The 140411-nt window shown below is 37.9% G+C and overlaps 1 protein-coding gene across 1 annotated transcript; it reads right to left on the reverse strand.

Moving 5' to 3' along the window:
• Window positions 1–4550: 4550 nt before the first annotated feature.
• LOC117338804 (tetraspanin-33-like) lies at window positions 4551–88865 on the reverse strand (the record flags this gene model as incomplete). Its single annotated transcript, XM_033900156.1, is given in 6 exon segments — window positions 4551–4598; window positions 19749–19883; window positions 35270–35458; window positions 53378–53566; window positions 71118–71398; window positions 88076–88865. Coding segments are annotated over 6 exon segments (861 nt in total), but the record flags the coding sequence as incomplete, so codon positions are not given.
• Window positions 88866–140411: the final 51546 nt, after the last annotated feature.

A 140411-nucleotide genomic window follows, 5' to 3' on the forward strand; every position in this document is an offset into this window, starting at 1 on the left:
ACACATAATATATAACAATGAGTGTCGATACTACACATAATATATAACAATGAGTGTCGATACTACACATAATATATAACAATGAGTGTCGATACTACACATAATATATAACAATGAGTGTCGATATCACACGTAATATATAACAATGAGTGTCGATACTACACATAATATATAACAATGAGTGTCGATACTACACATAATATATAACAATGAGTGTCGATATCACACATAATATATAACAATGAGTGTCGATACTACACGTAATATATAACAATGAGTGTCGATATCACACATAATATATAACAATGAGTGTCGATACTACACATAATATATAACAATGAGTGTCGATACTACACATAATATATAACAATGAGTGTCGATACTACACATAATATATAACAATGAGTGTCGATACTACACATAATATATAACAATGAGTGTCGATATCACACGTAATATATAACAATGAGTGTCGATATCACACATAATATATAACAATGAGTGTCGATATCACACATAATATATAACAATGAGTGTCGATATCACACGTAATATATAACAATGAGTGTCGATATCACACATAATATATAACAATGAGTGTCGATATCACACATAATATATAACAATGAGTGTCGATACTACACATAATATATAACAATGAGTGTCGATATCACACAATATATAACAATGAGTGTCGATACCCATATATATAACAATGGTGTCTACTACACGTAATATATAACAATGAGTGTCGATACTACACATAATATATAACAATGAGTGTCGATATCACACATAATATATAACAATGAGTGTCGATATCACACGTAATATATAACAATGAGTGTCGATACTACACATAATATATAACAATGAGTGTCGATACTACACGTAATATATAACAATGAGTGTCGATATCACACATAATATATAACAATGAGTGTCGATATCACACGTAATATATAACAATGAGTGTCGATACTACACGTAACTGTTGCAGTTCCGTGACCACGATTTATCCTCAAATAGGTTTCGGTTACAATTTCAGGATCGCTTTAAGATGTGAAGGCGTAAGGGTAACTCCATCATGCTGCTATAACAAATATCGTTTGAAATACACTTTACTTCGCCTTTTATTGTTCTATTTATCTGACGTTCGGAGTTGAGTGTAATCTTTACTGTTCTATTAACTTGAAGTTCGGAGTCGAGTGTAATCTTTACTGTTCTATTAATCCGACGTTCGGAGTCGAGTGAAATCTTTGTACTGTTCTATTAACCTGACATTCGGAGTCGGGTGTAATCTTTACTGTTCTATTTATCTGACGTTCGGAGTCGAGTGACAGTTTTACTGTTCTATTAATCCGACGTTCGGAGTCGAGAGTAATCTTTATACTGTTCTATAAACCTTACGTTCGGAATCGAGTGTAATCTTTACTGTTCTACATGTATTAACCTAACGTTCGGAATCGAGTGTCATTTTACTGTTCTGTTAACCTGAAGTTCGGAGTCGAGTGTAATCTTTACTGTTCTATTAACCTGACGTTCGGAGTCGAGTGTAATCTTTACTGTTCTATTAACCTGACGTTCGGAGTCGAGTGTAATCTTTACTGTTCTATTAACCTGACGTTCGGAATCGAGTGTAATCTTTATTGTTCTATTAACCTGACGTTCGGAGTCGAGTGTAATCTTTACTGTTCTATTAACCTGACGTTCGGAGTCGAGTGTAATCTTTACTGTTCTATTAACCTGACGTTCGGAGTCGAGTGCAATGTTTATTGTTCTATTAACCTGACGTTCGGATTCGAGTGTAATATTTACTGTTCAATTAATCTGACGTTCGGAATCGAGTATAATCTTTATACTGTTCTATTGATATGACGTTCGGAATCGGGTGTTTTCTTGTCATATATTGATCAAGTAGCATGAACTCGGTTTTAAATATAGATTGGGTTTTTGAAATAAAAAAAAAAACCCAACAAAAACCTCGTTATCCCCCTGATATCCAGAGCAAATAACTAATAATGCTTGGTAAGGACTTACAAAGAGACGTGACGTTTGAACGAGGACAATACAATGTGACAGACCAAATATTGACTCCATTAGCAGCCGATAACATCTCACTCAAGTCCAACAATTTCTAATTGAACTGTATAGCTTGTACCCAATATCCTAAACAAAGCAAACAACAGCAGTTATTTCAAAGCGCTGTTATTACATGGAACGACATGACAATTTAATGGAAAATTGACGAATGTCCAAAAAACAGCCCGGGTAATGTCAGGACAGTTGTGAAGAGAAAAACAAACAGCCAGGTAACATGAGGACGGGTGTTAGGACGGACACCGACAAGTAGGGTAACATTAGGGCGGATGTGAAGAGGAACAATAACAGCCAGGGTAACATGGGGAGGGATTGGTCTGTATCACCGCCACCAATCACCCTCTCTGGATTGGTCTATATCACCGCCACCCATCACCCTCTCTGGATTGGTCTATATCACCGCCACCCATCACCCTCTCTGGATTGGTCTGTATCACAGCCACCCATCACCCTCCCTGGATTGGTCTGTATCACAGCCACCCATCACCCTCTCTGAATTGGTCTGTATCACCGCCACCTATCATCCTGTTTGGATTGGTCTGTATCACCGCCACCCATCACCCTCTCTGGATTGGTCTGTATCACCGCCACCTATCACCCTCTCTGGATTGGTCTGTATCACAGCCACCCATCACCCTCTCTGGATTGGTCTGTATCACCGCCACCACCACCTATCACCCTCTCTGGATTGGTCTATATCACCGCCACCTATCGCCCTCTCTGGATTGGTCTGTATCACCGCCACCACAACCTATCACCCTCTCTGGATTGGTCTATATCACCGCCACCCATCACCCTCCCTGGATTGGTCTGTATCACCGCCACCCATCACCCTCTCTGGATTGATCTGTATCACCGCCACCACCACCTATCAGCATCTCTGGATTGGTCTGTATCACAGCCACCCATCACCCTCTCTGGATTGGTCTGTATCACCGCCACCCATCACCCTCTCTGGATTGGTCTATATCACCGCCACCTATCACCCTCCCTGGATTGGTCTGTATCACAGCCACCCATAACCCTCCCTGGATTGGTCTGTATCACAGCCACCCATCACCCTCTCTGGATTGGTCTATATCACCGCCACCCATCACCCTCTCTGGATTGGTCTGTATCACCACCACCTATCACCCTCTCTGGATTGGTCTGTATCACGTCACCCATCACCCTCTCTGGATTGGTCTGTATCACCGCCACCTATCATCCTCTCTGGATTGGTCTGTATTTCGGCCACCTATCACCCTCTCTGGATTGGTCTGTATCACCGCCACCCTATCACCCTCTCTGGATTGGTCTGTATCACGTCACCCATCACCCTCTCTGGATTGTTCTATATCACCGCCACCTATCACCCTCTCTGGATTGGTCTGTATCACAGCCACCCATCATCCTCTCTGGATTGGTCTATATCACCGCCACCCATCACCCTCTCTGGATTGGTCTGTATCACAGCCACCTATCACCCTCCCTAGATTGGTCTGTATCACCGCCACCCATCACCCTCTCTGGATTGGTCTGTATCACAGCCACCCATCATCCTCTCTGGATTGGTCTGTATCACCGCCACCCATCACCCTCTCTGGATTGGTCTGTATCACAGCCACCTATCACCCTCCCTAGATTGGTCTGTATCACCGCCACCCATCACCCTCTCTGGATTGGTCTGTATCACAGCCACCCATCATCCTCTCTGGATTGGTCTGTATCACCGCCACCCATCACCCTCTCTGGATTGGTCTGTATCACCGCCACCTATCACCCTCTCTGTATTGGTCTGTATCACCGCCACCCATCACCTTCACTGGATTCATTTGTATCACCACCACCACCACCACCTATTGTCTAGAGTAACTACATGTAAGACGCTAATCGGACTCCTCAACCCGTTTTTCCCCTCCGACCACTGGACATAGCCGGACACATTCGATTCATTATCGTGTCCTAGTATGGTCTCACTGTGAACACAATATAACTGTCAATGTCAACTGAAATCGATTACTGACTATTGCTGACCTTACTTGACCTTGGAGGTTCTGAGCTTCAAAGTAAGTGTCGTTCCTCCTGTAGCGGTTAATGAGAAACGATTGTGTTTTGTAGATTCGCAATCCTTTCGATAAAAAATATTTACCCAATATAGATCTATCAGTTATGGTTCCACTTCCGGTCACAACACTCAGACAAACTTGATGACACAGATTTACATGGTTGGTCCACATGGTTCAAAATGTCTGTTTGAATTGATTCTTTAAAAATTGATTCTTTAAAAAGACCTGATTAAACCCAATTAGATATTGATTTAAACAATCGCAAATTACTAGCAAGCATAAAAGGAATGATCAAGTTATCAACAAATTAAAACTCGACTCTAATGGTGATCAGAACGTCATAACATCCCTAGAAAATAACAATCTAATACTGATGTACGGGATTAGATTGTAGTTACTTACCGTTTTATTTGTTTTTCCGAAACCACACATCATATTTATACGCTCACCCTGAAAGAAAAAATGTACAGGGATTATGTAGTTTGTCTTAATGTGTAGATGGATTATGTAGTTTGTCTTAATGTGTAGAGGGATTAGGTAGTTTGTCTTAATGTGTAGGGATTAGGTAGTTTGTCTTAATGTGTAGAGGGATTAGGTAGTTTGTCTTAATGTGTAGAGGGATTATGTAGTTTGTCTTAATGTGTAGAGGGATTAGGTAGTTTGTCTTAATGTGTAGGGATTAGGTAGTTTGTCTTAATGTGTAGAGGGATTAGGTAGTTTGTCTTAATGTGTAAAGGGATTATGTAGTTTGTCTTAATGTGTAGAGGGATTAGGTAGTTTGTCTTAATGTGTAGAGGGATTATGTAGTTTGTCTTAATGTACAGGGATTATGTAGTTTGTCTTAATGTGTAGAGGGATTAGGTAGTTTGTCTTAATGTGTAGAGGGATTATGTAGTTTGTCTTAATGTGTAGAGGGATTAGGTAGTTTGTCTTAATGTGTAGAGGGATTAGGTAGTTTGTCTTAATGTGTAGAGGGATTAGGTAGTTTGTCTTAATGTGTAGAGGATTAGGTAGTTTGTCTTAATGTGTAGGGATTAGGTAGTTTGTCTTAATGTGTAGAGGGAGTAGGTAGTTTGTCTTAATGTGTAGGGATTATGTAGTTTGTCTTAATGTGTAGAGGGATTAGGTAGTTTGTCTTAATGTGTAGAGGGATTAGGTAGTTTGTCTTAATGTGTAGAGGGATTAGGTAGTTTGTCTTAATGTGTAGGGATTATGTAGTTTGTCTTAATGTGTAGGGATTATGTAGTTTGTCTTAATGTGTAGAGGGATTAGGTAGTTTGTCTTAATGTGTAGGGATTATGTAGCTTGTCTTAATGTGTAGAGGGATTAGGTAGCTTGTCTTAATGTGTAGAGGGATTATATAGTTTGTCTTAATGTGTAGAGGGATTAGGTAGTTTGTCGTAATGAGTAGAGGGATTAGGTAGTTTGTCTTAATTTGTAGAGGGATAACCGTGTAGGAGAAAGGTACATAGTGTTAATAAGGTTACAAGGTAAAATTAAAGAGATGATTACATTATCTGTAAGATAATACCAAAGGTATATATGTAGGTCACATCAAACAGGCCACCCATTCTTATCCTTACCCCTGCCTCCTTACAACATTGTGAAGTTATTAATATATAGGTCACCAAAGGTCACAGTTCGGATTTGTTATAAAGTCATATCAATTTGGTATAGGTTCCATGTGTGTACAGTATAATGCTGTAAAAGTATACCAAAGGTCAGTATATAGGTCACCAAATGTCACAAGTCAGTGTGGACATTGAAATTATAATCAATAACGTAATCTAAATTTCAATACTGTTTGTTATGCTTCCTCTTGAACGCCAAAAGTCATCTTTGTCAAGTTACATTTTGCCTATAAAGCTGACAATTCTGATTACTGTGAGCGATTTTGATACAGGTCTAAAAAAAAGGTATCTGCCTCTGTGATTACTGCGGTGTCCAGATATATTCCAAAGGATGTGTAATGATTACTGCGGTGTCCAGATATATTCCAAAGCATGTGTAATAATTACTGCCGTGTCCAGATATATTCCAAAGGATGTGTAATAATTACTGCGGTGTCCAGATATATTCCAAAGCATGTGTAATAATTACTGCGGTGTCCAGATATATTCCAAAGCATGTGTAATAATTACTGCGGTGTCCAGATATATTCCAAAGCATGTGTAATAATTACTGCGGTGTCCAGATATATTCCAAAGCATGTGTAATAATTACTGCGGTGTCCATTGTGTAAAGTAAATGAACTCAGAAAATACCAACTCTAGTTTAGAAATTGCTCTTGAACATTAAAGTATTATTATAGAGAAGCTATTCATATTAATAATATCAAATTATGAGGTCAAAATCAAAGGTGTCAGTCATCGCTGGAATCTTCAATATGATTTTCACTTAAAGCAAAGAAGCGTTTGTGATCCGTGACAGTCATACAACACTCACATGTAAAATAATGTTTAATCACTTTCATATTTCATACATTTAATGAACATTCATACATGTGAAAGTGCAAAAAATAAACTTAAAAACGTTTTGTGGTGAACCCACTGCTGTGTTACCTGTCGTTCCGGACTGTCCGTCTTCCACTTTGTTTATTAGTCTCAACGTCAAGTAGACGTTTGTAAATTATATATCTAGGAGGTTTAGAAGCTTTCTAACGATCCCGATTTTATAATAGGGGGCGCTAGTTTCCTTGAGAGTATATAAGGCGACGGTCGAAGCTAGTTAGGTCGTAACTCCGCCGTAGCCGGTCCCAAGCCCGTGTTGAGAAAGGAGGAGGGGAACACCAAATGACAACATCTAACAGTCACCCCGGACTAGTGTTCTAACCTAGAGTCGCGAGTAGAGGTTGTAACCTAAATCGAGACTTTAAACCAGCAACATCAACATCAACATAGTTAGGTCGCAGTTGTTGTGTACTAGTTTATTGAAACGGACTACAATCACTTATGTGATATAGACTATAGCGAGCCTCGTTCTGGCCTCTTCCGACTGGCATGGCGGCATATAAACATTGATGTAAATGACCTCAAGTGAATACACGGTATTACTGTTGATCTGTGTTGAGTCATGTCCATACACACACATAACAGCAGTAAGCCCGCAAGGGCGTAATAGCGGACGTAAAACCCGTTAAATAAATAAATAAATAAAGCTAGTTAGGTTCACATCTTCGTCAGACATAGACCTGCAGACGCGATAAGGCTGGACAAGAAGGTAATGATACATATATAGACGTGCCTGAATAAGGCTTCCCTATATCAAAGTATTGTACTGTGTATTTGATAACTTACGGTAGAGTACTGAGGCAGATGTGCCCGAGTAAGGCTTCCCTTCCAGAAATTTAGTGGTAATGCGAGCCGAAATTTTTTGGCGAGAGGGTCTGGGGGGCCAAAATTTCGGAAAATGAATAATTATAGCAAATTTTGCAATATTTCGGGGGTAAGATTTCCGGGGGTGGTTGACATAGGTTTACAAGTTTTTTTAAGGCTATAACAAATTTTCCTCATCCTGACCCCCAGGACCCCCTCCTGGATCCGCTAGTGGATATTATTCTGTTCTGTTAAATACAATGTAGCTCTCTGTTTAGGTATTTTGTAGTTATAATGTAGGATTACTCAGAGAAACTGAGCAATCATTGAGCTATATTTCAACTGTATAGCTAGTTGGTACTTGATGTATATTACATAAACACAGCCAGGTCAGCTGTATATTTCTGTACATTTTTGCACTAAGGACTCAAGTAAAACTAATCATTTGTTAGACAATATGGATCATCAGTAGTGACTGATACGGACCCTGTAAAAGTCACAATTTCAAACCCAATTTAAAACCACAAGTCTAGCTAATTGTAGGTTTTATATTAACTTCAACAAACTTTAGAAAAAGCACATTAATTTGGAATGCTGGCTATAACGTATGCATACATACTTCAAACACTAGTACTGAATTAAACGATCAAGGAGGCAAGGCTTGGATTTTCTCAGTTTACACATTGAAGAGTTCCACAAAGTCTGTTGTACGATTCAAAACTTCACGTTTTGTCCGACTGAAAAGCGTATTAGAAAAGATATGAAAACAATATACTACGCTCTGATGTTCTCTCAGCATTATAAATATCTTATGCCAAGCATTCAATGAAATGCCATAAATCTTTAACACGTGTTCAGTCATGTTATTTATAAAGCTTACGAACAAAAGCACATAAAAGCCAAAATGTAGTGGACGTACCACGATTTACCAGAATAGTTTGTTCAATAAGATTGTACACCCGCAAGGAAACATCCACAAGACCTGACGTTATGACGTCATTGCTGCCATATGTTCCTGCTATTACAGGCTTGGGGACAGCAATATAGAAGAAACTGGATTCTCCCATACAACTTATTGCCGAGTACAATGTAATCATTATGCGTCAAACGAGAAAACAACACAACAGTGTAAAGACACTAGGGCAAATTACTTCACAGTGTAAAGACACAAGGGCAAATTACTTCACAGTGTAAAGACACTAGGGTAAATTACTTCACAGTGTAAAGACACAAGGGCAAATTACTTCACAGTGTCAAGACACAAGGGCGAATTACTTCACTTTGTAAAGACACCTGGACAAATTACTTCACAGTGTAAAGACACCTGGACAAATTACTTCACAGTGTAAAGACACAAGGGCAAATTACTTCACAGTGTCAAGACACAAGGGCGAATTACTTCACAGTGTCAAGACACAAGGGCAAATTACTTCACAGTGTAAAGACACAATGGCAAATTACTTCACAGTGTAAAGACAATAGGGTAAATTACTTCACAGTGTAAAGACACAAGGGCGAATTACTTCACAGTGTAAAGACACCTGGACAAATTACTTCACAGTGTAAAGACACAAGGGCGAATTACTTCACAGTGTAAAGACACAAGGGCAAATTACTTCACATTGTAAAGACACTTGGGCAAATTACTTCACAGTGTAAAGACACAAGGGCAAATTACTTCACAGTGTAAAGACACAAGGGCAAATTACTTCACGGTGTAAAGACACAAGGGCAAATTACTTCACAGTGTATAGACACAAGGGCAAATTACTTCACAGTGTAAAGACACAATGGCAAATTACTTCACAGTGTAAAGACAATAGGGCAAATTACTTCACAGTGTAAAGACACAATGGCAAATTACTTCACAGTGTAAAGACACAAGGGCAAATTACTTCACAGTGTAAAGACACAAGGGCAAATTACTTCACAGTGTAAAGACACAATGGCAAATTACTTCACAGTGTAAAGACACTAGGGTGAATTACTTCACAGTGTAAAGACACAAGGGCAAATTACTTCACAGTGTAAAGACACAATGGTAAATTACTTCACAGTGTAAAGACACAAGGGCAAATTACTTCACAGTGTAAAGACAATAGGGCAAATTACTTCACAGTGTAAAGACACAATGGCAAATTACTTCACAGTGTAAAGACACAAGGGCAAATTACTTCACAGTGTAAAGACACAAGGGCAAATTACTTCACAGTGTAAAGACACAAGGGCGAATTACTTCACAGTGTAAAGACACAAGGGCAAATTACTTCACAGTGTAAAGACACAAGGGCAAATTACTTCACAGTGTAAAGACACAAGGGTGAATTACTTCACAGTGTTAAGACACTAGGGCAAATTACTTCACAGTGTTATTACTTCACAGTGTAAAGACACAAGGGTAAATTACTTCACAGTGTAAAGACACTAGGGTAAATTACTTCCCAGTGTTAAGACAATAGGGTAAATTACTTCACAGTGTAAAGACAATAGGGTAAATTACTTCACAGTGTAAAGACACTAGGGTAAATTACTTCACAGTGTTCAGACACAAGGGCAAATTACTTCACAGTGTCAAGACACAATGGCGAATTACTTCACAGTGTAAAGACACAATGGCAAATTACTTCACAGTTTAAAGACACAAGGGCAAATTACTTCACAGTGTAAAGACACTAGGGCAAATTACTTCACAGTGTAAAGACACAATGGCAAATTACTTCACAGTGTAAAGACATAATGGCAAATTACTTCACAGTGTAAAGACACAAGGGCGAATTACTTCACAGTGTCAAGACACAAGGGCAAATTACTTCACTGTGTAAAGACACAAGGGCAAATTACTTCACAGTGTAAAGACACAAGGGCGAATTACTTCACAGTGTCAAGACACAATGGCAAATTACTTCACAGTGTAAAGACACAAGGGCAAATTACTTCACAGTGTAAAGACACAATGGCAAATTACTTCACAGTGTAAAGACACAAGGGCAAATTACTTCACAGTGTTAAGACACAAGGACAAATTACTTCACAGTGTAAAGACACAAGGGCAAATTACTTCACAGTGTAAAGACACAAGGGCGAATTACTTCACAGTGTAAAGACACAAGGGCGAATTACTTCACAATGTAAAGACACAAGGGCAAATTACTTCACATTGTAAAGACACAAGGGCAAATTACTTCACAGTGTAAAGACACAAGGGCAAATTACTTCACAGTGTAAAGACACAAGGGCAAATTACTTCACGGTGTAAAAACACAAGGGCAAATTACTTCACAGTGTATAGACACAAGGGCAAATTACTTCACAGTGTAAAGACACAATGGCAAATTACTTCACAGTGTAAAGACAATAGGGCAAATTACTTCACAGTGTAAAGACACAATGGCAAATTACTTCACAGTGTAAAGACACAAGGGCAAATTACTTCACAGTGTAAAGACACAAGGGCAAATTACTTCACAGTGTAAAGACACAATGGCAAATTACTTCACAGTGTAAAGACACTAGGGTGAATTACTTCACAGTGTAAAGACACAAGGGCAAATTACTTCACAGTGTAAAGACACAATGGTAAATTACTTCACAGTGTAAAGACACAAGGGCAAATTACTTCACAGTGTAAAGACAATAGGGCAAATTACTTCACAGTGTAAAGACACAATGGCAAATTACTTCACAGTGTAAAGACACAAGGGCAAATTACTTCACAGTGTAAAGACACAAGGGCAAATTACTTCACAGTGTAAAGACACAAGGGCAAATTACTTCACAGTGTAAAGACACAAGGGCAAATTACTTCACAGTGTAAAGACACAAGGGTGAATTACTTCACAGTGTTAAGACACTAGGGCAAATTACTTCACAGTGTTATTACTTCACAGTGTAAAGACACAAGGGTAAATTACTTCACAGTGTAAAGACACTAGGGTAAATTACTTCACAGTGTTAAGACAATAGGGTAAATTACTTCACAGTGTAAAGACACAAGGGCAAATTACTTCACAGTGTAAAGACACAAGGGCAAATTACTTCACGGTGTAAAGACACAAGGGCAAATTACTTCACAGTGTATAGACACAAGGGCAAATTACTTCACAGTGTAAAGACACAATGGCAAATTACTTCACAGTGTAAAGACAATAGGGCAAATTACTTCACAGTGTAAAGACACAATGGCAAATTACTTCACAGTGTAAAGACACAAGGGCAAATTACTTCACAGTGTAAAGACACAAGGGCAAATTACTTCACAGTGTAAAGACACAATGGCAAATTACTTCACAGTGTAAAGACACTAGGGTGAATTACTTCACAGTGTAAAGACACAAGGGCAAATTACTTCACAGTGTAAAGACACAATGGTAAATTACTTCACAGTGTAAAGACACAAGGGCAAATTACTTCACAGTGTAAAGACAATAGGGCAAATTACTTCACAGTGTAAAGACACAATGGCAAATTACTTCACAGTGTAAAGACACAAGGGCAAATTACTTCACAGTGTAAAGACACAAGGGCAAATTACTTCACAGTGTAAAGACACAAGGGCGAATTACTTCACAGTGTAAAGACACAAGGGCAAATTACTTCACAGTGTAAAGACACAAGGGCAAATTACTTCACAGTGTAAAGACACAAGGGTGAATTACTTCACAGTGTTAAGACACTAGGGCAAATTACTTCACAGTGTTATTACTTCACAGTGTAAAGACACAAGGGTAAATTACTTCACAGTGTAAAGACACTAGGGTAAATTACTTCACAGTGTTAAGACAATAGGGTAAATTACTTCACAGTGTAAAGACAATAGGGTAAATTACTTCACAGTGTAAAGACACTAGGGTAAATTACTTCACAGTGTTAAGACACAAGGGCAAATTACTTCACAGTGTCAAGACACAATGGCGAATTACTTCACAGTGTAAAGACACAATGGCAAATTACTTCACAGTGTAAAGACACAAGGGCAAATTACTTCACAGTGTAAAGACACTAGGGCAAATTACTTCACAGTGTAAAGACACAATGGCAAATTACTTCACAGTGTAAAGACATAATGGCAAATTACTTCACAGTGTAAAGACACAAGGGCGAATTACTTCACAGTGTCAAGACACAAGGGCAAATTACTTCACTGTGTAAAGACACAAGGGCAAATTACTTCACAGTGTAAAGACACAAGGGCGAATTACTTCACAGTGTCAAGACACAATGGCAAATTACTTCACAGTGTAAAGACACAAGGGCAAATTACTTCACAGTGTAAAGACACAATGGCAAATTACTTCACAGTGTAAAGACACAAGGGCAAATTACTTCACAGTGTTAAGACACAAGGACAAATTACTTCACAGTGTAAAGACACAAGGGCAAATTACTTCACAGTGTAAAGACACAAGGGCGAATTACTTCACAGTGTAAAGACACAAGGGCGAATTACTTCACAGTGTAAAGACACAAGGGCAAATTACTTCACATTGTAAAGACACAAGGGCAAATTACTTCACAGTGTAAAGACACAAGGGCAAATTACTTCACAGTGTAAAGACACAAGGGCAAATTACTTCACGGTGTAAAAACACAAGGGCAAATTACTTCACAGTGTATAGACACAAGGGCAAATTACTTCACAGTGTAAAGACACAATGGCAAATTACTTCACAGTGTAAAGACAATAGGGCAAATTACTTCACAGTGTAAAGACACAATGGCAAATTACTTCACAGTGTAAAGACACAAGGGCAAATTACTTCACAGTGTAAAGACACAAGGGCAAATTACTTCACAGTGTAAAGACACAATGGCAAATTACTTCACAGTGTAAAGACACTAGGGTGAATTACTTCACAGTGTAAAGACACAAGGGCAAATTACTTCACAGTGTAAAGACACAATGGTAAATTACTTCACAGTGTAAAGACACAAGGGCAAATTACTTCACAGTGTAAAGACAATAGGGCAAATTACTTCACAGTGTAAAGACACAATGGCAAATTACTTCACAGTGTAAAGACACAAGGGCAAATTACTTCACAGTGTAAAGACACAAGGGCAAATTACTTCACAGTGTAAAGACACAAGGGCAAATTACTTCACAGTGTAAAGACACAAGGGCAAATTACTTCACAGTGTAAAGACACAAGGGTGAATTACTTCACAGTGTTAAGACACTAGGGCAAATTACTTCACAGTGTTATTACTTCACAGTGTAAAGACACAAGGGTAAATTACTTCACAGTGTAAAGACACTAGGGTAAATTACTTCACAGTGTTAAGACAATAGGTTAAATTACTTCACAGTGTAAAGACAATAGGGTAAATTACTTCACAGTGTAAAGACACTAGGGTAAATTACTTCACAGTGTTAAGACACAAGGGCAAATTACTTCACAGTGTCAAGACACAAGGGCGAATTACTTCACAGTGTAAAGACACAATGGCAAATTACTTCACAGTGTAAAGACACAAGGGCAAATTACTTCACAGTGTAAAGACACTAGGGCAAATTACTTCACAGTGTAAAGACACAATGGCAAATTACTTCACAGTGTAAAGACACAATGGCAAATTACTTCACAGTGTAAAGACACAAGGGCGAATTACTTCACAGTGTCAAGACACAAGGGCAAATTACTTCACTGTGTAAAGACACAAGGGCAAATTACTTCACAGTGTAAAGACACAAGGGCGAATTACTTCACAGTGTCAAGACACAATGGCAAATTACTTCACAGTGTAAAGACACAAGGGCAAATTACTTCACAGTGTTAAGACACAAGGGCGAATTACTTCACAGTGTAAAGACACAAGGGCGAATTACTTCATAGTGTAAAGACAATAGGGTAAATTACTTCACAGTGTAAAGACACTAGGGCAAATTACTTCACAGTGTAAAGACACAATGGTAAATTACTTCACAGTGTAAAGACACTAGGGCAAATTACTTCACAGTGTAAAGACACAATGGTAAATTACTTCACAGTGTAAAGACACTAGGGCAAATTACTTCACAGTGTAAAGACACTAGGGCAAATTACTTCACAGTGTAAAGACACTTGGGTAAATTACTTCACAGTGTAAAGACACAAGGGCAAATTACTTCACAGTGTTAAGACACAAGGGCAAATTACTTCACAGTGTAAAGACAATAGGGTAAATTACTTCACAGTGTAAAGACACAAGGGTAAATTACTTCACAGTGTAAAGACACTAGGGCAAATTACTTCACTTTGTAAAGACACTAGGGCAAATTACTTCACAGTGTAAAGACACTAGGGCAAATTACTTCACAGTGTAAAGACACTAGGGCAAATTACTTCACAGTGTAAAGACACTAGGGCAAATTACTTCACAGTGTAAAGACACAATGGTAAATTACTTCACAGTGTTAAGACACAAGGGCAAATTACTTCACAGTGTAAAGACACAATGGTAAATTACTTCACAGTGTAAAGACACAAGGGCAAATTACTTCACAGTGTAAAGACACAAGGCCAAATTACTTCACAGTGTAAAGACACAAGGGCAAATTACTTCACAGTGTAAAGACACTAGGGCAAATTACTTCACAGTGTAAAGACACAAGGGCGAATTACTTCACAGTGTAAAGACACAAGGGTGAATTACTTCACAGTGTAAAGATACTAGGGCAAATTACGTCACAGTGTAAAGACACAAGGGCAAATTACTTCACAGTGTAAAGACACAAGGGCAAATTACTTCACAGTGTAAAGACACAAGGGCAAATTACTTCACAGTGTAAAGACACAAGGGCAAATTACTTCACAGTTTAAAGACACAAGGGCAAATTACTTCACAGTGTAAAGACACTTGGACAAATTACTTCACAGTGTAAAGACACAAGGGCAAATTACTTCACATTGTAAAGACACAAGGGCAAATTACTTCACAGTGTAAAGACACTTGGACAAATTACTTCACAGTGTAAAGATAATAGGGCAAATTACTTCACAGTGTAAAGACACAAGGGCAAATTACTTCACAGTGTAAAGATAATAGGGCAAATTACTTCAAAGTGTAAAGACACTAGGGCAAATTACTTCACAGTGTAAAGACACTTGGACAAATTACTTCACAGTGTAAAGACACAAGGGCAAATTACTTCACAGTGTAAAGACACAAGGGCAAATTACTTCACAGTGTAAAGATAATAGGGCAAATTACTTCACAGTGTAAAGACACAAGGGCAAATTACTTCACAGTGTAAAGACACAAGAGCAAATTACTTCACAGTGTAAAGACACAAGGGCAAATTACTTCACAGTGTAAAGACACAAGGGCAAATTACTTCACAGTGTAAAGACACAAGGGCAAATTACTTCACAGTGTAAAGATAATAGGGCAAATTACTTCACAGTGTAAAGACACTTGGACAAATTACTTCACAGTGTAAAGACACAAGGGCGAATTACTTCACAGTGTAAAGACACAAGGGCGAATTACTTCACAGTGTAAAGACACAAGGGCAAATTACTTCACAGTGTAAAGACACAAGGGCAAATTACTTCACAGTGTAAAGACACAAGGGCAAATTACTTCACAGTGTAAAGATAATAGGGCAAATTACTTCACAGTGTAAAGACACTTGGACAAATTACTTCACAGTGTAAAGACACAAGGGCGAATTACTTCACAGTGTAAAGACACAAGGGCGAATTACTTCACAGTGTAAAGACACTAGGGCAAATTACTTCACAGTGTAAAGACACTTGGACAAATTACTTCACAGTGTAAAGACACTTGGACAAATTACTTCACAGTGTAAAGACACAAGGGCGAATTACTTCACAGTGTAAAGACACAAGGGCGAATTACTTCACAGTGTAAAGACACAAGGGCAAATTACTTCACAGTGTAAAGACACAATGGCAAATTACTTCACAGTGTAAAGACACAAGGGCAAATTACTTCACAGTGTAAAGACACTTGGACAAATTACTTCACAGTGTAAAGACACAAGGGCGAATTACTTCACAGTGTAAAGACACTTGGACAAATTACTTCACAGTGTAAAGACACAAGGGCAAATTACGTCACAGTGTAAAGACACAAGGGCAAATTACTTCACATTGTAAAGACACTTGGACAAATTACTTCACAGTGTAAAGACACAAGGGCAAATTACTTCACAGTGTAAAGACACAAGGGCAAATTACTTCACAGTGTAAAGATAATAGGGCAAATTACTTCACAGTGTAAAGACACTTGGGCAAATTCCTTCACATTGTAAAGACACAAGGGCAAATTACTTCACATTGTAAAGACACTAGGGCAAATTACTTCACATTGTAAAGACACAAGGGCAAATTACTTCACAGTGTTAAGACACGAGGGCAAATTACTTGTGACTGTAAACACAAAAAGAGGAGAAGAAAGAAACCCTTTCCCTTACTTCGCCTATATCATTGGCGGTTCTATGTCGTTGAGTGTGTGATACTAGACTAGACTCAATGTTTAAAACGGTCCTGTTATTTCAAACAAACGTTTGAGGCTATCTTAAGGTGAACTAAACTTGCTACAGAACATCAAACACAAAACACATGCTGAATCGGGAGAAGATACCAAACCAAAGTATATATCACTATCCCTTTAAAAACAAACAAACTACATTGTACACCAGCTGCCCCTGGTGATTGGAATTTCTCGCTGCTTGCTGCTGATAGACGTATAACTATGTTTTCTGGACAAGCGACACCTGAGCCCAACCACATTACCACGTGACATAATAACATCGTAAACAACTCATATGTACTAATTCCGGAGCGATATCTTACAAAACACAATAAACTCTAAAGTAAACAAGTGCTGCTGTCATGTTTTAACTCAGAACTATCTCAGCTAACTGTTTATAGTTTCCGTCCTTCTTTTTCGACAGTCACGTCTCCACGCCACCTAAATACCCTACGTAATGAAAACATATGGTGCCTGATGTAGATCTATTGGCAGATACCAAAATGTACAGTGTCTGACACAAGAGGTCGATTGAGTCTGTATCAAAACCCCTCACTCTAACTGTTAAGAGAATTGGTTGAAAAGCTCACATTTTTCATCAATGTACCCTAAAGTAAAGATAACTCCTTAAAGTGGAGGTCATCCAACATCATTGACATCCAAAGGCTATACTTTTGACATATATGTCTCCTCCATATCCTTTATCATGCTGATTAGGGTAAGGTTATCAGGCTTTCTCAGTCAGGTGGTGGTCAGTCCGTATCCATTATAAGACTGGTTTGGATTAGAATTAGGATAGTCAGCCGGTATTTCCGGACAATGGCCGATTTATATCCTTTATGGGGTCGGTGGCGGTAAGCCGTTTGGTTCCAGTCAATGGCCGATTTATATCCTTTATGGCGTTGGTGGCGGTAAGCCGTTTGGTTCCAGACAATGGCCGATTTATATCCTTTATGGCGTTGGTGGCGGTAAGCCGTTTGGTTCCGGACAATGGCCGATTTATATCCTGTATGGGGTCGGTGGCGGTAAGCCGTTTGGTTCCAGACAATGGCCGATTTATATCCTTTATGGCGTTGGTGGCGGTAAGCCGTTTGGTTCCGGACAATGGCCGATTTATATCCTGTATGGGGTCGGTGGCGGTAAGCCGTTTGGTTCCAGACAATGGCCGATTTATATCCTTTATGGCGTTGGTGGCGGTAAGCCGTTTGGTTCCGGACAATGGCCGATTTATATCCTTTATGGGGTCGGTGGCGGTAAGCCGTTTGGTTCCAGACAATGGCCGATTTATATCCTTTATGGCGTTGGTGGCGGTAAGCCGTTTGGTTCCGGACAATGGCCGATTTATATCCTGTATGGGGTCGGTGGCGGTAAGCCGTTTGGTTCCAGACAATGGCCGATTTATATCCTTTATGGCGTTGGTGGCGGTAAGCCGTTTGGTTCCGGACAATGGCCGATTTATATCCTTTATGGGGTTGGTGGCGGTAAGCCGTTTGGTTCCAGTCAATGGCCGATTTATATCCTTTATGGGGTTGGTGGCGGTAAGCCGTTTGGTTCCAGACACTGACCGATCTATATCATTTATCAGATTGATGATGATCATCATGTTGGCTGGTCAAAATTTCACACTTGACCCGCCTTTTTGCAAGTGACAGTCCAACTAATCACCCGAATCTGAACGCAATGGACCGAAAAGACAAAATATCATTTATTGTATACATATATTTCTTTTTAAAAAGTTTAAATCAAGAAAACTAAGCTTATCATCTCGTAAAACCGGATATATCTCATGCAAGAATACATATAATACTCGGTAGACTGTACAAAAAAGATGTTTTTTTTGTTATTGTTTTGCTTTTCGTTCCATCGTGCCCTGATCGGGTGATTTTCCGACCGCGACTTACATATTTCGCAATATCGTGTCGGACAAGTATGCCATTTTGACCAGCGTAAAGCGAGGGTCAACACGGACGAAATTAACAACCATTGATATGGGACTAAAAGGGTGATTTGGGGTAAATAAATATCTCATTTATTCGCATATGTAAGGAAGGTATTATGTCACGCCCGATTTTATTATATCTGCACCAAATCCTAGCGACACCAAACGGTTCGAAGAAATACGCTTTCACACTCTGGACCTACACCAGACATGGTGTCCGGGCCATTACGCGTAGCTGCCTGTACGCAGGTACGCAGCTGAATCCACTTAATTTTTCATAAAAAAAAATCTGTATTAATATGAAGTAAAATGCACCTTGTATAGAATCTACATAATATAATGACACTGACAACGGAAACAGAAATGAAAATTAAAGTTTACTGTCGGAAAAGCCGGACCATCGTCTTTGAACTCCATTTTAATACATACAATGTATTGGACAGAATGGGTGTTACTACTTACAGGATAAAATATACAAGATTAGGGATAGTATTCGTATTAAATTGGACAGAAGGGGTATTACTACTTACAGGATAAAATATACAAGATTAGGGATAGTATTCGTATTAAATTGGACAGAAGAGGTTTTACAACTTACAGGATAAAATATACAAGATTAGGGATAGTATTCGTATTAAATTGGACAGAAGGGGTATTACTACTTACAGGATAAAATATACAAGATTAGGGATAGTATTAGTATTAAATTAGACAGAAGGGGTATTACTACTTACAGGATAAAATATACAAGATTAGGGATAGTATTCGTATCATATTGGACATAAGGGGTATTACTACCTACAGGATAAAATATACAAGATTAGGGACAACACTCGTACAATACTGGATTGGAGGGATACTATTACTTACAGGATAAAATATACAACAGGAAAAAGGAACAGCACATCGCTCTATACTTGGGTTGAGGCGGGTACAGTTGAAGTAGATGTTGAGCTGCCAGTCTTTGTAGCCTTCGTCTGTGTGGCTCACACCGCAACACTTAAACTGTAACAAACGGAAACATAGCTTATGCTCTACAATACGAACAGTTTCACGGACAAATAATTTAGTATACACGTAAATCTGCTATCGTACATGTTTAATACAAAAACTGATAAGTTCTTGCTGAAAAAGATTTAAATGTTAACACATTCCGAAAAGTGTTATGATAAGAAATATATCTAGGTTTCCTAGAGAACAGTATCAAGCTGTCTGTCAACAAACTGTAGCAGCTGAAGGATAATGAGAAAGCCAAGTTTAAATAAAACTCTTCTTCTAACCCATGCCATACTGACAAATCTTTTACCTTGGAGACCCAAACGAAGTTACAACATACGAATACCACAGCCCCTTCTTCACACGACAAAACTCTAGATCTGTCCTAAAACCATGGCAGGGACGGTTTTTAGAGGAAGTGTTTTTCAATTTTAATAACGCAGATATTGTGTCAAAATTGCATTTAAAATCGGCAGCCCTAACCCTGAAACACCACATTCACCCCTTCAGCGGACAGAAACATCCACCCTCACTCCTTCAGCGGACAGAAACATCCACCTTCACTCCTTCAGCGGACAGAAACATCCACCCTAACTCCTTCAGCGGACCGAAACATCCACCCTAACTCCTTCAGCGGACCCGAAACATCCACCCTAACTCCTTCAGCGGACCGAAACACCCACCCTCACTCCTTCAGCGGACCCGAAACATCCACCCTAACTCCTTCAGCGGACCCGAAACATTCACCCTCACTCCTTCAGCGGACCCGAAACATCCACCCTAACTCCTTCAGCGGACCCGAAACATCCACCCTCACTCCTTCAGCGGACAGAAACATCCACCCTAACTCCTTCAGCGGACCCGAAACATCCATCCTCACTCCTTCAGCAGACCCGAAACATCCACCCTCACTCCTTCAGCGGACCCGAAACATCCACCCTCACTCCTTCAGCGGACCCGAAACATCCACCCTAACTCCTTCAGCGGACCCGAAACATCCACCCTCACTCCTTCAGCGGACCCGAAACATCCACCCTAACTCCTTCAGCGGACCCGAAACACCAAAACATCCACCCTAACTCCTTCAGCGGACCCGAAACATCCATTCTAATTCCTTCAGCGGACACTCCTTCAGCGGACCAAAACATCCACCCTCACTCCTTCAGCAGGCCCGAAACATCCACCCTCACTCCTTCAGTGGAGCCGAAACATCCACCCTCACTCCTTCAGTGGAGCCGAAACATCAACCCTCACCTCATTTTGCGTATCGGAAACACCGCCCGTCATCCCATGATGTGAAATACATCAGTGTTATAAGGCTGGCCGGTATGTTACTGAGGGATACATCAGTGTTATAAGGCTGGCCGGTACGTTACTGAGGGATACATCAGTGTTATAAGGCTGGCCGGTATGTTACTAGGGATACATCAGTGTTATAAGGCTGGCCGGTATGTTACTGAGGGATACATCAGTGTTATAAGACTAGCCGGTATATATATGTTACTGAGGGATACATCAGTGTTATAAGGCTGGCCGGTACGTTACTGAGGGATACATCAGTCTTATAAGGCTGGCCGGTATGTTACTGAGGGATACATCAGTGTTATAAGACAGGCCGGTATGTTACTGAGGGATACATCAGTGTTATAAGGCTGGCCGGTATGTTACTGAGGGATACATCAGTGTTATAAGACTGGCCGGTATGTTACTGAGGGATACATCAGTGTTATAAGGCTGGCCGGTATGTTACTGAGGGATACATCAGTGTTATAAGGCTGGCCGGTATGTTACTGAGGGATACATCAGTGTTATAAGGCTGGCCGGTATGTTACTGAGGGATACATCAGTGTTATAAGGCTGGCCGGTATGTTACTGAGGGATACATCAGTGTTATAAGGCTGGCCGGTATGTTACTGAGGGATACATCAGTGTTATAAGACTGGCCGGTATGTTACTGAGGGATACATCGGTGTTATCAGGCTGGCCGGTATGTTACTGAGGGATACATCAGTGTTATAAGGCTGGCCGGTATGTTACTGAGGGATACATCAGTGTTATAGGGTTGGCCGGTATGTTACTGAGGGATACATCAGTGTTATAAGGCTGGCCGGTATGTTACTGAGGGATACATCAGTGTTATAGGACTGGCCGGTATGTTACTGAGGGATACATCAGTGTTATAAGACTGGCCGGTATGTTACTGAGGGATACATCAGTGTTATAAGGCTGGCCGGTATGTTACTGAGGGATACATCAGTGTTATAGGCTGGCCGGTATGTTACTGAGGGATACATCAGTGTTATAAGGCTGGCCGGTATGTTACTGAGGGATACATCAGTGTTATAGGACTGGCCGGTATGTTACTGAGGGATACATCAGTGTTATAAGACTGGCCGGTATGTTACTGAGGGATACATCAGTGTTATAAGGCTGGCCGGTATGTTACTGAGGGATACATCAGTGTTATAGGACTGGCCGGTATATGTTACTGAGGGATACATCAGTGTTATAAGGCTGGCCGGTATGTTACTGAGGGATACATCAGTGTTATGAGGCTGGCCGGTATGTTACTGAGGGATACATCAGTGTTATAAGGCTGGCCGGTATGTTACTGAGGGATACATCAGTGTTATAAGGACTGGCCGGTATGTTACTGAGGGATACATCAGTGTTATAAGGCTGGCCGGTATGTTACTGAGGGATACATCAGTGTTATAAAGCTGGCCGGTATGTTACTGAGGGATACATCAGTGTTATAAGGCTGGCCGGTATGTTACTGAGGGATACATCAGTGTTATAAGGCTAGCCGGTATGTTACTGAGGGATACATCAGTGTTATAAGGCTGGCCGGTATGTTACTGAGGGATACATCAGTGTTATAAGGCTGGCCGGTATGTTACTGAGGGATACATCAGTGTTATAAGGCTGGCCGGTATGTTACTGAGGGATACATCAGTGTTATAAGACTGGCCGGTATATATATGTTACTGAGGGATACATCAGTGTTATAAGGCTGGCCGGTACGTTACTGAGGGATACATCAGTCTTATAAGGCTGGCCGGTATGTTACTGAGGGATACATCAGTGTTATAAGACTGGCCGGTATGTTACTGAGGGATACATCAGTGTTATAAGGCTGGCCGGTATGTTACTGAGGGATACATCAGTGTTATAAGACTGGCCGGTATGTTACTGAGGGATACATCAGTGTTATAAGGCTGGCCGGTATGTTACTGAGGGATACATCAGTGTTATAAGGCTGGCCGGTATGTTACTGAGGGATACATCAGTGTTATAAGGCTGGCCGGTATGTTACTGAGGGATACATCAGTGTTATAAGGCTGGCCGGTATGTTACTGAGGGATACATCAGTGTTATAAGGCTGGCCGGTATGTTACTGAGGGATACATCAGTGTTATAAGACTGGCCGGTATGTTACTGAGGGATACATCAGGTGTTATAAGGCTGGCCGGTATGTTACTGAGGGATACATCAGTGTTATAAGGCTGGCCGGTATGTTACTGAGGGATACATCAGTGTTATAAGGCTGGCCGGTATGTTACTGAGGGATACATCAGTGTTATAAGGCTGGCCGGTATGTTACTGAGGGATACATCAGTGTTATAAGGCTGGCCGGTATGTTACTGAGGGATACATCAGTGTTATAAGACTGGCCGGTATGTTACTGAGGGATACATCAGTGTTATAAGGCTGGCCGGTATGTTACTGAGGGATACATCAGTGTTATAGGGCTGGCCGGTATGTTACTGAGGGATACATCAGTGTTATAAGGCTGCCGGTATGTTACTGAGGGATACATCAGTGTTATAAGACTGGCCGGTATGTTACTGAGGGATACATCAGTGTTATAAGACTGGCCGGTATGTTACTGAGGGATACATCAGTGTTATAAGGCTGGCCGGTATGTTACTGAGGGATACATCAGTGTTATAAGGACTGGCCGGTATGTTACTGAGGGATACATCAGTGTTATAAGGCTGGCCGGTATGTTACTGAGGGATACATCAGTGTTATAAGGCCTGGCCGGTATGTTACTGAGGGATACATCAGTGTTATAAGGCTGGCCGGTATGTTACTGAGGGATACATCAGTGTTATAAGGCTGGCCGGTATGTTACTGAGGGATACATCAGTGTTATAAGACTGGCCGGTATGTTACTGAGGGATACATCAGTGTTATAAGGCTGGCCGGTATGTTACTGAGGGATACATCAGTGTTATAAGGCTGGCCGGTATGTTACTGAGGGATACATCAGTGTTATAAGGCTGGCCGGTATGTTACTGAGGGATACATCAGTGTTATAAGGCTGGCCGGTATGTTACTGAGGGATACATCAGTGTTATAAGACTGGCCGGTATGTTACTGAGGGATACATCAGTGTTATAAGGCTGGCCGGTACACTGAGGGATACATCAGTGTTATAAGGCTGGCCGGTATGTTACTGAGGGATACATCAGTGTTATAAGGCCTGGCCGGTATGTTACTGAGGGATACATCAGTGTTATAAGGCTGGCCGGTATGTTACTGAGGGATACATCAGTGTTATAAGGCTGGCCGGTATGTTACTGAGGGATACATCAGTGTTATAAGGCTGGCCGGTATGTTACTGAGGGATACATCAGTGTTATAAGGACTGGCCGGTATGTTACTGAGGGATACATCAGTGTTATAAGGCTGGCCGGTATGTTACTGAGGGATACATCAGTGTTATAAGGCTGGCCGGTATGTTACTGAGGGATACATCAGTGTTATAAGACTGGCCGGTATGTTACTGAGGGATACATCAGTGTTATAAGGCTGGCCGGTATGTTACTGAGGGATACATCAGTGTTATAAGGCTGGCCGGTATGTTACTGAGGGATACATCAGTGTTATAAGGCTGGCCGGTATGTTACTGAGGGATACATCAGTGTTATAAGGCTGGCCGGTATGTTACTGAGGGATACATCAGTGTTATAAGGCTGGCCGGTATGTTACTGAGGGATACATCAGTGTTATAAGGCTGGCCGGTATGTTACTGAGGGATACATCAGTGTTATAAGGCTGGCCGGTATGTTACTGAGGGATACATCAGTGTTATAAGGCTGGCCGGTATGTTACTGAGGGATACATCAGTGTTATAAGGCTGGCCGGTATGTTACTGAGGGATACATCAGTGTTATAAGGCTGGCCGGTATGTTACTGAGGGATACATCAGTGTTATAAGGCTGGCCGGTATGTTACTGAGGGATACATCAGTGTTATAAGGCTGGCCGGTATGTTACTGAGGGATACATCAGTGTTATAAGGCTGGCCGGTATGTTACTGAGGGATACATCAGTGTTATAAGGCTGGCCGGTATGTTACTGAGGGATACATCAGTGTTATAAGGACTGGCCGGTATGTTACTGAGGGATACATCAGTGTTATAAGGCTGGCCGGTATGTTACTGAGGGATACATCAGTGTTATAAGGCTGGCCGGTATGTTACTGAGGGATACATCAGTGTTATAAGACTGGCCGGTATGTTACTGAGGGATACATCAGTGTTATAAGGACTGGCCGGTATGTTACTGAGGGATACATCAGTGTTATAAGGCTGGCCGGTATGTTACTGAGGGATACATCAGTGTTATAAGGCTGGCCGGTATGTTACTGAGGGATACATCAGTGTTATAAGGCTGGCCGGTATGTTACTGAGGGATACATCAGTGTTATAAGGCTGGCCGGTATGTTACTGAGGGATACATCAGTGTTATAAGGCTGGCCGGTATGTTACTGAGGGATACATCAGTGTTATAAGACTGGCCGGTATGTTACTGAGGGATACATCAGTGTTATAAGGCTGGCCGGTATGTTACTGAGGGATACATCAGTGTTATAAGGCTGGCCGGTATGTTACTGAGGGATACATCAGTGTTATAAGGACTGGCCGGTATGTTACTGAGGGATACATCAGTGTTATAAGGCTGGCCGGTATGTTACTGAGGGATACATCAGTGTTATAAGACTGGCCGGTATGTTACTGAGGGATACATCAGTGTTATAAGGCTGGCCGGTATGTTACTGAGGGATACATCAGTGTTATAAGGCTGGCCGGTATGTTACTGAGGGATACATCAGTGTTATAAGGCTGGCCGGTATGTTACTGAGGGATACATCAGTGTTATAAGACTGGCCGGTATGTTACTGAGGGATACATCAGTGTTATAAGACTGGCCGGTATGTTACTGAGGGATACATCAGTGTTATAAGGCTGGCCGGTATGTTACTGAGGGATACATCAGTGTTATAAGGCTGGCCGGTATGTTACTGAGGGATACATCAGTGTTATAAGGCTGGCCGGTATGTTACTGAGGGATACATCAGTGTTATAAGGCTGGCCGGTATGTTACTGAGGGATACATCAGTGTTATAAGACTGGCCGGTATGTTACTGAGGGATACATCAGTGTTATAAGGCTGGCCGGTATGTTACTGAGGGATACATCAGTGTTATAAGGCTGGCCGGTATGTTACTGAGGGATACATCAGTGTTATAAGGCTGGCCGGTATGTTACTGAGGGATACATCAGTGTTATAAGACTGGCCGGTATGTTACTGAGGGATACATCAGTGTTATAAGGCTGGCCGGTATGTTACTGAGGGATACATCAGTGTTATAAGGCTGGCCGGTATGTTACTGAGGGATACATCAGTGTTATAAGGCTGGCCGGTATGTTACTGAGGGATACATCAGTGTTATAAGGCTGGCCGGTATGTTACTGAGGGATACATCAGTGTTATAAGGCTGGCCGGTATGTTACTGAGGGATACATCAGTGTTATAAGACTGGCCGGTATGTTACTGAGGGATACATCAGTGTTATAAGTCTGGCCGGTATGTTACTGAGGGATACATCAGTGTTATAAGGCTGGCCGGTATGTTACTGAGGGATACATCAGTGTTATAAGACTGGCCGGTATGTTACTGAGGGATACATCAGTGTTATAAGGCTGGCCGGTATGTTACTGAGGGATACATCAGTGTTATAAGGCTGGCCGGTATGTTACTGAGGGATACATCAGTGTTATAAGGACTGGCCGGTATGTTACTGAGGGATACATCAGTGTTATAAGACTGGCCGGTATGTTACTGAGGGATACATCAGTGTTATAAGGCTGGCCGGTATGTTACTGAGGGATACATCAGTGTTATAAGACTGGCCGGTATGTTACTGAGGGATACATCAGTGTTATAAGGCTGGCCGGTATGTTACTGAGGGATACATCAGTGTTATAAGGCTGGCCGGTATGTTACTGAGGGATACATCAGTGTTATAAGGCTGGCCGGTATGTTACTGAGGGATACATCAGTGTTATAAGACTGGACCGGTATGTTACTGAGGGATACATCAGTGTTATAAGTCTGGCCGGTATGTTACTGAGGGATACATCAGTGTTATAAGGCTGGCGGTATGTTACTGAGGGATACATCAGTGTTATAAGACTGGCCGGTATGTTACTGAGGGATACATCAGTGTTATAAGGCTGGCCGGTATGTTACTGAGGGATACATCAGTGTTATAAGGCTGGCCGGTATGTTACTGAGGGATACATCAGTGTTATAAGACTGGCCGGTATGTTACTGAGGGATACATCAGTGTTATAAGGCTGGCCGGTATGTTACTGAGGGATACATCAGTGTTATAAGGCTGGCCGGTATGTTACTGAGGGATACATCAGTGTTATAAGGCTGGCCGGTATGTTACTGAGGGATACATCAGTGTTATAAGGCTGGCCGGTATGTTACTGAGGATACATCAGTGTTATAAGGCTGGCCGGTACGTTACTGAGGGATACATCAGTGTTATAAGGCTGGCCGGTATGTTACTGAGGGATACATCAGTGTTATAAGGCTGGCCGGTACGTTACTGAGGGATACATCAGTGTTATAAGACTGGTCGGTACGTTACTGAGGGATACATCAGTGTTATAAGGCTGGCCGGTATGTTACTGAGGGATACATCAGTGTTATAAGACTGGCCGGTATGTTACTGAGGGATACATCAGTGTTATAAGACTGGCCGGTATGTTACTGAGGGATACATCAGTGTTATAAGGCTGGCCGGTATGTTACTGAGGGATACATCAGTGTTATAAGGCTGACCGGTATGTTACTGAGGGATACATCAGTGTTATAAGACTGGCCGGTATGTTACTGAGGGATACATCAGTGTTATAAGACTGGCCGGTATGTTACTGAGGGATACATCAGTGTTATAAGGCTGGCCGGTATGTTACTGAGGGATACATCAGTGTTATAGGGTTGGCCGGTATGTTACTGAGGGATACATCAGTGTTATAAGGCTTGCCGGTATGTTACTGAGGGATACATCAGTGTTATAGGACTGGCCGGTATGTTACTGAGGGATACATCAGTGTTATAAGACTGGCCGGTATGTTACTGAGGGATACATCAGTGTTATAAGGCTGGCCGGTATGTTACTGAGGGATACATCAGTGTTATAGGACTGGCCGGTATATATATGTTACTGAGGGATACATCAGTGTTATAAGGCTGGCCGGTATGTTACTGAGGGATACATCAGTGTTATGAGGCCGGCCGTTATGTTACTGAGGGATACATCAGTTTTATAAGGCTGGCCGGTATGTTACTGAGGGATACATCAGTGTTATAAGGCTGGCCGGTATGTTACTGAGGGATACATCAGTGTTATAAGACTGGCCGGTATGTTACTGAGGGATACATCAGTGTTATAAGGCTGGCCGGTATGTTACTGAGGGATACATCAGTGTTATAAGGCTGGCCGGTACGTTACTGAGGGATACATCAGTGTTATAAGGCTGGCCGGTACGTTACTGAGGGATACATCAGTGTTATAAGGCAGGCCGGTATGTTACTGAGGGATACATCAGTGTTATAAGGCTGGCCGGTACGTTACTGAGGGATACATCAGTGTTATAAGGCTGGCCGGTATGTTACTGAGGGATACATCAGTGTTATAAGGCTGGCCGGTATGTTACTGAGGGATACATTAGTGTTATAAGACTGGCCGGTATGTTACTGAGGGATACATCAGTGTTATAAGGCTGGCCGGTACGTTACTGAGGGATACATCAGTGTTATAAGGCTGGCCGGTATGTTACTGAGGGATACATCAGTGTTATAAGACTGGCCGGTATGTTACTGAGGGATACATCAGTGTTATAAGGCTGGCCGGTACGTTACTGAGGGATACATCAGTGTTATAAGGCTGGCCGGTATGTTATTGAGGGATACATCAGTGTTATAAGGCTGGCCGGTATGTTACTGAGGGATACATCAGTGTTATAAGGCAGGTAGGTATGTTACTGAGGGATACATCAGTGTTATAAGGCTGGCCGGTATGTTACTGAGGGATACATCAGTGTTATAAGGCTGGCCGGTATGTTACTGAGGGATACATCAGTGTTATAAGGCTGGCCGGTATGTTACTGAGGGATACATCAGTGTTATAAGGCTGGCCGCTATCCGGACCTACAGACAAAAATGACTGATCATCAATTTCGAATTACGTCCACGGAACATCAATCAATTTCTCAGATATGACTACTCTAGTAAAATTTCCATTCTAGCGGAAAGTAATATATCGATTTGTAAATGAAATGGCGTGAGTTGCTTCACCATTGTATAATGAAGTACTTTGGAATTGGCTGGACATGGGTTCCATCAAGGGCTATAACTATGATTTATTGAGTTCGATACATGATACAGCTACCTTATATTAATGCAAGCTTTTGATACATGTACCATTCAGCATCTCTCCCTTTAGATATAAAAATGTTATAGGAAAACCCTCTAGTAAGCATCACTCTACTGCGTGAGCTGAGAATCTTTCCAGAGATATATGTGCTAAGAGAACACATTCAAGGGACAGGTTTGTAGTAAAAAAAACACATTTAAGGGACAAGTTTGTAGTAAAGGAACACATTTAAGGGACAGGTTTGTAGTAAAAAAAACACATTTAAGGGACAGGTTTGTAGTAAAGGAACACACTCAAGGGACAGGTTTGTAGTAAAGGAACACATTCAAGGGACAGGTTTGTAGTAAAGGAACACATTCAAGGGACAGGTCGGTAATAAAGGAACACATTCAAGGGACAGGTCGGTAATAAAGGAACACATTCCAGGGACAGGTTGGTAGTAAAGGAACACATTCCAAGGGACAGGTGGGTAGTAAATGAACACATTTAAGGGACAGGTCGGTAGTAAGGAAACACATTCCAGGGACAGGTTCGTAGTAAAGGAACACATTTAAGGGACAGGTTGGTAGTAAATGAACATATTCAAGGGACAGGTTCGTAGTAAAGGAACACATTCCAGGGACAGGTCGGTAATAAAGGAACACATTCAAGGGACAGCTCGATAATAAAGGAACACATTCCAGGGACAGGTGGGTAGTAAAGGAACACATTCCAGGGACAGGTGGGTAGTAAAGGAACACATTCAAGGGACAGGTTCGTAGTAAAGGAACACATTCCAGGGACAGGTGGGTAGTAAAGGAACACATTCAAGGGACAGGTTTGTAGTAAAGGAACACATTCCAGGGACAGGTGGGTAGTAAAGGAACACATTCAAGGGACAGGTTTGTAGTAAAGGAACACATTCAAGGGACAGGTTGGTAGTAAAGGAACACATTTAAGGGACAGGTTGGTAGTAAAGGAACACATTCAAGGGACAGGTTGGTAGTAAATGAACATATTCAAGGGACAGGTTGGTATTAAAGGAACACATTCCAGGGACAAATTTGTAGTACAGGAACACATTCAAGGGACAGGTTGGTAGTAAAGGAACACATTCAAGGGACAGGTTGGTAGTAAAGGAACACATTCAAGGGACAGGTCGGTAATAAAGGAACACATTCAAGGGACAGGTCGGTAATAAAGGAACACATTCCAGGGACAGGTGGGTAGTAAAGGAACACATTCAAGGGACAGGTGGGTAGTAAAGGAACACATTCAAGGGACAGGTTCGTAGTAAAGGAACACATTCCAGGGACAGGTTTGTAGTAAAGGAACACATTCAAGGGACAGGTTTGTAGTAAAGGAACACATTCAAGGGACAGGTTCGTAGTAAAGTAACACATTCAAGGGACAAGTCTGTAGTAAAGGAACACATTCAAGGGACAGGTTCGTAGTAAAGGAACACATTCGAGGAACAGGTGGGTAGTAAAAGAACACATTCCAGGGACAGGTGGGTAGTAAAGGAACACATTCAAGGGACAGGTGGGTAGTAAAGGAACACATTCAAGGGACAGGTTCGTAGTAAAGGAACACATTCAAGGGACAGGTTTGTAGTAAAGGAACACATTCAAGGGACAGGTTCGTAGTAAAGGAACACATTCCAGGGACAGGTCGGTAATAAAGGAACACATTCAAGGGACAGGTCGGTAATAAAGGAACACATTCCAGGGACAGGTGGGTAGTAAAGGAACACATTCCAGGGACAGGTGGGTAGTAAAGGAACACATTCAAGGGACAGGTGGGTAGTAAAGGAACACATTCCAGGGACAGGTGGGTAGTAAAGGAACACATTCAAGGGACAGGTTTGTAGTAAAGGAACACATTCAAGGGACAGGTTGGTAGTAAAGGAACACATTTAAGGGACAGGTTGGTAGTAAAGGAACACATTCAAGGGACAGGTTGGTAGTAAATGAACATATTCAAGGAACAGGATTGTAGTACAGGAACACATTCAAGGGACAGGTTGGTAGTAAAGGAACACATTCAAGGGACAGGTTGGTAGTAAAGGAACACATTCAAGGGACAGGTCGGTAATAAAGGAACACATTCAAGGGACAGGTCGGTAATAAAGGAACACATTCCAGGGACAGGTGGGTAGTAAAGGAACACATTCAAGGGACAGGTGGGTAGTAAAGGAACACATTCAAGGGACAGGTTTGTAGTAAAGGAACACATTCCAGGGACAGGTTTGTAGTAAAGGAACACATTCAAGGGACAGGTTCGTAGTAAAGGAACACATTCCAGGGACAGGTTTGTAGTAAAGGAACACATTCAAGGGACAGGTTTGTTGTAAAGGAACACATTCAAGGGACAGGTTCGTAGTAAAGTAACACATTCAAGGGACAAGTCTGTAGTAAAGGAACACATTCAAGGGACAGGTTCGTAGTAAAGGAACACATTCGAGGAACAGGTGGGTAGTAAAGGAACACATTCCAGGGACAGGTGGGTAGTAAAGGAACACATTAAGGGACGGGTGGGTAGTAAAGGAACACATTCAAGGGACAGGTTTGTAGTAAAGGAACACATTCAAGGGACAGGTTTGTAGTAAAGGAACACATTCAAGGGACAGGTGGGTAGTAAAGGAACACATTCAGGGGACAGGTGGGTAGTAAAGGAACACATTCAAGGGACAGGTTCGTAGTAAAGGAACACATTCAAGGGACAGGTTCGTATTAAAGGAACACATTCAAGGGACAGGTTCGTTGTAAAGGAACACATTCAAGGGACAGGTTCGTAGTAAAGGAACACATTCAAGGGACAGGTTTGTAGTAAAGGAACACATTCAAGGGACAGATTCGTAGTATAGGAACACATTCAAGGGACAAGTCTGTGGTAAAGGAACACATTCAAGGGACAGGTGGGTAGTAAAGGAACACATTCGAGGAACAGGTTGGTAGTAAAGGAACACATTCCAAGGGACAGGTGGGTAGTAAAGGAACACATTCCAGGGACAGGTTAGTAGTAAATGAACACATTTAAGGGACAGGTCGGTAGTAAGGAAACACATTCCAGGGACAGGTTCGTAGTAAAGGAACACATTTAAGGGACAGGTTGGTAGTAAATGAACATATTCAAGGGACAGGTTCGTAGTAAAGGAACACATTCCAGGGACAGGTTGGCAGTAAAGGAACACATTCAAGGGACAGGTTGGTAGTAAAGGAACACATTCAAGGGACAGGTCGGTAATAAAGGAACACATTCAAGGGACAGGTCGGTAATAAAGGAACACATTCCAGGGACAGGTGGGTAGTAAAGGAACACATTCCAGGGACAGGTGGGTAGTAAAGGAACACATTCAAGGGACAGGTGGGTAGTAAAGGAACACATTCCAGGGACAGGTGGGTAGTAAAGGAACACATTCAAGGGACAGGTTTGTAGTAAAGGAACACATTCAAAGGACAGGTTGGTAGTAAAGGAACACATTTAAGGGACAGGTTGGTAGTAAAGGAACACATTCAAGGGACAGGTCGGTAGTAAAGGAACACATTCCAGGGACAAATTTGTAGTACAGGAACTTATTCAAGGAACAGGATTGTAGTACAGGAACACATTCCAGGGACAGGTTGGTAGTAAAGGAACACATTCAAGGGACAGGTTGGTAGTAAAGGAACACATTCAAGGGACAGGTCGGTAATAAAGGAACACATTCAAGGGACAGGTCGGTAATAAAGGAACACATTCCAGGGACAGGTGGGTAGTAAAGGAACACATTCAAGGGACAGGTTTGTAGTAAAGGAACACATTCAAGGGACAGGTTCGTAGTAAAGGAACACATTCAAGGGACAGGTTCGTAGTAAAGGAACACATTCCAGGGACAGGTTTGTAGTAAAGGAACACATTCAAGGGACAGGTTTGTAGTAAAGGAACACATTCAAGGGACAGGTTCGTAGTAAAGGAACACATTCAAGGGACAAGTCTGTAGTAAAGGAACACATTCAAGGGACAGGTTCGTAGTAAAAGAACACATTCGAGGAACAGGTGGGTAGTAAAGGAACACATTCCAGGGACAGGTTGGTAGTAAAGGAACACATTCAAGGGACAGGTCGATAATAAAGGAACACATTCAAGGGACAGGTCGGTAATAAAGGAACACATTCCAGGGACAGGTGGGTAGTAAAGGAACACATTCAAGGGACAGGTGGGTAGTAAAGGAACACATTCAAGGGACAGGTTCGTAGTAAAGGAACACATTCAAGGGACAGGTGGGTAGTAAAGGAACACATTCAAGGGACAGGTCGGTAATAAAGGAACACATTCCAGGGACAGGTGGGTAGTAAAGGAACACATTCAAGGGACAGGTGGGTAGTAAAGGAACACATTCAAGGGACAGGTTCGTAGTAAAGGAACACATTCCAGGGACAGGTTCGTAGTAAAGGAACACATTCAAGGGACAAGTCTGTAGTAAAGGAACACATTCAAGGGACAGGTTCGTAGTAAAAGAACACATTCGAGGAACAGGTGGGTAGTAAAGGAACACATTCCAGGGACAGGTTTGTAGTAAAGGAACACATTCAGGGACAGGTGGGTAGTAAAGGAACACATTCAAGGGACAGGTTCGTAGTAAAGGAACACATTCAAGGGACAGGTTTGTAGTAAAGGAACACATTCAAGGGACAGGTTCGTAGTAAAGGAACACATTCCAGGGACAGGTGGGTAGTAAAGGAACACATTCAAGGGACAGGTTCGTAGTAAAGGAACACATTCAAGGGACAGGTTCGTAGTAAAGGAACACATTCAAGGGACAGGTTCGTTGTAAAGGAACACATTCAAGGGACAGGTTCGTAGTAAAGGAACACATTCAAGGGACAGGTTTGTAGTAAAGGAACACATTCAAGGGACAAGTCTGTAGTAAAGGAACACATTCAAGGGACAGGTGGGTAGTAAAGGAACACATTCGAGGAACAGGTGGGTAGTAAAGGAACACATTCAAGGGACAGGTGGGTAGTAAAGGAACACATTCAAGGGACAGGTTGGTAGTAAAGGAACACATTCCAGGGACAGGTGGGTAGTAAAGGAACACATTCCAGGGACAGGTGGGTAGTAAAGGAACACATTCAAGGGACAGGTTCGTAGTAAAGGAACACATTCAAGGGACAGGTGGGTAGTAAAGGAACACATTCAAGGGACAGGTTCGTAGTAAAGGAACACATTCAAGGGACAGGTGGGTAGTAAAGGAACACATTCAAGGGACAGGTTTGTAGTAAAGGAACACATTCAAGGGACAGGTGGGTAGTAAAGGAACACATTCAAGGGACAGGTTTGTAGTAAAGGAACACATTCAAGGGACAGGTGGGTAGTAAAGGAACACATTCAAGGGACAGGTGGGTAGTAAAGGAACACATTCAAGGGACAGGTGGGTAGTAAAGGAACACATTCAAGGGACAGGTGGGTAGTAAAGGAACACATTCAAGGGACAGGTTTGTGGTTAGGGAGCACTCTCAAGGGACATGTTTGTAGTAAAGGAACACACCGCACGGTAATATTTGTGCTAAGAGAACACACTGAAGGGACAGGTTTGTTGTAAGGAAACACACTCGTGGAACTTATTTGTGCCAAGGGATAGCACTTTAGGGACAGATTTTTAGGAGGGGAACATGCATGAAATATATTACCTGTTTTTGAACATTGTCCATCCAAACTTTATAGTAATCATCATCTTTGTATCGAATGATTGCTTTCTTCAACACTTTTTCTGGTGCATGACGTAGATTTTCCCGCGCTGATGGGTCAGAGTAAAACACGATGATAAGGGTTCCGGCCACAATTTCTATGACGAGGACTAACGATAGTGACAGATGAAACTGTAAATAAAGTAAAATACCAACACAATGTTACATATATACCAATAGAATAATACCTATATACCAACATAATAGTATCTATATACCAACAGAATAATACCTATATACCAACATAATTATACCTATATACCAACAGAATAGTATCTATATACCAACAGAATAGTATATTTATACCAACAGAATAGTATCTATATACCAACAGAATAGTATCTATATACATATTGTACCAACAGAATAATACCTATATACTAACAGAATAATACCAATATACCAACAGAATAATACCAATATACCAACAGAATATAACCTATATACCAACGGAATAGTATATTTATACCAACAGAATATTACCTATATACCAACAGAATAATACCTATATACCAACAGAATTATACCAATATACCAACAGAACAATACCTATAAACCAACAGAATAATACCTATATACTAACAGAATAATACCTATAAACCAACAGAATAATACCTATATACCAACAGAATAGTATATATACACCAACAGAATATTACCTATATACCAACAGAATAATACCTATATACCAACAGAATTATACCAATATACCAACAGAACAATACCTATAAACCAACAGAATAATACCTATATACTAACAGAATAATACCTATAAACCAACAGAATAATACCTATATACTAACAGAATAATACCTATAAACCAACAGAATAATACCTATATACTAACAGAATAATACCTATATACCAACGGAATAGTACCTATATACCAACAGAATTATACCTATATACCAACAAAATAATACCTATATACCAACGGAATAGTATATTTATACCAACAGAATATTACCTATATACCAACAGAATAATACCTATAAACCAACAGAATATTACCTATATACCAACAGAATAATACCTATAAACCAACAGAATAATACCTATATACTAACAGAATAATACCTATATACCAACGGAATAGTACCTATATACCAACAGAATTATACCTATATACCAACAAAATAATACCTATATACCAACAGAATAATACCTATAAACCAACAGAATAATACCTATATACTAACAGAATATTACCTATATACCAACAGAATTATACCTATATACCAACAGAATAATACCTATATACCAACAGAATAATACCTATAAACTAATAGAATATTACCTATATACCAACAGAATATTACCTATATACCAACAGAACAATATCTATTTACCCACAGAATAATACCTATATACCAACAGAATAGTATCTATATACCAACATAATAATACCTATATACCAACATAATATTACCTATATACCAACAGAATAGTATCTATATACCAACAGAATAGTACCAATATACCAACAGAATATTACCTATATACCAACAGAATATTACCAATATACCAACAGAATAATACCTATAAACCAATAGAATAATACCTATATACCAACAGAATAATACCTATATACCAACAGAATAATACCTATATACCAACAGAATTATACCTATATACATACAGAATAATACCTATATACCAACAGAATAATACCTATATACCAACAGAATAGTACCTATATACCAACAGAATAGTATATATACACCAACAGAATATTACCTATATACCAACAGAATAATACCTATATACCTACAGAATACTACCTATATACCAACAGAATAATACCTATATACCAACAGAATAATACCTATATACCTACAGAATACTACCTATATACCAACAGAATAGTACCTATATACCAACAGAATAGTATATATACACCAACAGAATATTACCTATATACCAACAGAATAATACCTATATACCTACAGAATACTACCTATACACCAACAGAATAATACCTATACACCAACAGAATAGTATATATACACCAACAGAATATTACCTATATACCAACAGAATAATACCTATACACCAACAGAATAATACCTATATACCAACAGAATATTACCTATATACCAACAGAATAGTATCTATGTACCAACAGAATAATATCTATATATACCAACAGAATAGTATATATACACCAACAGAATATTACCTATATACCAACAGAATAATACCTATATACCTACAGAATACTACCTATATACCAACAGAATAATACCTATATACCTACAGAATAATACCTATATACCAACAGAATAATACCTATATACCTACAGAATACTACCTATATACCAACAGAATAATACCTATATACCAACAGAATAGTATATATACACCAACAGAATATTACCTATATGCCAACAGAATAATACCTATATACCTACAGAATACTACCAATATACCAACAGAATATTACCTATATACCAACAGAATAATACCTATATACCAACAGAATAGTACCTATATACCAACAGAATAATACCTATATACCAACAGAATAATACCTATATACTTATTTGTTATATGATTGGTATGTAACACTATATCTTATTGGTCCAAATGAAATCACATGACATCAAGTGTATCGTTTCGCCATATCCGTGGAATGTTATTTTTATTTCTGCTAAAAATAGCATTTGTGTCCTTAGAGCTGATATTTTCGACAAATCAAATTATCCCATTTAATTTACTATATTGCTTTAAACACTGACAAAATGTTAGCGGACGACGAGTCAAAACAACTTAAGCGCCAATTTATCAGTGAAGAAGAAAAACTGAAAAGGATTCATGAGGACCATGAGCCTTAACGGTGACCTGAGTTTTGAAATACATGTATTTTAATTATCAGCCCAGGGTGTAAGTCAGGTCCAACATGTACATGCCATCGAGCTGTCATCCAATCCTAATAATGTTAACAAAAACACAATGAATCCCAATTGAAATAAAACAAATGATAATCAATAATGTGATTTCCTTATATAAATTATAAATTTATAGTAAAGTTTACCCCCTCCCCAGGGACAAACGGGAGATCCCAGAGTCATACAATTCACAATTTTGGTAAAGCACTTTAAGACCTTTCCATATATGAAGTGTATTTGATGCTACCTTTTTGGGTTTTTCGAAGACATGTTTTGAAATTTCAGGTAATTTGATACTTTTTGGCCCTGCCCTTAAGCCACAGGAAGTCAGTCAGGGCCAACATGTGCATACGATCCAGCGCTGTCATCCAATGCTGATAATGTTAACAAAGTTAGAATGATTTCCAATAGAAATCAAACAAATGATAGTCAGAATTGTGGTTTCTTTATATAAACTATAATAAAGTCTACCCCTCCCCAGGAGCAAACGTGAGACCCCAGGATCATGAAATTCACAATTTTTGTAAAGCATCTCAAGACCCGTCCATCTTAGAAGAGCATTTGATTCTACCTTTTTAAGATCTTGATGAGAAGTTTCCTGAACTTTTAGTCAAATTGACCCTTTTTGGCCCCGCCCATAAGCCCCTGGGGGTCAGTCAGTGCCTATATAAATGTACTTTACAACAAGCATCCCATACTGATAATTCTAACCAAGTTTGTTGTTTTTTTGTTTGGTTGTCATTTGGCCTTGGGAGCCAAAGAATTCATTCATTAAATTTGGTCCAGCTGTTTTGAAGAAGACGTCGAGAAAGTAAATTATTTACGGACGGACGACGGACGGCCCACGACGACACACTCAATGCGGTTAGAATAGGACCGTTGAGACTTCGCCTCGGGTGACCTAAAGCGGCTACTGTTAGCCATTTGCCTTCTACACGAATATCTCTGAGAGTAAAGTATGGACGAACATTTTGAATCGTACGATAAAAGTCACCTGGATGAATTCAAGGTGTCACAAGGAGAATGTCCATTGCCCGGCTTTTCAGTGTTTTATAATTGTTCAGACTATCAATAACAACCAAAGATTTTCAATAACAAGTAATTCTGACATTTTTTTTCTCCTCTTGTTTTCTTTTAATGTTGTTGACACGCATTTTCTACATTGTTGAAATTATTATTTATTTTTTTATTTTGCCTTTTTATATTTTTGTATTTTTGAGTATAGTTGGGACCATGTTGAAAGATCCAGTTGTATTTTGTGAGTATAGTTGGGACCATGTTGACACGATCCAGTTGTATTTTGTGAGTATAGTTGGGACCATGTTGACACGATCAAGTTGTATTTTTGAGTATAGTTGGGCCATGTTGACACGATCCAGTTGTATTTTGTGAGTATATCTGGGCCATGATGACACGATCCCGTTGTATTTTGTGAGTATATTTGGGCCATGTTGACACGATCCAGTTTTATTTTAGAGAATTTATAGGGCCATGTTAACACGAGACAAATGTATTTCCGGTGTTGAGAAAATCATGGCCTGGTGCTTGTGCCGGTTACAAGGCAGTGATATTCGTGGTTTACTTATGTCGGTTACAAGGCAGTGATATTCGTGGCTTACTTATGTCGGTTACAAGGCAGTGATATTCGTGGTTTACTTATGTCGGTTACAAGGCAGTGATATTCGTGGTTTACTTATGCCGGTTACATGGCAGTAATATTCGTGGTTTACTTATGCCGGTTACAAGGCAGTGATATTCCCGGTTTACTTATGCTGGTTACAAGGTGGTAATATTCGTGGTTTATTTATGTCGGTAACAAGGCAGTGATATTCGTGGTTTACTTATGCCGGTTACAAGGCAGTAATATTCGTGGTTTACTTATGCCGGTTACAAGGCAGTGATATTCCCGGTTTACTTATGCTGGTTACAAGGCAGTAATATTCCTGGTTTACTTATGCTGGTTACAAGGCAGTAATATTCATGGTTTACTTATGCCGGTTACATGGCAGTGATATTCGTGGTTTACTTATGTCGGTTACAAGGCAGTAATATTCCTGGTTTACTTATGCCGGTTACAAGGCAGTAATATTCGTGGTTTACTTATGCTGGTTACAAGGCAGTAATATTCCTGGTTTACTTATGCCGGTTACAAGGCAGTAATATTCGTGGTTTACTTATGCCGGTTACAAGGCAGTAATATTCGTGGTTTACTTATGCCGGTTACAAGGCAGTAATATTCGTGGTTTACTTATGCCGGTTACAAGGCAGTAATATTCCTGGTTTACTTATGCTGGTTACAAGGCAGTAATATTCCTGGTTTACTTATGCTGGTTACAAGGCAGTGATATTCGTGGTTTACTTATGCTGGTTACAAGGCAGTAATATTCCTGGTTTACTTATGCCGGTTACAAGGCAGTAATATCCGTGGTTTACTTATGCCGGTTACAAGGCAGTGATATTCGTGGTTTACTTATGCCGGTTACAAGGCAGTGATATTCGTAGTTTACTTATGTCGGTTACAAGGCAGTAATATTCATGGTTTACTTATACCGGTTACAAGGCAGTGATATTCGTGGTTTACTTATGCCGGTTACAAGGCAGTAATATTCGTGGTTTACTTATGCCGGTTACAAGACAGTGATATTCGTGGTTTACTTATGCCGGTTACAAGGCAGTAATATTCGTGGTTTACTTATGCCGGTTACAAGTCAGTAATATTCGTGGTTTACTTATGCCGGTTACAAGTCAGTAATATCCGTGGTTTACTTATGCTGGTTACAAGACAGTGATATTCGTGGTTTACTTATGCCGGTTACAAGGCAGTGATATTCGTGGTTTACTTATGCCGGTTACAATGCAGTGATATTCGTGGTTTACTTATGCCGGTTACAAGGCAGTGATATTCGTAGTTTACTTATGTCGGTTACAAGGCAGTAATATTCATGGTTTACTTATACCGGTTACAAGTCAGTAATATTCGTGGTTTACTTATGCCGGTTACAAGGTAGTAATATTCATGGTTTACTTATGCCGGTTACAAGGCAGTGATATTCGTAGTTTACTTATGCCGGTTACAAGGTAGTAATATTCATGGTTTACTTATGCCGGTTACAAGGCAGTGATATTCGTAGTTTACTTATGCCGGTTACAAGGCAGTAATATTCGTGGTTTACTTATGCCGGTTACAAGGTAGTAATATTCGTAGTTTACTTATGTCGGTTACAAGGCAGTAATATTCGTGGTTTACTTATGCCGGTTACAAGGCAGTGATATTCGTAGTTTACTTATGCCGGTTACAAGGCAGTAATATTCCTGGTTTACTTATGCCGGTTACAAGGCAGTAATATTCGTGGTTTACTTATGTCGGTTACAAGGCAGTGATATTCGTGGTTTACTTATGCCGGTTACAAGGCAGTAATATTCCTGGTTTACTTATGCCGGTTACAAGGCAGTAATATTCGTGGTTTACTTATGCCGGTTACAAGGCAGTGATATTCGTGGTTTACTTATGCCGGTTACAAGGCAGTAATATTCCTGGTTTACTTATGCCGGTTACAAGGCAGTAATATTCGTGGTTTACTTATGTCGGTTACAAAGCAGTAATATTCCTGGTTTACTTATGTCGGTTACAATGCAGTAATATTCATGGTTTACTTATGCCGGTTACAAGGCAGTGATATTCGTAGTTTACTTATGCCGGTTACAAGGCAGTAATATTCGTGGTTTACTTATGCCGGTTACAAGGTAGTAATATTCGTAGTTTACTTATGTCGGTTACAAGGCAGTAATATTCGTGGTTTACTTATGCCGGTTACAAGGCAGTGATATTCGTAGTTTACTTATGCCGGTTACAAGGCAGTAATATTCGTGGTTTACTTATGCCGGTTACAAGGCAGTAATATTCGTAGTTTACTTATGCCGGTTACAAGGCAGTGATATTCGTGGTTTACTTATGCCGGTTACAAGGAAACAAAACAGGTTAATGTTTGCAGATTCAGTGTTGATGAGAAGCTGTAGTTCCTGGATGCCACGTCAGTGTATGAAGTATTATGCCACAACGAGGCTATAGATACCGACTATAAATGTCAGGGACACTTCACGTTACGATAACGGGGAGGCTATAGGGACAACCATACAGTTAGTTATCGACATCAACTATCACGAACATTATCCAAATCAAAGGGGACTAAGATGGTGAAGTTTTTATTGATACTGTGTCCTCCTGGACAGTGTAAAAAGGATCGGACACAACTCATTCTACATACATCTGGAAAAAGATACCAACACTTCTAGTCAAAGAAAGTTATCTCAAAATTACCTGCATGCGCGGATCATCAGCATGTGCTTATCGTCCATGTCATCATTGGCGTCTTTTGTTAAAGAATGGATGCATAGTTTTATTTAAAAGTAAATTGAAACTAATAAAAATCAGATGATTATTAAAATTTGAAAAAAATAATGAAATAAATAAATAGATAAAAATGAAATGGAAAACCAGAAGATTGATTTCGTCTGCAAAGCCGTTAGCTATTTTCGATAATTTGTCATTTTAAATCTAAACTTAATTGCTTCTAGTCGGCGTTGAAAGGCATTTCTGACAAACCAAGTTATATTACGGCTCACAGATTTAAAAGAGTAATTCAAATTAAGAAGGTACAATTGTAGTTTGATGGGAACTCTTTCCTATGATGGACTGTGGATTTATGTATATAAATAGAACGGAGAAAAATATTACCATTGCAGTTAAAACAGATTCAATAATTCCCATTTCAGGTTATTTTGACAATCGGAATCCTTTCCTTATTATCATGACTGGTAATTAGCCGTTCCTCTTTAGAACTTCACAATCAAGTGGCAATATGCCTCCTCATCTAGTCCTCATATCGTAAGAGAAGATTTGCCGGTAGCACGTTGCGAAAGGTACAGACAAATTTCGCCGACATTTGCGATGAGAGCGGCTTACATCAACATTAAGTGGTCTATGGACATATAACTTTATTTCAAACAGAAAAAAACTCATTTCAAAGATCCAGGAAGAATAAGATATAGTTTCACAACAACCGTGTTAACGTATTGAAATTTATCGTGTAAAAGTATTGACAATTACCGTGTAAAAGAATTGACAATTACCGTGTAAAAGAATTGACAATTACCATGTTAACGTATTGAAATTTATCGTGTAAAAGTATTGACAATAACCGTGTTATCGTATTGAAATTAATCGTGTAAAAGTATTGACATTTGCCGTGTTAACGTATTGAAATTTATCGTGTAAAAGTATTGACAATTATTGTGTAAAAAGTATTGAAATTTACCGTGTAAAAGTATTGATAATTAACGTGTTAACCTATTGAAATTTATCGTGGAAAAGTATTGACAATTACCGTGTTAACGTATTGAAATTTATCGTGTAAAAGTATTGACACTTACCGTGTTAACGTATTGAAATTTACCGTGTAAAAGTATTGACAATTACCGTGTAAAAAGTATTGACAATTACCGTGTTAACGTATTGAAATTTACCGTGTAAAAGTATTGAAATTTATCGTGTAAAAGTATTGACAATAACCGTTTTAACGTATTGAAATTTATCGTGTAAAAGTATTGACAATTACCGTGTTAACGTATTGAAATTTACCGTGTAAAAGTATTGACAATAACCGTTTTAACGTATTATAATTTATCGTGTAAAAGTATTGACAATTACCGTGTTAACGTATTGAAATTTACAGTGTAAAAGTATTGACAATTACCGTGTAAAAGTATTGACAATTACCGTGTAAAAAGTATTGACAATTACCGTGTTGACGTATTGAAATTTATCGTGTAAAAGTATTGACAATCACCGTGTTAACGTATTGAAATTTATCGTGTAAAAGTATTGACAATCACCGTGTTAACGTATTGAAATTTACCGTGTAAAAATATTGACAATCACCGTGTTATCGTATTGAAATTTATCGTGTAAAAGTATTGACAATCACCGTGTTAACGTATTGAAATTTACCGTGTAAAAATATTGACAATCACCGTGTTATCGTATTGAAATTTATCGTGTAAAAGTATTGACAATCACCGTGTTAACGTATTGAAATTTACCGTGTAAAAGTATTGACAATTACCGTGTTAACGTAGTGAAATTTACCGTGTAAAAGTATTGACAATTACCGTGTTAACGTATTGAAATTTACCGTGTAAAAGTATTGACAATTACCGTGTAAAAAGTATTGACAATTACCGTGTTAACGTATTGAAATTTACCGTGTAAAAGTATTGACAATTACCGTGTTAACGTATTGAAATTTACCGTGTAAAAATATTGACAATTACCGTGTGAACGTATTGAAATTTACCGTGTAAATGTATTGACAATTATCGTGTTAACGTATTGAAATTTATCGTGTAAAAGAATTGACAATTACCGTGGAAAAGTATTGACAATCACCGCGTTATCGTATTGAAATTGATCGTGTAAAAGTATTGACAATTACCGTGGAAAAGTATTGACAATTACCGTGGAAAAGTATCGACAATTACCGTGTAAACAATGTAAACGTGTTGACAGTTACCGTGTAAAAAGTATTGACAATTACCGTGTTAACGTATTGAAATTTATCGTGTAAAAGTATTGACAATTACCGTGTTAACGTAGTGAAATTTACCGTGTAAAAGTATTGACAATTACCGTGTTAACGTATTGAAATTTACCGTGTAAAAGTATTGACAATTACCGTGTTAACGTAGTGAAATTTACCGTGTAAAAGTATTGACAATTACCGTGTTAACGTATTGAAATTTACCGTGTAAAAGTATTGACAATTACCGTGTAAAAAGTATTGACAATTACCGTGTTAACGTATTGAAATTTACCGTGTAAAAGTATTGACAATTACCGTGTTAACGTATTGAAATTTACAGTGTAAAAGTATTGACAATTACCGTGTAAAAGTATTGACAATTACCGTGTAAAAAGTATTGACAATTACCGTGTTGACGTATTGAAATTTATCGTGTAAAAGTATTGACAATCACCGTGTTAACGTATTGAAATTTATCGTGTAAAAGTATTGACAATCACCGTGTTAACGTATTGAAATTTACCGTGTAAAAATATTGACAATCACCGTGTTATCGTATTGAAATTTATCGTGTAAAAGTATTGACAATCACCGTGTTAACGTATTGAAATTTACCGTGTAAAAATATTGACAATCACCGTGTTATCGTATTGAAATTTATCGTGTAAAAGTATTGACAATCACCGTGTTAACGTATTGAAATTTACCGTGTAAAAGTATTGACAATTACCGTGTTAACGTAGTGAAATTTACCGTGTAAAAGTATTGACAATTACCGTGTTAACGTATTGAAATTTACCGTGTAAAAGTATTGACAATTACCGTGTAAAAAGTATTGACAATTACCGTGTTAACGTATTGAAATTTACCGTGTAAAAGTATTGACAATTACCGTGTTAACGTATTGAAATTTACCGTGTAAATGTATTGACAGTTATCGTGTTAACGTATTGAAATTTATCGTGTAAAAGAATTGACAATTACCGTGGAAAAGTATTGACAATCACCGCGTTATCGTATTGAAATTGATCGTGTAAAAGTATTGACAATTACCGTGGAAAAGTATTGACAATTACCGTGGAAAAGTATCGACAATTACCGTGTAAACAATGTAAACGTGTTGACAGTTACCGTGTAAAAAGTATTGACAATTACCGTGTTAACGTATTGAAATTTATCGTGTAAAAGTATTGACAATTACCGTGTTAACGTAGTGAAATTTACCGTGTAAAAGTATTGACAATTACCGTGTTAACGTATTGAAATTTACCGTGTAAAAGTATTGACAATTACCGTGTTAACGTAGTGAAATTTACCGTGTAAAAGTATTGACAATTACCGTGTTAACGTATTGAAATTTACCGTGTAAAAGTATTGACAATTACCGTGTAAAAAGTATTGACAATTACCGTGTTAACGTATTGAAATTTACCGTGTAAAAGTATTGACAATTACCGTGTTAACGTATTGAAATTTACCGTGTAAAAATATTGACAATTACCGTGTGAACGTATTGAAATTTACCGTGTAAATGTATTGACAATTATCGTGTTAACGTATTGAAATTTATCGTGTAAAGGTATTGACAATCACCGTGTTATCGTATTGAAATTTACCGTGTAAAAGTATTGACAATTATCGTGTTAACGTATTGAAATTTACCGTGTAAAAGTATTGACAATTGCCGTGTTAACATTTTGAAATTTACCGTGTAAAAGTATTGACAATTACCGTGTAAAAAGTATTGACAATTACCGTGTTAACGTATTGAAATTTACCGTGTAAAAGTATTGACAATTACCGTGTTAACGTATTGAAATTTACCGTGTAAAAATATTGACAATTACCGTGTGAACGTATTGAAATTTACCGTGTAAATGTATTGACAATTATCGTGTTAACGTATTGAAATTTATCGTGTAAAAGAATTGACAATTACCGTGGAAAAGTATTGACAATCACCGCGTTATCGTATTGAAATTGATCGTGTAAAAGTATTGACAATTACCGTGGAAAAGTATTGACAATTACCGTGGAAAAGTATCGACAATTACCGTGTAAACAATGTAAACGTGTTGACAGTTACCGTGTAAAAAGTATTGACAATTACCGTGTTAACGTATTGAAATTTATCGTGTAAAAGTATTGACAATTACCGTGTTAACGTAGTGAAATTTACCGTGTAAAAGTATTGACAATTACCGTGTTAACGTATTGAAATTTACCGTGTAAAAGTATTGACAATTACCGTGTTAACGTAGTGAAATTTACCGTGTAAAAGTATTGACAATTACCGTGTTAACGTATTGAAATTTACCGTGTAAAAGTATTGACAATTACCGTGTAAAAAGTATTGACAATTACCGTGTTAACGTATTGAAATTTACCGTGTAAAAGTATTGACAATTACCGTGGAAAAGTATTGACAATCACCGCGTTATCGTATTGAAATTGATCGTGTAAAAGTATTGACAATTACCGTGGAAAAGTATTGACAATTACTGTGTAAACAATGTAAACATGTTGACAGTTACCGTGTAAACAATGTAAACGTATCGACAATTACCGTGTAAAAAGTATTGACAATTACCGTGTTAACGTATTGAAATTTATCGTGTAAAAGTATTGACAATTACCGTGTAAACAATGTAAACGTGTTGACAATTACTGTGTAAACAATGTAAACGTATTGACAGTTACCGTGTAAAAAGTATTGACAATTACCGTGTTAACGTATTGAAATTTATCGTGTAAAAGTATTGACAATTACCGTGTAAACAATGTAAACGTGTTGACAATTACTGTGTATACAATGTAAACGTATCGATAATTACCGTGTAAGCTTATCGACAATTCCGATGTAAACTTATTGACTTAACCATGCAAATGTATTTATATAGCTGTTCATAATCACATAAAGAGAACGAACTTGCATTGCTTCATATTTTGTAACGCGGTGAATATCAATCCAGCAATGATGCCGTACAGTATTGATTAGTATCCTTGGCCTCAATATGTATACATACACCGAACTCTTAGGTGATAGAAATCGCGCGTTTACAACTATGCAACAATTGTTACTATAAATTCAATATAAAAACAGGAATGAGTTTAGTTAACTTTAGATCGATAGGAAACTTTTTACACGTGACTGTGTAAGTGACGACAGGATTAAAGCTATGACGATGGATACCAGACCTTCACTACACGGTCGTCGTGTAAGGAACGACCTAGAGGCTCAATATCTATAACTGAATAAACAGATCCGTAAACTAGCGTCTACTTAAATATAGCGCGCAACCATCACCAAAACAAGCGCTATTTTTGCACTTTCAAGTGGAGAATTTACACTCTAATGTGATGTCTCGCGTAGTTAATTGGCAGAGTTATCGATCAGCGTGGACTTCCCCTGTTAGGTGGCAGTTCGGATTACACTTCCGCATAACCCATCAATATTAAAAAATACAAACTGTTAGGCTAAACATAAATCACATTCAAGTGGGTACGTTTAATTCCATATTGCCCAATATCTCAATTGGGGAATACAAAAAAATAAAAAATAAAAATAGCTCAAACAGGGCCGCTTTAATCGATAACTGAACTGAGTGTTCGGTATAGTATCAAGTATTCTCTCCCTCAAAACGAGTTTGGCTTCAAAGCAATCATATTTTTGGTAAAGGATCGGAAAGGACGGTATTCTTTTCTTAAACATTGATATAGTCATAGCGGTGAAAAATGAAAGGCACCACAGGAAAGAGAATACATCAATCATCATTTTGGTACATGAAATTAAAAATTTGGTCAAACAATAAGAAAGAAATTGATTATTAAAGCTTTATGTTTTATGTACAGTGATACATTAACAAACCACCACAGTAAGACCACCAGTGGGAGGGGCTAAACTGGAATACATTAACAAACCACCACAGTCAGACCACCAGTGGGAGGGGCTGAACTGGAATACATAAAAAAAAACCCACAGTCAGACCACCAGTGGGAGGGGCTAAACTGAAATACATTAACAAACCACCACAGTCAGACCACCAGTGGGAGGGGCTAAACTGGAATACATTAACAAACCACCACAGTCAGACCACCAGTGGGAGGGGCTAAACTGGAATACATTAACAAACCACCACAGTCAGACCACCAGTGGGAGGGGCTAAACTGAAATACATTAACAAACCACCACAGTCAGACCACCAGTGGGAGGGGCTAAACTGGAATACATTAACAAACCACCACAGTCAGACAACCAGTGGGAGGGGCTAAACTGAAATACATTAACAAACCACCACAGTCAGACCACCAGTGGGAGGGGCTAAACTGGAATACATTAACAAACCACCACAGTCAGACCACCAGTGGGAGGGGCTAAACTGAAATACATTAACAAACCACCACAGTCAGACCACCAGTGGGAGGGGCTAAACTGGAATACATTAACAAACCATCACAGTCAGACCACCAGTGGGAGGGGCTAAACTGGAATACATTAACAAACCACCACAGTCAGACCACCAGTGGGAGGGGCTAAACTGAAATACATTAACAAACCACCACAGTCAGACCACCAGTGGGAGGGGCTAAACTGGAATACATTAACAAACCACCACAGTCAGACCACCAGTGGGAGGCGCTAAATTGAAATACATTAACAAACCACTACAGTCAGACCACCAGTGGGAGGGGCTAAACTGGACATAGTGACATCATTTATCACATGTACCGTAATACGACCCGTTGTTGACGGGCGCAGCAAAATAAAATGATTTTTTTTTCTTAATGATGTGGTACCTAAGTAGTTATTCGGAGATCAGGCCCTAAGCTTAGTCCGTGTAATCTCTCGACTGATATTTCATTGACACAGGTACGTTAACGTCTCTGATTAACGTCTTGAGCTGAAATGTAGAAATGTTTTAGATTTGAATCAGTCACTCAGGTTGCTCGCTATATCTAAATCGTTAACATTAGTTTTCATATTGTTTATTACCTATATCCTTATTCAGAACATTAGTTTGGGTCATTGATAGACACTAATAAATCGGATAATAATTCATCCTACACATTATGTTTCCGTTCGTCTTCGTTGTGTCTGACAGTGGATGTAATTATGACGTTGATATCGAACGCGCCGCAATAATGGGATACGTTAATGTATGGACGGATTTCATCGGCGATTCTCCTGTCTTTTGGTATCCTGGCTAGTACTCTCATACCACATCGAAATTTATGTTATTTGTTTTTATCGATCTGCAGATTTTCGAGTGCTACACTTGTTCTTATTACATTGTGGTAGACTCTACATAATTAATTATTACCGCGAGATTACGGCGTTGAATCAATATTTGTTCTAAGACTTTGATTAGAAATAAAGGCAAATTCTACCTTTTAGCTTGATGACTGGTTCCACACCGTGGAATCAGGGAAAGCATCGTTCAGTAGGAAATCATCTAATAAGTTACAGGTTTAGGTTAAGAAATCTCGGTATCAGTTTAGGTTAAGAACTCTCGGTATACGTTTAAGTTAAGAACTCTCGGTATACGTTTAAGTTCAGAACTCTCGGTATAAGTTTAGGTTAAGAACTCTCGGTATACGTTTAAGTTAAGAACTCTCGGTATACGTTTAAGTTAAGAACTCTCGGTATAAGTTTAGGTTAAGAACTCTCGGTATACGTTTAGGTTAAGAACTCTCGGTATACGTTTAAGTTAAGAACTCTCGGTATACGTTTAAGTTAAGAACTCTCGGTATAAGCTTAGGTTAAGAACTTTCGGTATACGTTTAGGTTAAGAACTCTCGGTATACGTTTAAGTTAAGAACTCTCGGTATACGTTTAGGTTAAGAACTCTCGGTATACGTTTAAGTTAAGAACTCTCGGTATACGTTTAAGTTAAGAACTCTCGGTATAAGCTTAGGTTAAGAACTTTCGGTATACGTTTAGGTTAAGAACTCTCGGTATACGTTTAAGTTAAGAACTCTCGGTATAAGTTTAAGTTAAGAACTCTCGGTATACGTTTAGGTTAAGAACTCTCGGTATACGTTTAAGTTAAGAACTCTCGGTATAAGTTTAGGTTAAGAACTCTCGGTATACATTAAAGTTAAGAACTCTCGGTATCAGTTTAGGTTAAGAAATATCGGTATACGTTTAAGTTAAGAACTCTCGGTATACGTTTAAGTTAAGAAATATCGGTATACGTTTAAGTTAAGAACTCTCGGTATACGTTAAAGTTAAGAACTCTCGGTATAAGTTTAGGTTAAGAACTCTCGGTATAAGCTTAGGCTAAGAAATATCGGTATAAGTTTAGGTTAAGAACTCTCGGTATACGTTTAAGTTAAGAACTCTCGGTATAAGCTTAGGCTAAGAACTCACAGTATCAATTTAGGTTAAGAAGCATCGGTTTAAGTTTAGGGTTAGGGTGTTGTAGGTATATGTTTAGGTCGGGCATTGTAGGTATAAGTTTACACTGGGCGTTGTAGGTAAACCTTAGACTTGGCGTTGTAGGTATAAGTTTAGACTGGGCGTTGTAGGTATAAGTTTAGACTGGGCGTTGTAGGTATAAGTTTAGACTGGGCGTTGTAGGTATAAATTTAGACTGAGCGTTATAGGTATAAGTTTAGGTCAGGCGTTGTAGGTAACAGTTTAGACTGGGCGTTACAGGTATAAATTTAGACTGGGCGTTGTATGTATAAGTTTAGACTGGGCGTTGTAGGTATAAGTTGAGACTTGGCGTTGTAGGTATAAGTTTAGATTGGGCGTTGTAGGTATAAGTTTAGACTGGGCGTTGTAAGTATATGTTTAGACTGGGCGTTGTAGGTAAAACTTAGACTTGGCGTTGTAGGTATAAGTTTAGACTGGGCGTTGAAGGTATAAGTTTAGACTGGGCGTTGTAGGTATAAGTTTAGATTGGGCGTTGTAGGTATAAATTTAGACTGAGCGTTATAGGTATAAGTTTAGGTCAGGCGTTGTAGGTAACAGTTTAGACTGGGCGTTACAGGTATAAATTTAGACTGGGCGTTGTATGTATAAGTTTAGACTGGGCGTTGTAGGTATAAGTTGAGACTTGGCGTTGTAGGTATAAGTTTAGATTGGGCGTTGTAGGTATAAGTTTAGACTGGGCGTTGTAGGTAAAACTTAGACTTGGCATTGTAGGTATACGTTTAGACTGGGCGTTGTAGGTATAAGTTTAGACTGGGCGTTGTAGGTATAAGTTTAGACTGGGCGTTGTAGGTATAAGTTTAGACTTGGCGTTGTAGGTATAAGTTTAGACTGGGCGTTACAGGTATAAATTTAGACTGGACGTTGTATGTATCAGTTTAGACTGGGCGTTGTAGGTATAAGTTTAGACTGGGCGTTGTAGGTATAAGTTTAGACTGGACGTTGTAGGTATAAGTTTAGACTGGGCGTTGTAGGTATAAGTTTAGACTGGGCGTTGTAGGTATAAGTTTAGGTCGGGCGTTGTAGGTATAAGTTTAGACTGGACGTTGTAGGTATAAGTTTAGACTGGGCGTTGTAGGTATAAGTTTAGACTTGGCGTTGTAGGTATAAGTTTAGACTGGGCGTTGTAGGTATAAGTTTAGACTTGGCGTTGTAGGTATAAGTTTAGACTGGGCGTTGTAGGTATAAGTTGAGACTGGGCGTTGTAGGTATACGTTTAGACTGGGCGTTGTAGGTATAAGTTTAGACTGGACGTTGTAGGTATAAGTTTAGACTGGGCGTTGTAGGTATCAATTTAGACTGGGCGTTGTAGGTATCAATTTAGACTGGGCGTTGTAGGTATAAGTTTAGACTGGGCGTTGTAGGTATCAATTTAGACTGGGCGTTGTAGGTATCAATTTAGACATGGCGTTGTAGGTATAAGTTTAGACTGGGCGTTGTAAGTATAGGTTTAGACTGGGCGTTGTAGGTATAAGTTTAGACTGGGCGTTGTAGGTATAAGTTTAGACATGGCGTTGTAGGTATAAGTTTAGACTGGGCGTTGTAGGTATAAGTTTAGACTGGGCGTTGTAGGTATCAATTTAGACTGGGCGTTGTAGGTATAAGGTTAGACTGGGCGTTGTAGGTATACGTTTAGACTTGGCGTTGTAGGTATAAGTTTAGACTGGGCGTTGTAGGTATAAGTTTAGACTGGGCGTTGTAGGTATAAGTTTAGACTGGGTGTTGTAGGTATAAGTTTAGACTGGGCGTTGTAGGTATAAGTTGAGACTTGGCATTGTAGGTATAAGTTTAGATGACGCGTTCCTGATGTAAGTTTAGGTTTGGTATTCTCAGTAATCAAAGGCCCATGTTAATGTCACGTGAACAACATTATTACGTTAGTCTCTATGTTTCTTATGGAAACACGAACTTTAAGTACTCCCACTGTGTTCATGAGATTGGTTCCCAGAATGTGCAACATTTTGTAATAAATGCGAAAATGCTAATCCAATATCTGTGATATAGGTCATTTTAGCCATAGATTCGTTTATATTGCCAGTAGGGACTGTATTTACGACCATTGGTCATATGTCATTAGTGGTTGACCATCAATTTGTCCTGATGTCCATCTTAAAGTTACCTCTTATGTATTTATAATAACTGAACATACCACTCTAAGAAGAATGATGTTCTCACGAACGGCTCCGAGGCAGCCCGGGAATGCAACAATGAATGTAATGGCTCCTAGAATAACGATAATGACCGATGGGTCCAGAACGAAGTCAACGGCATCAGCGATTATCCCACCGTCGTCCAGTAGGCTCCATAACCCAACTCCCACAGCAACTAGTCCCGCCATCTACCGAGTAAAATAAAAACAGTTAATTAGTGACTATGTGTGCCAATGTGTTCCGGGTTAAATGGAGCTGTATGATTGTCCAGGTTAATGAACATCCTAGTTTTCTAGTCTAATTGTCATCATCTTCTTATTGTGTCTCGGTGATTTAGTTTATGTACGTCCAGGGCCCAGTTGTTTAAACGATGATTTGCTTAATCACTTAATTAGCGAAAACCTTACCTGTGTATCAACACACCTGACTAATCAAAATATTTTTTCCTTCCTTACTCGTGTATCAACAAAATAGACCAATCAAAATAGTTTTTCCTTCCTTACTCGTGTATCAACACAATAGACCAATCAAAATAGTTTTTCCTTCTTATCCGTGTATCAACACAATAGACCAATCAAAATATGTTTTCCTTATTTACCCGTGTATCAACTCATTAGATCAATAAAATAGTTCTTCCCTCCCTTACCGCTTTTCAACACAATGCTCCCCACAAAATTACTTTTCCTTTCTCACACTTGTGTAAACAAACCAGACCAGATCAATCAAAAGTGCTCTTCCTTCCACACCAGTGAATCAGCACACTAGCTAACCAAATTAATCTTTCTTCTTCACTCCTGTAGGAACACACAACATTAACACACTGCTCCAATCAAAATTGCCCTCCCTTCCTCACTCTTCAACGAGCAGACTTAACCAATCAAAATTGCCCCCCCTTCCTCACTCTTCCACGAGCAGACTTAACCAATCGAAATTGCCCTCCCTTCCTCACTCTTCCACGAGCAGACTTAACCAATCAAAATTGCCCCCCCCCCTTCCTCACTCTTCCACGAGCAGACTTAACATATCAAAATTGCCCCCCTTACTCACTCTTCCACGAGCAGACTTAACCAATCAAAATTGCCCCCCCCCCTTCCTCACTCTTCCACGAGCAGACTTAACCAATCAAAATTGCCCCCCCCCCCTTCCTCACTCTTCCACGAGCAGACTTAACCAATCAAAATTGCCCCCCCTTCCTCACTCTTCCACGAGCAGACTTAACCAATCAAAATTGCCCCCCCCCCCCTTCCTCACTCTTCCACGAGCAGACTTAACCAATCAAAATTGCCCCTCCCCTTCCTCACTCTTCCACGAGCAGACTTAACCAATCAAAACTGCCCCCCCCCCTTCCTCACTCTTCCACGAGCAGACTTAACCAATCAAAATTGCCCCCCCCCCTTCCTCACTCTTCCACGAGCAGACTTAACCAATCAAAATTGCCCTCCCTTCCTCACTCTTCCACGAGTAGACTTAACCAATCAAAATTGCCCCCCCCCCCTCCTCACTCTTCCACGAGCAGACTTAACCAATCAAAATTGCCCCCCCTTCCTCACTCTTCCACGAGCAGACTTAACCAATCAAAATTGCCCCCCCTTCCTCACTCTTCCACGAGCAGACTTAACCAATCAAAATTGCCCCCCCCCCCTTCCTCACTCTTCCACGAGCAGACTTAACCAATCAAAATTGCCCTCTCTTCGTCACTCTTGCAACAACACGGTACACTACACCAATCAAAAGTGCTCTTCTTTTCACACCAAAAATCATAACAATATCCACTCAAAATAGATATTCCCTCCTCGCCCGTGTATCGATGTCATAGAGAAATTGTCTTTCCTCCCACACTAATGAGTCAACACAGTGGACTAATTAAAATTACTCTTCCTTCCGCATCCGTGTATCCGTGCAGGGGTTAGGGTTGGTTAATTTTTTGACACCTTTTAACACAGTACTACAAACATCAAGTATATTTCGTTACGCAATTTTTTTTCTTTGATATATTTCATTTTTTAACAGAAAAAAACAAGCTGATATCTTTGGTTATAATAATAGTAAGTTAATCTACAGCGATATTCAACTGGAAATTAGGAAATTTCGGAAATGACATTCAAGATTTTCTGTACAACATATTTAAGACTTCGGTCCAACGGTGAATATATATTTCAGCACACGTTATCATGCTCTACATTGTATAACGGTTTGAAATAATCCAGCCGACACAAATATACGCTATTGATTATACTGTACCCATATAATGAACTTGTAGGTTTAAAAAGCCTGAAATGGAGTCGGAGAAAGTCGACAACGGTGATTACCCAGTGCGCCAAGGGACACACGTCACACACGTCGTGTGTCTCGCCACTAATACCACAATACTTGTATCGCGACAAATTTAACTTGACGTTGGATTAGGTCAAGCGAGAGAGATTCCGAAGGGTTGATGTCTGCTTTTTAATGCATTTCTGAGTACTGGTTCTTATTTTTTTTCCGCATTCGTCAACGCAGTTGGGGATAAAACTGTCACCACAACACAATTTATGTGTGATTGGAATTGGCGGCTGAACGATACACAGCAAAAAATCCTGGCCATGTGTCTCAGAGTCGTAAGCGTGATGGAACTTGTCGCTGCGAAGGTCTGTTCCGAAACAAGCAAGAAAATTCATCTGTTTTGTGATTCCCTACTAAATTTTATTGAGTGATCAAATGTTAAGAGAAACAATATGCATATAATTTGTAGTTTCAATCGTCGTATCAACCTGATATTCATACTATCGTAAATAACAAAGTATGCCTTCGTTACCACAACACACAGGTTCATCATCTCCATTTGTACCTTGGTATACCTTCGTTATATCAATACTAGTGTACATTACCTCCCTTTGTACCTTGGTATACCTTCGTAATATCTACACTAGAGTACATTACCTCCCTTTGTACCTTGGTATACCTTCGTTATATCTACACTAGTGTACATCATCTCCATTTGCACCTTGGTATACCTTTGTTATATCAATACTAGGGTACATTACCTCCATTTGTACATTAGTATACCTTTGTTATATCAATACTAGGGGACATTACCTCCCATTGTACCTTTTTGTACCTTCGTTATATCAACACTAGGGTTCATTACCTCCCTTTGTACCTTAGTATACCTTCGTTATATCAATACTAGTGTACATAACCTCCCTTTGTACCTTAGCGTACCTTCGTTATATCAATACTAGTGTACATAACCTCTCTTTGTACCTTAGCGTACCTTCGTTATATCAATACTAGTGTACATTACCTCCCTTTGTACCTTGGTATACCTTCGTTATATCTACACTAGGGTACATTACCTCCCTTTGTACCTTGGTATACCTTTCTTATATCTACACTAGGGTACATTACCTCCCTTTGTACCTTAGTATACCTTTGTTATATCAATACTAGGGTACATTACCTCCATTTGTACCTTCGTGTACCTGTGTTATAGCAATACAAGTGTGCATTACCTTCCTTTGTACCTTAGTGTACCTTCGTTATATCTACACTAGGGTACATTACCTCCCTTTGTACCTAAATGTACCTTCGTTATATCTACACTAGGGTACATTACCTCCCTTTGTACCTAAATGTACCTTCGTTATATCTACACTAGAGTACATTACCTCCCTTTGTACCTTGGTATACCTTCGTTATATCTACACTAGGGTACATTACCTCCCTTTGTACCTAAATGTACCTTCGTTATATCTACACTAGAGTACATTACCTCCCTTTGTACCTTGGTATACCTTCGTTATATCAATACTAGGGTACATTACCTCCCTTTGTACCTTGGCATACCTTCGTTATATCAATACTAGGGTACATTACCTCCCTTTGTACCTTAGTATACCTTCCTTATATAAATACCATGATACATTACCTCTCTTTGTACCTTGGTAAACCTTCTTTATATCTCCTAGTGTACATTACCTCCCTTTGTACCTTGGTATACCTTCGTTATATCAATACTAGTGTACATAACCTCCCTTTGTACCTTAGCGTACCTTTGTTATATCAATACTAGGGTACATTACCTCCCTTTCTACCTTAGTGTACCTCCGTTATATCAATACTAGTGTACATTAACTCCCTTTCTACCTTAGTGTACCTCCGTTATATCAATACTAGTGTACATAACCTCCCTTTGTACCTTAGCGTACCTTTGTTATATCAATACTAGGGTACATTACCTCCCTTTCTACCTAAGTGTACCTCCGTTATATCAATACTAGTGTACATTACCTCCCTTTGTACCTTGATATGCCTTCGTTATATCAATACTAGGGTACATTACCTCCCTTTGTATTTTAGTGTACCTCCGTTATATATCCTAGGGTACATTACCACTCCCTCTGTATCTTAGTGTACCTCCGTTATATATCCTAGGGTACATTACCTCCCTCTGTATATTAGTGTACCTCCGATATATATCCTAGGGTACATTACCTCCCTTTGTACCTTGATATGCCTTCGTTATATCCGAACGAGGGAATTTCAATCTCCCTGGTTTTGTTTAGAGCGCTTTTTCATTAATAGTTAGATTTAGTCTACCACAAGAGAACACGATCAATCTTATTGCTTTTACAAGGGTCAGTTGTATGTCAGCTGTGTGAAGCCTATATCATTGTCAGTCGTTTATCATATTTTCTAATCGACCTACACCCCGTTACCTAGTCTAATAAGTCTCTTGTAGGAGGAGGTGACTTGAATCATTAAAAAAAAAAAAAAAAAAAGGTAAAATCTAGGTTACTACACTCACTAAGAAAATCTATATAAATCCGGGTTACTTCACTCACTAAGAAAATCTATATAAATCCAGGTAACTTCACTCACTAAGAAAATCTATATAAATCCGGGTTACTTCACTCACAAAGAAAATCTATATAAATCCAGGTAACTACACTCACTAAGAAAATCTATATAAATCCGGGTTACTTCACTCAAAAGAAATTCTATATAAATCCGGGTTACTTCACTCACAAAGAAAATCTGGGGAAAATCCTGGCTATTTCACTCACTAAGAAAATCTAGGTAACATCCTTTTAACTTCATTCACTAAAACAATCCAGGTGAAATCCAGGTAACTTCACTCACTAAGAAAATCTAGGTAAATCCTGGTTGCTTCACTCACTAAGAAAATCTAGGTAAATCCTGGTTGCTTCACTCACTAAGAAAATCTAGGTAAATCCAGGTAACTTCACCCACTAAGAAAATCTAGGTAAATCCTGGTTGCTTCACTCACTAAGAAAATCTAGGTAAATCCTGGTTGCTTCACTCACTAAGAAAATCATGGCAAAACGTTACTGTTTAAGGTGATGCACCTGTCTCACTCTTTTCTCAAAATAATCCACCATTTAAGTTTAAACCAGCGACGAATGATCATTCTCATTTCTAGTAACACTAAATTCACTTAGCATAATCAACCCTGGGATAGCATATAGTGACAATTGAACATCCTCGAGCATAAAACTATCAAATCCTTTTACATCCTTTTTAACGTAGCTGTACAAATCTGTACATAGAACGCTTAATGATAAACTTTGCACGACTAAGATGGGAAGAATGATTCATCAGTATCATCGGAAACCAGTAATCAAACCTAGGGTAATCACAAAGACTATTGAATCATTGATGCGAGCTTTGTAGCATTTTATACAATTAGTTCTAAATGCTTACCATTAAATATCGCTGTATCAACACCAAGTAACTGCAGGAACAACACTTATATTCATACATACAGACACAACAATTATACTACGGTCTTGTTTACAATGACCTGGATACGACATCAATCTCCAGGATTCATCTCGGAATTATTACTGCATTCAACAATAGCTGAAATGTAAATTTCGTCTGCTCATATGCTTCTAACTGTATTGACAAACTGAATTTGAGTTAAAGACGGGTGGGAGGTTATTGACGGTGATTTTGTTTCTAAATTATGAAGTCTTTGACCGTTCGTACTGACGGTCGGGGTTCAATTCTCAGTTAAATGATAATACAATGTAGCTGGGTGTCTTACCAAGCTCAGAACATCCGGGTATCTAACCTTACACAGAACATCCGGGTATCTAATCGTACACAGAACATCCGGGTATCTAACCTTACACAAAACATCCGGATATCTAACCTTACACAAAACATCCGGGTATCTAGCCTTACACAGAACATCCGGGTATCTAGCCTTACACAGAACATCCGGGTATCTAGCCTTACACAGAACATCCGGGTTTCTAACCTTACACAAAACACCCCGGTATCTAACCTTACACAGAACATCCAGGTATCTAACCTTACACAGAACATCCGGGTATCTAGCCTTACACATAACATCCTGGTATCTAACTTAACACAGAACATCGTGATATCTTACTTTACACAAAACATCCGGGTATCTTATCTTATACAGAACAAGAACATCCGGGTATATAACCTTCCACAGAAAATCCTTGTGCGTCTATGTGCGTGTGTGTATGTGTGGTAGCTTATATAAAAATAATGGTTCTCCCTCTACAACAGTGTATGTGTGGTGGTTTATATATACAAATAATGATTCTCCCTCTACAACAGTGTATGTGTGGTAGCTTATATAAAAAATAATGGTTCTCCCTCTACAACAGTGTATGTGTGGTAGTTTATATAAAACAGTACTGGTTCTCCCTCTGCAATTGTGAATGTGTGATGGTTTATATATACAAAAACTGGTTCTCCCTCGACAACTGAAAGTGTGGTGGTTTATATATAAAAATACTGGTTCTCCCTCTACAACTGTGAATGTGTGGTTTATATATACAAAAACTGGTTCTCCCTCGACAACTGAAAGTGTGGTGGTTTATATATAAAAAAGTACTGGTTCTCCCTCTACAACTGTGAATGTTGTATGTATACCCATGTATAATCTGTTAAACCAGACATCAGTAGTAGGACAGACCTAACCCTAACCCATGTATAGTTTGTTAAACCAGACAGGAGGTGTAGGACAGACCTAACCCTTACCCATGTATAGTTTGTTAAACCAGACATCAGTAGTAGGACAGACCTAACCCTTACCCATGTATAGTTTGTTAAACCAGACATCAGTAGTAGGACAGACCTAACCCTAACCCATGTATAGTCTGTTAAACCAGACAGGAGGTGTAGGACAGACCTAACCCTTACCCATGTATAGTCTGTTAAACCAGACAGGAGGTGTAGGACAGACCTAACCCTAACCCATGTATAGTTTGTTAAACCAGACATGAGGTGTAGGACAGACCTAACCCTTACCCATGTATAGTTTGTTAAACCAGACAGGAGGTGTAGGACAGACCTAACCCTTACCCATGTATAGTTTGTTAAACCAGACATCAGTAGTAGGACAGACCTAACCCTTACCCATGATTAGTTTGTTAAACCAGACAGGAGGTGTAGGACAGACCTAACCCTAACCCATGTATAGTTTGTTAAACCAGACAGGAGGTGTAGGACAGACCTAACCCTAACCCATGTATAGTCTGTTAAACCAGACAGGAGTAGTAGGACAGACCTAACCCTAACCCATGTATAGTCTGTTAAACCAGACAGGAGTAGTAGGACAGACCTAACCCTTACCCATGTATAGTTTGTTAAACCAGACAGGAGGTGTAGGACAGACCTAACCCTAACCCATGTATAGTCTGTTAAACCAGACAGGAGTAGTAGGACAGACCTAACCCTAACCCATGTATAGTCTGTTAAACCAGACAGGAGTAGTAGGACAGACCTAACCCTTACCCATGTATAGTTTGTTAAACGAGACAGGAGGTGTAGGACAGACCTAACCTTTACCCATAAATAGTTTGTTAAACCAGACAGGAGGTGTAGGACAGACCTAACCCTTACCCATGTATAGTTTGTTAAACCAGACAGGAGTAGTAGGACAGACCTAACCCTTACCCATAAATAGTTTGTTAAACCAGACAGGAGGTGTAGGACAGACCTAACCCTTACCCATGTATTGTCTGTTAAACCAGACAGGAGGTGTAGGACAGACCTAACCCTAACCCATGTATAGTTTGTTAAACCAGACAGGAGGTGTAGGACAGACCTAACCCTAACCCATGTATAGTTTGTTAAACCAGACAGGAGGTGTAGGACAGACCTAACCCTAACCCATGTATAGTCTGTTAAACCAGACATCAGTAGTAGGACAGACCTAACCCTAACCTATATATAGTTTGTTAAACCAGACAGGATTAGTAGTACAGACCTAACCGTAACCCATGATTAGTTTGTTAAACCAGACAGGAGGTGTAGGACATACCTAACCCTTACCCATGTATAGTCTGTTAAACCAGACATCGGTAGTAGGACAGACCTAACCCTTACCCATGTATAGTCTGTTAAACCAGACAGGAGGTGTAGGACATACCTAACCCTTACCCATGTATAGTTTGTTAAACCACACAGGAGATGTATGGCTGACCTTACAATAACCAATGTGCTATTTGTTAAACCAGACAGATGTATGGACATACCTAACCATAGCCTATGTGTACTTTGTTTAACCAGTCCTAGTTCTAACTAATGTATAGTCTGTTAAACCAGACAGGAGGAGTAGGACATCCCTAACCCTTACCCATGTATAGTCTGTTAAACCACACAGGAGATGTATGACTGACCTTTCAGTAACCAATGTGCTATTTGTTAAACCAGACAGATGTATGGACATACCTAACCATAGCCTATGTGTACTTTGTTTAACCAGTCCTAGTTCTAACTAATGTTTAGTCTGTTAAACCAGACAGGAGGTGTATGTTAGTACCTGGCACAGTCACAGCAACGATGTCACATGTCAACTATCCATTTTTCGAGTAGCCACAGCAGTACTGCGTCGCCGACTGGAAAATCGTAATGGAAATTTATTGTTAAAATAGTCTGATATTCGTAGCCATATGAGGTCTGCTTTGCATGAAGCCAATGCTTTCTCCTCAATTTAATACTTTTGCGAAATAAACCGAAGCTGATGGCGTGTAACGGTATATACAAGAAGCTATTTTATACATACATTTTCTTTCTTTGACGCTCTTCGTGACATTCTGTACGATCATCGTGTTTATGTGACGTACACGATCATCGTGTTTATGTGACGTTCTACACGATCATCATGTTTATGTGACGTCCGCGATCATCGTGTTTAGGTGACGTTCTACACGATCATCGTGTTTATGTGACGTACACGATCATCATGTTTATGTGACGTTCTACACGATCATCGTGTTTATGTGACGTACACGATCATCATGTTTATGTGACGTTCTACATGATCATCGTGTTTATGTGACGTACACGATCATCATGTTTATGTGACGTTCTACATGATCATCGTTTTTATGTGACGTACACGATCATCGTTTTTATGTGACGTACACGATCATCATGTTTATGTGACGTTCTACATGATCATCGTGTTTATGTGACGTACACGATCATCGTGTTTATGTGACGTACACGATCATCATGTTTATGTGACGTACACGATCATCATGTTTATGTGACGTTCTACATGATCATCGTTTTTATGTGACGTACACGATCATCATGATTATGTGACGTTCTACATGATCATCGTGTTTATGTGACGTACACGATCATCGTGTTTATGTGACGTACACGATCATCATGTTTATGTGACGTACACGATCATCATGTTTATGTGACGTTCTACATGATCATCGTTTTTATGTGACGTTCTACACAATCATCGTGTTTATCCGACGTTCTACACAATCATCGTGTTTATGTGACGTTCTACACGATCATCGTGTTTATGTGACGTTCTACACGATCATCGTGTTGATGTGACGTTCTACACAATCATCGTGTTGATGTGAAGTTGTACACAAACATTGTGTTTATGTGACGTTCTACACGATCATCGTTTTTATGTGACGTTATACACAATCATCGTGTTTATGTGACGTTCTACACGATCATCGTGTTTATGTGACGTTCTACAGAATCATCGTGTTGATGTGACGTTCTACACGATCATCGTGTTTATGTGACGTTCTACAGAATCATCGTGTTTATGTGACGTTCTACACGATCATCGTGTTCATGTGACGTTCTACACGATCATCGTGGTTATGTGACATTCTACTCCATCATCGTGTTTATGTGACGTTCTACACGATCATCGTGTTTATGTGACGTTCTACACAATCATCGTGTTGATGTGACGTTCTACACGATAATCGTGTTGTTGTGACGTTCTACACGATCATCGTGTTTTTGTGACGTTCTACACGATCATCGCGTTTATGTGACGTTCTACACGATCATCGTTTTTATGTGACGTTCTACACGATCATCGCGTTTATCCGACGTTCTACACGATCGTCGTGTTGATGTGACGTTCTAAATGATCATCGTGTCTATGTGACGTTATACACGATCATCATGCTTATGTGACGTTATACACGATCATCGTGTTTATGTGACGTTATACACGATCATCGTGTTTATGTGACGTTCTACACGATCATCGTGTTTATGTGACGTTATACACGATCATCGTGTTGATGTGACGTTCTAAATGATCATCGTGTTTATGTGAAGTTATAAACGATCATCGTGTTGATGTGACGTTCTACACGATCATCGTGTTTACCAGACGTTCTACACAATCATCGTGTTTATGTGACGTTCTACACAATCATCGTGTTGATGTGACGTTCTACACGATCATCGTGTTGATGTGACGTTCTACACAATCATCGTGTTTATAAGACATTCTACACGATAATCGTGTTTATGTGACGTTCTACACGATCATCGCGTTTATCCGACGTTCTACACGATCGTCGTGTTGATGTGACGTTCTAAATGATCATCGTGTTGATGTGAAGTTCTACACGATCATCGTGTTGATGTGACGTTCTACACGATCATCAGATTTATGTGACGTTCTACACGATCATCGTGTTTATGTGAAGTTATACACGATCATCGTGTATATGTGACGTTCTACACGATCATCGTGTTTATGTGACGTTCTACAAAATCATCGTGTTGATGTGACGTTCTACACGATCATCGTGTTTATGTGACGTTCTACACGATCATCGTGTTGATGTGACGTTATACACGATCATCGTGTTTATGTGACGTTATACACGATCATCGTGTTTATGTGACGTTATACACGATCATCGTGTTGATGTGACATTCTACACGATCATCGTGTTCATAAGACATTCTACACGATCATCGTGTTTATGTGAAGTTCTACACAATCATCGTTTTGATGTGACGTTCTACACGATCATCGCGTTGATCCGACGTTCTACACGATCGTCGTGTTGATGTGACGTTCTAAATGATCATCGTGTTTATGTGAAGTTATACACGATCATCGTGTATATGTGACGTTCTACACGATCATAGTGTTTATGTGACGTTCTACAAAATCATCGTGTTGTTGTGACATTCTACACGATCATCGTGTTCATAAGACATTCTACACGATCATCGTGTTTATGTGAAGTTCTACACAATCATCGTTTTGATGTGACGTTCTACACGGTCATCGCGTTGATCCGACGTTCTACACGATCATCGTGTTGATGTGACGTTCTACACGATCATCGTGTTGATGTGACGTTCTACACGATCATCGTGTTAATGTGACATTCTACACGATCATCGTATTCATAAGACATTCTACACGATCATCGTGTTGATGTGAAGTTCTACACAATCATCGTTTTGATGTGACGTTCTACACGGTCATCGCGTTGATCCGACGTTCTACACGATCGTCGTGTTGATGTGACGTTCTACACGATCATCGTGTTGATGTGAGGATCTACACGATCATCGTGTTGATGTGACGTTCTACACGATCATCGTGTTGATGTGACGTTCTACACAATCATCGTGTTGATCCGACGTTCTACACGATCATCGTGTTGATGTGACGTTCTACACGATCATCGTGTTGATGTGACGTTCTACACGATCATCGTGTTGATGTGAGGATCTACACGATCATCGTGTTGATGTGACGTTCTACACGATCATCGTGTTGATGTGACGTTCTACACGATCATCGTGTTGATTTGACGTTCTAAATGATCATCGTGTTTATGTGGCGTTCTAAATGATCATCGTGTTTATGTGACGTTCTACACGATCATCGCGTTCATCCGACGTTCTACACGATCGTCGTGTTGATGTGACGTTCTAAATGATCATCGTTTTTATGTGATGTTATACACGATCATCGTGTTGATGTGACGTTCTACACAATCATCGTGTTTATGTGACGTACACGATCATCGTGTTTATGTGACGTTCTAAATGATCATCGTGTTGATGTGACGTTCTACACGACCATCGCGTTTATCAGACGTTCTACACGATCGTCGTGTTTATGTGACGTTCTACACGATCATCGTGTTGATGTGACGTTCTACACAATCATCGTGTTGATGTGACGTTCTACACAATCATCGTGTTTTTGTGACGTTCTACACGATCATCGTGTTTATGTGACGTTCTACACGATCATCGTGTTTTTGTGACGTTCTACACAATCTTCGTATTGATGTGATTTCTACACAATCATCGTGTTTATGTGACGTTCTACACAATCATCTCGTTTATCCGACGTTCTACACGATCAGCGTGTTTAAACGACGTTGGTGTGGCGTTGTAAATGTTGACGACGTACATTTTAATGGAGGAATTGTTTGCAGACAGTATGGGGTATAATTTGAAAACAAGCAATGACTGAGCGTTTACAGTGAATGCTGTTTGAATATCATTTTCTGAATGAAATTGATCAAATCATTATTGATGTCATTGGTTTCAAAGCGATAGAACACACAATGTACAGAGCTGAAATAATACATGGATGATGTAGTAAAAAATGTATATAGTAGCAACGGGCCTTATTTTTATTTTCAAGGTGATGGAGGCATTTCTGTATATAGTAGCTAAGAGACTTATTTTTATTTGCAAAGTAATGGAGGCATTTCGGTAAATAATTGCAAAAAGCCTTTTTTTTTATTTTCAAAGAAATGAAGGAATTTCTGTAAATAGTTGCAAAGGGCCTTATTTTTATTTTCAAAGAAATGGAGGCATTTCTGTATATACATGTAGTAGCAAAGCGACTTATTTTAATTTTAAAAGTAATGGAGGCATTTCGGTAAAAAGTTGCAAAAAGCCTTTATTTCTATTTTCAAAGTGATGGAGGCATTTCTGTAAATAGTGGCAAAGGGTTCTCATCTTTCTGTACTGAGTAACAAATGTTCTTAGCTTATTGTACTGAGTAATAAATGTTCTCAGCTCTCTGTACCGAGTAACAAATGTTCTTAGTTTATTGTACTGAGTAACAAATGTTCTCAGCTCTCTATACTGAGTAACAAAGGTTCTCATCTCTCTGTACTGAGTAACAAAGGTTCTCATCTCTCTGTACTGAGTAACAAAGGTTCTCAGCTTTCTGTACTGAGTAATAACGGTTCTCAGCTTTCTGTACTGAGTAACAAAGGTTCTCAGTTTTCTGTACTGAGTAACAAAGGTTCTCAGCTTTCTGTACTGAGTAACAAAGGTTCTCAGCTTTCTGTACTGAGTAACAAAGGTTTTCAGCTTTCTGTACTGAGTAACAAAGGTTCTCAGCTTTCTGTACTGAGTAACAAAGGTTTAAGCTTTCTGTACTGAGTAACAAAGGTTCTCAGTTCGCTGTACTGAGTAACAAAGGTTCTCAGCTTTCTGTACTGGGTAATAAAGGTTCTCAGCTTTCTGTACTGGGTAACAAAGGTTTTAGCTTTCTGTACTGAGTAATAAAGGTTCTCAGCTTTCTGTACTGGGTAACAAAGGTTTTAGCTTTCTGTACTGACTAACATTTGTTCTCAGCTTTCTGTACTGAGTAAAAAAGGTTCTCAGTTCGCTGTACTGAGTAACAAAGGTTCTCAGCTTTCTGTACTGAGTAACACAGGTTTTCAGCTTTCTGTATTGAGTAACAAAGGTTTTAGCTTTCTGTACTGAGTAACAAAGGTTCTCAGCTTTCTGTAGTGAGTAACAAAGGTTTAGCTTTCTGTACTGAGTAACAAAGGTTCTCAGCTTTCTGTACTGAGTAATAAAGGTTCTCAGCTTTCTGTACTGAGTAACAAAGGTTCTCAGTTTTCTGTACTGAGTAACAAAGGTTCTCAGCTTTCTGTACTGAGTAACAAAGGTTCTCAGCTTTCTGTACTGAGTAACAAAGGTTCTCAGCTTTCTGTACTGAGTAACAAAGGTTCTCAGCTTTCTGTACTGAGTAACAAAGGTTTTAGCTTTCTGTACTGAGTAACAAAGGTTCTCAGTTCGCTGTACTGAGTAACAAAGGTTCTCAGCTTTCTGTACTGGGTAATAAAGGTTCTCAGCTTTCTGTACTGGGTAACAAAGGTTTTAGCTTTCTGTACTGAGTAATAAAGGTTCTCAGCTTTCTGTACTGGGTAACAAAGGTTTTAGCTTTCTGTACTGACTAACATTTGTTCTCAGCTTTCTGTACTGAGTAAAAAAGGTTCTCAGTTCGCTGTACTGAGTAACAAAGGTTTTCAGCTTTCTGTACTGAGTAACAAAGGTTTTCAGCTTTCTGTATTGAGTAACAAAGGTTTTAGCTTTCTGTACTGAGTAACAAAGGTTCTCAGCTTTCTGTAGTGAGTAACAAAGGTTTAGCTTTCTGTACTGAGTAACAAAGTTTCTCAGCTTTTTGTACTGAGTAACAAAGGTTTTCAGCTTTCTGTATTGAGTAACAAAGGTTTTAGCTTTCTGTACTGAGTAACAAAGGTTTTCAGCTTTCTGTAGTGAGTAACAAAGGTTAGCTTTCTGTACTGAGTAACAAAGGTTCTCAGCTTTTTGTACTGAGTAACAAAGGTTCTCAGCTTTCTGTACTGAGTAATAAAGGTTTTTAGCTTTCTGTACTGAGTAACAAAGGTTTTAGCTTTCTGTACTGAGTAACAAAGGTTTTTAACATTCTGTACTGATTAACAAAGGTTTTAAGCTTTCTGTACTTAGTAACAAAGGTTTTAAGTTTTCTGTACTTAGTAACAAAGGTTTTCAGCTTTCTGTACTTAGTAACAAAGGTTCTCAGCTTTCTGTAGTGAGTAACAAAGGTTTAGCTTTCTGTACCGAGTAACAAAGTTTCTCAGCTTTTTGTACTGAGTAACAGAGGTTTTCAGCTTTCTGTATTGATTAACAAAGGTTTTAGCTTTCTGTACTGAGTAACAAAGGTTCTCAGCTTTCTGTAGTGAGTAACAAAGGTTTGCTTTCTGTACTGAGTAACAAAGGTTCTCAGCTTTTTGTACTGAGTAACAAAGGTTCTCAGCTTTCTGTACTGTGTAATAAAGGTTTTTAGCTTTCTGTACTGAGTAACAAAGGTTCTCAGCTTTCTGTACTGATTAACAAAGGTTTAAGCTTTCTGTACTGAGTAACAAAGGTTTTTAACTTTCTGTACTGATTAACAAAGGTTCTCAGCTTATTGTACTGTGTAATAAAGGTTTTAAGCTTTCTGTACTTAGTAACAAAGGTTTTAAGCTTTCTGTACTTAGTAACAAAGGTTTTCAGCTTATTGTACTGTGTAATAAATGTTTTCAGCTTATTGTACTGTGTAATAAAGGTTTTCAGCTTATTGTACTGTGTAATAAAGGTTTTAAGCTTATTGTACTGAGTAACAAAGGTTTTAGCTTTCTGTACTGACTAACATTTGTTCTCAGCTTTCTGTACTGAGTAAAAAAGGTTCTCAGTTCGCTGTACTGAGTAACAAAGGTTCTCAGCTTTCTGTACTGAGTAACACAGGTTTTCAGCTTTCTGTATTGAGTAACAAAGGTTTTAGCTTTCTGTACTGAGTAACAAAGGTTCTCAGCTTTCTGTAGTGAGTAACAAAGGTTTAGCTTTCTGTACTGAGTAACAAAGGTTCTCAGCTTTCTGTACTGAGTAATAAAGGTTCTCAGCTTTCTGTACTGAGTAACAAAGGTTCTCAGTTTTCTGTACTGAGTAACAAAGGTTCTCAGCTTTCTGTACTGAGTAACAAAGGTTCTCAGCTTTCTGTACTGAGTAACAAAGGTTCTCAGCTTTCTGTACTGAGTAACAAAGGTTCTCAGCTTTCTGTACTGAGTAACAAAGGTTTTAGCTTTCTGTACTGAGTAACAAAGGTTCTCAGTTCGCTGTACTGAGTAACAAAGGTTCTCAGCTTTCTGTACTGGGTAATAAAGGTTCTCAGCTTTCTGTACTGGGTAACAAAGGTTTTAGCTTTCTGTACTGAGTAACAAAGGTTCTCAGCTTTCTGTAGTGAGTAACAAAGGTTTTAGCTTTCTGTACTGAGTAACAAAGGTTCTCAGCTTTTTGTACTGAGTAACAAAGGTTCTCAGCTTTCTGTACTGTGTAATAAAGGTTTTTAGCTTTCTGTACTGAGTAACAAAGGTTCTCAGCTTTCTGTACTGATTAACAAAGGTTTAAGCTTTCTGTACTGAGTAACAAAGGTTTTTAACTTTCTGTACTGATTAACAAAGGTTCTCAGCTTATTGTACTGTGTAATAAAGGTTTTAAGCTTTCTGTACTTAGTAACAAAGGTTTTAAGCTTTCTGTACTTAGTAACAAAGGTTTTAAGCTTTCTGTACTTAGTAACAAAGGTTTTCAGCTTATTGTACTGTGTAATAAATGTTTTCAGCGTATTGTACTGTGTAATAAAGGTTTTCAGCTTATTGTACTGTGTAATAAAGGTTTTAAGCTTATTGTACTGAGTAACAAAGGTTTTAGCTTTCTGTACTGAGTAACAAAGGTTTTTAACTTTCTGTACTGATTAACAAAGGTTCTCAGCTTATTGTACTGTGTAATAAAGGTTTTAAGCTTTCTGTACTTAGTAACAAAGGTTTTCAGCTTATTGTACTGTGTAATAAATGTTTTCAGCTTATTGTACTGTGTAATAAAGGTTTTCAGCTTATTGTACTGTGTAATAAAGGTTTTAAGCTTATTGTACTGAGTAACAAAGGTTTTAGCTTTCTGTACTGAGTAACAAAGGTTTTTAACTTTCTGTACTGATTAACAAAGATTCTCAGCTTATTGTACTGTGTAATAAAGGTTTTAAGCTTTCTGTACTTAGTAACAAAGGTTTTCAGCTTATTGTACTGTGTAATAAAGGTTTTCAGCTTATTGTACTGTGTAATAAAGGTTTTAAGCTTTCTGTACTTAGTAACAAAGGTTTTAAGCTTTCTGTACTTAGTAACAAAGGTTTTCAGCTTATTGTACTGTGCAATAAAGGTTTTCAGCTTATTGTACTGTGTAATAAAGGTTTTAAGCTTTCTGTACTTAGTAACAAAGGTTTTAAGCTTTCTGTACTTAGTAACAAAGGTTTTCAGCTTTCTGTACTTAGTAACAAAGGTTTTCAGCTTTCTGTACTGATTAACAAAGGTTCTCAGCTTATTGTACTTAGTAACAAAGGTTTTAAGCTTTCTGTACTTAGTAACAAAGGTTTTCAGCTTATTGTACTGAGTAACAAAAGTTCACACTAACAGTCAGATTGTTTTCCCGATAACATATATATAGAAATTTGTTGCCTTCAACTTAAAATATATAGATATATAAGCCATCATCAGTAAAAGCATTGAGTATCGTATAACAAGTAGTCTAATATATAAGTTTCATAAACAGATTAAGAACATTGTTGAACAACGACGTCTTACCACGCAGATGTACATATAATCGACAGCTTACCCAAGATAAAAAGTTGAAGAAGAAGAGGATGTATTTCAACAGGAAATTCTGGATTCGAATATGTGTCCGAATGGTGCTTTGTATGCTGCTGAGACGCCTCATGATCGCTGGCATGGACTTCCGACGGAAATCAGCTCCGTTTCCGGTAGCCACTTCATGATTGATTTCGTCTTCGTCGTCTGTTTCATCTTCCTCGATAAGAGAGTTACGCGACATCAGCGGGCCTGACTGTGATAGTGACGGAGAAGCAGAGCCATCCGACTCGTCTGTCATTTCAAGATCTGCAAAAGGAAAGTAAACGTCAAACTTATTAAATCAATCAAAATATCTGTAACATATATTTACTAACTGTCGTTTAGAAACAAGCGATTTCCATTTCAACATGATTGGCCACTATCAGCATGGCGTCAATGGTGGGTATTGGTGACGTGTTACTTAATCTAACTCAAACATGCTGGCGTTACTGGGACGTCAGAAACACTGTACACAGCCTTAACTATGTTAGTGCAGGCATTTGCATAATTACAGAGTGCTTCAATCAACCGATGTGTACATCTCAACAGCAGACAGCAAGTTTTATTGTTTCTTCCATGCTGTAAATGTCCTCAGCACGCACAAAGGCCATCTCAAGATGTACGTCTCGATCTATCATCACTCTGAATAGCTATCAAATAAGTTTTTTTTAAACAGTCTTTCTCTCTCCCATTACGGTCAAAATTGGAATAAACTGATTCTCAGCTTCTACTATCTGAGTCATACAAAATATATGTTTGTCTCTGTCTAAAGTAATCCCTCCTCCGATATATTTATTTGTCAATGTGTATGATAGCTGTTATAGATACCATTAAAACACTGTAATGCTAGATTGTTATGATTGAGATAGATATCTCAGCCATCCTCTTATAGATGTTTTCTGGTATTATTTTTGGTGGTTAAGTGTTAGTGATTTATATTTTCAATGAAGAATTATCATCCCAAATAAGTATATAATGGTTTCTGTAGAGTCTGGAGACCATATATCAATGGTGCATGTTTTCTATTTCAGATAGACCACCGGATGACATACCATATAGACGCACGGTTTATTTCAAATCGCTCAAGGTCAACCAAAGCTAAAATTATCACAGATAAAATTTCCCGAAACCTTAATACCCAAGGATAAAATCATCCAAACCTTAATACTCAAGGATAAAATTCCCCCAAACCTTAATATTCATGGTTATAATCCCCCAAACCTTAATACCCAAGGATAAAATCATCCAAACCTTAATACTCAAGGATAAAATCCCTCAAACTTTAATACCCAAGGATAAAATACCCCAAACCTTAATGCTCAAGGATTAAATCCCCCAAAACCTTAATACTCAAGGATAAAATCCCCCAAACCTTAATACTCAAGGATAAAATCCCCCCAAACCTTAATACTCAAGGATAAAATCCCCCCAAACCTTAATACTCATGGATAAAATCATCCAAACCTTAATACTCAAGGATAAAATCCCTCAAACTTTAATACCCAAGGATAAAATCCCCCAAACCTTAATACTCAAGGATAAAATCCCCCCAAACCTTAATACTCAAGGATAAAATCCCCCCAAACCTTAATACCCAAGGATAAAATCATCCAAACCTTAATACTCAAGGATAAAATCCCTCAAACTTTAATACCCAAGGATAAAATACCCCAAACCTTAATGCTCAAGGATTAAATCCACCTAAACCTTAATACTCAAGGATAAAATCCCCCTAAACCTTAATACTCAAGGATAAAATCCCCCCAAACCTTAATACTCAAGGATAAAATCCCCCCAAACCTTAATGCTCAAGGATTAAATCCCCCTAAACCTTAATACTCATGGATAAAATCCCCCCAAAACCTTAATACTCATGGATTAAATCCCCCCAAACCTTAATACCCAAGGATAAAATCCCCCCAAACCTTAATACTCAAGGATTAAATTCCCCAAACCTTAATACTCAAGGATAAAATCCCCCAAAACCTTAATAATCAAGGTATAAATCTCCTCAAACCTTAATACCCTCGGATAAAATCTCCCCAAACCTTAATACTCAAGGATAAAATCCCCCCAAACCTTAACACTCAAGGATAAAATCCCCCTAAACCTTACTACTCAAGGATAAAATCCCCGAAACCTTAACACTCAAAGATAAAATCCCCCCAAACCTTAATACTCAAGGATAAAATCCCCCAAAACCTTAATACCCAAGGATTAAATCCCCCAAACCTTAATACTCAAGGATAAAATCCCTGAAATCTTAATACCCAAGGATAAAATCCCCCAAACCTTAATGCTCAAGGATTAAATCCCCCCAAACCTTAATACTCATGGATAAAATCCCCCCAAAACCTTAATACTCATGGATTAAATCCCCCCAAACCTTAATACCCAAGGATAAAATCCCTCAAACCTTAATACTCATGGATAAAATCCCCCCAAACCTTATTACTCAAGGATTAAATCCCCAAAACCTTAATACTCATGCATGAAATCCCTCAAAACCTGAATACTCATGCATAAAATCTCCCAAAACCTTAATACTCATGCATAAAAACTCCCAAAACCTTAATACTCATGCACAAAATCCCTGAAAACCTTAATATTAAAGGATTAAATCACTAAAAACCTTAAAACTCATGCATAAAATCCCCCAAAACCTTAATACTCATGCATGAAATCCCTCAAAACCTGAATACTCATGCATAAAATCTCCCAAAACCTTAATACTCATGCATAAAAACTCCCAAAACCTTAATACTCATGCACAAAATCCCTGAAAACCTTGATATTAAAGGATTAAATCACTAAAAACCTTAAAACTCATGCATAAAATCCCTCAACACCTGCTTATTCATGGATGAAATCCCCCAAAGTCTCAATATATGCATTTATGCATAAAATCCGTCAAAACCTTAATATTCATGCATAAAATCCCCCCAACCCTTAATACTCAAGGATAAAATCCCCCTAAACCTCAATACTCAAGGATTAAATCCCCCAAAACCTTAATACTCAAGGATTAAATCCCCCAAACCTTAATACTCATGGTTAAATTACGAAAATAACAATACTAATGGTTTAAAATCAACACACATCAAAACACACGGATAAAATTAACTACAACTTCAACATTTCAAATTTCACTACCCAACATCAATACTCATGGATAGAATTTAATCAAGACCTTAAAATGCAGAGACAGCATATTGCCATGGTATGCTCGATGTTTTAAAAGACTTTTATAACTATGTCGATATACTGGTGCAGGGTCCTTTAAATCACTTTCCGATGAATTTATCAATACCATCCAAAAATCTGACTGTTTTCCTACAGTTCGCGTGTATATACATTTAAACGCCACTACTGATGTCATGCCCCATATCTGAATAACAATAATACAATATTATTAAAACAATAAATGTTTTTGTATTGTAGCGTTGTGAAGAAAACGTAAAATTGGCATGGCGGATGTATTGTGTCTTCAGAAAATAGTCATTTAATTATATTGTTCTTACGTATGTCAATCTCCACTAGAATAAATAAACAGACTAATTCCATGGCAGAGCCGATATATGATTAAAACCATGTTAGTATAAATAGACAGACAATTCTATTTTAGGATAAATAGACAGACCATTCCATGTCAGAGTAAATAAACAGACAATTACATGTCAGAGTAAATATACAGACAATTACATGTCAGAGTAAATATACAGACAATTACATGTCAGGGTAAATAGACAAATACATGTCAGAGTAAATAGACAGACAATTACATGTCAAAGTAAATATACAGACAATTACATGTCAGGGTAAATAAACAGACAATTACATGTCAGAGTAAATAGACAGACAATTATATGTCAGAGTAAATAGACGGACAATTACATGTCAGAGTAAATAGACAGACAATTACATGTCAGAGTAAATATACAGACAATTACATGTCAGAGTAAATATACAGACAATTACATGTCAGAGTAAATAAACAGACAATTACATGTCAGAGTAAATATACAGACAATTACATGTCAGAGTAAATAAACAGACAATTACATGTCAGGGTAAATATACAGACAATTACATGTCAGAGTAAATATAAAGACAATTACCTGTCAGAGTAAACAGACAGACCATTCCATGTCAGAGTAAATAAACAGACAAATACATGTCAGAGTAAATAGACAGACAATTACATGTCAGAGTAAATAGACAGACAATTACATGTCAGGGTAAATATACAGACAATTACATGTCAGCGTAAATTTATATATGTGTTTTACTGTATTTCTAGTACAGTAGATGGGTGTTATTCAACTGATATGGTATCAACATGGTTTAAATGCGTTCTGATTGGCTCAACAGTAAACTTTGACAAAGACTGCTTTTTAATCAGTTGATTCATGGTGTTTTGACTGACTGACACGTGGAGGCGTATTCGCGCCGACGCAGAAATGACAGCAAACAGGAAGTAATTCGTACTTGTTACGATTTGTGATAAATTATATTATATCCACAGTCATTAGTAACATTTCACTATACGCCATATCCTTACGCCCCAAATGATATCATACAAAAAACCCACGGAGGTCAATTAATACTCACAGAAGCTTGTTTCTTTTGCAAAATAAATAACCTCGACTGACTGAAATACCGTAAACAACAACAACGTGTATATATACTAATTTGGCGAATTATTATATTTTTATCTGAGGAATTAAACAGTTCGGAGAGTCAATCACGTCAGTTTAGATACAAGTAAATATAGAGGTTTATTGTTATGATATTTTTCTTTTTTAAGGAATTCATATCTGATTGACGTCGTGTGTAATCGGAAGTTTCGTGTGAATCTTTCTTTTGTAAGTACGAAATTCTCTTATTTGCGTCAGTGGCGTGATACCCTAATTAGGTGTTCACGTGATATCAATTGATACCTTAGTTAGGTATTCACGTGATATCAATTGGTACCTTAGTCAGGTTTTCACGTGATATAAATTGATACCTTAGTTAGGTGTTCACGTGATATCAATTGAAACCTTAGTTAGGTGTTCACATGCTTAATTGATTTGTGATGAGGTCGCGCTATTCCAGATCTTGTGACCGGTCCCCATTTTGTGTTATAGACTACTTAGCACGTTTTCGTTGTTCGTTGAGTTTTACGGCCATTTAAGGTTGCACCTGGAATTCTGACGATCTTACTTGTTATTTAACAAGACTACAGCGAACGATCCAGCATATCAAATGCTTGAAACGGCCAGACAGGAGCCAAGGGAAAGGTTCTCAAACAAAACTTCTGGTGTATGAGGGAAATGAAGATAACGAGGTTTTCATTGTTCCTTTTGAAAGATTATCAGAACGATATCACTGGCCAGATAGTGAGAATGTGAACAGGCTTTATGCATGTCTTAAGGGAAGAGCTGTGTCGTATGTCTACTTCCTGCCTAAGGAAATGAGAATGGACTACAAGAAACTGAAGGAAAGTCTTGTCCAGCGTTTTGGTAGAAGGGACCCTCCAACAACAGTGAGATAAAAAAAAGTTTGTCAACACAGACTGAGTAATGATGAGTTTGGTGAGGAAATTAGACGTCTAGTTACTCCGTTCTTTCCAGGAATTGATCTATATTTACAAGACCAGTTAGTTACAGAGGCATTTCTTAAAGGATACAAGACCTCAAGGATAGTATATGACGTTTTAAATAAGAACCCCCAAACCCTTTATCAGGCTATATAAATGATTATTTCGCAGGAGCTCAACTTCAAGGCAACCTCGGGCCGAGAGTAAAGTGATACGAGACAAAGCCCGGAGAGTTTCATGGACAGATTGCGCCATCGGTCCTGGTACAGATGACGGAGAAGTGTTGAATACACAGCGTGTTCAACTGCCACCAAACCACTCCTGCCAGCCTAAATGGACAAGATACACGAATGAAACAACTTGAGGATCTGATTAAACGCAGCTCGCTAGAGTCAAGTCAAGATTTGATCAGTTCATAAAGTAAAGCCAATCAACAACTATGGAAAGTACAGAATGGTATCGGTGCGGTGGTATGAGGAACGTCTAGAGAGACTGTAGTTCTGAAAGGTCTAGATCTCCTGCACCAACCGGCAAACCACACTCTCCGCGACGTGATTTAAAGATTACCCAGACAAGTAGAATGGGAAAAAGTTTTGTTGTTCCGGTAATAGTCAATGAGTAACCTACTGAAGCTGTCACTGACACGGGAACTGACCAACAGTCATCTCTGAAAGGTGGGCAAACGACGTTGGAGTTGAGTATGAGAAGCCAAATAAGGAGTTTCAGCAATTAAAAACAGAAGATGGCGCACAGATGGCTGGAAAAGGAGAAAACAATGCAACTCTTCAATTAGGTGAGGAAATAAGGAAGTTGCCAGTGGTGATAGCCCTAATTAGGAATAACATGTTTGTTGGTATTGGCCTGCTTCGATTGGTACATGCTGTCATCCAAACAGGGGACAAAGATATTGAAGTTTATTGTAAAGTGATACCAGGCTTCACCCAAATGACTGAGACTGATATGTAGTGCAAGCTGGGTCATGTCTTGTCCAAATGAATCAAATTGTCCCTGTGAGATTCCTTAATCTAGAGGGTTGTGAGATCAAAGTTTCTGAGGCATCTTTCTAGGGAAACTTGAGTAAGTAGATATTGGCCCAAAAATAAACGGTGCTGAGGGAGAAGCTTTTCCTACTGCAGGAACTGATCATGTAGAAGGTTCCATAAATATAGAAGCAGATGTTCCTGCACATTTGCAGGGCCTCTTTTCTGAATCATTGAGTGACCTTTCAACACTTCAGAGAGAAAACCTCCGCATGCTCTTAAATGAGTTTCCCAATATCATCATATAGGACGATTATGACTTGGACACTTTCAGCGGAGTAAAACAGATCGACACAAGATAGGTCAAAGACTGCATTCGTAACGAAACATGGACTTTTCGAGTACACAAGAATGTCTTTTTGTTTGTCGAGCTCGTAGGTGGTTCTTCGGTGACTTCAGTGGTCAGTACTCCTAATTTATTTGGACGATGTGATAGTGGCCTCTAACAGCTTTGCAGAACACACGAAGCATCTACGTCAGGTTTTCACAAGAGTCCGTGAACACGGCCTCCAACTCAAAGCAAAGACATTCTGCTTACCTTCAAAGTACTGTTCCTGGGACATGTTATTGATGGCAATGGAATTTCGACTAATCCCAAGCTGATTGAAGATGTCATTAAGTGGTCAGTAGTTCTATGGAACTTCTATTTGTCCTCTCGCAAATCCAGGACGGAGAAGAAAATGCTGTTGCCTATGCAAGAAGAAGACTGACGCCTACCCCAAAAACGTAATACGTGACACAACGAGAGATTCTTCCATTTGTGGCCATTATGTACACATTTCAAGCACTATCTTCGTGAACGAAGGTTCTCGTTGCGCACCGATCGATCATAGCAGCTTGTCTTGGCTCTTCGATTCAATCGCCGGAAGGACAGCTAGCAAAATGGCTTGAGGAGATTAGTGAATACTCCTTTGACATTGAGCACCGTCCTGGGAAGATGCATGTCAATGCGAATGCTCATTTGCAGATTCCTGATAACGGAACATGTCTTTGCTACCTTGCTGGCACAACCATTGGGACTATTCCTTGTGTAGGATATATGTTCTTTGCAAACTTGCAGACAGTCTGGGAGAGATTCAAGGGGAACGTTGATTATGTTGTGCCTATAGCTATTATGTCCATAAAGGAAGCTGTTGCCGAAGATCGAATCCTTGAATTGCGGTATGACATCGTCAGAGATTACGATCCTGGGTGTAACTAGTTGTAGACGAAAAGCCTAAAAGAGCTTCACGATGAGCAGATGCAAGATGATGATCTTAAAACCCTATATCTCATAATCTGCAATGGGAAGACGATTCCCGTGGAGGAGGCTCAAACTAGTAGTCATGTCCGGCGAAGATTTCTGCTTACGTTCCAACAACTCAACTTGTATAAGATGTCCTCTACTACCAGTGAGAGGATGCTTGGGAGGCGTCACTGCGACTCCTGGTTCCCTTCCAGCTGAGAAAAGAGATCATACAGGCGTGTCACGGGACAATTTTCTCAGGTCACCAATGGTAAAAGAGAACCCTAGAACGAGTGAAGCAAAGCTTTCAGTGGCACAACATGTCCACAGATATGACAATATTTGTCCGGAAATGTCATGTGTGTGCAGCAGAGAAAAAGAAAAAGAAAGCATTGAGGCATCCCTTCAGACCTATTTTAGCGGAGGACAGTGAGACCACGATGAAGAAATTAGAGATCCATACTGACCAGGGAAGACACTTCCAAAGCTCCCTGTTCAAGGCAGACTGCCGGCTCCTTTGGGTAACACAGACCTGGAGAACCCCTTACCACCCCTCTTCAAATGGTCAGGTGGAGCGATTCAATCGCACACTGCTTCAGATGATCAGGTGCTATCTAAACCATGGGAAGGCAACTTTGGACGAAAACATACTGATCCTCTTATCGGTGTACAGAAGTTCACCAAACCCCGCTACGGGATTCACACCCAACCACAGACTTGAATACCCTTCGGGTTGCTGAAGATCCCCTAACCTTCATTGATAGGTTGCTAGGGGGAATACATCTTACTGAGCAGGAAGAAAGGAAGACTCCCAAAGTTCATCAGAAACGATTATACCACTTACGCACTCGAGAGAGGGAGTACGAGGTCAGGGACTTGGTATAGGTAAAGAACCAGTCAAGAACAGCTGGACAGTCTCAAAAGCTTCAGTCTGGAAAGGTCATTTTGTGACCAGGAAGAAATACGGCCCAGTTGTGTATGAGGTCAGTGACCGCAAAAAAGTGTCAGTTGTTCGCCATGACCGTTTGAAGCTTTACCTATATGATGTCGTACCAGCCTGAGTTATCAAGTTGAATCATTCTCTTGATACTTCTATTCTTCCGACAATTGTTGAGGACGACCATTGTCCCTCTGATCCAAAGGAACAAGCCGCTATTGAGGAGCCAATGTATAATGAGGAGTAGCCGGATCAGTCCGGATGGACAAGCAAAAACCTCTCGGTTGGAAAGAAAGTATACACCTAATCGACATAACCTTTAGCTGAAGCTAAAGAAGCTTGGAGGGGGATGGTGTAATGCGGCCGCGATTGTGGATCTTCGGTTCGGTCCCCGTTTTGTTTTATAGACTGCTTAGCACGTTTCCCGTTTTTCGTTGAGTTACAGCCATTAAAGATTGCACCTACAACTCTGACGAACTTACTCTAACAAGACTACATCGAGCCATCCAGTATAACAATATCTTATATAGTTGTTCACGTGATATCAATTGATACCTTAGTTATGTGTTCACGTGACATCTGATTTATTAGTTTGCCATCAATTGATAGTTAGTTAGTTATTGACGTCAGATCAATTGCCATGAGTTAGTGTCTTTTCGTGTAATCCTGAAACATATATATGTTGTTAAGTTGACAGTTTCCATCGTTGTTTTTGTAATTATCATTTTTACATTCCAGATTTCCACACTAGTCACCAATGGAACACCTTTTTATAAATCTTTCGGCACATATGGTATCTCTTATTGAATTTCTATCGAAACGAAGCTAGTCGTTTGACTTAACGTAGCTTTTGTAACTCGGAATCTCGGAAGTTCCTAAACTGGCAGCCATAACGAAAAAAATTATCGTACAGTGTAACTAGCACTAAAAGCAGATTTGCAGTTAAAAACGAAATAAAGTTCAGAATGCAAGCTGAATAAGTGGATGTATCTTTTCAAATGACACATTAATAAAATTATATTCCTGATTCAAAAAAAAAAGAAAAAAAAAGCGAATTTTTAAATAATATAAATGGACATAATTGCCTGTCTTTGCTTACATTTAATCCTGATCGCCATGTTTTTTTTTCCTTTTCCCTTGTTCAACAGCAATGCTATATTTCAATTATATTTAAATAATTTTAACATCAAAACAGAAAGTGGTATTAATTGAGGAGCTGTCGCAGTTAAGATGTCATCACCAGTTCGGCATTTCTGATGATTTTTCAATGCACTCACAGTCTCTTTTTGGTAGGATGTATATGTATGCAAATTCTGGTGTCATAACAATCGAAAGGCGTGCTACTATCGCATGTCATCGGATCCATACGCGAACCCGTTAAATGGCCCGCTTCAAGTTTCCAGTAATGTCTCTAAAATCGATCACATATACATTTTACAGCTACGTAGCCATTAATTGATGTCATTTATTTTAACGAACAAAATGCTTCTCTGTATGCATACTATAAATTGCCAATTTCCATGCAGAAGCTCATTTATTGCGTTCTGGATGGTGTTTTTCGTACACGGGCCTGTGAATAGTTACAGACAATCTCTCCATGACACGACATCATGTCCTGATTAGACTTCTGTTATGTCGAAGATAAAGATCACCTGGTACCCATCACATGCAGAATATGTGTCTCGGTGTCGAATGTGTTTGCGTCTGTGAGTCGTGTATATGTCTGTAATATTTCTATATGTCTCCAAATCGTGCCTCAAATTAATAGATGTGCCTCAGTCATGTTTGTGTCTACGAGTCGCGTATATGTCTCAGTCATTTTTGTTTCTCCTTGACACGTATATGTCTCAGTCATGTTTGTGTCTCCGAGTCACGTATATGTCTTAGTCATGTTTGTGTCTCCTAGTCGCGTATATGTCTCAGTCATGTCTGTGTCTCCGAGTCACGTATATGTCTCAGTCATGTTTGTGTCTCCGAGTCACGTATACGTCTCAGTAATGTTTGTGTCTCCGAGTCACGTATATGTCTCAGTCATGTTTGTGTCTCCGAGTCACGTATATGTCTCAGTCATGTCTGTGTCTCCGAGTCACGTATATGTCTCAGTCATGTTTGTGTCTCCGAGTCACGTATATGTCTCAGTCATGTCTGTGTCTCCTAGTCACGTATATGTCTCAGTCATGTTTGTGTCTCCGAGTCACGTATATGTCTTAGTCATGTTTGTGTCTCCGAATCACGTATATGTCTCAGTCATGTTTGTGTCTCCGAGTCACGCATATGTCTCAGTCATGTCTGTGTCTCCTAGTCACGTATATGTCTCAGTCATGTTTGTGTCTCCGAGTCACGTATATGTCTTAGTCACGTTTGTGACTCCGAGTCACGTACATGTCTCAGTCATGTTTGTGTCTCCGAGTCACGTATATGTCTCAGTCATGTTTGTGTCTCCGAGTCACGTATATGTCTCAGTCATGTCTGTGTCTCCGAGTCGCGTATATGTCTCAGTCATGTTTGTGTCTCCGCGTCACGTATATGTCTCCGAGTCGCGTATCTGTCTCAGTCATGTTTGTGTCTCCGAGTCACGTATATGTCTCCGAGTCGCGTATATGTCTCAGTCATGTTTGTGTCTCCGCGTCACGTATATGTCTTAGTCATGTTTGTGTCTCCGAGTCACGTATATGTCTCAGTCATGTTTGTGTCTCCGAGTCACGTATATGTCTCAGTCATGTTTGTGTCTCCGAGTCACGTATATGTCTCAGTAATGTCTGTGTCTCCGAGTCACGTACATGTCTCAACCATGTCTGTGTCTCCTAGTCGCGTATATATCTCAGTCATGTTTGTGTCTCCTAGTCACGTATATGTCTCAGTCATGTTTGTGTCTCCGAGTCACGTATATGTCTTAGTCATGTTTGTGTCTCCGAATCACGTATATATCTCAACCATGTCTGTGTCTCCTAGTCGCGTATATATCTCAGTCATGTTTGTGTCTCCTAGTCACGTATATGTCTCAGTCATGTTTGTGTCTCCGAGTCACGTATATGTCTCAGTAATGTCTGTGTCTCCGAGTCACGTACATGTCTCAACCATGTCTGTGTCTCCTAGTCGCGTATATATCTCAGTCATGTTTGTGTCTCCTAGTCGCGTATATGTCTTAGACATGTTTATGTCTCCTAGTCACGTATATGTCTCAGTCATGTTTGTGTCTCCGAGTCACGTATATGTCTTAGTAATGTTTGTGTCTCCGAGTCGCGTATATATCTCAGTAATGTCTGTGTCTCCGAGTCACGTATATGTCTCAGTCATGTCTGTGTCTCCGAGTCGCGTATATGTCTCAGTCATGTCTGTGTCTCCGAGTCACGTATATGTCTCAGCCATGTTTGTGTCTCCGAGTCGCGTATATGTCTCAGTCATGTTTGTGTCTCTGAGTCACGTATATGTCTCAGTCATGTCTGTGTCTCCGAGTCACGTATATGTCTCAGTCATGTTTGTGTCTCCGAGTCACGTATATGTCTCAGTCATGTTTGTGTCTCCGAGTCACGTATAAGTCTCAGTAATGTCTGTGTCTCCTATTCGCGTATATGTCTCAGTCATGTCTGTGTCTCCGAGTCACGTATAAGTCTCAGTCATGTCTGTGTCTCCGAGTCACGTATATGTCTCAGTCATGTTTGTGTCTCCGAGTCACGTATAAGTCTCAGTAATGTCTGTGTCTCCTATTCGCGTATATGTCTCAGTCATGTCTGTGTCTCCGAGTCACGTATATATCTCAGTCATGTCTGTGTCTCCGAGTCACGTATATGTCTCAGTCATGTTTGTGTCTCCGAGTCACATATATGTCTCAGCCATGTCTGTGTGTCCGAGTCACGTAATTGTCTCAGCCATGTTTGTGTCTCCGAATCACGTATATGTCTCAGTCATGTCTGTGTATCCTAGTCACGTATATATCTCAGCCATGTTTGTGTCTCCGAATCACGTATATGTCTCAGTCATGTCTGTGTATCCTAGTCACGTATATGTCTCGGTCATGTCTGTGTCTCCTAGTCACGTATATGTCATAGCCATGTTTGTGTCTCTGAGTCACGTATATATCTCAGCCATGTTTGTGTCTCTGAGTCGCGTATATATCTCAGCCATGTTTGTGTCTCCGAGTCACGTATATGTCTCACTCATGTCTGTGTATCCTAGTCACGTATATGTCTCAGTCATGTTTGCGTCTCCTAGTCGCGTATATATCTGAGCCATGTTTGTGTCTCTGAGTCGCGTGTATGTCTCAGTAATGTTTGTGTCTCCGAGTCACGTATATATCTCAGTCATGTCTGTGTCTCCTAGTCGCGTATATGTCTCAGTCATGTTTGTGTCTCTGAGTCACGTATATGTCTCAGCCATGATTGTGTCTCCGAGTCGCGTATATGTCTCAGTAATGTTTGTGTCTCCGAGTCACGTATATATCTCAGTCATGTCTGTCTCCGAGTCACGTATGTCTCAGTCATGTCTGTGTCTCCGAGTCACGTATATGTCTCAGTCATGTTTGTGTCTCCGAGTCACGTATATATCTCAGTCATGTCTGTCTCCGAGTCACGTATATGTCTCAGTCATGTTTGTGTCTCCGAGTCACGTATATGTCTCAGTCATGTCTGTGTCTCCGAGTCACGTATATGTCTCAGTCATGTTTGTTTCTCCGAGTCACGTATATGTCTCAGTAATGTCTGTGTCTCCGAGTCGCGTTCATGTCAGTCTTGCATCTCCAAGGCACGTATATGTCTCAAAGTCATGTGTGTGTCTTTGAATATTGTATACGTCTCAGAATCGTGTAAGTGTCTCAACCAATTCGTGCATTTGTCTCCAAATCGTGTTAATACCTGTATCGGACATCTTGGTGATACAGTAATACCAAGCTGTATCAGTCAGTTCTGGGACATATTGGTGATGTAACAATACCAAGCTGTATCAGTCAGCTCTGGGACATATTGGTGATACAATAATACCAAGCTGTATCAGTCAGCTCTGGGACATATTGGTGATGTAACAATACCAAGCTGTATCGGTCAGCTCTGGGACATATTGGTGATGTAACAATACCAAGCTGTATCAGTCAGCTCTGGGACATATTGGTGATGTAACAATACCAAGCTGTATCGGTCAGCTCTGGGACATATTGGTGATGTAACAATACCAAGCTGTATCAGTCAGCTCTGGGACATATTGGTGATGTAACAATACCAAGCTGTAGTATCCAGTGCTCGGAATCTAGACAGACTTGTTTTATACGTTATGATTGACTCTGTAATATTAACAATAAATTGTCTGTTGGCCCATCGCCAGGGACGACTTACATGACAATCAACTCGCCTTATAGATGTCAAGGCATATTTATGCTGGCATTGCCATCGGCTGCCGAAATTACATGTTATTTACCGTCCGCCTAATTATAATGGCATTACGTCGAGCCCAACGATGCTATACATTTTGCCAGAGGGGAAATTGGTTTCATATTAAATCGTGATAAGGAGAAAACTAATGCAGTCGAGCTACAATAAATATCTGTGAAAATGATTTTGAGGCACAGTTAAAGCGTATCATGGTGAAATGTCAGTTTGTGTTTGACAAACACTTCGGTCGGATGATGTGTTTCACTCTATCCAATTATCGGACGTTGCCATGTCCAAGGGAACATGATACAATCAACAACGAGGTATTACTTATTGATATCATGTGTCCGGACATATAAACAACTTCATTACTTATAGATATCATGTGTCCGGACATATAAACAACAACATTACTTATTGATATCATGTGTCCGGACATATAAACAACTTCATTACTTATAGATATCATGTGTCCGGACATATAAACAACTTCATTACTTATTGATATCATGTGTCCGGACATATAAACAACTTCATTACTTATAGATATCATGTGTCCGGACATATAAACAACTTCATTACTTATAGATAGCATGTGTCCGGACATATAAACAACTTCATTACTTATAGATATCATGTGTCCGGACATATAAACAACAACATTACTTATTGACATTATGTGTCCGGACATATCAACAACTTCATTACTTATAGATTTCATGTGTCCGGACATATAAACAACTTCATTACTTATTGATATCATGTGTCCGGACATGTAATGTCTGACTTCGGCCATCGGACATTAGACATACATTCTAGATACTATAAGGACTGATTTCGGCCTTAGGACATTATAAAAAATATATTGTACATACTGTATTGTCTGATTTCGGCCATAGGACATTAGGCATATATTCAACATACTGTAAGATCTGATTTCGGCCATAGGACATTACACGTACATTTTAGATATTTTAATGTCTGATGTCGGCCAGAGGACATTAGACATATATTCTACATACTGTAATGTCTGATTTCGGCCATAGGACATTAGGCATATATTCTATATACTTTAAGGACTGATTTCGGCCATAGGACATTATAAAATATATTCTATATACTGTAAGATCTGATTTCGGCCATACGACATTAGACATACATTCTAGATACTGTAATGTCTGATTTCGGCCATATGACATTAGACATATATTCTACATACTGTAATGTCTGATTTCGACCATATGACATTAGACATATATTCTACATTCTATAAGGTTTGATTTCGGTCCTACGACAGTAAATATTGATACATTATCCCATTCCCCGTCCAGATAACTCATATACGATAGTAAATATTGATACATTATCCCATTCTCCGTTTAGATAACTCACATAAGACTGTAAACAATGATACATTATTCCATTACCCGTCCAGATAACTCACATACGACAGTAACTATTGATACATTATCCCATTCCCCGTCCAAATAACTCACAGACGACAGTTAATATTGATACATTATTCCATTCTCCGTCCAGATAACTTACAGACGACAGTATTTATTGATACATTATCCCAATCCTCGTCCAGATAACTCACATACGACAGTAAGTATTGATACATTATTCCATTCCCCGTCCAAATAATTCACAGACGACAGTTAATATTGATACATTATTCCATTCTCCGTCCAGAAAACTCACATAAGACTGTAAACAATGATACATTATTCCATTCATCGTCCAAATAACTCAAATACGACAGTAAATATTGATACATTATCCCATTCTCCGTTCAGATAACTCACAAACGGCACTAAATATTAAAACATTATCCCATTCCCCGTCCAGATAACTCACAGCCGACAGTAAATATTGATACATTATTCCATTCCCTGTCCAGATAACTCACATACGACAGTAACTATTGATACATTATCCAATTCCCCGTCCAAATAACTCTCAGATGACACTAAATATTGATACATTATTCCCTTCCTCGTCCAGATTTCTCAAGTACGACAGTAAATATTGAAACATTATCCCATTCCCCGTCCAGATAACTAACAGACGACAGTTAATATTGATACATTATTCCATTCTCCGCCTAGATAACTCACATAAGACTGTAAACAATGATACAATATTCCATTCCCCGCCCAGATAACTCACATACGACAGTAAATATTGATACATTATTCCATTCCCCGCCCAGATAACTCACATAAGACTGTAAACAATGATACATTATCCCATTCCCCGCCCAGATAACTCACATACGACAGTAAATATTGATACATTATCCCATTCCCCGCCCAGATAACTCACATAAGACTGTAAACAATGATACAATATTCCATTCCCCGTCCAGATAACTTACAGACGACAGTTAATATTGATACAATATTCCATTCCCCGTCCAAATAACTCACAGACGACACTAAATATTGATACATTATTCCATTCCCCGTCCAGATAACTCACATACGACAGTAAATATTGATACATTATCCCATTCCCCGTCCAGATAACTCACATAAGACTGTAAACAATGATACATTATTCCATTCACCGTCCAGATAACTTAGAGACGACACTAAATATTGATACATTATCCCATTCCTCGTCCGAATAACTCACATACGACAGTAACTATTGATACATTATCCCATTCCCCGTCCAGATAACTCACATACGACAGTAAATATTGATACATTATTCCATTCACCGTCAAGATAACTCCCATTCGACAATAAATATTGATACATTATTCCATTCACCGTGCCTTTTGATCAACCTACCTTCCACGTGCGTCGTCATTTTCTATTTTCTATTGTTATTCCGACCGAATCACAACGTCTATCCAAGCCTCTCCTGCTACCTGGATAAAACCATACTATAGAAGCACCGAATTCCATAGACTGATGTTATTAAAGTACTGTAAATCCATTATACATACAGACTGATGTTATTAAAGTACTGTAAATCCATTATACATACAGACTGATGTTTTTAAAGTAAGGTAAATCCATTATACATACAGACTTATGTTATCAATGTAAGGTTTATCCACTGCACATACAGACTTATGATATCCAAGTAAGGTTAATCCACTGCACATACAGATGTATGATATCCAAGTAAGGTTAATCCACTGCACATACAGACTTATGTTATCAATGTAAGGTAAATCCACTGCACATACAGATGTATGTTATCCAAGTAAGGTTAATCCACTGCACATACAGACTTATGTTATCAATGTAAGGTAAATCCACTGCACATACAGAGTTATGATATCCAAGTAAGGTAAATCCACTGCACATACAGACTTGACCGGTTATATCACACATATCTGGGGATATCCATTCTACAGAATCTCCAAACCACGTATATCACACAGAGTTGTGCTACATGTTTAATCCATTCCATATAACACAATCTGGTATGTATATATATCACGGTTGATGGGGACAGTGTCCCTCCCTGAGTCACGTAGCCATGGATAAATACAGAGATTACATCTTCTAGAAGCCATCATAAAGCATGATTAGAAAGTAGAAACACACAACAGTTTGTATTGACGGCAGAATCGACTGTGGGCTGTACAAACATAGGAGAACAGTGTAGCTGTCTAAAGCAGTCACTGCAACTGTTTGAGCAGGCCTCAAACATACAACGCCATTCACTAAACCAAATTAAGATTTACTTTTTTTTTCGATGGCCAAGAGATATTAAAGGTAAAGTGCTATTTCTGGTCTTTTGTGTAGTATAATTACAGGGTGTATGAATCCTGGAACTATATCTCCTTCAGGATACATGTACATAGTATTGTTACAGAACTATCGTACAATATACCAAGCACGGTACCAAACCTTATAGTATTGTTATCTAGCGACCGTACATTATACCAATCACGGTACCAAACCTTACAGTATTGTTACCTAGCGACCGTACAGTATACCTATCACGGTACTAAACCTTATAGTATTGTTATCTAGCGACCGTACAGTATAGCCATCACGGTACTAATCCTTTATAGTATTGTTACCTAGCGACCGTACAGTACACCCATAACGGTACCAAACCTTATAGTATTGTTACCTAGCGACCGTACAGTATACCCATCACGATAGTAAACCTTATAGTAGTGTTACCTAGCGATCGTACAGTACACCCATCACGGTACTAAACCTTATAGTATTGTTATCTAGCGACCGTACAGTATACCCATCACGGTACCAAACCTTATCCAATGTAGTATTGTTACCTAGCGACCGTACAGTATACCCATCACGGTACCAAACCTTATAGTATTGTTATCTAGCGACCGTACAGTATACCTATCACGGTACCAAACCTTATAGTATTGTTATCTAGCGACCGTACAGTATACCCATCACGGTACCAAACCTTATACAATGTAGTATTGTTACAGAGCTATCGTACAGTATACCCATCACGGTACCAAACCTAATAGTATTGTTATCTAGCGACCGTACAGTATACTCATCACGGTACTAAATCTTATAGTATTGTTACCTAGCGACCGTACAGTATACCGATCACGATACCAAACCTTATAGTATTTTTATCTAGCGACCGTACAGTATACCCATCACGGTACTAAACCTTATAGTATTGTTACCTACTGACCGTACAGTATACCCATCACGGTACTAAACTATCTGGTATTGTTACCTAGCGACCGTACAGTATACCCATCACGGTACTAAACCGTATAGTATTGTTACCTAGTGACCGTACAGTATACCCATCACGGTACTAAACCTTATAGTATTGTTACCTAGCGACCGTACAGTATACCTATCACGGTACTAAACCTTATAGTAGTGTTACCTAGCAACCGTACAGTATACCCATCACGGTACTAAACCTTATAGTATTATTACCTAGCGACCGTACAGTATACCCATCACTGTACTAAACCTTATAGTAGTGTTACCTAGCGACCGTACAGTATACCAATCGCGATACTAAACCTTATATTATTGTTACCTAGCGACCGTACAGTATACCCATCACGGTACTAAACCTTTTAGTATTGTTACCTAGCGACCGTACAGTATACCCATCACGATACCAAACCTTATAGGAACCACGGAACCAAATGATTCCCATAGACGGTAATGTTAACGTTTACCACTGTACTGCTGAAATGGAGTTTTAAAGACTGGTCCGCTAGCCATAATTTTGAAGAATTCATCTCGGAAACTTGAAAATAGAATGATTGAAAATTCTAACAATTTGAATTTTTTTTTTATATGGGGCCACCATCTTGTATTGAATTCAGCACCAAAAATTCATCTAAATTTACAACAAAATACACACTTAATTAACTCCCCCTGACAAAAACAGGCTAGGAAATAATACCTTTTTTTTCTATATACTTTACATCTACATGTATTGCGCAGCTCACACATAAAACTTTGGAAACTTCTCTCACCTAAATATCCAATCAGTAGGCCCCGATGCAGTCACCTTCCTATTAAATCTTCTGCCTAAACGGGGAAAACCCACAATCTATTTTTGATTTGGTTCTGTGGTCCCTATAGAATCGTACAAATTTTTCAAATTTACCTTTACTGGGACTGGATAGGACCATAGGGTAGGATGTCCAAATAGGAAGTGGCTGGCTGCAAGTCTTGTGCTGGTAGGTCAAGTCTTCTATTGGTACCGAAGATGGAGATTCCTATTAGAAAAAGACATGAAAATTGAAACAATTTTTTAATTAAATTATAAATATCTTGATGAATTTCGAATGTAACCAGATGTCGTTTGGTCATACAAGAGTATTGATATTGTACTACTGAAAAGTATAAACAAATAAGATATAGCCTGAAGATCAATGGGAGATAACTCAGTCCTATCTCCCCCCACCCCCTCCCCTTATGTCTTGCTTAATCTAAAAAAAACCTGGGACAAGAGCAGTTATTTATATAAATGAGTCAAAACACACACAGGACAGTGGGCCGGGCCAGGGACAAGAGAACAACCAAAATAAACCCCCACCAAAATCGAACCGGGTAGTGACAACAGAACAACCAAACATATCACTGAACACCAAACCGGTCTAGGGACAGGAGTACAACTAGAAAAACCACCAAACCTCTAACCGGGGTACTGACTACAGAACAATCAGACACACCACGGGACTACGAAACACGCTTTATACAGCTACCATTGAAATACAAACTCTATTTCCGTATTACCCTGGTCTATGGCCCTTTTACACTCTACACAGGCCCATATTTTCATTATAAACAATCACAGAATCTAATTTCCTCCTTAAATTCTGCCAAAATACCTCCATGATGAAAATCTAAGCCGAACATGTGCAGATGGGTCCCGTCATCTGGTGTCCAGGGACGCTGAATGGCATAGAATTTCAAATCCGGTAGCTCCCTAGAGTATTGTTTCAAAGCGACCGTAAATCTATCTCTTAACGACAAAGATGTTTGCCCTACGTATTGCAAATGACATTTTCTACAGGTGATAAGATAAATTATGTTTTTGAGTTACAATCTATAGGTCCTGTTTCACATGAAATACTTCTGATGTGTTGAACTTAGAAAGCAGGTAGTGACTTAAAGATAGGGGCATGTTTCACATCGTTTACTACTACAGGCCTCCGCTATATAACAATTTTTAGGGTTTCTTTCTTTTAAAGTTTCCCCTTTGATTTTTCACAGAAATCTTTATGAAAAGTTGCGGTTTCTGAGTGCCTTAAAAAAGATGCTTACCGCATTGTTAAAGTCCGACTCTCGAGTACAGAATCTATGAAAACGGATCATCTGTGATTTAATTATGCCCTTAAATGAATGTTCGAATGAAACGACTTGAATGTCAAATTTCATTTCTTTCGAAATAGTCTGCCTTGTTTTGTCTTTACACTGAATTTTAATATTGAACGTACACATTTGTTTTTGGCATTAATCCATTTGTTTTATTAACATGAATACGTTACAAAGCTGCATTCTGCCGTTGTTAAATAATGTGGGGTTTTGTTATTGTATTTGTTTCATTCTCAGTATTTTTTTTTATGTCTTGTTATATATTACGTTGATTTTAAAACTCTACTTGTGCAAAGAGAATTTACAAATGGATGAAAAAAAATGTTTTAGTTTGAAAGATTGATTTTAAATGAAAAAAACATATTAAAACATATATTATGTGATAAAGGGATATAACTCTTATGTTTATAAAAAAAACTGTTAAAAATACAATGCCGCTAATGGAATATCAATTTTCATTTCTTTCGATATTTTTGGCCTTATTTTGTCTTTACACTACATCTTTTCTATTTTAATTTTAATATTGATTTTTTTTGCAATAATCCCTAGCATATAGTGTAACCAATTAAGCATAACCCTAGCTGATGCTGTTTTCTATACATATTATGGTGAAATAAATCCAATTCAGCATAACCTAACGCTATCCCTGGCTTATGCTGTTTTCTATACATATTATGCTAAAATGGATCCAACCCTAACACTTAACGCGGTGTTTCTATTACAGCATACAGATAACTACTTTAGCATATAGTGTAAGCAATTCAGCATAACCTAACCCTAACCCTGGCTAATGCTGTTTTCTATAAATATTATGCTAAAATGGATCCAACCCTAGATTTATACGCGATGAAGAGAGATAACTCTTACATTTGAAAAAAGAAAACAAGTCTCTTTTAACATGTACCCAGAACGAAAAACGATTTTCAGATATGTTGTTCTATGTAACCACCAAATAAGAATGTCGCAAACCGCATCAAAATAATCACATTTTATAAGCTTGATATAGCAAATCATTCCGGGTACACTTTAATGCTTTATTGCATTGAGGTAAAAGTGATAAAAACAGTCTACTTACAAACAAATCAACCAAATAACACTACAAAATAAAACAAAAAATGAATATCGCAAGAACATGAAAATATATTTAAACATAGACATTAAACAAGGAAAAATGTACACCAGTCAGTTAGCTGTCAGCAATTGAGTCATTAGATTAGAAAATTATTATCATTTTGGTGATTCCTTACAATCATTTGCTTCCAAAAATGAATGATGCAGAAGGTGTTTTTCTTTAATACTGTTACATGTTTGCAAGGTGTTTATCTATGAAGACAGTTTACAAACAAACAAACCAAATAACACTAAAAAATAAATAAATAAAAAATAAATAAAAATAGCAGGTGCTAATTGTAATGCCCCCGCAGTTGTACCCAGTTGTATCCAGCATCCCTCGAAATCCTTATATACCAATTTTCATTGAACTCGCTCAATATCTACATTTTGACCAACAACAGGCCGTCGCGGCAATCTTAGTTGATCGCTCGGGAATTAAAAGGTCAGTTGCACACCCTCTGACTATGATGAACACTTGTGCCAAGTGTCATCAAGTTCCGTTGAGTTGTTTTTGAGACATAATTCCTTACATCAATTACTTCTAAAAAATATATGATAAAGAAAGTATTCTTTTAATTGATAGTATTTTATGCGGATAAATATCAAATCCAGTGCTTACCGAGGTTAATCGTGTGTTATTGGAAGTTGTGAGGCATCGGAGTTATGCTTTTTAAATGCTATTTGGTTACACTGCTATGCTTTGTTGATCCAACCCTTGTTTATCAAATCAGCATTTAGTGGAACAGGGTTAGCATAAATGTTTGAGGGTTAGCATAATCAAGGGTTAGGATTTTTGATATTATTATTAATCATAAAGTAATTAATATGCATGCATCTGACCTAACAGCGAGTTTGCTTAATCAGCACACCAAAATGGTTAAACGAATCATTTGGCCACTAATTATCAGGTAAAGTGTCTGCACAATTCAACTATTCATTCATAAAAAAACTGGTTATTGCTACATTCAAAATTGCTGACAGTCAAAATTAAAGGTATTAATTAAAATAATTCTAACCCCGGACCGGAAGTAAGATTTCCCCCATTTTTTGTAAGTGTCAAAAAACTAGCATAAGAGGGTTTAGGTCAGACCTCTAACCCTGTCTTTAAATCAAATGTTTAGAGTTATTTTTTGCTGTTTCTCAAAGAAATGACCATAAACTATATATCTAAATCTTTATTTTTTTTTCTAAACGACTTTAAATAGCCAAGACAGCATCATTTGCATTGAGGTCAATATCTCTTGAAATATGCGCAGAATAAAAGGTGGGTTATGTGTAGTTTTAAAGCACCTAACCTGTGAAAAAAGTGTCGACTCCGAACGAGGCTGACAAAGCGCAATGGTTAGCGATGTATCAAAATTAGCACAAGGACTTGAAGGGTTGGGGTTATTTTTTCCTTATGCTAGTTTTGTTACAGTTGTAAAATCGAAATATCTTACTGTTAAAAGGGGAAAATCGCTGCAAAAACAAGATATCAAACAAAAGATTAATACCCCATCTAACGAAATATCAAAACAAAAGTGAGAAACTCGCTCTGAAAATGTCAACCCGAAGTTATTTATTTTTTGGTCCGAAAAATTACACTTTTCTGCGGTTAGGAGTCAAAAAATCGGAAAATGTTTTCTCAAATAATTTTGTGATTGAGAATTATTAAAAAACGAAAGACGCCTTTTCGACATGCTCTTTCAAATGTTTCAAGTGCCGACTTTCTAGCATAATGGGACAATTTTCTTATGCTTATTTTTACGCGAAAAAATGAAAGGGTCTCAGGATTTCACTTTTTGTATACCCTTTTACTGAATTTGGCGAAACTTCCCAAAATTGTGTTGTTTCAAATCCTAAAATTGTGGGAGGGTTAGAGGGTTCTCTAGGTCATCATTTGGGGTTAGAATAATAACACTTCTCCACAAAATTTCGCTTCTAAACGCGTTTGGGAAAGGCATAGGGTTAGGTTCGCAAGGTTCGCGGGCTTAAAAAGTGTCATCCTCACGAAATTCCATATCTAATATATTTAGGGTTAGGGTTAGGGATAGGTTAGGGTTAGGGTTAGGGTTAGGGTTATGGTTCGGGATTAGGGTTTTATTCCTGTGCACTGGCCTAAGAGTTTACAGGTTAGTCTTATGTCTGCTGCGAACTTATAGATCTTGTAGGTTTTTATTTTTGCGGTACGCTGTCACTAGTCTGTTTTTATAGATTTCAGGTTTTGTGAGGTTTTGTGAGGTTAAGGTATCCTAAGGTACAACTAGAAAAACCTCCAGAACTCTAACCGGGATACTGACTACAGAACAACCAGACACACCACGGGACAACGAAACTCGCTTTATACAGTTACCATTGAAATACAAACTATATTTCCGTATTACCCTGGTCTATGGCCCTTTTACACTCTACACGGGCCCATATTTTCATTATAAACAATCCCAGAATCTAATTTCCTCCTTAAATTCTGCCAAAATACCTCCATGATGAAAATCTAAGCCGAACATGTGGAGATGGGTCCCGTCATCTGTTGTCCAGGGACGCTGAATGACATAGAATTTCAAATCCGGTAGCTCCCCAGAGTATTGTTTCCAAGCGACCGTAAATCTATCTCTTAACGACAAAGATGTTTGCCCTACGTATTGCAAATGACATTTTCTACAGGTGATAAGATAAATTATGTTTTTGAGTTACAATCTATAGGTCCTGTTTCACATGAAATACTTCTGATGTGTTGAACTCAGAAAGCAGGTAGTGACTTAAAGATAGGGGCATGTTTTACATCGTTTACTACTACAGGTTTCCCCTATATAACAATTTTTAGGGTTTATTTCTTTTAAAGTTTCCCTTTTGATGTTACACAGAAATCTTTATGAAAAGTTGCGGTTTCTGAGTGCCTTAAAAAAGATGCTTACCGCATTGTTAAAGTCCGACTCTTGAGTACAGAATCTATGAAAACGGATCATCTGTGATTTAATTATGCCCTTAAATGAATGTTCGAATGAAACGACTTGAATGTCAAATTTCATTTCTTTCGAAATAGTCTGCCTTGTTTTGTCTTTACACTGAATTTTAATATTGAACGTACACATTTGTTTTTGGCATTAATCCATTTGTTTTATTAACATGAATACGTTACAAAGCTGCATTCTGCCGTTGTTAAATAATGTGGGGTTTTGTTATTGTATTTGTTTCATTCTCAGTATTTTTTTTATGTATTGTTATATATTACGTTGATTTTAAAACTCTACTTGTGCAAAGATAATTTACAAATGGATGAAAAAAAATGTTTTAGTTTGAACGATTGATTTCAAAAATTAATTATAGAAATTAATAGTTCTTAAGACAACCCTAACCCTGACCGTAAATGTTTATGTTGCGAAGGTCCATTTTATAGGCGTCCATTTTTACAACATAAGAAGGGGTAAGAAAAATGTTAATTATGCCCAATTAACCCCTTACTATTATTTTTTCCCCCACAAAATCATAAAAGACGTGTCTACACAATACTTTATGTAAAAAGAAATGATGTTTAAACACTTTTTGTGTTTTTATGACGTTTTTAATCTTTCTGGAACCATTAAATTTGCAATAGAAACCAAAAGATGTTCGTTTCTTCCTAAAAAATGTTGGGAATAATAAGACAATATGTGTGTGCAATGGAATATTACCTGACTATCTAATTTCGATATGTTTTTTCTAAGTTATCATTGGTTGATGGAGATTTTTTTCCTTTCTTTTTATGTTATGATTTTTTTGACTTTATATTGATTATTTAATTGCGATTTCTTAAAAAAAGTTTGCATTATTCTACACGAATAAAATATTAGCCTGAAGCACTAAAATCATGTCTATCTTAAGAAAAATCAGTAAAATTGCATTTCTGTTTTTTTGACAAAAAAGTCGCTCGGTAGATCTCTTTAGTAGACGTTCATAAAACAACATTCCAGATTTCAGAGAGATATTTTCATTTTTATGAAGAAAAAAACAAATTTATAGTTTGGGGTATTTGTTGTTATGATACCTAAATTGAAAAAGTCAATTAGCAACATAACCCTAACCGCAGTGATGATGTTGCAAAAGTCTATTTTTTTTGTTGGCACAAGCGACACTATGCTGTATGAATCCATATCCTAACCTTATGCAACATAACATATTGCAACATAACCTAACCCTAATCACAGGGTTACATTATATTGCATTGAGGTATATCCAAGATTTTGCAACATAAGATGTACCTAATGCAACATATCTAACCCCCAGGGTTAGGGTTAGGTTATGTTGCATGTACCTTAACCTTATCCAACATAACATATTGCAACATATCCTAACCCTAATCACAGGGTTACATTATGTTGCATTAGGGTATATCCAACATTTTGCAACATAAGATGTACCTAATGCAACATATCTAACCCAAGGGTTAGGGTTAGGTTATGTTGCATGTACCTTAACCTTATCCAACATAACATATTGCAACATATCCTAACCCTAATCACAGGGTTACATTATGTTGCATTGGGGTATATCCAAGATTTTGCAACATAAGATGTACCTAATGCAACATATCTAACCCCAGGGTTAGGGTTAGGTTATGTTGCATGTACCTTAACCTTATCCAACATAACATATTGCAACATAACCTAACCCCAATCACAGGGTGGGTGAGTAAATGCAACATACATAAACCCTAATCACAGGGTTACATTATGTTGCATTTAAAACATATGACCTAAAACAATATTAAACCAAACCAAAAATTTATCTTAGCGTATAATCCTTGTTCTTGTATTTGCCGATGCTTTTTGATCAATATGCATTTGAACTTGAACTTCACATGAAATTCACGTGAAAAATTTCACGTGAAATTCACTTGTTTGCCCCGATTCACGTGAAATCCACGTGAAGGAACATTGCCTGTGTGTGTAACGGAACTTTTGGAGGGCAGTGTATGTTGAAATTTCAACAGACAAAAAAAAACAAAATTGCGCAATTACATTTATTGGAGACATCTGTCAAAAATCACTAACACAACTTGATCAGTGTCCTCCTTGTCCTTGCCACTGTGTTTACCATTTTTCCGTCCACTGTGTCGTCGTCCATATCCATGTCTGGTGCTTTGTTTAGGGTCTTCTTTTTTGTTCGTCTTGTATTTTTTTCTGGGCATTTTGCTGTCAGTAATCTGCAAATAAAGAATATTGTTCGTCATATAGAATTGATATTACTTGCACAATGCAACATAACCCTAACCCTAACCCTGGTTTCATGACAATTTGCAACATAGAGATTGTTGGACAATATACCTAAAAGTAATAAGTAAGGCTGATTCTACGTATTCACAACGATCTTATACACCAAATGACAAAACATGACACTGCTTTTACCCTATTTTACGGTCGGAATTGTTGAAAAACTTACCTCAAACAAAACGGCGTGTTTTGAAGCAGGACATCCGTGTCGCTTGTATGTTTCAAAAATGCTACAAAATAAATTGCAACATAAATGCAGGGTTAGGGTTAGGGTTTGATTATGTTGTATTTGGTTCTGCCTATTGCAACATAAATGTTGGCCTTATGCAACATAAGATTAGGGTTAGATTATGTTGCATACTGAAAACCGTGAAGTTTATGTAAATAAAGTGAACACAAAGTCACAAAAATGACCTCTTTGCAAGAGTGAGTTTTATGCAAACTTGTAGGTTTTAAGAAACATATCAAAATCGCTATCAGGACATGGATTCAAATCTGAATTTTACCGAGGAATTAGTTTTTAAAATCTAAGCAAGCAGTTGTTATATTGCAACATATCTTTTTTTGTAATATTGATATTTTCTTAAAAAAGGGCGTTTCCTTTCAGAAATCGTACTTGAAACGAATCAGGACAGCTAAAATTACAAAATAAAACTGATTTGACTTTTCTATCCCCATAAATAAAAAAGTCGATTTTTCATTTTTCTAAAACTTTGAATGGGGCTCAAATTGTGAAAAGACCCGCTGCAGATGTCTTCTAGGTGCCAAAATTTAGGCAATGTTACAAAGAACACGATTTGAGGTGTCTTGGGTCTCAATCTGCAATATTTTGCGAGAAACGAGTGAAAAAGACACGTTTTTTGTCGTTTTCGATTTTACGTTTCAACAACTTCTGTAATCCTTTGTCATGGAGTTACGACGCTGAATTTTCGTGTGCAAGAAGGAGATGGGCATATAATTGTTTGAGCTGAAAACCAATTAATTCGGGTTGATATTTTTAATTACACAGCCTAACCGCGTGATATATGCTGCATACGTCCATAAAATTTAAATGTGTTATAAATCGACAAAAAAATAAGATATTGAAATCGTTTAAATGTGGCAAGAAACTTTGAACAAAGGGCAACAATACCTCAAAAGATCAAATCTAGCCCCCTTTTGATTTCTTCACAATTCAATTTTTCTGGAGGTGGGACTTTTGCAACATAATGAACCCAAAAAAATGGGGTCTGGACTTTTGCGATTTCTCAAAAACTAAGAAAGCTAGGGCATTTCTGTTCTGGAAATCATGACAAAAGATGTCAAAGCAACTTTCTACTAATTTTGGGCTCAATTCCTGTATCAACGAGTTCGTAATCAAGAAAATAGTAAAAAAAAAGTGAAAAATGACATCGATATTGGCAAATCTTTGGACTACTGCATTATATTGGGGAAGTCGATTTTTTTACCCTCATTTTTCGCCGATTTTAAAAATGCGGGGGCTAGCAGAGAGACGATTGATAACCCTGGGGGTTAGGAAAGTCTCATTGAATGATCAGAAAACCTTTTCCAACCCCTTTTCTTAATATGTAACCCTAGGCTATTTGGAAAATAAAAAAATCAAAGAAAATTTTTATTTTTTTTGAGCTTTTATGCTAGTATCATCCCATCCTAACCCCGTTTAATGCAACAAAAAAGGTCTTTTTATTACTTTTCTAGATTGACTTATTACACTTTGAAAAAATTGACTTTTTAAAAAGAAATAACGAAGATGTAACAGTGTTGAATATCGATTATTTGGTCGAAAGTCAAAAACAAAAACCTGGAAAGCCAACATAATCCTAACGAAATCTTAATCCCACAAAACGCAGGAAACTAAAACCTCACAAAAAATACATTTTTTTAACCCCCCAAAATACCCTAAAACATCAATGTAACAAAACCGCACAAAACCTCTGGATACCTTAATCTCACAAAACCTCTTGTAACCTTAACATCACAAAACCTCATAAAACCGTAAACTCAGAAAACCCAAGAAAATCTTAATCTCACAAAACTTCACAAACTTTCAATATCATAACAGCGCACAAAACATATGTTAAACTTGACCTTACAAAACCTCGAAAAACCTCTGGTAATCTTAACCGAACAAAATATCACAAAATCTCTGGTAACCTTATCCGCACAAAATCTCACAAAATCTCTGGTTATCTTAACCTAACAAAATCTCACACAACCGTAAACTAATGAAACATTTGAAAAACCGGTGAACTTAACCGTACAAAACCTTAACATCACAAAACATCTGGTAACCTTAACCCTAACCCTTAACAAAACCTCACCAAATGTAAACCTCACAAAACGCAAACCTTTCAAAATATTTCTAAAATTCAGCCTTACAAAACCTCACGAAACCTAAACCTTTTGGTAGATGTGTTCCATGTAACAAAAACCTTCCAATTATGTCAAATATGTCAAGGTCACACGTTAGGGTAAAAGGTCAGGTCTAACTGGTCAAACTCGAAATTACAAACCTAAAATTGAATGTATATTGTTCCAGTTCGACGAGTTAGAAGAAGTTTAGAGTCAATTAGGATTGCAAACAGCAGCGATGAAGGTAGGTTTTATACAGAATTCCAGAAAAATATCACCTTTCTAGTCTTTTAGGTACACACGACAATAACTTATAAATATATGTTTTTTAAACAAAATCATTTCTTTGAACATAGACATAGATATCACAGTATTTGTTGCTGGTAATATTTAAATAGCAAAGTGAAGTAGATATGGCCTTATAACAAATATAGGGCATGTCTTATATATTCGGAATATGTCAAAGTTAACCATAGCTGCCGTGCCCTACTGTACACTACTACTTTATAAAGTGTTATGTTTATATACGTTAATTCCATGTAAAAAAGTTTACCGCCAAAATAATCCCACTTGGATATGTTTTATGTGACTATATAATGCTAGATAAATGTACAATAAAAATTTAAAAAAAAAAGAAAGAAAATAAATCATTCTCTTTTTTAGAAGAAGAATATGTCACAATGTCGGCAGTGACATCACTGGTACAGTAAAATAACAAAGATATTGTCAAAGAAGTTAGATCAACTTTTGATGCACTAAATAAACGTATCAACGAACTGGAAAACAAAATATCTGATGACAGATTGGATGAAAAGGTGGCCAGTAGTTGTGGAAAGGTTCTTGGTGCGGGGGCGTTTCCCTTTTTATGCACCCAACCTGCAGCAGCAAGGAGAAAAGCAGGAAAGTAACCAGTCTTTTCGAATGGAAGACACGCCAGAAATCCAAATACCTACTGATTTGACCACCAGGGAGCTTCAAGAAATCACTCACACAGACATAACACCACGCTCAAAGAGACGAAAAACCAACTGGAGTAAAATGCCTACGGCATTATCTTTTATAGAAGAACAATGTTCAAACGCGGGAGCAAATCGTGGTGAAATATCCAAGACCAATGTGTTCAGTCAAGGGGTAAATAAACATCTCTGGGACGATACCGACGAATGGTATCTAAAAGTTTCTATGAAGATAGACAAAACCATGAGGAAAAAACACCGTGACTGAACAGCGCATGAAAGATCATTTTATTTTAAAATTCCTTGACTGCAATGAATGAGTGTAAATTCTGAATAAGTTTGATAAGTAATTGGTTCATAACTGTGTGCATTTATTTTAGTTCATATAGCACAAAGTGCCCAGATTTGTTTATTGTATGATGTGTTGTATGTCGTCCGTGCGTCGCCTGTCGTCATTATCCGTTAAAAAGTAATGTCCTTTTCGGACCTCGGTCTATTTATTCATGATTATGTGGATATAGTAATTAATTACGTGATTTTAATGCTTATTTTGTACACGGTGATTAAGACAATTGCCTGTTTCGTATATAAATGAACAAGCTTACGTCACACTTCTTTACTTAAATTTATTAATGCCTTATCTCCACCACATGCCATTTCACATACATACAACCATAATATTGGACATATAGCCATCAAATAAACCTTAACTATGAAAAAACACTTTTGGCAAAGACACTATATCCGGTTTACGACAGCTGATGTCGTAAACCGGACAATGTCGTAACATTGTCGTAATCGTGTGACTACAGTTTCGTATATAAATGAACAAACTTACGTCACACTTCTTTACTTAAATTTATTAATGCCTAACTATAGAGGGAAATATATCAACATCATAAACCTGAAACGTGTAACTTATGTACTGAAAGGCTATGCCATTGATTGTATAATGGATACTTTTCCATTGGCAAAAACAATAATTATGTCATTGCATATATATCAAGCATAAATGACTACAATGTTCTGGAAATATAAACATAATATATGTAAAATGTCTGACTTTAGAATCTACAAACATTACAAACAATGAATCATACTGCAACCCTTTAAAACCCATAATGTTCGTAGTGTACTGGCCAGGGGCCATATGATGAACGTAATGATCATAAAAAACCTCTTTGGTTTTCCAGCGACCAATATGCATAGCTGTTTCAGGTTCACAACCTGACTTAATAGCTGCATTAGCAGCTGAGGGACGGAAACACTTGGGAGTAAAACCTTGCCCACCTAATCCTGGGTTAGGGTTAGGGTTAGGGTTAGGGTTAGGGTTAGGGTTAGGGTTAGGGTTAGGGTTAGGGTTAGGGTTAGGGTTAGGGTTAGGGTTAGGGTTAGGGTTAGGGTTAGGGGTTAGGGTTAGGGTTAGGGTTAGGGTTAGGGTTAGGGTTAGGGTTAGGGTTAGGGTTAGGGTTAGGGTTAGGGTTAGGGTTAGGGTTAGGGTTAGGGTTAGGGTTAGGGTTAGAACCATGGCCGTTAAGTGACAGAATTTTTCTGAACTCTGTGGACGTTTGCAACATAAACTGCCACATTTTGGCCCTGTTGCAACATAATCGAATTATGTGGCAAAAAATGGCCGCGAAAATGGCCTTTTTCAACATAGAACGTCCATCTCATGGACGTTTATGTGGAAAGACAGAATTTTAATTTTTTCAGCCTCTGAACGTTTTTTTCATAATTGTGTGTTCCAAAGTGCTCATTAACCTGATTCTAAAACTCCAATGTTGGTTAAAAAAAAACAACAATTTTTTTAGTTATGATGATATGAAAAAAGTGTTTGTTGCAATATGCCACTTTTATTTCAGTGATAAAAAAATGTTTAATAATTGTTTTACCTAGAGGGTTAGAAAGTGTTTTTGATCTTTGATTTAATTTTAATTTTTTATTTCGATATCTCTTAAGACAATGTAGAGGGTTAGGAAAACACATGTGTTGCATATGGCCAATTGGGCTTGTGCAACATAATTAAGAAGGTTAATTAAGGTTAATTAACACTTGCTATTTATAGATATTGCGTGCAATTATGAGCGAGAGACCTTATTAAACAATGTCCTAAAAAATAAAAAGTTAAAACCTCTTTTTAAATTTTTGGTGGATTTTTTTGTTGCTTCTGTAGTAATAAAACTGCCATATAAAAAAATTCTGTTTGTTTTCTTTACAAATAAACCTAGAAATTAATAGCCTATACCAGTGTGTAATGTTATATTCACTGAAAATCAAATTTCGGTATGATTTTTTAAAATTGTGAATGATATATGTTGATTTTTGACATTTCTTTATGATAAAAACTGTTTAGCGTCATTCCCATTTTCTATTTCACGGTTTTTTCGTTGATTATCAATAGTCTACACCTGGAACTATTTTTTTTTAATTTTTGTCTTTTTTTTCCTTGCTTTTTTTAGCGATAGATTTGATATAAAACATGGTTATCTCACCAACATTCAAAAAAAATCCTAGCGATTTTTTTTGGGGCCATTTCCAGAAATTTGTTCGGTAAATCTCTTTTGTAGATGCTTATGAAATACACGTATAGATTTTACATCGATATTTGCAGAATTAAATAAAAAAAATATATTTTCGATTTTCGGGTATTTGGTGTTGTGATACCATACCAGGTTGGACATTTGCAACATTTTCCAACCCTGTGATTAACATATTGTTTTATGTTGCAATAGTCCTATTTTGTAATGGTACAAGCGACCCTAGGGTTAGGTTATGTTGCAAAAGGACTACTTGTTGCAACATAATCTAACCCTAATCACAGGGTTAAATTATGTTGCATATTGTTATGTTGCAAAAGGTAGTGTTATTGCAACATAATGTAACCCTGTGATTAGGGTTAGATTATGTTGCATTATGGTTAGGTTTATGTTGCATATTGTTATGTTGAAAAGGTAGTGTTATTGCAACATAATGTAACCCTGTGATTAGGGTTAGGTTATGTTGCATGCGGTTATATTAAGCTTGTTGCAACATAAACCTAACCATAATGCAACATAATCTAACCCTAATCACAGGGTTACATTATGTTGCAATAACACTACCTTTTGCAACATAACAATATGCAACATAAACCTAACCATAATGCAACATAATCTAACCCTAATCACAGGGTTACATTATGTTGCAATAACACTACCTTTTGCAACATAACAATATGCAACATAATATAACCCTGTGATTAGGGTTAGATTATGTTGCATGCGGTTATATTAAGATTTTGTCACATAAGCCTAACCTTAATGCAACATAATCTAACCCTAATCACAGGGTTAGATTATGTTGCAATAACACTGTTTTTTGTGTTTTTGGTTTCAACTTCCGTGTCACTTGTGTGATAGAAAATAATAAAATGGTAAAAAGCAACATAAGCCAGGGTTAGGGTTAGGGGTTAGTTTATGTTGCATTAGCTTAAATTTTATGTTGCATTTCTATTGTTATATGCAACATAATCTAACCCCATCACAGAGTTAACATAAAGGTATACGAAAAAAAAGTGCCCCAGATTTAACCGTAGAAAAACTATTTCTTAATAATTCTGTTTTATATTTTTTTAAATACATATTAAACACTATTAAGATGTGAAATGAAATCTTGAAATGGGCGTGGATTTTTTCGGTTATATCTACTCACAGAACGGTTATATTGCAACATAACATTTTTGTAATGTTGATTTTTTTTTAAAAAAGCAATTTTTTTCGAAAAAAATGTACTTGATACGAAGCAGGACACTTGAAATTACAAAAAAAAAGTTGTTTTACTTTTTTATCACCATAAATGAAAAAGTCGAATTTTCAAATTTTTCAAATTTCGAAAGGGGATAAAATCGTGAAAAAAGCTCCTTAACAGCTCTACTGGGTGTCAAAATTTAGGAAATGTTGTCGAAAAAACGATTTGAGGTGTTAGCAGACTCAAAAAGCAATATTAAACGAGAAATGAATGAAAATATGAAATGTCGATGTTTGGGGTTTTCATTTTCTTCATTTAACACCTAACCCTATCCCTTTACTTTCGGATAATCAAGTCAGTTTTTTGTTGGCAAGGATTGCTGGTAAAGGGGAACATTTGACAAGAAAACCAGTTAATTATGATTATTAATTATAAAAATAGAGTCAAAACGCAGCATTTATGTTGCATAAGTCCACTGACATTAAATGCTTTATAATTTGCTTAATAATTATGATAATTAAATGATTTAACTTTTGCCAGAAAGCTTGTACTATATGCATCAAACTAAAAAAAAAAGAAATTCAAACCCTCTCTTACTTTTTCCACAATTCAAATTTTCTGGGTTGTGGATTTTTGCTGCATAAAGCACCCCAAAAATAGGGGTCTAGACTTTTTCGATTTCTCAAAATCCAGAAAGAGAAGAAGTTTGAGATTCTGGAAATCACTAAAGGACATGTCAGAGCAACTTTCTGTGAAGTTTGGGCCTAAACGCCCCATTGTTGCAAAAGGTACAGAGTAATTAGTAAAAAACAGGAAAAAAGACTCGAAAATCTCCGCTCGGTTGGACGTCTGCATTATATTCCGCAAGTCGATTTTTTTTGGCTGATTTTTTCCAGTTTTTAAAAAACAGGGGGTTAGCAGAGGTCTCAGTGATAACCCCGAGGGTTAGCCAAACCCTCTAGATAAAAAGGAAATTTCATTTTAACCCTCATTTATAAAGGCATAGGGTTTAACCATTGGACTTTTGCAGCATAAATATTTTCAAACTCTAACCCTACTACTTTACAATAGAGATATTTTTTAAAAATTTTCAAAAGTTGTACATATCGTCTAACTCTAGCATTTAATTGATTTTTTTCTCCTAACCCTCTATTCAAATTCCAGAGGGTTAGGTTTTAAAAAATGGACGCGAAGTTGTCAACATAGGAAGCCCATGGTTCTAATTAGGGTTAGGGTTAGGGTTAGGGTTAGGGTTAGGGTTAGGGTTAGGGTTAGGGTTAGGGTTAGGGTTAGGGTTAGGGTTAGGGTTAGGGTTAGGGTTAGGGTTAGGGTTAGGGTTAGGGTTAGGGTTAGGGTTAGGGTTAGGGTTAGGGTTAGGGTTAGGGTTAGGGTTAGGGTTAGGGTTAGGGTTAGGGTTAGGGTTAGGGTTAGGGTTAGGGTTAGGGTTAGGGTTAGGGTTAGGGTTAGGGTTAGGGTTAGGGTTAGGGTTAGGGTTAGGGTTAGGGTTAGGGTTAGGGTTAGGGTTAGGGTTAGGGTTTAGGGTTAGGGTTAGGGGTTAGGGTTAGGGTTAGGGTTAGGGTTAGGGTTAGGGTTAGGGTTTAGGGTTAGGGTTAGGGTTAGGGTTAGGGTTAGGGTTAGGGTTAGGGTTAGGGTTAGGGTTAGGGTTAGGGTTAGGGTTAGGGTTAGGGTTAGGGTTAGGGTTAGGGTTAGGGTTAGGGTTAGGGTTAGGGTTAGGGTTAGGGTAGGGTTAGGGTTAGAACCATGGCCGTTAAGTGACAGAATTTTTCTGAACTCTGTGGACGTTTGCAACATAAACTGCCACATTTTGGCCCTGTTGCAACATAATCGAATTATGTGGCAAAAAATGGCCGCGAAAATGGCCTTTTTCAACATAGAACGTCCATCTCATGGACGTTTATGTGGAAAGACAGAATTTTAATTTTTTCAGCCTCTGAACGTTTTTTTCATAATTGTGTGTTCAAAAGTGCTCATTAACCTGATTCTAAAACTCCAATGTTGGTTAAAAAAAAACAACAATTTTTTTAGTTATGATGATATGAAAAAAGTGTTTGTTGCAATATGCCACTTTTATTTCAGTGATAAAAAAATGTTTAATAATTGTTTTACCTAGAGGGTTAGAAAGTGTTTTTGATCTTTGATTTAATTTTAATTTTTTATTTCGATATCTCTTAAGACAATGTAGAGGGTTAGGAAAACACATGTGTTGCATATGGCCAATTGGGCTTGTGCAACATAATTAAGAAGGTTAATTAAGGTTAATTAACACTTGCTATTTATAGATATTGCGTGCAATTATGAGCGAGAGACCTTATTAAACAATGTCCTAAAAAATAAAAAGTTAAAACCTCTTTTTAAATTTTTGGTGGATTTTTTTGTTGCTTCTGTAGTAATAAAACTGCCATATAAAAAAATTCTGTTTGTTTTCTTTACAAATAAACCTAGAAATTAATAGCCTATACCAGTGTGTAATGTTATATTCACTGAAAATCAAATTTCGGTATGATTTTTTAAAATTGTGAATGATATATGTTGATTTTTGACATTTCTTTATGATAAAAACTGTTTAGCGTCATTCCCATTTTCTATTTCACGGTTTTTTCGTTGATTATCAATAGTCTACACCTGGAATTATTTTTTTTTAATTTTTGTCTTTTTTTTCCTTGCTTTTTTTAGCGATAGATTTGATATAAAACATGGTTATCTCACCAACATTCAAAAATCCTAGCGATTTTTTTTGGGGCCATTTCCAGAAATTTGTTCGGTAAATCTCTTTTGTAGATGCTTATGAAATACACGTATAGATTTTACATCGATATTTGCAGAATTAAATAAAAAAAATATATTTTCGATTTTCGGGTATTTGGTGTTGTGATACCATACCAAGTTGGACATTTGCAACATTTTCCAACCCTGTGATTAACATATTGTTTTATGTTGCAATAGTCCTATTTTGTAATGGTACAAGCGACCCTAGGGTTAGGTTATGTTGCAAAAGGACTACTTGTTGCAACATAATCTAACCCTAATCACAGGGTTAAATTATGTTGCATATTGTTATGTTGCAAAAGGTAGTGTTATTGCAACATAATGTAACCCTGTGATTAGGGTTAGATTATGTTGCATTATGGTTAGGTTTATGTTGCATATTGTTATGTTGAAAAGGTAGTGTTATTGCAACATAATGTAACCCTGTGATTAGGGTTAGGTTATGTTGCATGCGGTTATATTAAGCTTGTTGCAACATAAACCTAACCATAATGCAACATAATCTAACCCTAATCACAGGGTTACATTATGTTGCAATAACACTACCTTTTGCAACATAACAATATGCAACATAAACCTAACCATAATGCAACATAATCTAACCCTAATCACAGGGTTACATTATGTTGCAATAACACTACCTTTTGCAACATAACAATATGCAACATAATATAACCCTGTGATTAGGGTTAGATTATGTTGCATGCGGTTATATTAAGATTTTGTCACATAAGCCTAACCTTAATGCAACATAATCTAACCCTAATCACAGGGTTAGATTATGTTGCAATAACACTGTTTTTTGTGTTTTTGGTTTCAACTTCCGTGTCACTTGTGTGATAGAAAATAATAAAATGGTAAAAAGCAACATAAGCCAGGGTTAGGGTTAGGGGTTAGTTTATGTTGCATTAGCTTAAATTTTATGTTGCATTTCTATTGTTATATGCAACATAATCTAACCCCATCACAGAGTTAACATAAAGGTATACGAAAAAAAAGTGCCCCAGATTTAACCGTAGAAAAACTATTTCTTAATAATTCTGTTTTATATTTTTTTAAATACATATTAAACACTATTAAGATGTGAAATGAAATCTTGAAATGGGCGTGGATTTTTTCGGTTATATCTACTCACAGAACGGTTATATTGCAACATAACATTTTTGTAATGTTGATTTTTTTTAAAAAAGCAATTTTTTTCGAAAAAAATGTACTTGATACGAAGCAGGACACTTGAAATTACAAAAAAAAAGTTGTTTTACTTTTTTATCACCATAAATGAAAAAGTCGAATTTTCAAATTTTTCAAATTTCGAAAGGGGATAAAATCGTGAAAAAAGCTCCTTAACAGCTCTACTGGGTGTCAAAATTTAGGAAATGTTGTCGAAAAAACGATTTGAGGTGTTAGCAGACTCAAAAAGCAATATTAAACGAGAAATGAATGAAAATATGAAATGTCGATGTTTGGGGTTTTCATTTTCTTCATTTAACACCTAACCCTATCCCTTTACTTTCGGATAATCAAGTCAGTTTTTTGTTGGCAAGGATTGCTGGTAAAGGGGAACATTTGACAAGAAAACCAGTTAATTATGATTATTAATTATAAAAATAGAGTCAAAACGCAGCATTTATGTTGCATAAGTCCACTGACATTAAATGCTTTATAGGGTTAGGGTTAGGGTTAGGGTTAGGGTTAGGGTTAGGGGTTAGGGTTAGGGTTAGGGTTAGGGTTAGGGTTAGGGGTTAGGGTTAGGGTTAGGGTTAGGGTTAGGGTTAGGGTTAGGGTTAGGGTTGGGTTAGGGTTAGGGTTAGGGTTAGGGTTAGGGTTAGGGTTAGGGTTAGGGTTAGGGTTAGGGTTAGGGTTAGGGTTAGGGTTAGGGTTAGGGTTAGGGTTAGGGTTAGGGTTAGGGTTAGGGTTAGGGTTAGGGTTAGGGTTAGGGTTAGGGTTAGGGTTAGGGTTAGGGTTAGGGTTAGGGTTAGGGTTAGGGTTAGGGTTAGGGTTAGGGTTAGGGTTAGGGTTAGGGTTAGGGTTCGGGTTAGGGTTAGGGTTAGGGTTTTCGGTTCGGTTGGGTTCGGGTTAGGGTTGGTTGGGTTCGGGTTCGGGTTCGGGTTAGGGTTGGGTTGGGTTAGGGTTGGGTTGGGTTCGGGTTGGGTTGGGTTAGGGTTCTGGTTCGGGTTAGGTTCGGGTTGGGTTCGGGTAGGGTTCGGGTTAGGTTCGGGTTCAGGGTTCGGGTTAGGGTTAGGGTTCGGGTTAGGGTTCGAGGGTTAGGTTAGGGTTAGGGTTAGGGTTAGGGTTTAGGGTTAGGGTTGAGGGTTAGTGTTAGGGGTGGGTTAGGGTTAGGGTTATTGGGGTTTAGGGTTAGGGTTAGGGTTAGGGTTAGGGTTAGGGTTAGGGTTAGTGGTTAGGGTTAGGGTTGGTTAGGGTTAGGGGTTAGGGTTAGGGTTAGGGTTAGGGGTTAGGGGTTGGGTGTTGATACGCAGATGACCTTGGTCAACTCGTCAATGTCACTTTGCTCGTCACGTGACGTTATTGGGTGGAGCATAATGGGCGGGGGCCTGTGATGCGTAGTATTGTATGAGTATACGTGATTTTATTTGTAACGTTCCTTCGAAAATAGCAGACGTGTTTGGAATTTAGCTGAGCTGTGTGATATAATCGGAAGTGTTATGGATATAAATTCAGTACCCTTTGTGTTGAAAACTCAGCGGACGTCTTATGGAATTTTGATGTATTGTTCATTGAGCTTTGAATTGGGGTAAGTGTTTTGATGAAATAATGGCATTGATGATTTCACTATATATTTGGGTTAAGGTTATCCTTAGGAACTTTTCTTGTCTGTTTTAACAATAATTCTTGAACATTCTGTATTTGATTGTCTTTGTTTTTTGTCTTTGTTGAATTGTCCGAATTGATTATTTCGAATGAGGTTAAATTGTTGCATTTAGGTAAGAAACATATTTTTTCGTTTTCGAAATTAGGGTTCAGAATTCTGAAACAAAGATTAAAATTCCTGATGTTAAGTTTTAGCTTAGATAAAAATTTTATAGAGATTTTCTGATGTTCGATTTTTTTGGGGTAAGTTTTCTGAGTTGAAATTTTATTTTTATTCATTTTGGTTCAGTTTTTCATGTTTTAATTGGTCTAAGCTTCAAGTATTTATTTGTCACTTAAAAGTTTAATTAAGTTTAAAATAACTGAGTTTTTGTGAGGTTAAGATTTCCTGAGGTGTTGTCAGGTTTTGTCAGGTTTGGTCATGGTTTCTGAGGTTTTGTAAGGTTTATGTTTTCTGAGGTTTTATGAGGTATATGTTTCCTGAGGTTTTGTGAGGTTTAGGGTTCCTGTGGTTTTTTGAGGTTTAGATTTCATGAGGTTTTGTGTGGTTTTGGTTTCCTGAGGTTTTGTCAGATTTCGTCAGGTGAAGGTTTCCTGAGGTTTTGTGAGGTTTGGGCTTTGTGTGGTTTTGGTTTCCTGAGGTTTTGTGAAGTTTTGTGAGGTTAAGGTTTCCTGAGGTTTTGTTAGGTTTCTGAGGTTAAGGTTTCCTGAGGTTTTTGGTTTTTTTTTGAGGTTTAGGTTTTCTTTGGTTTTGTAAGGTTTTGTGAGGATAAGATTTCCTGAGGTCTTCTGAGGTTGATGTATCCTGAGGGTTTGTGAAAGTTTATTAGGTTTAGGTTTACTTAGGTTTTGGGAGGTTAATGTTTTCTGAGGTTTTGTGAGGTATATGTTTCCTGAGGTTTTGTGAGGTTTAGGTTTGCTGATGTTTTTTGAGGTTTCGGATTGCTGAAGTTTTTGTGAGGTTTTATGAGGATTTTGTGTGGTTTTGGTTTCCTGAGGTTTTGTGAGATTTTGTGAGATTTTGTGAAGTTAAGGTTTCCTAAGGTTTTGTGAGGTTAAGGTATCCTGAGGTTTTGTGAGGTTACGATTACCTGAGGTTTTCTGCAGTTTTGGTAATGTGAGGTTTTGTGAAATTTTGTGAGGTAAAGGTTTCCTGAGGTTTTGTGTGTTTAAGGTTTACTGAGGTTTTGTAAGGTTAAGGTTTCCTGAGGTTTTCTGAGGTTTTGTGAGAATACGGTTACGGTTTTCTGAGGTTTTGGTAATGTGAGATTTTGTGAGGTTAAGGTTTTGGTATTGTGAGGCTTTGTGAGGTTTTGTGAGGTTAAGGTTTTCTGAGGTTGTCTGAGGTTTTGGTATTCTGAGGTTTTGTGAGGTCAATGTTTCTTGAAGTTTTGTAAGGTTTTGTGAGTTTAAGGTTTTCTGAGGTTTTGTGAGGTTTGTGAGGTTAAGGATCCTGAGGTTTTCTGAGGTTTTGTGAAGTTAATGTTACCTGAGGTGCTCTGAGGTTTTGTGAGGTTAAGGTTTCTTGAGGTTTTTTGAGGTTAATGTATCCTGAGGTTTTTTGAGGTTAAGGTATTCTGAGGTTTTGTCAGATTTTGTCAGGTGAAGGTTACCTGAGGTTTTGTGAGGTTTGGGCTTTGTGAGGTTAAGGTTTCCTGAGGTTTTTTGAGGTTTTTGAGGTTAAGGTTTCCTGAGATTTTTTGTTTTTTTTAAGGGTATCTTGAGGTTTTCTGAGGTTTAGGTTTTTAAGGTATCCTGAGGTTTTGTGAGGTTAAGGTTTCCTGAGGTTTTGTGAGGTTAAGGTATTCTGAGGTTTTGTCAGATTTTGTCAGGTGAAGGTTACCTGAGGTTTTGTGAGGTTTTGGCTTTGTGAGGTTAAGGTTTCCTGAGGTTTTTTGAAGTTTTTGAGGTTAAGGTTTCCTGAGATTTTTTGGGGTTTTTTAAGGGTATCTTGAGGTTTTCTGAGGTTTAGGTTTTCTTTGGTTTTGTAAGGTTTTGTGAGGATAAGGTTTCCTGAGGTCTTGTGAGGTTGATGTATCCTGAGGGTTTGTGAAAGTTTATTAGGTTTAGGTTTACTTAGGTTTTGGGAGGTTAATGTTTTCTGAGGTTTTGTGAGGTTATATGTTTCCTGAGGTTTTTTGAGGTTTAGTTTTCTTGAGGTTTTGTGAGGTTTAGGTTTGCTGAGGTTTTTTGAGGTTTAGGATTGCTGAGGTTTTGTGAGGTTTTGTGAGGATTGTGTGTGGTTTTGGTTTCCTGAGGTTTTGTGAGATTTTGTGAGGTTTTGTGAGGTTAAGGTTTCCTGAGGTTTTGTGAGGTTAAGGTATCCTGAGGTTTTGTGAGGTTAAGGTATCCTGAGGTTTTGTGAGGTTACGATTACCTGAGGTTTTCTGCAGTTTTGGTAATGTGAGGTTTTGTGAAATTTTGTGAGGTAAAGGTTTCCTGAGGTTTTGTGTGTTTAAGGTTTACTGAGGTTTTGTAAGGTTAAGGTTTCCTGAGGTTTTCTGAGGTTTTGTGAGAATACGGTTACGGTTTTCTGAGGTTTTGGTAATGTGAGATTTTGTGAGGTTGAGGTTTTGTGAGGTTAAGGTTTTGGTATTATGAGGCTTTGTGAGGTTTTGTGAGGTTAAGGTTTTCTGAGGTTGTCTGAGGTTTTGGTATTCTGAGGTTTTGTGAGGTCAATGTTTCTTGTAGTTTTGTAAGGTTTTGTGAGTTTAAGGTTTTCTGAGGTTTTGTGAGGTTTGTGAGGTTAAGGATCCTGAGGTTTTCTGAGGTTTTGTGAAGTTAATGTTACCTGAGGTGCTCTGAGGTTTTGTGAGGTTAAGGTTTCTTGAGGTTTTTTGAGGTTAATGTATCCTGAGGTTTTTTGAGGTTAAGGTATTCTGAGGTTTTGTCAGATTTTGTCAGGTGAAGGTTACCTGAGGTTTTGTGAGTTTTGGGCTTTGTGAGGTTAAGGTTTCCTGAGGTTTTTTGAGGTTTTTGAGGTTAAGGTTTTCTGAGATTTTTTGGGTTTTTTTAAAGGTATCTTGAGGTTTTCTGAGGTTTAGGTTTTCTTTGGTTTTGTAAGGTTTTGTGAGGAAAAGGTTTCCTGAGGTCTTGTGAGGTTGATGTATCCTGAGGGTTTGTGAAAGTTTATTAGGTTTAGGTTTACTGAGGTTTTGGGAGGTTAATGTTTTCTGAGGTTGTCTGAGGTTTTGGTAATCTGAGGTTTTGTGAGGTTAATGTTTCTTGAAGTTTTGTAAGGTTTTGTGAGTTTAAGGTTTTCTGAGGTTTTGTGAGGTTTGTGAGGTTAAGGTATCCTGAGGTTTTGTGAGATTAAGGTTTTGTGAGGTTTTGTGAGATTAAGGTTTCCTGAGGTTTTTTAAGGTTACGGTTTCCTGAGGTTTTGTGAGGTTACGATTACCTGAGGTTTTCTGCAGTTTTGGTAATATGAGGTTTTGTGAAATTTTGTGAGGTAAAGGTTTCCTGAGGTTTTGTGTGGTTAAGGTTTTCAGTGATTGTTTGTAAGGTTAAAGTTTCCTGAGGTTTTCTGAGGTTTTGTGAGAACACGGTTACCTGAGGTTTTCTGAGGTTTTGGTAATGTGAGATTTTGTGAGGTTGAGGTTTTGTGAGGTTAATGTTTCTTGAAGTTTTGTAAGGTTTTGTGAGTTCAAGTTTTTGTGAGGTTTTGTGAGGTTAAGATTTCCCGAGGTTTTGAGAGGTTTGTGAGGTTAAGGTATCCTGAGGTTTTGTGAAGTTAATGTTACCTGAGGTGTTCTGAGGTTTTGTGAGGTTAAGGTTTCCTGAGGTTTTGTGAGGTTCATGTATCCTGAGGTTTACTGAGGTTAAGGTATTCTGAGGTTTTGTCAGATTTTGTCAGGTGAAGGTTTCCTGAGGTTTCCTGAGGTTTGGGCTTTGTGAGGTTAAGGTTTCCTGAGGTTTTGTGAGGTTTTTGAGATTAAGGTTTCCTGAGCTTTTGGGGGTTTTTGAGGGTATCTTGAGGTTTTCTGAGGTTTAGGTTTTCTTTGGTTTTGTAAAGTTTTGTGAAGATAAGGTTTCCTGAGGTCTTGTGAGGTTGATGTATCCTGAGGGTTTGTAAAAGTTTCACCTAGGTTTTGTGAGGTTAATGTTTTCTAAGGTTTTGTGAGGTATATGTTTCCTGAGGTTTTTTGAGGTTTAGTTTTCTTGAGGTTTTGTGAGGTTTAGGTTTGCTGAGGTTTTGTGAGGTTTTGTGAGGTTAAGGTTTCCTGAGGTTTTGTGAGGTTAAGGTTTCCTGAGGTTTTGTAAAGTTACGGTTTTCTGAGGTTTTCTGGGGTTTTGTGAGGTTACGATTACCTGAGGTTTTCTGCAGTTTTGGTAATGTGAGGTTTTGTGAAATTGTGTGAGGTAAAGGTTTCCTGGGGTTTAGTGTGGTTAAGGTTTACTGAGGTTTTGTAAGGTTAAGGTTTCCTGAGGTTTCTGAGGTTTTGTGAGAATACGGTTACCTGAGGTTTTCTGAGGTTTTGGTAATGTGAGATTTTGTGAGGTTGAGGTTTTGTGAAGTTAAGGTTTTGGTATTGTGAAGCTTTGTGAGGTTTTGTGAGGTTAAGGTTTTCTGGGGTTGTCTGAGGTTTTGGTATTGTGAGGTTTTGTGAGGTTAATGTTTCTTGAAGTTTTGTAAGGTTTTGTGAGTTTAAGGTTTTCTGAGGTTTTGCGAGGTTAAGATTTCCCGAGGTTTTGTGAGGTTTGTGAGGTTAAGGTATCCTGAGGTTTTCTGAGGTTTTGTGAAGTTAATGTTACCTGAGGTGTTCTGAGGTTTTGTGAGGTTAAGGTTTCCTGAGGTTTTTCTGCGATTTATGTTTCCTGAGGTTTTGTGAGGTTTTGTGAGGTTTAGCTTTGCTGAGGTTTTGTCAGGTTTGGTGAGGTTCAAGTTTGCGAAGGTTTTGTGAGGATAGGTTTGCTGAGGTCTTTTGAGGTTTAGGTTTTCTGAGGTTTTGTTACGTGACTTTGATGTTTCCCGAGTTTGTCTGAGGTTAAGGTTTCCTGACGTTTTGTGAGGTTTATTTTTCCTGAGGTTTAGGTTTCTTGAGGATTTTTAAGGTTTATTTTTGCTGAGGTTTTGTTAGGTTTGGTGAGGTTTAGGTTTGCGAAGGTTTTGTGAGGTTTAGGTTTTGTGAGGTTTATGCCGAGGTTTTATGGGGGTTTAATTGGTTTTGATTATTGAGGATTGATTTGGTTTAGCTTTGGAAAGGTTTTGTCAGTTTTTGTGAGGTTAGATGTTTTGGTGTTTTGTTTAAGTTTTAATAAAGGGTAAGAGGTTTTGGTTACACTTTAGAGGTGTTGTGGTTTTGTTGAAAATGTTGATGTTTCGGTTAATGTTTTGAGGTTTGGTTACGGTTTTCTAAACCCTAAACCTAACCCCTCACTCGTAGTGACCTCATAAATCTTTATTTAACATTACAGATGTGTGAAGATACTGCTGGTCTTCTTATACGTACTGGGATAAACAATACTTCCGGATTTGTAGCGGTATTTGACCATGAAGGAAATATCCCTGAAAATGTGTTGAGGAGGAGAGAAACTGTCGCTGTACGTGATTGTTACATCCCCGGCGTTGCGCAAGATCTGTGGTTGAGTTTTCATCATGATATCGATGGAATAGTGTCAACTTTCAGCAAGTTTGCAAGTATCAGATCACATTTCTCGTTCCTCAATATTTTACCTAGGAACTTTGACAGTTTAATTCCTGTGTTTAATATTGTTCGAAAACATTTATCGTTAGATCAATACTTTGGTAATTCGTTGCAATATCTGAAATGGAGTGTAAGTGCACGTTTGTTTGAAAGTGAAGGATTTGAATTTCACCTTGCACTACTACCGAAGCCTGGGAGACACACAATAAAAACATTTCTGAAAAAAGAACTGGTCCGTTATCAATATACATTTATCGTTGAATTCAGAGAAAACTTTTCCCGTGTTATCAAGTCGCTTCCGATAAAAGATATAGCTCGTGGAACCATAAAAAAGAATAGGATTTCAAAAGTTGACAAGTGGTTCATTCTCCCTGACGACACACAATTCATACTTTCATGCTTAGATGAAGCATTATCACTTACCTCTACAGATGAATCATTCGAAAAGTGTATCATTGCTTTCAAGTTTGGAAACCGAGATTCTTCAGAACAGATAGAAATAAAAGCATTTGATACATCAGATGCACTAGTTACTGTTCATGCGGCAATTACGATATCGTGTGAAGTTCTCGATCAACATTTATTTTGGTCGAGATTTGGACTTCAGGAACTTGTCGGAGAAAGGGGTGTTTTGTATTCTTCACTATCATTTTCGTCCTGTTGTAATTTTCAGACGAATCTTGATGGACGCTGCTTAGACATTTCTGACAATTTACGAAAGCTGTGTACAGTTCCCACTAAATTAACATTTCTTCAGTTTTATGCCGACACACCTCATCTACATACAACTCATGTCCATCCTGTGTTTGGATCGATAGTTTCCTGTGGTGTTCTTCAAACTAATGTTTTAAAATCCATAGAGAGGAAGGGTGAAGAATATATCACATTGCTAAATGAAAATGCCCTTAAACTATGTAAGGTAAATGCTAGACTTGAATTAGTATGTGTAGTAGAAAAAGCAAATTTAGGATATCTTCATTCTACCCGCTTTATTGACTTAATTCATTTAAGACATCTCCTAAATACTCATCCTCTCATTGTTCCTTTCGCCGACAGAATACCTTCATCCCATCGGGTGACGTTCTTAAATTTGCTAAGAAGCATACCTGATCATTTGGTTCAAGTTCTGCATACTCTTTATAATGAATACAAGCGGAAGGGTGGAATACTGAATGCATGGAGAGCATATCAATACGAATTAGCAGCTGAAATTTTCTGGAAAGGGAGACCTAACTCCTATATTGATAACACCTTTGGAAACAATCTTGGCCCTGGGGGTATTCATCCGGAAAGGTCAAGGACTTGGCAGAAAGGTTTTCTAAGTTTGGAAGATTGTTTATCTTGTGCAACAGGCGAATCGTCGATTCCGCCTCTGACATTTCATTACCTTAGTGAAATTTACAAACTCAAGATAAAACGAATATTTTCGTTTTGTGATTTCTTAACGGGAACCGTAAACGTGGTTGGAGTTAGATCAGTTCTTGTCTTGTTAAATGATGCTTTGAATGATCCAAAAAGACGGGCCAACTGCGATCGTTCATTCATTTCAGACATGAAACAAGAGCAATGCCCCACTTGGGCTAGGTTTACTGGCGTAATAGGACTCTCCCAACTCTGTAGAAAGTTGTCCATGAGTGAGCAATATAGACATCCGTATGTCTTTGGCAGAGTGTTACAACTAATAGAAGAAGCAGGGAAGGATTCACAGACAACGCTGGCAGCCGGTTTTAAACAGTTGAAATTGATTTATGTCCCGGATTTTCAATTTGTGGATCGTTCCCGTAATCCAAATATTTCATGGTCGGGGAATGGTCTGTTGAAGATCGTAATGTATACAGAAACAGACAACACAAACAACTTGCACGGCAAAGCTGTTAAAATGACACGGGATATAATTACCTACATGGAAGACAAAGGGCTTGTCTTTAAATCCAAATTTGTTCAATTCTTTGAGGAAAATTTGGAATTTTGTTTCCCGTGGGTTAGTGATATCATGTTGAAATTGGACATGAACTACCTTAAACGCGAGGAATACGTAGTTCTTTTGGCTTATCTTACATGTATTGGATTATTGGAAAACAGCTGGTATGTTGATTTTAGAAAATTCAAACATCTTCAAACGGAGTTGCTTTCAAAAAACGCAATGCTTATTCAAGAACTCAAAAAATGTGAAGTATTATCAATATTTTCTCTTCGTATTGACTTTAACTGGAAAATCAATCGTCTTCACGAATCTGTGCCATTTTTATTATTTAGCGATAGGGAAAAGGACTCAAAAAGTTATGAAAAGGAACAAAACAATGCTCAGGAAATACCGATAGAAGAAGAAAACGAGGTAAATCACCACACAGCTGACCTTGATTTCACCTTCCACGCAATCGAAGACATAGAAAAGGGGAAAAGAAGGCATTGCCCATCAGGAATGAAAGGAAGGTGGTCACCAAATGAGCTAGAGATTGTATTCAGTTTAGTTCGTGATAAGTTTACAAATGCAAGGCAAGCTTACATAGCTTACCAAAACCATTGTCGGAAAAGTGGTACTGCTGACAGGACATTCGAAGCATTTAAAATGAAATACAAGAAAATGAAGCAGCAGTAATTAACACAAGTCTTGGGAAATAAAAACAGTTTAATATGTTGTGAAATCATGACCATGGAGACATTGCAAATCAGTTTTAGCTAACGCATTTCTTCAAGATTGTGTAGATATAGTAATTAATTACGTGATATTAATGCTTATTTCGTTCCTGGTGAATAAGACAATTACCTGATGTTATAGATATAATTAAAATGTGAACAATGAATCTAATATTTACTCTGTTGCATCGAATATAGATGATATATGAGCGCTTTTTACCAATATATCTTAAATGCTGGCTCGTAGTTTTCCACCTATATATAGGTTAGATAGCAATATATAATATTTATGATATCATTTTTCTTCCAACACGCTTCCACATCCACTAATAACTGAAGTTAGCATTTGAGTATTGCTATAGTTTAAAATAAATTTTCATCACTTAGTAAATTAATATGTATGCATTAAGTAATTAGATTTTAAGATATATGAAGTGGCACGGTGGTTAAAAGCATAACTATTAGTGTATAATAAGAATACCAAAATTCCAACGATGTTAGTGCTTTTACCAAGCAAACACCTTTCTTGTATCTTAGCGACAACGTTGAACCTGGAAGATAATAATTCTCGAGTGTTATATATCCTTTTCCGCTTGTCATGCAATGAAGTTGGGGTTAGTAAAACCCGTAACGTTTGCTTTAGATGTTTTGCTCCGGAAATGAATGTCACTGTAATAATAGAATATTTTTCTTTTTGTTAAATACATATCAATATTGTTTGACTTCAAAGACAATAAAAAAAGATTAAAAGATTGAAGTTATTATTTTCTTATGGTAGGAAAAAAAGGAGACAAATTGTACACATGGGACAGGGATTTCTGAAATTGCATGTTTTCTTAGGTTTTGTGAGGTCTTTGGAGGTAAAGGTTTACTGAGGTTGTATGAGGTTTGTGAGGTTTTGGTATTCTGAGGTTTTGTGAGGTATTGGTATTCTGAGGTTTTGTGAAGTTTTGGTATTCTGAGGTTTTTTTGAGGTTTTCTGAGGTTAAGGTTTACTGAGGTTATCTGAGGTTTTCTGAGGTTATCTAAGGTTTTGTGAGGTTTTGGTAGTTGGAGGTTATCTAAGGTTTTGTGAGGTTTTGATATTCTGAGGTTTTGTGAGGTTTTGGTATTCTGAGGTTATCTGAGGTTTTGTGAGGTTTTGGTATTCTGAGGTTTGTGAGGTTTTGGTATTCTGGGTTTATCTCAGGTTTTGGGAGGCTTTGGTAATCTGAGGTTATCTGAGGTTTTGTGAGGTTTTGGAAATCTAAGTTTATCTAAGGGTTTGTGAGGTTTTGGTAATCTAAGGTTATCTAAGGTTTTGTGAGGTTTTGGTTATCTGAGGTTATCTGAGGTTTTGTGAGGTTTTGGTCATCTGAGGTTATCCGAGGTTTTATGAGGTTTTGGTAATCTGAGGTTATCTGAGGTTTTATGAGGTTTTGGTATTCTGAGGTTATCTAAGGTTTTCTGAGGTTTTGGTAATCTAAGGTTTTGAGAGGTTAAGGTTTACTGAGGTTATCTGAGGTTTTCTGAGGTTATCTAAAGTTTTGTGAGGTTTTGGTATTCGGAGGTTATCTAAGGTTTTGTGAGGTTTTGGTATTCTGAGGTTTTGTGAGGTTTTGGTATTCTGAGGTTATCTAAGGTTTTGTGAGGTTTTGGTAATGTGAGGTTATCTGAGGTATTGTGAGGTTCTGGTATTCTGAGGTTTTGTGAGGTTTTGGTATTCTGGGTTAATCTCAGGTTTTGGGAGGTTTTGGTAATCTGAGGTTATCTGAGGTTTTGTGAGGTTTTGGTATTCTGGGTTAATCTCAGGTTTTGGGAGGTTTTGGTAATCTGAGGTTATCTGAGGTTTTGTGAGGTTTTGGAAATCTAAGTTTATCTAAGGGTTTGTGAGGTTTTGGTAATGTGAGGTTATCTGAGGTTTTGTGAGGTTTTGGTATTCTGAGGTTTTGTGAGGTTTTGGTATTCTGGGTTAATCTCAGGTTTTATGAGGTTTTGGTATTCTGAGGTTATCTAAGGTTTTGGGAGGTTTTGGTATTCTGAGGTTTTGTGAGGTTTTGGTATTCTAAGGTTATCTAAGGTTTTGTGAGGTTTTGGTAATCTGAGGTTATCTGAGGTTTTGTGAGGTTTTGGTAATCTGAGGTTATCTGAGGTTTTGTGAGGTTTTGGTAATGTGAGGTAATCTGAGGTTTTGTGAGGTGTTGTGAGGTTTTGTGAGGTTTTGGTCATATGAGGTTATCTGAGGTTATCTCGGTTTTTTTGAGGTTTTCTAAGGTTTTGTGAGGGTTTGGTATTCTGAGGTTTTGTGAGGTTTTGGTATTCTAAGGTTATCTAAGGTTTTGTGAGGTTTTGGTAATCTGAGGTTATGTGAGGTTTTGTGAGGTTTTGGTAATCTGAGGCTATCTGAGGTTATCTGAGGTTATCTAAGGTTTTGTTAGGTTTTTGGTATTTTAAGATTTTGTGAGGTTTTGGTATTCTGCGGTTTTCTGAGGTTTTCTGAGGTTAAGGCTTTCTGAGGTTATCTGAGGTTTTCTGAGGTTATCTGAGGTTTTGTGAGGTTTTGGTAATCTGAGGTAATCTAAGGTTTGTGAGGTTTTGGTAATCTGAGGTTATCTGAGGTTTTGTGAGGTTTTTGGTTATCTGAGGTTATCTGAGGTTTTTTGAGGTTTGTGAGGTTTTGGTAATCTGATGTTATCTAAGGTTTTGTGCGGTTTTGGTATTCTGAGGTTATCTAAGGTTTTGTAAGGTTTTGGTAATCTGAGATTATCTAAGGTTTTGTGAGGTTTTGGTAATATGAGGTTTTGTGAGGTTTTCTGATGTTACGGTTTACTGAGGTTATCTGAGGTTTTCTGAGGTTATCTGCGGTTTTGTGAGGTTTTGGTAATCTGAGGTTATCTGACATTTGATGAGGTTTTGGTAATCTGAGGTTATCTGAGGTTATCTGAGGTTTTGTGAGGTTTTGGTAATCTGAGGTTATCTAAGGTTTTGTGAGGTTTTGGTAATTTGAGGTTATCTTAGGTTTTGTGAGGTTTTGGTAATCTGAGGTTATCTGAGGTTATCTGAGGTTATCTAAGGTTTTATGAGATTTTGGTATTATAGGGTTTTGTGAGGTTTTCTAAGGTTTTCTGAGGTTTTGATATTCTGAGGTTTTGATAGGCTTTGGTATTCTGAGGTTTTGTGAGGTTTTCCGAGGTTAAGGTTTACTGAGATTATCTGAGGTTTTATGAGGTTATCTGAGGTTTTGTAAGGTTTTAGTAATCTGAGCTTATCTAAGGCTTAAGGGGTTTTGGTAATCTGAGGTTTTGGTAATCTGAGGTTATCTAAGGTTTTGTGAAGGTTAGGTTATCTAAGGTTATCTGAGGTTATCTGAGGTTTTCTGAGATTATCTAAGGTTTTGTAAGGGTATTTTATTCTGAGGTTATCGGAGGTTATCTGAGGTTTTCTGAGGTTATCGAAGGTTTTGTGGGGTTATGGTATTCTGAGGTTTTGTGAGGTTAAGGATAACTGAGGTTATTTGAGGTTTTCTGAGGCTTTCTGAGGTTTTGCGATGTTTTGGTAATCCCAAGTTATCTGAGGTTTTGAGAGGTTTTCTGAGGTTAAGGATTACTGAGGTTATCTGAGGTTTTGTGAGGTTTTGGTAATCTGAAGTTATCTGAGGTTTTGTGAGGTTTTGGTAATCTGAGGTTATCTGAGGTTTTTTGAGGTTTTGGTAATCTGAGGTTTTGTGGGGTTATGTGAGCTTTTGGTAATCTGAGATTATCTGAGGTTATCTGAGGTTTTCTGAAGTTATCTAAGGTTTTGTGAGGTTTTGGTAATCTGAGGTTATCTGAGGTTTTCTGAAGTTATCTAAGGTTTTGTGAGGCTTTCTGAGGTTTTGTGATGTTTTGGTAGTCCGAAGTTATCTGAGGATTTGAGAGGTTTTCTGAGGTTAAGGATTACTGAGGTTATGTGAGGTTTCCTGAGGTAATATGAGGTTTTGTGAGGTTTTGGTAATCTGAGGTTATCTGAGTATTTCTGAAGTTATCTAAGGTTTTGTGAGGTTTTGGTAATCTGAGGTTATCTTAGGTTTTGTGAGGTTTGGTGAGGTTTTGGTAATCTGAGCTTATCTAAGGCTTAAGGAGTTTTGGTAATCTGAGGTTTTGTGAGGTTTTGGTAATCTGAGGTTATCTAAGGTTTTGTGAAGGTTAGGTTATCTAAGGTTATCTGAGGTTATCTGAGGTTTTCTGAGGTTATCTGAGGTTTTGTAAGGGTATTTTATTCTGAGGTTATCGGAGGTTATCTGAGGTTTTCTGAGGTTATCGAAGGTTTTTTTGGGGGTTATGGTATTCTGAGGTTTTGTGAGGTTAAGGATAACTGAGGTTATCTGAGGTTTTCTGAGGCTTTTTGAGGTTTTGTGATGTTTTGGTAATCCCAAGTTATCTGAGGTTTTGAGAGATTTTCTGAGGTTAAGGATTACTGAGGTTATCTGAGGTTTTGTGAGGTTTTGGTAATCTGAGGTTATCTGAGGTTTTTTGAGGTGTTGGTAATCTGAGGTTTTGTGGGGTTATGTGAGCTTTTGGTAATCTGAGGTTATCTGAGGTTATCTGAGGTTTTCTGAAGTTATCTAAGGTTTTGTGAGGCTTTCTGAGGTTTTGTGATGTTTTGGTAGTCCGAAGTTATCTGAGGTTTTGAGAGGTTTTCTGAGGTTAAGGATTACTGAGGTTATCTGAGGTTTCCTGAGGTAATATGAGGTTTTGTGAGGTTTTGGTAATCTGAAGTTATCTGAGGTTTTGTGAGGTTTTGGTAATCTGAGGTTATCTGAGGTTTTTTGAGGTTTTGGTAATCTGAGGTTATCTGAGGTTTTTTGAGGTTTTGGTAATCTGAGGTTTTGTGGGGTTATGTGAGCTTTTGGTAATCTGAGATTATCTGAGGTTATCTGAGGTTTTCTGAAGTTATCTAAGGTTTTGTGAGGTTTTGGTAATCTGAGGTTATCTTAGGTTTTGTGAGGTTTGGTGAGGTTTTGGTAATCTGTGGTTATCTGAGGTTATCTGAGGTTATCTAAGGTTTTGTTAGGTTTTTGGTATTTTAAGATTTGTGAGGTTTTGGTATTCTGCGGTTTTCTGAGGTTTTCTGAGGTTAAGGTTTTCTGAGGTTATCTGAGGTTTTCTGAGGTTTTCTGAGGTTATCTGAGGTTTTGTGAGGTTTTGGTAATCTGAGGTAATCTAAGGTTTGTGAGGTTTTGGTAATCTGAGGTTATCTGAGGTTTTGTGAGGTTTTTGGTGATCTGAGGTTATCTGAGGTTTTTTGAGGTTTTGTGAGGTTTTGGTAATCTGAGGTTATCTAAGGTTTTGTGCGGTTTTGGTATTCTGAGGTTATCTAAGGTTTTGTGAGGTTTTGGTAATATGAGGTTTTGTGAGGTTTTCTGATGTTACGGTTTACTGAGGTTATCTGAGGTTTTCTGAGGTTATCTGCGGTTTTGTGAGGTTTTGGTAATCTGAGGTTATCTGACGTTTGATGAGGTTTTGGTAATCTGAGGTTATCTGAGGTTATCTGAGGTTTTGTGAGGTTTTGGTAATCTGAGGTTATCTGACGTTTGATGAGGTTTTGGTAATCTGAGGTTATCTGAGGTTATCTGAGGTTTTGTGAGGTTTTGGTAATCTGAGGTTATCTAAGGTTTTATGAGGTTTTGGTAATTTGAGGTTATCTTAGGTTTTGTGAGGTTTTGGTAATCTGAGGTTATATGAGGTTATCTTAGGTTATCTGAGGTTATCTGAGGTTATCTAAGGTTTTGTGAGATTTTGGTATTATAAGGTTTTGTGAGGTTTTGGTATTCTGAGGTTTTGTGAGGTGTTCTGAGATTAAAGTTTGCTGAAGTTAGCTGAGGTTTTCTGAGGTTATCTGAGGTTTTCTGAGGTTTTGGTAATCTGAGGTTATCTAAAGTTTTGTTAGGTTTTGGTAATCTGAGGTTATCTAAAGTTTTGTGAGGTTTTGGTAATCTGAGGTGATCTGAGGTTTTGTGAGGTTTTTGATAATCTGAGGTTATCTGAGGTTTTGTGAGGTTTTGGTAATATGAGGTTATCTAAGGTTTTGTGAGGTTTTGCTTATCTCGGGTTATCTGAGGTTTTGTGAGGTTTTGGTAATCTGAGGTTATCTAAGGTTTTTTGAGGTTTAGGTAATCTTAGGTTTTCAATTAAAGGTCTTGGCATATGGAATGGAATCAAATAACTGTATGTCTCCCGTTTCATTACACTTTACTGATATCAAGCATGCAAAAGTAATGTGTAGAATAACCTCACTACGAGTGCATTTCTAACTGTAAACATCGCGTGTATTGGCCACTACAGCATTATTTTGTCCCAAAATGCCAGCAAACTTTCATCAATGTGTTATTTAATATCTCTTCTTTTTATTGGTACATAATAAGCCTTATCAAACCCAAGATTTTGCGGACACAGGCATTTTTTTATATACCCTATCGCTCACGTATAATACAGTGCATCATACCCTATCTCGCGTCTCCTCCCCTTTTCAACTTAAAACTTCTTAATAACCTATACCATCAGTGAATATTATAACATATACTCTAAAACTACATTGTCTCAGCTTTCCGAAGCACTTTTTATTTTTCCAGTAGCTCCACGGGAACCTATTTTAATCTCTTAATGAATGTTTATATATCACTTTTGCAGGTAGGTATCCTCCACAGGGGTGTCTTCCTGCGTGGACGAGTGGCAGCTATAAAAGGCGGAGCGTAGCGTTCTATCGTCAGTTCAGAAAAGGACGCCGGAGAGGTAACGTCAACAAAAGGTAAGCCTTGTCGATTTCCTAGATTTTCGGGTGAATTTCATCCATAATGATATATTGATTACAGTTGATTCATCGATTATTAGAATAACTAACCCTCAGAAAAAAAAGAAACTTCACCTCATCAAACCTCACCTAATCTCAAAATCTCAGAATACCAAAACATCACAAAACCTCAGATAACCTCAAAATACCAAAACCTTACAAAACCACAGATAATCTCAGTAGACCTTAACCTCAAAAAACATCCGAATACCATAACCTCACAAAACCTTCGAATACTAAAACCTTACAAAACCACAGATTACCAAAACCTCACAAAACCTCAGATAACCTCAGAAAACCTCAGACAACCTCAGACAACCTTAACCTTACAAAATCTCAGAATACTAAAACCTCACAAAACCTCAGAATACCTTAACCTCACAAAACCTCAGATCACCTCAGAATACCAAAACCTCACAAAACCTCAAAATACCAACAACTCACAAAACCTCAGATAACCTCAGAAAACCTCAGATAACCTCAGTAAACCTTAACCTCAAAAAACCTCAGATTACCAAAACCTCACAAAACCTCACAAAACCACAGAATACCAAAACCTCACAAAACATCAGATAACCTCACAAAACCTCAGAAAACCAAAACCTCACAAAACCTCAGAATACCAAACCTCACAAACCTGAGAATACCAAAACCTCACAAAACCTCAGAACACCAAAACCTCACAAAACCTCAGATAACCTCAGAATACCAAACGTTACAAAACCTCAGATAACCTCAGAAAACCTCAGATAACCTCAGTAAACTTAAACCTCAGAAAGCCACACAAAACCTTAGAATACCTTAACCTCAAAAAAACTCAGATAACCTCGGAATACCAAAACCTAACCAAACCTCAGAATACCTAAACCTCACAAAACCTCAGAATATCAAAACCTCAAAAACCTCAGAATACCTCAGAACACCAAGGCCTCTCAAGACATCACAAAACCTGAGAATACAAAAACCTCACAAAACCTGAGAATACCAAAATCTCACAAAACCTTAGAATACCGAAACCTCACAAAACCTCAGAATACCAAAACCTCACAAAACCTTATATCAACTCAGAAAACCTCAGATAACCTCAGTAAACCTTAACCTCACAAAACCTCAGAATACCAAAACCTCACAAAACCTTACAAAACCACAGAATACCAAAACCTCATAAAACCTCAAATAACCTCAGTAAACTTTAACCTCAGAAAGCCACACAAAACCTTAGAATACCTTAACCTCAAAAAACCTCAAATAACCTCGGAATACCAAAACCTAACCAAACCTCAGAATACCTAAACCTCACAAAACCTCAGAATATCAAAACCTCAAAAACCTCAGAATACCTCAGAACACCAAGGCCTCTCAAATCTCACAAAACCTGAGAATACCAAAACCTCGCAAAACCTGAGAATACCAAAACCTCACAAAACCTTAGAATACCGAAACCTCACAAAACCTCAGAATACCAAAACCTCACAAAACCTTATATCAACTCAGAAAACCTCAGATAACCTCAGTAAACCTTAACCTCACAAAACCTCAGAATACCAAAACCTCACAAAACCTTACAAAACCACAGAATACCAAAACCTCACAAAACCTCAGAATACCTAAACCTCACAAAACCTCAGAATACCAAAACCTCACAAAACCTCAGATCAGAATACCAAAACCTCACAAAACCTTACAAAACCACAGAATACAAAAACCTCATAAAACCTCAAACAACCTCAGAAAACCTCAGATAACATCAGTAAACATTAACCGCACAAATCCTCAGAATACCAAATCCTCACAAAACCTTACAACCCACAGAATACCAAAACCTCACAAAACTTCAGAATACCAAAACCTTACAAAACCAGATAACCTCAGAATACCAAAACCTTACAAAACCTGATAACTTCAGAAAACCTCTGATAACCTCAGTAAACCTTAACCTCACAAAACCTCACAAAACCTCAGAATACCGAAACCTCACAAAACTTTTGATAACCTCAGAAAACCTCTGATAACCTCAGTAAACCTTAACATCACAAAACCTAAGAATACCAAAACCTCACAAAACCTCACGAAATACCAAAACCTCACAAAACCTCAGATACCCTCAGAAAACCTCAGATAACCTCAATACCTTCGATAACCTCAGTAAACCTTAACCTCACAAAACCTCATAAAACCTCAGAATACCGAAACCTCACAAAACCTTAAAATACCAAAACCTCAAAAAACCTTAGATAACCTCAATACCTCAGACAGCCTCAGTAAACCTTAACCTCACAAAACCTCATAAAACCTCAGAATGCCGAAACCTCACAAAACCTCAGAATACCGAAACCTCACAAAACCTCAGATAACCTCAATACCTCAGATAACCTCAGTAAACCTTAACCTCACAAAACCTCTCAAAACCTCAGAATACCGAAACCTCACAAAACCTTAAAATACCAAAACCTCACAAAACCTTAGATAACCTCAATACCCCAGATAACCTCAGTAAACCTTAACCTCACAAAACCTCAGAATACTGAAACCTCACAAAACCTCAGATAACCTCAATACCTCAGATAACCTCAGTAAACCTTAACCTCACAAAACCTCAGAATACCAAAACCTCACAAAACCTCGGAATACCCAAACAGGTTAATCATCAAGGTTAAGTTCATTCGGTCATTCACTTTCCGAACCACCATGGCTGATGTCGTTGCGTTCTTCCTCTATGACTCTTTTCATGAATTCAACGAAGCGAATTTATTTTGTTTCCATAATGGTATTGAATACATGGAAACCCAAATTCTTGGGTTCTATACCATTGCTCTATATATTTATGAGCAGATTGATACTCTGCTCGATTTCAATCTTGAACGCGGTCTGGTGTACACTGTTTACATTGTAGTGTAAACGATGACTTCGTTTTGTAAATACGTTCTTTGTTTCTGTTAATTCTTTTTATTTAAATATTTGATTCTGGCCTCTAACTAGCGATGGTGATTCCCTTAATCATGGTCATTGAATTCAGTGAAATTAGGGTATGTAATGAAGTTTCGGGTAACGCCGAATAGTCAAAAGATGGGTAAGTAAGATATTTTTGAATCATTTTCGCTTCCGTTTAAATCTCAGCGCCTGTTTAATATTCAGGAAAGGTGCTACCACTTCTCGATGTGTGCTGAGCAATGTTTTAATTTTTATTCCAGCACTAAAAGCAGGATAGTTGCTGTGGCATATTTGCACATACAAAGATCTCCGTCGGTGAGCACACAACAGTGGGTAAGCATACAGTTGTTAGAGGTATGGTAATAGCTTAAGGTTTAGTAATATGGTAAGGCTTTTAAATAGTGATCAACTTTCGTCCGTTAAGAGTGTATATTAAACATACTAAACTGAACATTAACTGCAGGGTTAGGTCAAAAGTCTTTGGTCAAATAAGTAAAAAAAAAAGAAAAAGAAAAAAAAGATGGAACATGTAACAATAACATTATCAAAGACCGAAAAGCACTTTAACATTTTCAACACAATAGCTTTGATTTTTTCCAGTGATATTTTGGTAACAACTAGCGCGAAAAACAAGATCAAATGTCGCAAAAGTACTATCTCAGGCAGTCAAATGTCCAATCCATAAGATTTACAGTAGAAAGACAAACGTAAGATTAAGGAATTAGTCCCAATGTAGTAAGTCAAATGGTTTAGCGCATCTAATCCACCCATCCTCCTTAAAAACCAAGAGAAAAAAAGAAATTAAAAAAAATAACGAAGATGTTACAAAGTTGAATATCAATTATTCGGTCGAAATTCAAAAACAAAAACCTGGAAAGTCAACAAAATCCTAACGAAACCTTAATCTCACAAAACGCAGGAAACGCAAACCTCACGAAATACATATTTTTTAAACCCCCCAAAAATACCCTTGTAAAACATCAATGTAACAAAAACGCACAAAACCTCTGGATACCTAAATATCAAAAAACCACTGGTAACTTTAACCTCACAAAACCACACAAAAACCTCAGAATACCGAAACCTCACAAAACCTCAGAATACCAAAACCTCACAAAACCTTATATCAACTCAGAAAACCTCAGATAACCTCAGTAAACCTTAACCTCACAAAACCTCAGAATACCGAAACCTCACAAAACCTCAGAATACCAAAACCTCACAAAACCTCAGAATACCAAAACCTCACAAAACCTTTGATAACTTCAGAATACCGAAACCTCACAAAACCTCAGAATACCAAAACCTCACCAAACCTTACAAACCCACGGAATACCAAAACCTCACAAAACCTCAGATAACCTCACAAAACGTCAGATAACCTCAGTGAACCTTAACCTCAAAAAAACTCAGATAACCTCACAAAACCTCAGATAACCTCAGTAAACATTAACCTCAGAAAACCTCACAAAAGCTCAGAATACCAAAACCTCACAAAACCTCAGAATACCAAAACCCCACAAAACCTCAGAATACCAAAACCTCACAAAACCTCAGAATACCGAAACCTCACAAAACCTCAGAATACCAAAACCTCACAAAACCACAGAATACCAAAACCTCACAAAACCTCAGATCAGAATACCAAAACCTCACAAAACCTTACAAAACCACAGAATACCAAAACCTAACAAAACCTCAGAATACCAAAACCTCACAAAACCTCAGATAACCTCAGAATACCAAAACCTTACAAAACCTCAGATAACCTCACAAAACCTCAGATGACCTCAGTAAACCTAATCCTCAGAAAAACTCACAAAACCTCAGAATACCGAAACCTCACAAATCCTCAGAATACCAAAACCTCACAAAACCTTAGATAACCTCAAAAAACCTCAGATAACTTCAGTAAACCTTAACCTCACAAAACATAATACCAAAACCTCACAAAACCACAGAATTCCAAAACCTCACAAAACCTGAAATAACCTCTGAAAACCTCAGATAACCTCAGTCAATCTTAACCTCACAAAACCTCAGAATACCAAATCCTCAGATCACCTCAGAATACCAAAACCTTGCAAAACCTCAGATCACCTCAGAAAACCTCAGATGACCTCAGTAAACCTTAACCTCACAAAACCTCAGAAAACCTCAGAATACCGAGACCTCACAAAACCTCAGAATACCAAAACCTCACAAAACCTTAGATAACCTCAGAAAACCTCAGATAATCTCAGTAGACCTTAACCTCACAAAACCTCAGAATACCAAAACCTCACAAAACCTCACAAAACCACAGAATACCAAAACCTCACAAAACCTCAAATAACCTGAGAAAACCTCAGATAACCTTTGTGAATCTTAACCTCAGAAAACCTCAGAATACCAAAACCTCAGAAAACCTTAGAATACCCAAACTTCACAAAACTCAGAATATCAAACCCTCACAAAACATCAGAATACCAAAACCCCACAAAACCTCAGAATACCAAAACCTCACAAAACCTCACAAAACCACAGAATACCAAAACCTCACAAAACCTCAAATAATCTCAGAAAACCTCAGATAACCTCAGTAATCTTAACCTCAGAAAACCGCAGAATACCAAAACCTCAGAAAACCTTAGAATACCCAAATCTCACAAAACATCAGAATACCAAAACCCCACAAAACCTCAGAATACCAAAACCTCACGAAATATATATATTTTAAAACCCCCCAAAATACCCTTGTAAAACATCAATGTAACAAAAACGCACAAAACTTCTGGATACCTTAATCTCACAAAACCACCGGTAACCGTAACCTCATATAACCGTAAACTCAGAAAACCCAAGAAAATCTTAATCGCACAAAACTTCACAAACTCTCAATATCATAACAGCGCACAAAAAAATCTGTTAACCTTATCCTTACAAAACCTCAAAAAACCTCTGGTAATCTTAACCTCTCAAAATCTCACAAAATCTCTGGTAACCTTATCCGCACAAAATCTCACAAAATCTCTGGTTATCTTAACCTAACAAAATCTCACAAAACCGTAAACTAATGAAACATTTGAAAAACCGGTGAACTTAACCGTACGAAACCTTAACATCACAAAACATCTGGTAACCTTAACCCTGACCTTACAAAACCTCAGGACACCTGAACTTCACAAAATTTAACAAAACCTCACCAAATGTAAACCTCACAAAACGTAAACCTTACAAAACCTTTCAAAACTTAAGCCTTACAAAACCTCACGAAACTTAAACCTTTCGTAGATGTGTTCAATGTAACAAGAACCTTCCAATGATATCAAATATGTTAAGGTCACACGTTAATGTGAAATGTCAGGTCTAACTGGTCAAAATCCGAAATTATAAACCTAAAATTGAATATATATATTTCCAGTTCGACGAGTTAGAAGAAGCCCAGAGTCAATTAGGATGGCAAACAGCAGTGATGAAGGTAGGTTTTAATACAGAATTCCAGAAAAATATCACCTTTCTAGTCTTTTAGGTACACACGGCAATAACTGTATAAATATATGTTTTTTTTTAAACAAAATCATTTCTTTGAAACATAGACATCACAGTATTTGTTGCTGGTAATAATTGAATAGCAATGTAAAGTAGATATGGCCTTTTAACAAATATAGGGTTAGGGTTAGGGTTAAAGTGTTATGTTTATATACGTTAATCCCCTGTTTACCGCCATAATTATCCCACTTTGAAATGTTTTTATGTGAAAATATAATGCTAAATAAATGAACAATAAAAATTGAAAAAAAGAAAAAATTAATTCATTCTCTTTTTCAGAAGAAGAATACGTCACAATGTCGGCGGTGACGTCACTGGTACAGAAAAAGACCAAAGATATTGTAGAAGAAGTTAGATCAGCTTTTGATGCCCTAAATAAACGGATCGCCGAACTGGAAAACAAATTATCAGATGAGAAATTAGATGAAAAGGTGACGAGTAGTTGCGGAAATGTGCTTGGTTCGGGGACATTTTCTTTCTTTTATGCCCCCAACCTGCATCATCAAGAAAGTAACCGGTCTTTCCAAATGGAATCAACGCCAGATATGCAAATACCTACTAATTTGACCACCAGGGAGCTTCCAGAAATCACTATCTCAGACATAACACCACGCCCAAAGAAAAGGAAAACTAACTGGAATAAAATGCCCACGGCATTATCTTTTATAGAAGAACTGTGTTCAGATTCAGGATCAAACCGAAGTGAGGTATTCAAAACCAATGTGTTCAACCAAGGAGTAAAACAACATCTGTGGGAAGACACAGACGAATGGTTTCTGAAAGTTTCTATGAAGGTAGACAATACCATTAGGAAAAAATTCCGTGACTGAACAGTGCAAGAAAGATAATTTGATTTTAAAATTCCTTGACTGAAATGAATGAGTGTAAATTCTGAATAAGTTTGATCAGTAATTGGTTCATAACTGTGTGCATTCCTTTTAGTTCATCTAGCACAAAGTGCCAGATTTGTTTATTGTGTGATGTGTTGTATGTCGTCCATGCGTCGCCTGTCGTCATTATCCGTTAAACAATAATGTTCTTATTACATTTCGGACCTCGGTCTATTTCTTCAAGATTATGTGGATATAGTAATTAATTACGTGATATTAATGCTTATTTCGTACCTGGTGAATAAGACAATTACCTGATGTTATAGACATAATTAAAATGTGAACAATGAATCTCTAATATTTACTCTGTTGCACTGAATATAGATGATATATGAACGCGTTTTACCAATATATCTTCAATGCTGGCTCGTAGTTTTCCACCTATATATAGGTTAGATAGCAATATATAATATTTATGATATCATTTTTCTTCCAACACGCTTCCGCATCCACTAACAACTGAAGTTAGCATTTGAGTATTGCTATAGTTTAAAATAAATGTTCATCACTTAGTAAATTAATATGTATGCATTAAGTAATTAAATTTTAAGATATTTGAAGTGGCACGATGGTTAAAAGCATAACTATTAGTGTATAATAAGAATACCAGAATTCCAACGATGGTAGTGATTTTCCCAAGCAAACACCTTTCTTGTATCTTAGCGACAACGTTGAACCTGGAAGATAATAATTCTCGAGTGTTATATATCTTTTTCCGTAACGTTTGCTTTAGATGTTTTGCTCCGGAAATAAATGTCACTGTGATAATAGAATATTTTGCTTTTTGTTAAATACATATCAATATTGTTTGACTTCAAAGAAAATTAAAAAAAAAAAACGATAAAAAGATGGAAGTTATTATTTTCTTATGGTAGGAAAAAAGGAGACAAATTGTATACATGGGGCAGGGATTTCTGAAATTGCATGTTTTCTTAGGTTTTCTGAGGTTTTCTGAGGGTAAGGTTTACTGAGGTTATCTGAGGTTTTCTGAGGTTTTGGTAATCTGAGGTTATCTAAGGTTTTGTGAGGCTTTGGTAATCTGAGGTTTTGTGAGATTAAGGTTTACTGGGGTTATCTGAGGTTTTCTGAGGTTATCTAAGGTTTTGTGAGGTTTTGGTTATCTTAGGTTATCTAAGGTTTTGTGAGCTTTTGGTAATCTGAGGTTATCTAAGGTTTTGTGAGGTAACCTCAGATTACCAAAACCTTACAAAACCTCAGATAACCTCAGATTACCAAAACCTTACAAAACCTCAGATAACCTCCGATTACCAAAACCTCAGAATACCTCAGAATACCAAAACCTCACAAAACCTAAGATAGCCTCAGAAAACCTCAGATAACCTCAGTAAACCTTTACCTCACAAAACCTCACAAAACCTCAGAATACCAAAACCTCACAAAACCTCAGATAACCTCAGATTACCAAAACCTCACAAAACCTTAGATAACCTCAGATTACCAAAACCTCACAAAACCATGGATAACCTCAGATTACCAAAACCTCACCAAACCTTGGATAACATCAGAAAACCTCAGATAACCTCAGATTACCAAAACTTCACAAAACCACACAAAACCTTAGATAACCTCTGATTATCAAAACATCAGATGACCAAAACCTCACAAAACCTTGGATAACCTCAAAAAACCTCAGATAACCTCAGATTACCAAAACCTCACAAAACCTCAGATAACCTTAGATTACCAAAACCTCAGAAAACCTCAGAAAACCTCAAAAAACCTCTGATTACCAAAACCTCACAAAACCTCAGAATACCAAAACCTCACTAAACCTACGATAGCCTCAGAAAACCTCAGATAACCTCAGTAAACCTTAACATCAGAAAATCTCACAAAACCACAGAATAGCAAAACCTCACAAAACCTTAGATAACCTCAGAAAACCTCAGATAACCTCAGACTACCAAAACCTCAGAAAACCTCAGATAACCTCAGATGACCAAAACCTCACAAAACCTCAGATAACCTCAGATTACCAAAACCTCAGATGACCAAAACCTCACAAAACCTCAAATAACCTCAGACTACCAAAACCTCACAAAACCTTAGATAACCTCAGATAACCAAAACCTCATTTTGCTGGCAGAAAGTTTTCTGTGTTATAGTGTTATGATGATAACCTTTGTAACGATATGAAATAATGTATTTAACTCTCTGTAAAAGTTGATATATGATCGCTATAACGTGTTATTTAGAGAAAAAAAATAAAAATATTTCATTTCGTAATCGGGCTGTCATTCAACGCATTACATCTGCTTTACAGATATTAAACACACAGTTAGTTTAACATAATATATATATATATATATATATATATATATATATATAGGCAATCATTTGATATAACATTTAACTATCAACCCAATTAACAAGCCGAAACATAATGATTTAATGTTTAGTTCTCAAATCCAATTTTAAAATGAAATAATTACCAAAATGTTGGTATGGTATAGTGGTGTAAAAAACTGCTCATAAGTGTTGTATTTCTTATTCTACTAACAAACGGTTTTGATGTCATTGTGTTAGGATGATAGCCTTTTTTAACGATATAAAATAAAGTATTTAACCCTAATTCTAACTTTAACACTAACCCAAAAGTTCAGATGTGATCACAAAACCTCGCAAAATTTCGATGAACCAAAACCTCACAAATCTTAATAAACCAAAGCCTAACAAAACATCAGAAAACCTTAACTTCACAAAACCTCACAACACCCTTATCTCACAAAACCTCACAAATCTCGAGACGTAAACAACTAACCCTAACCCTAATCTCACAAAACCTCAGAAAACCTCAGAATACCAAAACCTCACAAAACCTCAGAATACCAAAACCTTACAAAACCTCAGAACACCAAAACCTCACAAAACCTTAGATAACCTCAGAAAACCTCAGATAACCTCAGTAAACCTTAACCTCAGAAAACCTCACAAAACCTCAGATTACCAAAATCTCACAAAACCTCACAAAACCTCAGATAACCTTAGATTACCAAAACCTCACAAAACCTCACAAAACCTCACAAAACCTCCGATTACGAAAACCTTACAAAACCCCAGAATACCAAAATCTCACAAAACCTCAGATAACCTCAGATAACCTTAGATTACCAAAACCTCACAAAACCTCACAAAACCTCAAAAAACCTCCGATTACCAAAACCTTACAAAACCTCAGAATACCAAAACCTCACATAACCTAAGATAGCCTCAGAAAACCTCAGATAACCTCAGTAAACCTTAACATAAGAAAACCTTACAAAACCTCAGAATACCAAAACCTCACAACACCTTAGATAACCTCAGAAAACCTCAGATAACCTCAGATTACCAAAACCTCAGAAAACCTCAGATAACCTCAGATGACCAAAACTTCACAAAACCCTACAAAACCTCAGATTACCAAAACCACAGATGACCAAAACCTCACAAAACCTCAGATAACCTCAGATTACCAAAATCTCACAAAACCTTAGATAACCTCAGATTACCAAAACCCCACAAAACCTCTGATAACCTCTGATTACAAAAACATCACAAAACCTTAGATAACCTCAGATTTCCAAAACCTCACAAAACCTTAGATAACCTCAGATTACCAAAACCTCATTTTGCTGACAGAAAGTTTTCTGTGTTATAATGTTATGATGATAACCTTTGTAACGATATGAAATAATGTATTCAACTCTCTGTAAAAGTTGATATATGATTGCTATAACGTGTTATTTAGAGAAAAAAAATAGAAATATTTCAGTTCGTAATCGGGCTGTCATTCAACGCATTACATCTGCTTTACAGATATTAAACACACAGTTATTTTAACATAATATATATATATATAGGCAATCATTTGAACCAAAACCTCACAAATCTTAATAAACGAAACCCTAACAAAACACCAGAAAACCTTAACATCACAAAACCTCACAACACCCTTATCCTACAAAACCTCACAAATCTAGAGACGTAAACAACTAACACTAACCCTAATCTCACAAAACCTCAGATAACCTCAGAATACCAAAACCTCACAAAACCTCAGAATACCAAAACCTTACAAAACCTCAGAACACCAAAACCTCACAAAACCTTAGATAACCTCAGAAAACCTCAGATAACCTCTGTAAACCTTAACCTCAGAAAACCTCACAAAACCTCAGATTACCAAAATCTCACAAAACCTCAGATAACCTCAGATTACCAAAACCTCACAAAACCTTAGATGACCACAGAAAACCTCAGAAAACCTCAGATAACCTCAGATTACCAAAACCTCACAAAACCTCAGATAACCTCAGGTAACCAAAACCTCACAAAACCTCAGGTAATCTCAGAAAACCTCAGATAACCTCAGTAAACCATAACCTCAGAAAACGTCACAAAACCTCAGGTTACCAAAACCTTACAAAACCTTAGATAACCTCAGATTACCAAAACCTGACAAAATCTCAGTTAACCTCAGATTACCAAAACCTCACAAGACCTCAATAACCTCCGATTACCAAAACCTCAGAAAACCTCAGAATGCTAAAACCTCACAAAACCTAAGATAGCCCCAGAAAACCTCAGATAACCTCAGTAAACCTTAACCTCACAAAACCTCACAAAACCTCAGAATACCAAAACCTCACAAAACTTCAGATAACCTCAGATTACCAAAACCTCACAAAACCTTAAATAACCTCAGATTACCAAAACCGCATAAAACCTGAGAATATCAAAACCTCACAAAACCTGATAAAACCTCATGAAACCTCAGATAACCTCAGTAAACCTTTACCTCAAAAGACGTCACAAAACCTCAGAAACATGTAATTTCCAAAATCCCCGTCCCACGTATACAATTTATTTCCTTTTCTCTTACCATAAGAAAATAATAACTTCCATCTTTTTATCGTATTTTATTTTCTTTGAAGTCAAACAATATTGATATGTGTTTTACAAAAAGAAAACTATTCTATTTTTACAGTGACATTCATTTCCGGGGCAAAACATCTTAAGCAAACGTTACGCGTTTTACTAACCCCAACTTCATTGCATGAAAAGTGGAAAAGGATATATAACACTCGAGAATTAGTATCTTCTATGTTCAACGTTGTTGAATACCAAAACCTCAGAAAACCTCAGGAAACCTTAACCTCACAAAACCTCACAAAACCTCAGAATACCAAAACCTCCAAAAACCTCAGAATACCAAAACCTCACAAAACCTTAGATAACCTCAGAAAACCTCAGATAACCTCAGTAAACCTTAACCTCAAAAAACCTCAGAAAAACCTCAGATTACCAAAATCTCACAAAACCTCAGATAACCTCAGATTACCAAAACCTCACAAAACCTGAGATGACCTCAGAAAACCTCAGATAACCTCAGATAACCTCAGATAACCTCAGATTACCAAAACCTAACAAAACCTCACAATACCTCAGAATACCAAAATCTCAAAAAAACCTCAGATAACCTCAGGTAACCAAAACCTCACAAAACCTCAGGTAATCTCAGAAAACCTCAGATAACCTCAGATTACCAAAACCTCACAAAACCTCAGATAACCTCAGGTAACCAAAACCTCACAAAACCTCAGGTAATCTCAGAAAACCTCAGATAACCTCAGTAAACCATAACCTCAGAAAACGTCACAAAACCTCAGGTTACCAAAACCTTACAAAACCTTAGATAACCTCAGATTACCAAAACCTGACAAAATCTCAGTTAACCTCAGATTACCAAAACCTCACAAGACCTCAATAACCTCCGATTACCAAAACCTCAGAAAACCTCAGAATGCTAAAACCTCACAAAACCTAAGATAGCCCCAGAAAACCTCAGATAACCTCAGTAAACCTTAACCTCACAAAACCTCACAAAACCTCAGAATACCAAAACCTCACAAAACTTCAGATAACCTCAGATTACCAAAACCTCACAAAACCTTAAATAACCTCAGATTACCAAAACCGCATAAAACCTGAGAATATCAAAACCTCACAAAACCTGATAAAACCTCATGAAACCTCAGATAACCTCAGTAAACCTTTACCTCAAAAGACGTCACAAAACCTCAGAAACATGTAATTTCCAAAATCCCCGTCCCACGTATACAATTTATTTCCTTTTCTCTTACCATAAGAAAATAATAACTTCCATCTTTTTATCGTATTTTATTTTCTTTGAAGTCAAACAATATTGATATGTGTTTTACAAAAAGAAAACTATTCTATTTTTACAGTGACATTCATTTCCGGGGCAAAACATCTTAAGCAAACGTTACGCGTTTTACTAACCCCAACTTCATTGCATGAAAAGTGGAAAAGGATATATAACACTCGAGAATTAGTATCTTCTATGTTCAACGTTGTTGAATACCAAAACCTCAGAAAACCTCAGGAAACCTTAACCTCACAAAACCTCACAAAACCTCAGAATACCAAAACCTCCAAAAACCTCAGAATACCAAAACCTCACAAAACCTTAGATAACCTCAGAAAACCTCAGATAACCTCAGTAAACCTTAACCTCAAAAAACCTCAGAAAAACCTCAGATTACCAAAATCTCACAAAACCTCAGATAACCTCAGATTACCAAAACCTCACAAAACCTGAGATGACCTCAGAAAACCTCAGATAACCTCAGATAACCTCAGATTACCAAAACCTAACAAAACCTCACAATACCTCAGAATACCAAAATCTCAAAAAAACTCAGATAACCTCCGATTACCAAAACCTCAGAAAACCTCAGAAAAACCTCAGATTACCAAAATCTCACAAAACCTCAGATAACCTCAGATTACCAAAACCTCACAAAACCTGAGATGACCTCAGAAAACCTCAGATAACCTCAGATAACCTCAGATTAAAC

Source organism: Pecten maximus, chromosome 12, assembly GCF_902652985.1.
Source record: "Pecten maximus chromosome 12, xPecMax1.1, whole genome shotgun sequence".
NCBI classification, from domain to species: Eukaryota; Metazoa; Mollusca; class Bivalvia; order Pectinida; family Pectinidae; genus Pecten; species Pecten maximus.